The 123,574-nt window shown below is 44.6% G+C and overlaps 1 protein-coding gene and 1 long non-coding RNA gene across 2 annotated transcripts; one reads left to right on the top strand and one right to left on the bottom strand.

The window, feature by feature from the left end:
• Positions 1 to 18,772: 18,772 nt before the first annotated feature.
• LOC141009025 (uncharacterized) lies at positions 18,773 to 20,117 on the bottom strand. The gene is made up of 3 exons (XR_012180117.1): positions 20,071 to 20,117; positions 19,140 to 19,299; positions 18,773 to 18,852 (listed from the first exon to the last, which is right to left on the bottom strand). It is a non-coding gene; the product is annotated as an uncharacterized lncRNA (long non-coding RNA).
• A 3,725-nt stretch (positions 20,118 to 23,842) lies between these two features.
• On the top strand, positions 23,843 to 48,236 carry LOC141009776 (uncharacterized). The gene is made up of 4 exons (XM_073482478.1): positions 23,843 to 24,076; positions 25,482 to 26,532; positions 46,341 to 46,398; positions 48,159 to 48,236. Exons 1-4 carry the CDS (start codon positions 23,843 to 23,845, stop codon positions 48,172 to 48,174), a joined length of 1,359 nt encoding a protein of 452 aa, XP_073338579.1. The 3' UTR covers positions 48,175 to 48,236.
• Positions 48,237 to 123,574: the final 75,338 nt, after the last annotated feature.

Genomic DNA, 123,574 nt, shown 5'->3' with positions numbered 1-123,574 from the left:
CAAGCGCATGCTCTTACTTTGGTTGAATGACGTGATGATGATGACAAATGCCTATTGAGAAATATGTAATTACATTATATTAAAGATGTCATATAATGCTGATTTTCAGGTTCATACTTTTATTTGGGGTTCCTAGTAGAGTAGGTTTAAATAATTAAATTTTCAAAAAACACATTACTTTTCTCATATGGTGCAGCGCCCCTTTACACACTGTGTCTTGAAGGCTCCGTTTTAGCTACAGAGTGAGACATCTCACCTCTGTTCAGTCTTTGATGAAAGTTACACATGTGCATTACTTAACAGGCAGGATGTAGCCAATCAGAGGCAGGGTGGGTCATGTCGAGCAAGGTAGTGTGATCTAAAATAACGCTGCTACAACTGGCACCCATGGCTACGGTACAGCCGTAGATATTTCTCCGATCTCTGCTCTGTTTGCATTTTAAAAATGTCCATGCACGCAGTAATGTCACTGCAGCAAATACTGTGGCAGCAAAACTCAAAGCTGTTGTTATAAACTTGACAGGATAGAGGAAACTATCCAGAGGAAACAGAATTTAACTTTTACTTTCTTAGATAAATATTTTTAGACAGCTCTGATGGAACTCTGGATTTATCAGGAGGACAGTATAAACCTGGTCCGTGTGTGTGACTTTTAGGATGTATAGAAGAATATTAATTTACATGAGATTCTCACTGATCCTGTCGGCCTGTCTAGAGATTCAAATAATCAATAAAGTTAAGCTGCTGTGCCTCGTGCATAAATGTGCCCAGGGGATGCACTCATCATTTCTGCTGCTGCAGGATTGTTGCTAGTTTTATAGGCCTAATTTATAATCACCTCATCAAAGATGTATTTCACCAACCTGCATCCCATCCGCTACTAATCAGATTGCTCATTTTTATGACCAGATCACACAATCCTGCGGATAAAAAGTCGATCTGCCCATCACTACAAATGAATAATAGACTAACAGACATTTAGGGAAGGCATAGCCTTCTCAAGCCTACATTATCTGCCACCTCTGATGTTCCCTTATGTCTAGAGAATATGATTTGTAGGCCGCGGCATCTCTGTAGCACCACAATGCTTCAATTATAATGGTATGTTGTGAAACATTTTGCTATTATGAAACAATTGCAGCTCCTGTGATTTAGATACTGTACATTGCCATTGTGATAACATTTTGATTAATTATGCAACTGTAGCGGACTGAACACAAGGATATACAAAGAAACTCAATTCTTTCAATAACATTGTGATGCTTCAGTGGAAAGGCTCTTGTTGGAGTGCACAGAGACACATATTCAATGACCTTTGACCTCAAGGAGGGAGGATTTCAAGAAAGACAAGGAACAGACCTGTGAAATCCATGACTTTGTTTCCTCAGACAGAGACTACATCCACATGGATGGACCATTAGACCATCTCGAGGGCCATAAATTGTCAGGGTGTCTAAATGGTCAGAACTATCTACTTACATGTGTAAAAAATATATATCTTGTGTTTCAGAACATCATTTTGTTTTTATGTAACTCTGCTTCAAAATCTGCTAATTTACAAGATGCCACACTGCCTTCTAATGAGTTTTGGCAATAAACTTAACACAATGATGTAATGAAATTCCACTACCACATGAGTGTATTTGATGTTAACCAGTATGATTTACTTATAATTGAATTCTATTATCATTTATTATTTTAGATGTGCTTCACGGTTATATAATCCCAAACTACAGATAAGAAAATGTTTATTTGTTATGTTACTTGCCACTTTGTGTTATTTGGTGAATTCATCTTACGTGCTCTTAGTGCCTCCATTGGTTCTTATAATATGTCGCATTTATGACACAGAACAAGTGAGTTTTCAATCTGCAAGCGCATATAATTAAAAATGATTTAGAAATCAAATTACTCCCCTTTAAGTAAAGGCCAGTTCTCCGGGCTCTCTCGGCTCATCCTCCTGTCCCTTCTGCCTCTTGTCCTGACTCTCTGCTTTTGCTGGCTTTCGTTTTTCACTTTTTACTGAGAGCTGGAAAAAAGCTCCAGAGTGAACTCTGAATTGAGAAGGAAGACGGCAAAGATTCTTAAAAGCCACAAGTCAAGCCCAAGACATTTTGGCTGCATGCACCTGAACTCTGCAGCCTGTCACTGAACACAACGAGACCAGAACACATGGTGTGTGTCTCCTGTGTGTCCTCAGATAGGCCTTGTCTGAGCCTGGATTCATCATCCTGAAGAAGCGAGACCAGCTGCTTCACTGAACCTACTGTAAAGGGGCTATTATCTGGCTGTCTCTGTGGCTCCCTAGGATCACCGAGTCTACTCGCCATGCTTGGCGGTCATGCTTGGAAGTTTGCCTCATTATCAGCCCATCCATCACCGCAGAAAAGTAGGAACTAACCATCTTCATGCATTCTGTCTGAGAGTTGATGCAGAGCTAATTCTTGAATGATTTTTTTCTGTTTTTGACCTTAGTGAAGTATTCCCATTTGTGTTTTTAATAATCTTTTAAGAAAATCCATTCATTCATTCATTCTTTCTGATGAGTGCGTCATAATATTTGATATGTATGGTGAGAACGTGACACAACCCTTTGATATTTCAGTTTGTTGAAATGTTAATTTTGACTCACTGTTTACACAAACAAGAGGGTAGTGACCTCACTGATTGTTGCAGAAGGCCATTTTTTTTAATCCCTATTGCATCCCAGTAATATATCTACAGTTTGGTCTGTATATCTCTTAAATCTTCATTATATATATTCTTGTCTGAGGCTTTACAAATGCATTTAGTCAATTATGCACACTAATTATAAGAATTGGCTGAATAATAAAAAAAAAAATTCTGGTTATGTTCCAGAAAATTGTCTCTTGGGAAATAGTAAGGTGCAGCTATGAGTAGATCCATCCGTTTTAATGATGGCTCGGCAACAGGGCTTTTGAAGGGGACTGCCATTATGAGCAATACCATTAAAAACAATGAGATTGATCTTTCACCCTCGACACAAGCACACACACTCAAAGAAACACCAGCTGACTGGGGTCATGCTCTTTGACCTCTCTAAAGTGAAACATCAGATGGATTCTTTTATTCTGGAAGCAGAATAGAGAACGGAACTGAAAAGTGGTAGTGAAAGAGAAAAACAATTGTTGGGCACTTGAGATTGTCACTTGAAACCGAGCGGTCACAAGAGGCTTTCGGTAAGTGTGGAGAACATCATCTGACTACATACGTTCAGTGTTTGCGGAAATCATAGCAGCTCTTCCTGCATTTCTTGCCCTAGATAGAAGGCAGTGTGGCATTAGTGAATGAGCTGGCAGATTACACCCATAGCCCCTTACCCTGTGCTTAAACTCGCACATGCACACATGCACGCATACACACACACACACACACACACACACACACACACACACAGAGAGAGACAGACACACACACATACACACACACACACAGAGACAGACAGACAGACAGACACACACACATACACACACGTTTCATGACGGATTGGGCATAATCCTCATCCTGAGCAATAGCATCTGACGGCCATGATTCAAGACAATGACAGTGACATATCGAGTGTGCTGGATTAAGAGGCAGTGATTCTATTCTTTGGGTAAAATCTCTAAACAGAGCTACATGTTGTTTATAACATCTACTTTTTTTAAAAAAAAAAGTGTTTTGTCTCAGTGCAGAATGAGACCATGTATTATTTGTTACTATTAATATTTATTCCTTTGTACTATTTGTTTTTTGGTTTGCCATTTTTCATGACTAAAATATTGAATGATATCAACTTCACAAATGTATTTGCTGCTTTTCTGCAATGACTCGCGCATTGCTCGCTTTGCACAGCCCCCCAGCAAAGGGCAGTAACTGTTGGGCCAGGTAGCCTTCTTGGACTGCTGCACATTTGTGATTGCTGTTTTTAGCTTGTATTTATGTGTTTGTGGCATTTAACAGAGTTTGTTTACCTATTTATTAGACTAAAAAAAGATAAGAGCACCTGTTTAACGTAGCGAACTAGCTGCTAACACATCTCCCATCTGGCCAACTGGAACTCTATTCCTTGAAGAGTTTGATCCCAACTGCATAACTGCATTGAAAAGAGATTCAGATTTCTGTCTACTTATGTGCTCAAAATTCAAACTGGGACATCAGTGTGGAAAAACTGCCTATTGCCTACTTTTCAACATCTTTAAATAATACAGTATTGTTGGAAAGCAAACTGCGGAGCTGTAAAATTATGAAGTCTGTAAAGTTTAAATAGTATAAATACATTTTTTAAACACTAGATCTCAGCTTTGATGTTAAATCCAGCAAAATTATACATGGAAGAATCACCAGACAATCAGATCAGAAGTCTGTCATAGATTTTACACTTTCACTCTCCTTGCCTCGCTCTCAAATACACACATTGTACCTGACCTCCCTCTACACACACTCCACACACTTACATACACATGGACACACAGCGTTTGTAGTGTGATGTTACATCTACCTTTGATGTGTTGTTAGTCCAGGCATTGTCCTGTAAATCATTCCAGGATTCCATGTTTATTCCTTTCTGCATGCACCATTGAAGTTGCTTCTCGCCTCTTTTGATCATCAGGGATTTGGTTGGTACAGTTAAAAGGATTTTTTTTTTCTCATAGAAGATTGATTAGGTGTGTTTGAAATTCATTACACAGAAGACTGTCCCACCCTCACTGACTGAGACACTCCTGGTTTGGTCTGTTTTCTGTTATCCATACAACACACGAATATTCATGATGAATTGAAACTTAAAAGCAAAATATAAAAGATATCTTCTTCCTCAACTCCAATCTGTGCTATGAATAGAAAACTTGACTAAGCAACAATGCCTGAACATCTTTTAGAACGTTTGGTTATAGTGAAGGTTGAAGGCGTAGCGCATCACTGAGTCCTTCAGTCTCAAAAATCAACACATGTCCCTGGAAACAGCTGGTTCTCTACCATTGAGTCCGCCATTTTGCATAATCATGTTTCTACAGCAAACAAACCAAACACCGTCTCTCTCAATGAGGGTTTTTTGCATTGCTTGCATTTTCTCCAAACACATAATCAGTTTGTTCCAATCTGCATCCTCACTGTTCAATACCACTACATCCCACGCACTGTTCCTTTAACGACCACATGATCTCTACTCGAATGCCACAGTGGAAAAAACTCCAACTTTGTCAGGTTGCTGTTTGCTTTATTGGGTCCTTTTGTGTGGCGTTACGTGACGACATCACAACTTCCATGAGTCACTAGCAGGGATTCAGACTTTTATCTTGTCGAGAGAGATGCCATGTTTTAGCTTTGTGTTGTGTTTATATGCAGTTTACATCAGATTAAGTATGTATGAGGAGGCAGTGGTTTCATTTCAACATGTGTAACATGTGTAGTGTGAGTGTGAAGCAGTGTTTACAGCAGTTGAAGCTTGTCCAGACAGGAAAGGTTGTATTAAAGAAATGCTTTCTGCTCTCCGAATGAATAATCCTGTCCTCTGTAAGCAGATTATGGAGTGTTTTATTCAGGTTACTTGTTTATATTCACACAGATGTGCACACACATGCGAACACACACTCAAATTCACACACAAAGTTGAAGCAAATATTGTCCTGAGAGTGCTTATAGGAAGACACATAGATGCACTGAATGATGTGCTTGGGACCATACATGTCAAACTGTCAAACTCAAGAGAACAGACCAAACTATCTTTAAAGCATGACCAAACCATGGTGTGTTCTCTTTGTCCAGAAGAGATCAAACCATGTATAAAGCATGATGATAAATATTTGAACTGGATTCCAGTGCCATTGTTGTGTCGCTTCTCATGACAGCTGTGACTTGTGATTGATGACGACTTTGTTAAGGGAAACTCACGAGGGCTTTGGTACCTGCTGCTGGCCACAGGAGATGGCCTTCATCCATCCTCCACTGGATGTGTAGGTAGGTCATCTCAAACCTACTGGCATGACAGCAAAACAACTACGTACAGTTTTAACTGAGTTGTTCCTCTTGCAGGTCCTGGTGTTCTGCATCTTAAACACCAGATGATCCTCCACCGGACAGTTGTAGCTGCTGTCACCTGCAGCTGTAGGGCCCCAACACCTCTTCTGCTCTTAATCTGCAATTATACATAGACGTTTCTGCACAGAGGAAAGACTATCTGGTTTGTAACCAGAAACACAAGTCTTTTTCAAGAAGAGGTCTTGCTCTGAAATCTCGTGAGGTGAGTTGTTACAGTTGTTGCCTCATCTAGATTGTCAGAATCAGTGACATATGGACTCCTGTTGTAGGGGTGACAGGTGCTATACCTCAGAAGTCCTCAAACCCCGAACCTGGTCCTGACAGCTGATGGCGCGAACAAAAATCCTCCAGTGTTAGGAGGCTCTACAGGCAGAGGTCATGGAGATAATCTATGTTGAGTTGAAGAACTTGACATACAGTCAACACCAGTGGGGTCAGACAAATCAACAGGTTTACTCAAGGTAACGGTGCGTTGCATTTAGTCGCCCGTCACTACAACTTCTTGGAGAAAGACCTTGTTAGAGACATTTGTGCCTGAGTTACATCAGATAGATTCTCATCATCAAAGGTAGTTGTTTGATGGTGTATTCACCACCACAAAAGTGAGTTTGCCCGAGAGATCATTTGTGTCTATTCACGTTACTTCGCCCCGAACAGCCAGATTATTTTATTTACAAATTAGCCCTAAGATAGCGAGCAATGGAGTGTTTGGAGTGGTGTGTTTGTACAGCTGTATTGTACAGCTGTATTGTGTACAATACAGCATGTATGAGAAGGATGTTCCACGTGTGTTCTTCAAGTATTGCACATGAAGAAGATATTTTGCTACCTCCCCATGTGTGCATGTGTACACAAGAGGTGTAATTTGGTCCTGCTGTAAGATCAATAGTGTAGGTCGCTGCTCTGCCTTCCTCCAGGTCTGCCCAGCAGCAAGGCTTTTCCTGTGGGGATTCTCCACTGCACTAATGTCTCAGCTCTCCAGGCTGTTCCAGTAGTGATGTGTAGACACCTTTCTCTATATTTGGAAGAGATCCGTTTGCAAAGTCACTCCAGGGACAAAGAGATAGAGAAGGAAGGAGGAGGAGGGTGTGGTATAGGAGAAAGGGGAGAGGTGAAATGCAGAGGAAAGGAGAGGTGAAGGGCAAGGAATAGAATTAAAACAAAGTTTACTAGTTTATATTTAGGTCAAATTCAGTTTGCTTAGGTTTATATCAATTATAATTTGATTTCACCTTTCGCAAGTGTTACATCTTTTGGATAAATTTGTATTCTCTGATTAAAAAGAAAGTATACTCTCTGTGCTCAAGGTTTTTTCTGGTGACCCACCTTAACTCAGCTGCCTGGCATTTGGGCAGGTATTATACAGAAGGCTTTACAAAAAACATTGTAAACACTACAGTGTTCACAGTGTATATAGCTTAGCATAATGTTAGCTAACATGTTCTAATAAAAACAATGTGTCTGAACTTAACTAACTGCTCTGCCACATCTTTGTGTTTTTTGGACCAGAATTCAAGTCCAGCTGCACCCAATGATGTATTACCACTCTGCTCTTTATTCTTATCTTCAGCTGGTCTCGTCAACAAGGCCCCCCCAGTGGATGTCTGTCTCTGTACATTACATCAGCTGACATCTTTGACCATCATCCCATGACACATACTCCCTATACTGTGAACTTTTGCACATCCCATGACAAAGAGTTTTGCACAAAATTGTATAGCTCTGTGATTCTAAAACATACATACTTGCTATAGTATTTGTTATAGTGTTTCCTTAGATTTTTATTGTAATTTTGTATTCTATATTTATGGTCTTGACTGTTGCAGTAATTAGCCTTCATTTTTTTATGCAACAAACACCAAGGCAAATTCCTTCCTTTTAAAAAAAGGAGTGGCATTTTAGTGTCCTCCATTGCACTGACATTTTTGTAAATTTTGTAAACGTAATAAATGACAAAACATGAAAGACTTTTTGTGTTGACAATAACTGCAAATGAAACAACCTGCTGGAAAGGCTTTTGTGTGAGCTTTACTTAAATGTAGGTTGCAGTGGTTGAATTATTCTTTTCCTGGCCCAATTGGGAATCTTTTACCCCAAGATCATATGGGACAGCCAGCTGACATTCTGTAAGGGACACCTGGATAAAATGATGCAGGGCTGTAGGTGAAACAAAAACAGGGGGATGAGCACACCTGTTTGAATAAATTAGCTTATTTACTGTCAGGCCAATCTGTGTGGATAACCCTCATCTCCTCCCCTGTCACACTGTGACACTGGCATGATGCATAATGGATCACATCAAAAACGAGCCAAAACACAGCAGGAGGACAAACTGTGAAGAACACACATCATGTTAACACGTTTTTCTGCCTTCTCTCAAGGCAGCGTGCGAAATACAGTACGTGGACATGGTGCTGTAGGTGGTGGGAAGTGAATCAATGTGAACATGGAGCAGAAATACATACCAAAGGCAACACACCCACATGCACATTAACATTCATGTAATCAAAACATAAGCACCGTTGATGCGTAACCACTGTGCACACTTTCAGTTGTGAAGAGGAAAGTTTATTGCTATATGGAGAAATGTACTTGATGTTAATTTGAACTTTGACTCTCTGTATTACACCCACACCCACCCACACACACACACACACACACACGATGCACCACTGTCAGACTGGATCATTAACAGCCCCATTAAATTCTATTCAGAGTGGAGTTCCTGGTAAGCAAGAGGCACTTGAGCTGTCTAACGTCTTGACATTCTCACTACAATATATTTAAACAAGCTGGTAATGCAGTTGCTAATTTAGTTAAGCAACTCTTTATTTAGCTAATATGCCAATGTCAACACACAGGGATCGACATAATGACAGTAAAGCCTGAAAAAGTACATTGTAATGCCATCCAATAAATACATGTGACGTTTATGAAGTACCAGTTTTTATCTGAACTATCAGTTGTTTATTCTGGGCTTGTTTAGTGTAGACTGGGTTTCATTTTAGTAAGATCAACTCTGCTGTAGGCGTAGATGTCAGCCTGAAGTCTGCCTACACCATGCAGAAATTCACTTTATTGGTTCATCAGTTGGCATCAGTGTTATAGTTCTCTGAAATGATCCACCAAAGTTAGTTTCTAAATACATTTACAATACATTACATTTTGTTGAGTTGTGAACTTACATTATACCAAATGTTTCTAACAATGTTGATGATGATGCGTCTCATTTGGTCACTTGTTGCTATGACTTCTGGGAGTCCTCGAGTGAGGAAGGAAGTTGGCGAACGTGACTTAATGTAAAAAAAAAAAAAACATTACCTTGTCTAGGAACATTTCTGCCTGAGTCACATACAGATTTAGATTGATAGATTTTTTTTTATCAGCAATGGTGTTGATGAACAATGAAGACAACAACTCTCATGATCCCACGCTAGTCAAATGTTGTGTTTTATTTTGTTTTGATTTATAAACACAGCATTAACTGAAGTGATTTCTTCCAAATTAAACTAGAAAGTATTTAACTTAATGACTGCATCCAGATTGATTTAATTCATTTTTGCGGTAAAGCACTTCATGAATTGTGTTGTCAAAAGCGTTCTACAAGTCTGCTTGCCTTTAAAATCTAAAAAAAGAAGTGGATCACAATATTATTAAAGAAAAGGAGTCTAAAAATAGAAGGAGTCCAGCTAAAAACAGAAGAGAGTAGAAGACATTGTGGGAGGATACAAACGCCTATAAATAGAGCCGTGAGCCGATCTGCAGCCATAACTTTCATAATCCTAATCTCTTATTTTGGGAAGGTTGGGGGAATTATGACTATGGGCTCACAGAGGAGACACATTGTGTAACACCAGGATTCACAAACTGGAGGTGAAGAATGTATCAAAAAACATTCAAATACAGGGTGAAGATGATTTGAAATACATCTGCTGTTGTCAGAAAATTAGCAGATTGGACAGTATTGCTTAAATAATGCCAATAAATGAGCAATGCTGTCAAATTTAGATGACCAGAAACAAAAATAAACCATTCATTCATTCATTCATTTACTCATTAATATATGAGGCATAACAGATAAAATTCCCTTTCAAAATTTGAGAACAAATTTGAGTGAGGAATAAATCAGGAATTGATAGTTAATGAGGACTATATAGTAGATATTGATGAGTTACTGGAGAACAGACTGGGAGATACTACATTCATAAATGTCTTAGAATAGAACCGGCCACTTTCTCTAGAGTTGTTCATGATTAACTATGAACCAGTAAGTAAAGTGACACATAATACTGAGTAGTTACCTACAATGGGGTGCCTCCGAATATCAAAAGTATTTGTAGCATGATGTTGTAGCACCAAAAATTTTATGGCTCATTTATCCTCAACGTCATTTCGTCCGATTGTGCACATTTTGTGAAGGCTTACTGGTGCTGATGAAAAGAAGCTGTACCATCAGAAACTGTAGGAGGCAGTGTAGCCGATAGGTCAAGCCAGATGACCATGAACAATGGCCGGCATCTGAAAGTACTGGAACGTTTGTCATCAGTTTCTCTCATTAATAATATTAATGAAAAGAACTGTCAGTCCACAATCATCCAATCATTTAATAATATCAATAGCTCTGATTCTCACATTTTGCCTCACATAGATAACCTTTACTTAAGCATTTGAAGCACTCTTTGCACAGTCATTCCATAAGTGGACATGGTAAATGAGATGGCAGAATGAGGTTTCCGTGTTGAAGTGGCAACATCCCTCAGTACATGCTCATCATATTTTTTAATGGTTAGAGTTTGAGAGTCGGTAGATGGTGCTCTGTTCAGCCATGGTGCTCATCCCTGATGATGCTAAATGCTCAGTTATTCTGGTTACTCAAGGAAACATGGATAAATACAGTACAGCACTTCCCATGTACTACAGCTTGTTTCCAGGTCTGTTTTTGCCGAGAACTGCGCGCATGTCGCAGTAAGAATAGGCAAAACTCTGCGCTTGACAGGCGCCTGAGAAGCGCAAGCCAGTGTAGCTGCTTTAACCTGTTTAGAAGAGGCAGGACTCAGGATGCCGAAATGAAAAGCAAGACGTAACTGCACACACACGCGCTGCTCACGCATCCAGTGTGGCCAGCCTGTAACAGCGTGGTATTATGGTGTTTTCTGTGTGGATAAACATCTGTGCAGAGAGAGAGAGAGACACGCTATAACTGAGAAAATCTGCCCTCCCGCTCAAGTGAGTTGACTAATCCTGCAGCAAACCCAGTGTTGGCAAACTAATGCCTTATAATCCATGGAAGTCCATATCAACACTGTACACTTGCAATTGGGCAGCAATGACATAAAGTGCTTCAGGACAGTGCGCAGTGCTGTGTGTCCAATGGAAAGGCTTCCAACTAACACAGTAATGTGTTCAACCAAATTTCTATCCAAAAATAAAATAAAATACAAATGAGTATGTTCCTACCAACTGGTATCATGCATTAGTATTATTAGTGCTCTCTGTACCCTTTCCTATGGGTAACACCCTGTGTTCACAAACTTAATCCTCTAGTGTACTTTAGTTCAACCCTTGTTTCTACTTCTTAAAGCGTAGTTTAAATTGCAAGTTAATAACTTTTTGCTCCTTTATTTTTGCCCCGGTCTCAAACCCAGGACCTTCTTGCGAGGCAGCAGTGCTAACCACTGCACTTCAGTTTAGTTTTGTAAAATGTTACCTTATTTCTTTATTTTGGTTCAATAACTTTACAGCTCTTTATACTATAAAATATGTTCTATTCTATATGACTTCAGTATTTTGACCTTTATCAACAGCATGGCAAACATGTTCTAATGCGAACACCTACTTGGCACCTCAGAGATGATATCTTTGGAAAGAGATTGATATTGATATGTGCTTCATATCTGTCAACATGTTACTTGAAATCAACACGTGTTTGCATCTTATCTTAATAAACGTAAATACTAAAGCTAAACTTAATGAGCGGGCACCCCAGTAAAAGCTGCACAGATAGTTTGGTTGAGATTCACATAGACTACAAACATAAAAGACCTTATGCAATACACTCACAGTGTGTGTTTGTGTGTGTGTGTGCGTCACAAAATTTGTTTTGCAATGGAGTAAAAATCCTCAGATGGACCATTACGTGCTATGTGTTTTCGTACGCACGCACGCACGCACGCACGCACGCACGCACGCACGCACGCACATACACACACACACACACACACACACACACACACACAAAGCTGAATACATCAACATCACATTCTTAGAGCACTCTCCTCCACAGAGCAAACTCTATTAGCAGGCGTCCTCCCTCAGGGCTGACACTGACTTCTCCTATCAGACTCCACTGTCCTCAAGACGACACACACGCAACACACACGCACAGACACACGCACATTTACACGGACGTGACAGACGCACATGGTTTAAACAGGCCTGTGTGTATGTGCGTCAGAGAGGGAGGGAGATGAAAAAAGAGGCACATTAAGAAACTACAGAGACAAAAAGACAAAAATAGACAGGGAAGATTTTTCAGCTGCTCATACAGATAATTTCTCATCCATGTTTCATACACTGAAATCTCCTCATGTTCTTTGACTGAGATACCAGTCCCAGTGTAATGCTTTAAAATGAGCATTTTGCCTTTAAATTGGTTAGTTCCAAGTGAAACTACAGAGGATTTGTATGTTTAAGAGACATGGAGGGACTTAGAGAGAATGCGTGACTTCTCACTTAATTTGTACGTATCCCTCCACATGTCAGACTCCGGCTTTTTACATTCTCTGTTGCTGTCAGTATGTCTGATAAATGTTCCATAGTTAACATTTACATACTACATTATTTGCAATTGAATTTTTGTGAAGTCAACATCATCTTCAAAATGAATACACTCCACTAAACCCTTCCTCAGACATGTGATGTAAAATGCAGCGTGGAGGCTGCTAATCTTCTTGGCAGTTGTGTTGTTTATTGATGATAATTAAAACAACATCACAAAATGTTCGTGTCACGACGAGTTGACAGGGATATAAATTCCAAAGAAAAAAAAAAGAATATTTCACAAAAGTATCAATTGAAGTTGATTTACAGCACTACAGAGTTTCTTTTAGGAGTTTTCATGTTTTATTCCTACAACATTTAATAATAGCACAGATATTGTGGCTTTTATGACAATGAACAACAGAGACAGACCTTGTATTGTCAAAGTGAAAAAAGACCTCTGCAAATTGATCTATATTAAAGGGTGACTCCACCAGTTTTACACATTAAAGTGTGTTTACTCAGTGCAGCTAAGCCACTGGAGGCAAGTGTGACATCATGCCTCCAGTGACATCACTGGAGGCAATCTATCAGATTACATGCAGCTTCCTCTGGAGCCGCAAAAGGCCTTAAACAACTTTTTCTCATATGCAGTAGTACTCCCCAAGACCTGCAAACACACTTTAGCTTCAATATGTCTTATTTGATTACTCCTGACCAACATTTGTATCCTGTCCAGAAGCCTTTGAGGTACAGTTTGACATACAGTACATCTGTATTATAAAATACTGCACACACTTTTGCCCACATCACTCCAGGACCTTCTTTAAGCCTTCCCCTTAACAAGCCATGTACTCCGCAGTGACTGTACTTCCCAACCAATCAACACAAAAGTGCGACTCCATGGAGCTATTCCATAGGGCTCTAGATTGGCCTCTTTTGTCCGAGTGCAAGCACGTGTGAATGGCAAGTCAGCCTTAGAATAAAAGCATAGGATCCTGGGACCTCATCAACAGTGTGTATGCACAGATGTATGTGTCACTGGTGCGTACAATCATTACTACACCAAGTGTGGAATTTATCAGCTTGTACTTATTAGGAATATATGTATATATATGTTAAGGGAGCAAGAGAGGAGGGCAAGAACTGCTGCTCAGCTGCTTGGAGCTGGCTAGAGAGTCTGGATTAGAGCCAGAACACCTGGAGTCACTTCAGATTCAGCTCTGATTCAGAACAGTTTATTATTGGGAGGAGATCTCAGAGATTTATCTTCACTCCTGTTTATCAACCTGACTGCAGTGTGGAGCTGACTTCCATTTTGGGGCGTTTATGTCCTTTGATGTTGACTGCTGACTGGAGCTGGAGGGGAAATGTACATTACTTGATGAATGTAACGTTAATTTTTAATTTGTTTTTAGTTTCCTTTGCCAACTTCCCTATCCCTGAAGTAATGACAGGGGACCAAATGACCAGATCACAGTATACAACGCATGCAATACATACATATTATATTTGTAACTTGTCTAGTAAGAAACAGATATGTCCAATCTATAAAAGACATCTCTGAAAGGTATTTGAAGATGTAACATGGCTCCTTCGCCATCACTGGAAAATTTTGTAAGCTGCTGATATGTTTGGTTGAAAGCACTGAGAGGCTTCTTAGTAGCTACTGATTCCCAAAACAGATACTGGAAAATTTATGTCATGAGTTGGGATTGATGTTGGAGCACTCACCTCTCCTGTGGCCCGGTCTGGCCTCACTCCTTCCTGCTGTATGGACTCACTGCTGTTATTAGGTTAAAGGTTATTATTATATCATATTATATTGTAATACATATGATTATTATATAATTATTAATATGATTATTATTATGATTATTATTATATTTTTGGTACATCTAGCCCCCACTCATGCCGTGAGATACATAACACAGATACATATCACTGACTCTCATACAAATACACATGTACGCATGCACACACACACACACACACACACACACACACACACACACACACACACACACACCCTACACTACCTACCATAATCTAATCCTCACTCCCGAAGTCTTATCATGTTATTACATACACCATTATTACTTCTTTATGTAACTGACTGTATCTCTGTCTAGTATGTCTATTTTTGTTATCTTCCAATATCACTCTATGTTTTTTGTCACGCTATTTCACCAATAAAAAAAATGTTATGTCATGTAAGGTTACAGTCAAAATTCTTTTCTCAAAGACATAATCAATAAAACCAGATTCTTAAAGTGTTCCTTACATCTGTAGAACGTTGACAGGCATGTGAAAGGGTAGATGGGTGAGTAAGTTGTTATTAAGTATGAGTCATATGGTCATACTCCTCTACCTTGGCCAGCTTTCCATAAAAGTGTGATTACATACTTCCCGCTATGGAAACGGTTGCTGTGGTGACTGTGTGGATGGCGGTCTTGTGGTGAGGAACAGTGTGAAGATGCTCCAGTTCAAGGTTACTCTGTGTTCCCTTTGAGAACCCTGCTATGCAGCAGCAGCTGAACAAAGAACATTTACTGAGCCTTCTGGAGATGCTGTGCGTTTATATCAGTGACTCATACTGTACATGATAAGGGAAGACAACTTGATAGTTTCAGCCTGCTCTCAAACACTCAGTGCGCTAACACTAATGATAGGTGGCTACAGTCAATGTGATGCCGCCAGTAGTGTCTAGAAGCCATACTTTAAGTTTATCCTGGTGAAGATGGCAGGGAAAATCATGATGACGCCCATGGACCACAAGACATTTCTAAGCAGTCGACTATTTTGGCAGATTGACTGATTTTATTTGACTTCTCTCAAGATTCAAAGATTCGTCATAGTTATATTTGCAATACATACATACGTGTCATTTACACAGGGGATGCTGGAGACATGTTCAAACCACTTTTTGAGGTGGTCAGTCTTATCCCCCTTAACCTTTTTAAAGCATAATTATTTACAAAAGTTCAGAAAAATTGAAAACGCTTGTAACGAGAAATGATAACCAGCAATGAGAACAACCTGCAGATAAAACGAGCAGAAATTGATTCTGGTGGTTTCCACATGAACGTTCCAGCAGAACATTGCATTGTGACAAGATCATCAATATTACAGATGACAGATGTTTCTAGTAAAATAAATAAATAATTGAACTAATTTATTGTTTGCGAGATATAATGCTTTTTAAACAAGACAGTCAATAAAGGGAGCTTGGGATCTTAATACCACACATTGTAAATATATAATACAATATTGTGTCCCTCCAAGGGAAAACCTTTGGGCACCCCTGCGCTGGAGAATTTTATATAGGGCTAATGTGGCAATATTTATGATTAGAATCAGAGTTAAAAAGACAAGGTCAAAACCTAGTATATGGCTGGACCGTGTAGGATCCATGTGTGAAAATGTGGCCAGTTTGTTACAGTGGTAGGGTCCATAATGTGAATTTCTGCATATTAAATTCTGTTTTTCAGCAGTGGTCTCAATAATAGTGTTATTGTGGTATTGTTGATTTGACTTCAATAAACGATCTAAATACTTCTTCCACCACTGACTTTCACACCTAATGCAATATCACATATTGATATGGAAACAATAAAACTCTCATTTCAGGTTTCATACATCTTTCCAACATGTTAGGACATGTTAGGCATGTGAATACACATACCTGACTGACACATGATGTAATTCCGCTTTAGAGGAAAAAATGTCAGTCTAAATCAAATTCAGCCTTTTTCTGTGCTGCAGAAGTCTGAACTGTTAGCCACACCTACACCACCATCTAGTGTTAGATATCAGGCATCACATGCCAGTGAGCCTGCAGCGCTGGGATTCATCAGTTAATTTTAAAAAAAAGTCTCTATAGTTGTGCTCATTTAACAGACTTAAAAAAATGATTTATTTAAAAAAAAATAAAAAAAATGTTTGTTATCAATATTTCCAATAAATTTGCATGGCTTTTATCATATATTTTTAAACAGCATATACAAATAAGAATGTGGCTGTTGTTATTTTTTCTACTTTCTGTTATGGACAGAGATCACAGATTCCCCAAGGTCCTGTTGTGAACAGAGAGTTCCCAAGATCTAGGTCACAGGTCATCAGGAGCTATTTGGTGCACCTGTGATTTTGTCCCTCCCCCCCTCCCTCCCAGCTGACTGCAATCAGTCAGCTGGGAGGGAGGATCTATAAAGGGGTTGCAGTTCTGCTGCTCAGTTGGTTGTGTGTCTCCAGGGAGTCAACGCCATCAGTTGGCTTTCTGTGTTTTCTGTCTGAGTGAAAATCTCACTTCAGTGTGTTTGAGATTTTTCTTTTGGCCAGTTTCCTTTTTTTTTTTTGGTTTCCCCCCTGTCCATCGACTACCACTTCACCTGAGGGAGGGAGGGAGGGAGGGAGAGGGGGAAGAAAGGAGAAACAAGGGGAAGGAGGAAGGGAAGGAGAGAGAGTCTAGTCTAGTAGTCTTGGTAAAAGCTGTAGTATTAGTGGTACCTACCAGTAGGAATACCAACAAAAGATAAGTAGCACTTTAATAGAAAAAAAGCTGCAGCTATTATTTATTATATTTTATTTATTAGAGTTATATTTTTCCATCATCGGTGACAGGAGAAGTAGCTGAAGCATTCATGTAGATTTTGTTTTCGTAGAGTCAAAAAAGAGGGAATGACAGCAAGTTAGAAAACTGGTGCTGTCTGCTGTCCTTCAGAAATTTCAAAAATTTCAAAATTGGGGCTTATGAGGGAGCTGGTGGAGTGCTTGTTGCTTGAAAGGCCATTCAAGCCAAAAGTGTAGGTCCTATTGCTGAAAGAGGACAGGATTTCCTACTGTTTTATGGTTAATTGTTGTATGAGAAGTGAAAATTGTGGAAGGTAAAGAGCAAAAAGTTAAAAAAATAACTGAAAAAAGGCAGGAAGGGTGTGTGCAGCATCACAGGTGCTGTCACTGACCTGTGCAGTCAGTGACAGCACAGCACACTGCAATACACGCCCATTACAAAAGCGTAAGACGAGCTTAAAAAAACATAAAACTAAAACTGTTATATTTCTAAAACCATATAAAACAATTAAAAAGCTGAACACAAGTTTTATAGTTTGAAGTCTTGTGACCTGTTGAAGTTAGAATGAAGTTGATATGAAATGAGTAGTTAAGAGTTGGAAATGCTTGAAAAGTCTGAAAATGTGGGATTTTTGAACATTGAGAACATGAGCATTTCTGATTGTATAAATGATATCACTGAAAAAAATCATTCAATACTGGTCCCAATGGAGCTGAATATTTTGATGTTTGAATGACGATTCTACGCTGAAAAATGTGGAAGGAGTTAATATTCTAAAAGAGCGAGGCCATTCTGTCCGTAGAACATATGCCTCCAGCATTCACAACCACCTTCTTCCGAACTTGTACTTTAGGACACAAACAATGAAAAGGACACTTCATGCTTTTGTACAAACAAGTCTAACCAGTAAGGAGGAAGTGGATTTTCCCCACATTTTTTGTGTGAGGGGAGACATATCCCTGTCATCGTTCAGTTAGGTAGCTTGTATACTTCTGTAGTGAACGTTCTATTCAACAGAGAGATAAGAAGGAACATTGCATTAACCACACATGCAAACAAGGATAACACGGACAACAGTTTAATGACTTGACCAAGGAAGGATGTGTATTTCTTTTTGTTTACAGCAGATATGTTTGGAGCAGGAAGAATTATGAAACAGCAAATATGTCATTACTGATAGAAGATAGAAGAACACAACATTCCGGTTTCAAGCACGCAACAGAAGCATCTGTACAAGTCTGACTACATTGAGCCTGTTCATTAAAGCAGGACTGCATCAAGGTAGAAGTACACTTTACTAAGGTGTCTTGGACCTTTTGATGTCAGAAGCATAGATCCAGATCTCATTGTGGTGACTAAGAGAGAAAAAGGAGTCATAGCCAGCCCCAGAGTAAGTGGTATCAGCGCAGTTTTCATCCAAGGCTTTGCATAATTTGTTGGCATTTTCTTGACCTCTGTGGATGCTTGGAGCACTGCCGAAGATCCTTTATTATGATGCGGAAACAATGACAGATGAGATAGATTCAGATTACATCAAAAACTTTGTAAAAAGTCAGTTCACTGTCACATGTAAGGTCATGCTCATGGTTTCATTGCTTGTTTTCTGCATTTATATGATTTTTTCTCTCTTTTTTGTTTTACAGGCGCCAGCTCGCAAAGTTACGATGCATTCAGTGAATGCCTTCCAATCTCTGATCAAGATGTGTTTAATGACTGTAAAATAATATGCAGTGTAACAATGGATTGAACGATGGGAGTGGTTACTGCTCACCTGACGTAGACAGTGGCTTCAGGTCTGCTTTCTAATGTGACTGACGAATCGCTGTCTGGAGGTGTTGTTGTGCCAGGAGGAACAAACCAGGACATCCTGTAATCATTTTCTCCCTTGACGGTGATCAGCACTGGCCAGGTGTCATCAGGGACCTTATTACCTGGAGGAGACAAATATGGGGCAAAATTATGTGAAGTCTATATGTGAAACTGTACGGCACTGCAGGAATGCAGGCAAGTAGAAAGTTCAAACATTTCTTGGATTCAAATATTGAACCAATTTCAAAATCTCTTAGAGGTAACATCTTTTGAAGGAAAAACTTGTATTTATGCTTTTCACATATATCTAGGTGTGGTTTATGGTGATACACCATAATTAGACTTATTTCATTTTGTTAAATAACAGACCTCTTCCATTTACAGATTCTATTTAAGTTAAGTTAAGAGTCTCATTCCCAACTTGCAACTGCTGACGCTTTGGTTTTCCCTACTTATCATATACTGAGGCTTTGAGATGGCAACCGACCCGACCTTCACTCCCAAAGTATCAGTATTTGACGAGTTGGGAATGAGACTCAAAAATCAACTTTCTTACAAACTTGACCTTTGATGAGCTCTTGGCCTGATTAGCTACACTTGAGTTGTAGGAACAAGTGAAAACAAAAACGATTGTTTTGTTCTCACTGTTAATTGCATAGGGTGTGTCCTCATGCAGTATGTAGTGAATCACAAAGCAATTATTTTATACGTTTTGTTGATGAACATTATAAAACTGCTACTCTCTTGTGACTTCTTTAAATGTAATGATACCCCAGTTCTACTGTTTAATTAAAGCATATCAATTGTACTAGTATACTATTCAATTGAGCTATTAGCATCATAAAATCAAACTACTGCATGAGTGAAACTTTTGGTTTGAGACCTCGACATACCGGCATCAATCAGTCTTTTCCAGTAATCCTTCAGCCTTGAATTTGCATCCAACAGATCAGTGCTCTCAGCGCTTTTTACCTTGGTTGTGATCCATTCAGTTACATTATACAAGCGCTCCTCAAAACCCTGTAGACATCACAAACATAAAAGTAGTAAAAGAAACTAGTAAAAGAAAGCAGACCAATGTGTGTGTCTGTGTGTGCAAACTGCTATGACACCTACCTCGGTTTTCTTCACCAGCTTGTATTCGGGACATTGTTTCCCATGGCAAAACTCTGGAGCACTCCAAGCTTGTGCGGTGCAGAACGACACCAGAAAAAGAGATAAAGCCAGGACCAGTTGCTGCTCCATCCTCGCTGACTCTCCAAACTAACTTTGACACAACCTTGCTGCTTTTTAACTGAGTAACCGTGTCATGTCTTAAGTTGCCTGTTTATCAGGTCACACAGTCACACCCACATTGTTCTTTCTGGAATGCAGACGGAGGACATGGCTTTGTCACTGCCACTGTCGCACGCAGATTCATAAACAGTAAATAGATATCTAATCAACGTCTTTTCCTGAATGATTTCTGCTTTTCATGCACATACATCAGTTCTGTGAGGCCAATATGACGTGACAAGAGTAGGCACATGTGCATACTGTACACCAGATGTACTCAGGACATGATATGTCGTGTGTTATCTGTCTTTTGTGTGCTCTCTCTGCTCAACTGAATGTCATGTTATTTAGCAGCTGGAATGATTCACATTTTTCAGGGTGTATTTAAAACGATGCTGACATGCATATGCACATTGAAATGATCACTGATCACCGTAATTGTTCCTTCTGTCCGTTTTTTGTTTCAATTCAGGTTTTTTGTTTTTTGATGTGAGCATGCTAAAACACTCACAAACACTTCAGCATGCGGACATTGTCACTGTGAGCATGTTTTCATACTGATGTTAGCATTAAGTTCAAACTACTGCGAGTGATAGATTTTTATTGTAAGAAGTGTCAAATAGCTTGATAATACAACAGTAATCACTGTTATAGAGTGTTTGGTCAGTGACCCATGTCTCTCCTCTCCCTGTTCATGCAGTATTAGAGAAAAGACATTTTCTGATATCCAACATACCAACATATATCAGTGCTTCCGCTTCCCAGTCACTGTGGCCTGTAATGCTCAGTCACACGGTAATGCCCTACGCTTAATGTCTCCTCATGTATCATTATTTGTCAGCAGTAATTCTGTCACTCAACAGCAGCACTGGACTTACACTTAGTGCGTGTAGCTTGAAATTAATGTGTTTTGATCTAAAACTAATTACTGTGAAAGTGGAATTGCCGAAAATGTCAGTAATGGGTTTCCTGATTTTATCAGAACCTATAATGACATATTTTCCAAAAGTTTTAAGACATCAACACTATGTGCACTTTATGGTACGTCGACTTTTTTCTGGTTTGTACTTTGTTTAAGCTTTTGTGTTTGTTTCTTTGTATTTTGGTATTTTTGCACTACTTGGATTTTGGATTCTATGTTTTTTGGAGTTATTAAAAGCTTGCTTTTTGTTCCTGACCCTGCGTGCCTCCTGAGTGTCTTGCATTTGGGTCTTCACTATTTCACCAAATGTCACACTTTTAGCTGACCTGCACACAGTTGCCCATAGAAGCTCGGCTCTGTATGTGACACTCACAAGTTAACTTGTGTTAATTGGGTTGCACCAATCTGATGTTTTCTCCCTCCTCAATTTCTGATAGTTAAAGTAAGTTAAACTAACTAAGTTTTTGGCTAAAACAGGGCACCAAATCAAGTGCTTTTTATAAATCAATTCAAAATCTGAGTCCCCTCCTGATGTGGAAGTCATTTCACTATGTGCACAGAGAAATATAAACATAGAGATGTTCACACACCAACATGCACTGTGGTCTTCTGCAAATTTGAATTCTATTCAAAAGGTATATGAACTGAACTTTATGTTACAATGCTTCAACCTCATCATCAAAGACTGTGATGTTTGACTTGTCTAATACATGTAAAACACACAGACACTAACGCAGTATGACTGTTGTGTACAGATAAAGACCTGACCGTCAGCAGAGCAACTGGGGGAAAGTACGACAGTCTTCCTTTCATGTCTCTGTCTTTACACGGAACTGCTTCACTTGTCTGTGGATCCTTTTTTCTTTTCAAACCAAAACCAACCTGTTAAACTAGTCTGTGAGAGACTTCACAAGAACTGGAGGTCAGTGAAGATGAAAGATGAGAAACACAACTCCTTCTAAAAGTGGTTGTTGGCTCGCTGTGTCGCCTCCTTTGATGCTGCCTGCCTGTTCGCTACTGTCTTCTTTGTTCGACAGTTCTTTTCAAAGTTTGATCGTTTTAAGAATCATTTCTTGTATATGAAAACTACAAAAGCTTTGGGACTGCTGAAATTTAATGTCCGTGGGTAAACAGAGGTTGTATCGTCTGTTACATCAAACTGCCAAAAATAGCTTCAACAAAAGGCAGGAGCAAAACAAAAGAGTTGTCTCATATGAAGCTTTGCTTGTATATGATGAACAACCATCTAACTTTGTTGTGTCTTTGTGTCTTTTTCCGTCTTTAGTAACAAATGGAGCTGACTGGCCATTAAACTCAATTTGGAAATGTGTTACTTGTTGTGAAGAACTGATCTTATCTATTAGACCACCACAGGCTGGTTGTGGGTAACTGTGACGTCACTGTTTAGGTGTGGGCCAACTTGGACTACTTCAGCTCTTCCTTCAGTCCCTGAGAAGGGACCACAGAGAGAAGGAAAAAATTATGCGTCCTATGGTTGTGGGAAAAACAGTATTTTGGTTGTGTGAGATAGTTGGTAGTTAAATTGAACAATAATCAATAATCTCCTTCATGGACAGTTACGGTAACTGATGAAAACTGATACAAGAGCCAAAGCTGATATATCATCCAGGCAGAAACAGTTGATATTAGGATATGACGATCCAAGTAACAATTTTCATTTTTGGGTGAACTGTCCTTTAAAACTAGCTCCTCCTGGATGGCTGGCTGCATCAGTAATAATAAAACAATAATATAGGCCTATAATACTCCATTAGGGATCATCTCTGGATAATGAATGGCCTACATTAACTTTTGATAAGTTATGTTCATTTAGTTATTATTTTATACATTATACAAACTTTCAATGAAGGACTTTGATTTGTAGGAATTCGCATTCCCGGACAGACAACAGTGTCTGATACCTCACATGTACAGCAGATGGCATAACAAGACAAAGAGGCGTCAGTGGAGCTGCTGATCGGGACCACAGAGAGTCTCTACACCTAAGCATCCTGGCTCTCCGGCTATGCACCTGCAGCCTCTCCTTGCAGTCTCTCCCCTCCTCCTGTCCTCCTCATCGCCGGTCGGACAGCGGTAGTGCGCACTGAGCAGCGGGAGTGCGCAAAGCGGCAGGCATGCACCTGGAGAGAAACCGCCCCGCCAAGTCGTCCAAAGGCGCAGCCGAAGACGCAGCGGCACGCAAAGCGATGCTCTAACAGCAGGGATACAGCAGCAGAGCACCGGGCGGATAACGGAGCCGCAGCATGGGCGTGGGAGAGAGGCACAGCCGAAATGAAAGCGATGTAATCCCGCGGACATAAGAGGGGGTGGTGGGGGGAACCCGAGTAGCGTTTGGATCAGAGTTGTTCCGGGTGTATTCTGGGGCTCGGTTTGGTGTCTTGCTCTCAGAAAATTCAGCAAACACAGTACTTTTTTTTTTTGCCAGCCTCCGCTTGGAGATTTAAAGGATGGAGAAGGGCGCACAGCATCAGCCACAGCTGTCCAAAAGCGCAGAGAGTCCTGCGGAGGACATCTCCAAAGTGCACGACGAGGAGCTGCTGAAGTGGGGCAAAGAGGAGCTGGTGCGGCGGCTGCGGAGGGCAGAGACGGAGAAGAGGGGCGTCATCGTGGAGCACGGCAACCTAATGCGGGAAGTGAACCGGAGACTCCAGCAGCACCTGAACGAAATACGTAGTTTGAAGGTGAGAGGGGCCCCAGGGAGCCAGGTTGTAGCCGGGTGTCGGGCGTTTTATACCGGTGTGTAGGCCACACTGAACAGGCTGATCTGGACCTGTGTGAGATATGGACACAGTTACATACTGTCAGTGAAGGGCAAAATGGTCACTAAATAATAAATGTTATAAACTCATTAAACCTGTTGAATATGGGATATACAGAGTGCAGAATGATAGATGCAATGTATTCATTATATATCAAATGTAATTAAGATTAAATGGCTTAAAAATGCTGATATTTTGCCAATTTTGTCCCAAAATATGGAAATATTCGCTGGTGGAGTCATCAGGTAGACATGGATAGATGAAACGTCGATTGTGTTAATAATATTCCCAGCTTCATGACACACAGGTACATCTAAAAAATTAGAATATCATGGAAAAGTTCATTTTTCTCCATAATTTAATTAAAAAAGTGAAACTTTCATATATTCTAGATTCATTATTCATAAAGTGAAATGTACCAGCTGCTAGTGCTGGAAAAGGAAATCAGCATCTCCATGCTGTTTGGAGATGCTGATTTCCTTTCCCAGCAGCATTAGTAACTGGTTTGCTGACCATGGGATTACTGTGCTTGATTGACCAGTCAACTTGCCTGACCTGAACCCCATAGAGAGTCTGTGTGGTATGGTCGAGAGGAAGATGAGAGACACCAGACCCAACAATACAGATGAGCTGGAGGCCGCTGTCAAAGCAACCTGGGCTTCCATAACACCTCAGCAGTGCCACAGGCTGATCGCCTCCATGCCACACTGCATTGGTGCATTGAACATACTTTTCAGAGGGTCGCCATTTCTGTATTATAAATCCTGTTTTTGATTGGTCTTATGTAATATTCTAATATTTTTGAGATACTGGATTTTTGATTTTCATAAGCTGTAAGCCGTAACAATCAAAATGAAAACTAAACGGGCTTAAAAATATTTAACTTGATGTGTAATGAATCTGGAATATATGAAAAGTTTCACTTTTTTGAAAATAAAATGAACCTTTCCATGATAGTCAAAGCTGCAACTGACTTAGAGCCGAAATCATGAGTCAAATAATCAATTAGTTGATCACCAGAAATGAATCGGCAGTGGTTTGTTTTGACCATTTAACAGTCCAAAAGCCAAATATATTACATTTACTGTCCAATACTCACAATTGAGGGCCTGGAACCAGAGAACGTTTGGAATTTTTGCTTCAAAAGTAACTCAAACAGATTGTCTGTCGATCAACATTTGTTTAATTTTGGTCAGATAAACCTCTCACATAAACACAACTGCATGATGGGAACATTCCTCTCACTTCAAATCACATCAAATGATCAATCTCAGCAAGAATGTGGTTGCAACGCCTCACTGTGCTGCTCTGCTGTGTCTGTGTTCAGGATGTGAACCAGAAACTGCAGGAGGACAACCAGGAGCTGCGAGACCTGTGCTGCTTCCTAGATGACGACCGGCAGAAGGGGAAGCGGGTGTCGCGGGAGTGGCAGCGTCTGGGCCGCTACAGCGCCGGCCTGATGAGGAAGGAGGTGGCCATCTACCTGCAGAAGCTGAAGGAGCTGGAGCAGAGGCAAGTGGAGGTGATCCGGGAGAACCTGGAGCTCAAGGAGGTGTGCCTCATGCTGGAGGAGGAGAGGGTTGTGGCTGTGGCTGGAGGGGGAGGAGGTGGTGGTGTGGGTGGGCAGGGAGGCCTTGGTCGCAGGAGCTCCATTGACAGTCAGAGCAGCTTGTCTCAGGGTGGAAGTGTCCCGGCACCTGGCCTGCTGCGGGACGTCGGAGATGGCAGCAGCACCTCCAGTGCAGGGAGTACAGATAGCCCAGATAACCCCCACCTCAAACCCCCTCTCCTGGGCTCCAGTGCCAGCCCTGGATCTGGTTCAAGACCCGGAGACATTTGTGAATCCACAGGAAGGAGGCACAGTTCCACACCAGAGTACCACACCTTCCCTCAGTCCTGCCGGCCCCGTGGGGGGTCTCTCACCAACCTGGACCCCCGAGATCTTCGGGGACACAGCCTAGAGAAACACAAGTCTCCCACCAGGCTACCATGTGACTCCCACCCCAAACCCTGCAGCTCTGACCTACTAGCCCAGAAACAGCTATTGATGTCAGGACAGGCATCACCAGGCTCTGGGAAGGGCTCAGCCAAGTCCAGCCCAGAGCTGAGTCAGAGACACCGGCCGGTTCACACTGGGGGGGTATGCTGTGGGAGTCCTGAGGCCAAGCAGGCAGCGATGGGGACACCAGAGCACATGAGGAAAGCGAGGGTGATCGTGGGTAGTCCAGAGTCTATACGGCACCACCATCACTATCAGTACAGTCCCGGGATAGAGCACAGCAAGGGGAGGTATTGCAGTGGCTCCCCTGACAGGGACGGGGGTCAGAGGAGGCCAGCGGGAGAGGAAATAGCCCCCCACCACCAGAGTCTGTACAACGGTAGGCACAGGGTAACTCTTATCTTGTTTTTCAATTCATAACCCATTCATAGCCCATAATAACATCAGTGATCTGGCTTTGAGATGATGGATATGAGACTGTTTATTGCACATTATTGCTCTTCACAGAGAGAGCTGTTACATGTTCACTGTACAACCGAGTTTACCTTCAGCATTAGGACTCTCACGGCATACTTTTCTCCTAATTTGATACTTTCACCATACTGTGGTGCCGATTTGATAGCGACAGTCACAAGGCAATTGAAAGTCAGAGGTGCTTGTAGATGAACCGAGCCAGGCTAGCTGTTCCCTTTTTGTGCTAAGCTAAGCTACGAGCTGCAGCCACCAGTCTTCTTTCGGCTGGGGATTTTTTCTGTGCTTTGATGACCTTGATTTATTGCACGTGAGGAAACACAAGGTCACGTATGTCCACACAAAGTTTCAAGAGCTCAGCTAAGCTTAGACCAAGATGGGAGCCAGACATACAGTCACGGACATATATAAACACACACACAGTGTCCATCACTTATGGATGCACCGGCTGTGGCAACAGTGAGGGAGATGTGTTCTCATTTGTGTGTGCTTGTAAGGAGTGTGGGTGATGCAACCCAGTCTCCAGGGCGTGTGGCTTACATTGGTACCCTAGAGGTGTTTTCAGGGCGAAGATGCACACACATCCACTCCGGAAGTGAAAGCAGAGAGAGACAGTATTTAAAAGCACACGTGTGAGGTGGTTTTTAACATGTGTGTACTAAGAGATAGGTCAATACACAAAAGAAGAGTGTATTTTTGTGTGTGAGAGCTGCCTCAAAGCTGTCCACTCACTTTAATTAGCTCACATTTGACAGTTGCTCAACTCTTCTGAAATAGTCAAACCGATCTCTTCCCAAATGCACACCATAAAAGGCTGCTATTTGACAGCAGAGGCTGCACGTGCTTTGAAACAACACATGAAATACATTTGCTTAGCTTTTAAGCCTGACTTAATTTTTCTGCCATTAAATATTCCAAAGGACTCCCCCGTGGTGTTTTTGGTGTAGTCGTTTCTCTCTTTTTATATGTTTCTGAGTGTTTACTTTGAGTGTGACGAGTGTGACTGAATTAATGTGTTGTGTTCAGGGACTGCCTCGGTTCACTTCACCCATCTTTTCTAACCGTGGAACACAATTTACTTTAAGAGTGTTTTGGGGGCTGTTATCAAACAAGAGGCTTTAAAGATATAATAAGTGAGATTTCTGCTTTAAAATGCCTGAAAACGACAAGACCTTTTTTGAGTTGTGTACTTACATTTAGGGCTGAAACGATTACTCGAGTAAATAGAACAATTTGCGATGGGCAAAGAGAAGACAAGGGGCGGAAAAAAGTGTGGGACCATTTCAAGTTGAAACGAAAAGAAAACTCACTGTGAAGCAGATGTGGCTGTTTAGTGGTGTGTTCTTTTCCATCAAGGCGTTACTCATGCAAGTTTGACTGCATTTGTGTTTATTTGCGTCACCAGCGAGTATTTATTTGCCCCAAACAGCCAGATGCCCTTATTCTACACAGGGAACAACGGCATGAACTGAAGATGTGGGTCTGTGTGTTTGAATTCAGGTCAACCTCTCAATGAAATCATTACTCAACAGAGATTTTGGTTTTCTCTCTTCTTTCCCCCCCTCTCCTCTCAGTAATGTTATGTTCATGAAGTACATTTCCGTTCCAGCTCCAGTTGGCTGTCAACATTACAGAACATGAACAACCGACCATGACGGTCCCCTCTGCAGATCGCTGCTGCAGTCAGGTTGATAGAAATGACATATTCTGTGTTCAAAGGTGTTTAGTGTTTAAGGTGTTCGGGACAACCCTTACCTCTGTAAGAGCCGGCTCTATGTCTTTCTTTGTTCATGCAGGTTTTTTTTTTTGTGTGTGTGATCATCGCTTGTTCATGAGTAATGCTTTTTTTGCATTGGGTCTGGGAAATGCTTAAAGGAACTATTACTAAGCAGAACCCTAGAGGGAAACCAGCATGCACCAGTAGGAGTCAAACATTTATCAACCAGCTGCTGGTTGTACTGTAGCACAATACAACCACATAATAGGAAGAGCGTTTGGTGATTGTAATATTGTGTCGTATTGTATGGGTTACAAATGAAAGAAAAAAACCCTGTTTTCCACTACAAGGCTCGAGAACAGCTTCAGTGCTCCTTGTCTTAGATTCTACAAAGTATATCGAACTCTGTAAGAGAGATGAATAGCATTCTCATGGGGTCAGGTTGCTGGCCCTCTGTCTACAGGACAGGTACATGAGGGAGGAGTTGTTGAACTCTAACTGTAATTACTTGACTTTTTCTTGGCGAGGGGCGGTTTTCCAGTGGCCTTGTTCATCAAAGCATGCTCGCATTGTAATTATCTCCTGTATTTGTCTCACAGTTGAAGGCTTACCACCACCTTGACATTAAATAAAGTAAAGGTTGGTGGTTATCTTCAGCTTCCTGCAGCAAAGTAAAAGCACAGAAGAGAAAACTGTTTTGGTCTCCTGCTGTAACAATGAACTGATGATTACTATATGTAGAGGATCACCATGGTGCTGCAGCTGAATGTAGTGAGAACTATTCAAATACACAGTATACAGATACAATAACATTACTTTCCATTTTTATGCAGATGACTCCCAGATTTATTTCTCATTTGATTACAATGACACAGCACAATTGGTAAACATACAATCCTGTCTCACGGATGTAAAAAACTGGCTCTCAAAACTTTCTTTGGCTAAACACAGAGAAATCAGAAGCCGTTATCTTAGATCCCAACCCCTCCAGCACACACCTCACTTCTCACTTAGATTATCTGTATAGTTGCATAAAATCCCAGTGTAGAAATCTTTTTTTTATCTTTGATAACAAATTTTACTTTGACCAGCAGCTGAAAAAAATCATTCAGTTGTTATATTACCGAATTAATAACCCCCTATGAGCCTGAATGCAGCATGGGATCCTCTGGCAGAGGACTGTTATTAATTAATTATCAAGTAATTCCGAAGTCAAAGCTAAAAACCGAGACAGAGCTTTTGGCGTTGGTCTGTTCTCTGTTCTAAATGAATGCGCTATAGCCTGTATAGTGTCATTGACGTCCGCTGGCTGCTGACACCTTAATTTTATAAATAAATTAAATGAAAAAAATCTAGAAGTAGCCTACACTGTCCCTCTAAATACAAGTGATCATCTTACATCCCATTAGCTATTCAACTCACTGTGTTACCTGTGTAGCACCCTGCCTGCTTATGTAGTGCCTGATGGCTGTGTTGGTGAGTGAGTGTGTGTGTGTGTATGTGTGTCCGCACAGGAAATGTTGCTGCTGCAGCGAGGCTATGCCCGCCCTGTCTTTTTACAGTTTACTTTTTGATAATTATCAATAAAAATGATGACATGATTTTCCTCTACCCCCACTGAAAAAGTGAGAAAGTGGGAGGGAGAAAGAGATGGAGGGAGGTAGGGAAAGGGTTAGGGTATGTCTATATCTGTAGAATATGTCTGTGACATATTCTACAGATATAGACAATATAACTGTAGTGACTTGGACATGCTATTTGGTGCTACAACATAATCAGGTATTGTTAACTTGCAAGATGACTTTGTGTAGCATAGCAACTGGAGCGATATAATGCTCTTTACACCCTTGAAACTCTTTGTTTCTACTGTACTAAGCCTCGAGGCTCCACGTTAGAGATTACAGTTGACGTGCTTTTGTATTTCCCGCTGCATCACAGACTGTCTGTATCTGATGCTGTTTGCTGGAACATGAGCTTGTCGCTGCTGTACTATGGAAGTCCAGCAGCAGTAATGATTTATATAGTGCTGAGTGGAAGCGCTCTATATTACAGCTGAGGCCATGGGAAATGGCTTTGTACCTTGCAGGATCCCTGACTCAGCTGTTACCTGAAACAATAGTGGCTGGATGTACTGTAGCATAAGCTGAGATGATGCATGCATATACATCAAAAGGCCATTTGCAACACACTATATGCTCTCAGTAGAAGGTTTTCTGCTTCATGGTTGGGTACACTGGTAGGGCAGGTTTGGTTATTAGGAATAAATAATTACCAACAGTAATTATTAAAAACAATAGTGAAATGATTAATATTTGATTTATGATTTTTTAATCACAGGGCACCACCCTAGAAACAAAGGACCAATAACCAGATGGGAAAACAGTCTCAAAAAGGGGTGTTCACTTTAAAATGTAATTATTTATAAAGGAAGACCAGTAAAGGAAATGAATCCAAGCACTGACCATCACAGCCAGCTGTTAACACAATACACATATATAATATCACAGACAACTGCTCTGTACAATATAATAGAATTTATTCATCATCAGCAAAACAAATCAATAATACTAAATAAATATAATAATAATTCAATTAATAAATAGCATTCAGCAACACTACAGAACACTCAAGCATCAAACAAAACATGCATGTGGCGTGTGTGTGTGTGGGAGAGGGAGAGAGACAAGATGGCAGACGTGATCTCTTATCACGTCACGCAAGAGTCTGAGCAGAGGACACCACAGACATGGTAATGGAGAGTTCATGGAGCAGCTCAGTTTTGTCAGAGGAGTGCTTTATTAGGAAACAAAGGTCTCAGTCAGGTATTAATTTCCTCACTTTGAAACCAAAAAAGATTCAGCAGATCAGCAGAAACCCCCCAGGTGAGGTTGTCACCTTGTGTTTTAGGAACTTGTGATGCACAGATTGCACAGATTCTTCAAAAACAATATCAAAACATGGATTTAAAAATTAGCTCTCACCTCTTGTTGCTGCCTCCTACACAGCCAGTGTAATTCATTCATTCATTAAGCCTGCACCAAGGCCAGCACTTTTACAAATTGAGGTCATTAACTTCTCTCTGCACTGCTGCCTTGGTGTGCTAAATAATTGAAAAGGCCCCGTGTGATTTTCTCCTTTTATAGTAGTGCTGGTAGTATCAATACATGATGTTTCCAAAACTCATACAACCCTCAGGCTATCTGCCTAAGTTTGACCGGGCTTGAGTTGAAGATGTCTTTTCACGAGACACCCCTGTATTACCACATATGATTTAGGATACAGGATATACAGTATTAGTGCACGACTGAATGATGATAGTGCTTTTAATAGAGGGGTCACAGTACTGAGTTTTCAATAATGACCCATGCACTGTGCCATTGAAATTCCTGCACTGTGTAGTCTTATGTAGTCATGTTTTGAAGAAGTGCTGTGACTGCTGTGTTTTCATGCCAGTTGGGAACCATCACAGAGTTAAAAATACCATCATCAACAAGTGTTGATGTAGTTCCCACCTCCAGAGCAGCACTGGGCTGTGTCGTGAGTGAGAAGTAGCGGTGACTGAACTGGAAGATATCACCCAATAAATTTGAATAATTCAAGCATGTATTTGCATGATGTTTAAAAATGTCTACATCGCGAGAATCAAGCTATTACAATATGCACAAAAAAGGTTATTTTCAGTCAAATGTTAATTATATGTAGATGATCTGACTACATTAGCTGTCTTGAATCAAAACCGTGCAAACTGTGATGTGGCCTGTTTACCTTGATTGAAAAGGCGTTGTCCTATGCACATAGATAAGAAACAACAAATATATACAAATATTTTATGGGTGGGTTAAACAATAGAGTCACATAAGAATCTAGATTCTTATCGCCATCAATTCAGAATCGATTCACAAATGTCACAAATCAAAAAGCAGTGAGTTCTCTCATGTTGCTGTAACCCTCTGGACTAACTATGACCAGTGAGTGGGGGAAAAGCAGCAGCACGTTCAGTCAACAGCCAGATAGAAGCTTGAATGAGCTAATAACGCTTGTACCTCTGAAAAATCACTGATCCACTTTGTTTGTCCGGGAAACTCCTTCTCTTTTGTTTAACATAACCTTTTAAAGTTATTATTTGTATGTTTTCTTCAGTCAATGCCCCTCTTTATTTGTGACACCTTTGTTCTAATCAACAACCTTCAAAAAACATTTTGAAATTAGATGCACATTGGTGACACAATAGCAGTTTGAATAATAATAAGCGCTTTTGAGGCTTTTGAAGTTTAGCTAGAGTTTTGCACATTTTGAAAGATTTCGCTACTTTCCATTTCAAATAGTCGCAGCGTGGCTCCACATGGCTGGCTGTGACTATCTCGTAGCAAGTGTATAGGAGAAGTCTGTAGATTAGGTGTGAAGTTGCAATCTGACTTGCCAGAGTCACTACTTCATGACCCCTTGTGGTGTAAACTTCTGTAAACGTGAGCCATAGTTGTATCCTTTCTCTAAAGATGTTCACTTTCAGAACTGTTCTGCCTGCTGCAAGTTCAGCCTTTTGCCCGTTTATGGTAATTTTTCATTGGAATGATGTCACTCATGGACATGGACAAGTCAATGTGTGTGATAAAGAGGCATCAAGCACGTTAGGTGATTATCTTGTAATGTACTGATTTCCAGAAATTGCAGCACCATGATACTGTCGTTATCGTGGGCAATGTATCAGTTGCATCGAATCGTGGGGAACTGTGTGATTCCCACCCTTACTGTATCCACTGGAGGACCAGACTGAAAAATGACTCTTAATGAGGTATCATCTTTGGTTATGAGAGGTGAAGCCCAGCTGGTGTTGTTGCCAGCCCTGGGTGGAGCTGTGCTGCTGAATCAGATGGGAAGAATTAGTGTGCAAAACTCATTAGGCTCTGCAGCAGACTCCAGTATGCAGTGGCAAGTCTGCATACACCCACACATGCACGTGTTAACATACACAGTCGCACACACTCCAAACATTATGCAGTTACATGCTGAAGCACGTGCTCAGACATACGGCGAGTATACACACACTCTTAGTGTCCTCATCAGCAGCATGAACACACTTTTACACATTCTAACATGTATTCCTCAGAGTAGAAAGTACCGTACCAAACCTCAGGGTGCTCATTAGATGGGTGACACTCTCCTCTATCCATTCATACACAACTATTTGTGGTGCGTGTGGACATGCAGGCAGTAAAACACAATTTCAAATTGCTTAAAACTTTTAAAAAAAATCCCCAAAACAGCCTGGAAATTTAGATATATGGAAAGCCAAGCTTAGACAGGCAGTGCCTAAAACCTGAAAATAAAGGAAGTAAAGATCAGAAAATCACATGACATTGCCCATGTGTTTATCCCATCGAAGTGTATGTAGATCTGAAGTGTTTGTGTTACAGCAGCCGTCAGAACTGAGCAGTACTGTGGGACCTTTCAGCATCTTACGGGAAATTAATCCCGCATCTGAAACCACAACAGCACCACAACAGCTCTTTAAAAGAAGCCATAACACTGCCATAAAAGGTTAAGTGGGTTAGCTGTGGTGTTTAAATGGACAGAATCATTCTCCATTCATGGTTTTCTATTAGCACTGGAGATCTGACACACAACATGCCCTCAAGCCTGTTCAGGTTTTGTGGTTTCATGTTTAAAAGCTCTCTCTCTCTCTCACTGTCTCTCTCTCTCTCTCTCTCTCTCTCACCCACACACACACATACATACACACACACACACACACACACAGGGCTTAAGGGCTCCATGTAACAAGCTCCCACTGTTCAGATAAGCCCATTTAGGCAGCGCTGGTCTAATTGAATTTGTCTGCTCCAGACTGAAATGAGTGTGATTTGTGAGGTGTGTGTTTCTCTGTGTGTGTGTGTGTCGGTGCCTAACGTGAACCTCAGCTGCTTCGGTGTCAAACTGGAATGTAATTTGTGCTCTCCAGAGACTGTGGGAGGGAGGCATGGAGCTGGCAATGAGGTGCTGTGTTCGTCCATCTACATATTGACATTTCCCATCCACCTCGTCCAGCCACCATATACTGAATCTTTTAAAAGATTTCCTTTTATGAGCAGTAATCCTGATTTACATTCAACAGCCTTTCCTTTAATATGCAGAGTATGTTGTGTTGATAAGTGTACAGGATTTGATGTTTGAAGTAAATGTGGGTTTGTGGTTCATCTTTATGGTTTCACACTCAATTGTACACATGAAAAGCTGTGTTAAAGTGAACATTCAACATTTTGGGGAATACGCTTATTTGTTTTCTTGTAAAGCGTTGGAGGAGAACATTATTACTACTCTCAGGTGAGTGAGATTTGAAGATAGCTCAGAGGCTGTTAGCTCAGAGGTTATTGTTGTTTCCCATAGCGCCATGGATCTTGAAAACAGTCCCATTGTGATGGAAATTCTGTAGAGATGGTGGCCTTGTGGTTATGAAGAAGATGCCAGGAGGCCTGATGTCTTAAGATGCAGCGTTTGCTGACAGGCTTCATCAAGGAGAATAATAGCGACCGGTACAGTGTGCCAACCACTACTATTCTGAAGAGCATTCCGATCAGTAGTCTATTTAACTATTGCTGGATGTCCATGTTTACTTAAGAGTATGCTATACGCTATCTTTGGGTTGACGCACATGCATTCTGTACACAGACAGAATAATCAGTCTAGTCTGAGATGTGCTGCTTGGTGAGAGACAAATGTCTCCAAGGACTGATGGAGGGGTTTGTTTACTTCAGTCTTATCAAAGGCAGCTGCACTCAGCTAAAAGAAACAGCATAGAAGAAGGTCACGAACTGTGAAGGAAAATTCCTTCACAGTCTCCTTCTTGCATGGTCACTTAGTTTGTGAGGATGGCCTGCTCTAAGCAGATTAACACATGTGCCATATTCCTTCTATTTCTTAATGATGGATTTAACTGAACTCTGGACGATGTTCAGTGACTTGGAAATGTTTTTGTATCCATCCCCTGACTTATACTTTTCAATAACCTTTTCACAGAGTTGCTTGGGGTGTTCTTTCTCTTCATGGTGTAATTGTAGCCAGGAATACTGATTAACCAGTAATTGGACATTCAGACACAGGTGTCTTTATAATACAATCACTTGAGAGACATTCACTGCACTCAGGTGATCTTCATTTCACTAATTGTTAGACTACTAGCACCGACTGGCACCCACCCCTACTCTTCACCATTGTTACAGTCTCTTAGAAACTGTAATAAGTTAGTCCCAATTTCTGTGGACATTCGTACAAAAGGTTGCACTTATGAATCTTATATTCCAGTAATTAATTTCCTACCCTTTCTTACCCTTCCTGCCTCTGTCACTGGTTTGACTCCTGTCTGTTGCCCACAAAAGCTGTAAAGCACCATAGCTCTTATCCTGAGTCAATAGGTAATGTGAGGTCAACAAAAGGTACAGATTTATGAAGAGATACCGGTCATCACATTACATCATCTAAACTGTAGCAAATTGCTCAGAGGATTTGTGGCTCTTACATCACAGCCAGTCAGTATCAGCCAATTTAGGAAATGAGAAAGGCCTCTTTTGTCATCATTCATCTGCTGATGGACCCAGAGTTAAACAGGCTGAGTCCTCTAAAATGGCCTGTCTGGATCTGGATCTGATGTGTGTGTGTGTGTGTGTGTGTGTGTGTGTGTGTGTGTGTGTGTGTGTGTGTGTGTGTATGTGTATGTGTGTATGTGTGTATGTGTGTGTGGAGTGGTGCTTTTGTTTGCTTTAAAAGAGTCAGGTATGGTGGTGTTGACTGCAACAGATGGCCAACATGCATGTTTGTAGGATCGCTGCAGTATTTGTTGGGCTCAGCTGGTCCGGGCACACACTACTGTGCATGGGCAGAAAGTATCTTTGTGGCGAGCTGAACATGCACACAGTCAGTCATCTAGCTTCTGTCAAGGGAGTACATAACGTATTATGCTTCGGCTGCTATTAATAAACACAAGCCACATACCTCTGGATACCTGCAGCTTTTGGACTGTCACTAAAATAAACCTGAGTACAAACATTTGAAGATGCTCTTCGAACTGCTTATACAGATATAGCCCCAGTATTTAAAATGTCACATGTAGCATTTTAAAATTACTGAGTCATTTTCATATTCTGATGAAGACATTAGTGGTACACCACGAACAGTTGGACAGCCATCACTGACAGGTAGGTTGTGTAGGATGTTTTTTTCTCTACAACACACAGAGGTCACCTTTTTCCAGATGAAAACAGATTCTTTATGCTTTAAAGGGTCAGTTTACCCACATAGAGAACATATTCCCACTAAAGGGGGATTTGTAGTTGTATTTTAAGGGGTTATAGAGAAACTACACAGCATATGCAATCATCTGCTATGGCTATGCATCTTTTGCCACTTTAGCCCCATTTTTTACAATTATAAAGAGACACACATGAGGACTACAGTGGCAACAGAGAGACTGCATTAACAGTATTGCCTGGGCAGGCAGAGCAGGATGACTGCTCAGTGAACTTAATATCCCCATCAGTTTGTTTATGCACACCCATATAAACTACTTTGGAATCAAACAAACCCTTTTAAGGGTTAGGGTTAGGGTTACAGATGATTAACGAGTTCTCTGATTCCCTGATCTCTGTTTACAGCCATCTAAAGGCAGCAGGTATCTGTTTCATCTGCAGTTTGGAGTGATGGTGTCATTGTCAAGCCACAATTACATAGGGCAGATGTGCTGGTACAAATGTATGCAAATAGCACCAGACTATTGCAAAAATAACCAAAAATATCCACTGAAATCTGCTCTCTGCTGTTTATCTGAGCTGCTGTATTAATGTCTGACAATGGAACTGTTTGTGCCATGCAGGAGGTCTCCTTGTGTTAAGATAAGATAAGATAAGATGACCCTTTATTGATCCATAGAGGGGAATATAAGAGTTGCAGCAACACAAAGACAAAGTAGCAAGTAGATAGGATAGGATAGATGTTCAAATGTTTGAATTGTAGTTGGAATTTTAAAGGAGGGGCATTCCTGCAAGCTATTTTGTATTGTTGTGTTGTTAAACCGCATAGCATGCCTTTAAGAAAAGAAAACTGAATACCGAATGAGTTGGACCAGATGGTTTATGATGAGTATTCAGTCAAAGGCAGTGCATCAAAGTTTATGGTCTAATATCTTAAAATTGAATTTCCCGTTAAAATGATTTTAAAAAATGATGTCATCATCAGCTTCATTGTCTTCATTGGAAATTTGCATCAGCTACACTATTCACATAGTAAGTACTCTTGTGTGTTGTCTGGAGTAGACTGAAGATGAAAAAACAATACTAGAATACTGTACAAGGAGTACTTGTGCTTTTTTATCATACAGATATGCTAATACAGTTCATGTATAGTGTTCTGTTTACATGGTGTTCTGTGTAGATGTTACTGTTTCACTCAGTTTGAGAAAAATACCAAGCGACATATCGGAAACAAGAGGCTCCATCTTTCTTTCTCATTAGTGTCCCTCCTTACCAAAACACTGACAGTCGCCTTGCACAGCAGTTTTTGTCTCTCAAACAGGCAATTTGCTCAGGTTTTATTTCATTGTTTAACTATATGTAGCCATGTAGTGTGTACTTTAGAAGCGTAGTATTGCAAATAATAATAATTGGTATTGGAAAAACAGCAGTATGTTTTATTTATATGATTTATTTTGGTCCAGGTGAAGAATCCCTAAAATAGATAAAAATAATTCACATATATATAAGGATTCTGACCTTCCTCCCATAATGCATTCCTGGCTCAATGGGTGGGGTTTTATCTGTATGATGAGCCCCCATCAAAAAGGCTTTAGTGGGTTGAAGAGGATGATCACAATGAGCCACAAGCTAAATCCCTTCATAATCAAATGATCCTAATCATTTGAGATCTATTTAAGTGCCTCTGAGACAACATGTCCCCCTGCCATCATAAAAATTTCTCTGAATCATGTTGTAATGAAAGACGACTTTGTCGAGGATGCTCAACCTGACCTTTACATCCTCCAATACACCCACCTCTGCGATCGCTGACTGAAAACTGTAGCAACGTTCTAGAAATCCAGTTTTGTGATAGATAGGGATCAGAGGGTGAGCTGCCTCTCAGCCAGTCCTCCATTACCTTACACAATAGGAGGGTTTCGATAACAGATGGATGGATTTATACCTTTCATGACCCCCTTCTCTGGTCTCTTGTTACAACTTTTCTCTAACAAGTTATTTTCGTTATTCTAAAGCCAGTGTGGCTAGCTTTCTTTGTGTGGCTGGCTGGGTCAGTCTACACTGTCCACATTGAAACCGTGTGGACTCATAGGCGCGTGCCAAGTTCTGTAATTGGGGCTACATTGTCAACAATATATACTAATGCTGTCAATCTTTATCTACAATCCTGTTTGAATTTCATTCCTCATCCTTTTTAATATTTAAAAATTTTTAAATGCTCAAATTTAGGCTAAGTATTATGTAGCTTCTCACCAGGGGTCTCAAATTCAAATTAGCTTGTGGCCACTGCTGGTTTTGTCATCTTGTAGGAGTAGAGCCGCACAACGAGAGCCTCATTAAACTTTTAACATGGAGAGAGTTAGGAGAGCTGAATGACAAGACGATGGTGGAGGATTTGTTTTTCAAGGCGGAAAGTAAAAGCGCCTGTTTGGCAATATTTCGGATTTAAACTCCATCATAATAGAGAACCCGATAATGTTAATGAGGGAAAAGGAGTTGTTTCCTCACTGAGAAGTTGCAGGTGTGCAGCCTGTCGCCTGCTGCTTCATCAAACAGCTCCTTATTGTGAAACAGCTGCAAGCACTGGTGTATGAAAACAGCATTTCTGTTAGTTTGGTATGATACCGGGTTGAATACTCTGTTAACTGTGTCCAGTCCACCCTGCTGACTTTGGCCTCGTCTACCTATGAAAAAACATTCAATGTCCAGTTACACTTTCAAAATAAAGGCCCATAAACTACTTAGTTAAGGAAAAGATTATGGTTTGGCTTCAAATAACTGGTTCCTTAGAACAGTCACTAAACCCTAGTCACCCTGGACAAAGTCCCATGCCTTAATGTCCTGACCAACCCAACCCTCTGCCACAAACTTTCTGCCTCTTTACATGTACCTGTTGTGCCTAGGCTAGGCAAACTGTCGCACTCATACGTTGTCCTCTGGTTGGTTGGCAGGTCTATTACATGCTTTGGTGTGAAACTGGGCTGGAGTATTACATGACTCTGTTACTGTATTAATGAAAGTGGTGCTGTGGACATTATACTGAATTTAGAAGACAATAGGAAACCCTGAAGAGAGTGATGAGCCTGCATTAATAGAATATGAAAACAGTGTTAGATCAGAAAACAGGAAGCTACAAGAATGTGATGAAACGTATTTATAAAGCAGGGAAAATAGAAATAAGGCCTTCAAAATAAAAACCTTCTGTCTGCAGTTGAGGTAAGTGTAGGCTCTAGCCAATATTTGAAAAGTTCTGTTTCTTATGAATATTTTTAGCAGCACCCTGAAGTGCAGCTAAACGAGGGATGATTTGATGTTCCCAGACAACATCTATCCTCCAAAATTACTTTAGAGGAACTTTGGAAAATGAATGAAGCAATAAGGCTCACCTCGCTTCAGGAGCTTTGGTTTTGTCATTAAAGCGTGTGAAGAAAAGTATTTGAATCACACCAATTAAATAACAGTGACTGTAAAGTAACGCTTGAACTGGACACACTAGCATGAAAAATAGGTTGTGTGAATCGTCATATCCAATTATCTTCCTTTGTTTATCCATTCCTATCTAGTTTCAATTTGTTGATTCCATAATTTGACTGTTTAAAATCTGCTGCTGCAATGATGAAATTTCCCCAGGGGCATTATTAAACTTACATCTGATCTCATCTCCACCATGTGGGTGTGTGTTCCCTCATCCAGCAGCGGTTTGCTAGGATAAAGTTCTCGTATGGCAAAACAAAGGGAGAGTTCACTGGCTCTTATCTCAGTGTGAATTCCCCGTGGGGAGGTTGGAACAGACATTCATGACCCTCAGTGCCAGCTTAGTTCCCGCAATCTGTTCCCCCAGCAAGAGACAACTGGTATGTCTGCATGTGTGTTTGACAGAAAACCGGAAATCAGATTCGGTGTGTGTGCGTGTGTCAATATGTTAGTGCATGTGTGTGTGGCAGAAGTCCCAGCTTCCATTTTTTTCTCCACTGCTGAGACTTTTGAGCTGAATAGGGGACTGTGGGACGCTCAACAATGTGTGTGACGCATGTTGACAGGCTGACGCAGGCTGTGTGTGTGTGTTTGAAGAACGGTGAGTATTTACCTTGGTGATGTGTCATAACAGCAATGTGCCAAGCTGAAGGTCACTGTGTCTTTCAGGACCACTGTGACTAACTCTAAAAGTAGCATGCACATCCCTCGCTCTCTCCTTCCTCTTCCTGTAATTCTTTCTCTCTTCTGAACCCTTTTTGCCCCATCCCATAGCACTCCCTTTGTCCTTATTCCAGTACTTTTCTTTTTTTAAGCGTTTACAAGGTAAATTTATTGCCATTTTTAAAAAGAACAAAACTTTGAGTCCTTTGTGCTACATCTATTTTTTAAATGGAGTGTTTAAAAAGTGAGGAGTCTCACAACCTGAGGAAAGAAGGGGGTCAGGGTTGGTTTCTAAAATCAACAATCAGCTCCTTGGTTTTTGCTGATGTCGAGCAGTAGATTGTTCTCTGTGCACGCCTTTGTAGGATTGTTGATTTCCTCCCGATATGAACTCTTGTCGCTGTTTTATAATGCAGCCGATGTCGAAGGTGTCGTCCGCTTATTTCACTGTAGAGTTCTCTTGATGTGTGGGAGTGCAGTCATTAAAGAACCGGTCTTTTGTTTAAGGCTGTATTCACAGGCGTAGAGAAATATTGATAAATAAGACACGACTGAACAACACACAAGCACACTGACTGATGAAGTCACTTAAATTGAAGTGTTGTAAAGTGTTGGTGTAAATTACCCCATTACTGAACATTTATGTAACCATGTCTAAATGATAAAAATCCCCTCACTTTAACAGATAAAGCCAGTAATGTTGCACTATTTCATATTTGAAAGAAGCATATGTGCATGTATGGCTTCCACATGGATTTCTGTTAATTATTTGTCTTTGTTCTTCACCATAATGAAAATAAACTATAACCTGAGACTCTCACTTCCTCTTCACTACCAAATCAACAACCATGACACATATTGAGGGCACAACCCCTTTAATAATAGATAACATAACAGACCTAGGAGTCCCGAGTTCAGGTCGGTTCGCATTTTAAAGAAGCAAGCAATGATTAAGATATTTTCACAAAATAGATTGGAGGAGTAAAAACTATGCATTGCTTTTTCAGTTTAAAGAGTCTTGGTAGAAGAAATCTCACAGTTCACAGTTCTTGAATCAAATACACCCATGAATTCCTTGTTCTGTGGACTAAAATAAAAAGCCATAGAAAAAGAGATTTTTGTCTTGTCACGTCATTATAGGCGACATTATGGAAGGTATAGTTCTGTCGTGTTTCATATGACTAAGCGTACAATTAAAACTATTTATTCCTATCTCATAATATATCAGACTTTGATCTTTTGTCTGCCTGCTCATCCTTGTGTCCAAGGCCAATCATTTATTTAAAAAGATCTTGGCTATTTAAATGTTCTTTAAAGGGTATTTTGTTGAAAGTAACTAAAAAGTAGTGTAAAAAGTAATATATTGCTCTACGCAGACAGTAATATTCTAACGTAATATATTACTTTAAAATGAAGGTAACTAGTAATATGTAATATATTGCAGTTTGAAAGTAACTTGCCCAACACTGGCAGTAAATCTGAAAAATCACAAGATAGGCTTCCACCTGAGAAAGGAACTTACCAGTTAATTACCATCTCAGAACAGTGCCAGTAAGAAAGTACACATTTGTATGTAGTAATCTTGAATATTATACTACATAGTGGATTGTGTTGATGACATAGCCTGTCCTTTGTGTATAACTGTACTCGTACTCGTCTTTCCTTTGACATCAAAGGGTTAAAAACACCTGCATCTGCTCCCTGTGTTGCAGAGACAGGCGGAGACTGGGTAAATGCATCTGTGTATGATTGTGTGTGTGTGCAGTATGTGTGAGTGCAGTTTATTCTCCAGGCTTTTAACGCTGCATTGTGTCAGGATATTCTAGAGTTGTGATTGGATCCTGGCTGAAGTGGCAAAGCTGTGAAACAGGGATGTGTCGCGGAGTAATCCACACACCTTTCATTTCCTGTTCTCGCTGTCAGTCAGCTCTCTTGTTTTTAGGTGTGTCAGTGCAGCAGTGTTGGGCACAGATGGTTGAGCTGCATTCAAATGGGGCCTGTTTAACACATGTACCTAATTATGGGTTTTCTATAATGAAGGCAGATGCAACCAAGTCGTTTTTCTAAATTGAGCTTACGAAGTCAGTAGGAAAAATTAACACACAAAGGGCCCAGTAAACAAGGTGCAGCAAGTAAGCTTGAAAATGAGAGCCCAAGCCTGGAGGTGTCCTTTTCTTGTTGCTAGGTAACTGCAAAATCAGCTGTCAAACATGTTTTTTCACAAGTCTCTGTTTAGTTACGGGCTAAGATGTCAACACCTTGCTGGTGTCATAGCAGATTGTTAACCTCATTGAGGAATTACCTAACATCAGCGACTCCAACCTGGATCTAAATACAACATTTTACAATTTGAAAACTAAACTTAACCAACCTTATACTTAAAATTGCAATAATCCATATTGTTATATTAACAATTGATCAAATGGCTATGTTTAATCTTAAAGGTGTCTCCAGTAGTGATGAACCCACAGAGAATTACCATCTGAGTCTACAGTTCCTGACCTGTCCAGCAGACAAAGTTAGATAGTGTAGCACACCGGTAGTTATTGACTCATATATTGCATGTAGATTTGATTCGTCAGGTCCTGTGGGTGGAATAGCTCTCGCAGCAGTAGCCAAGCTTGACACCAGAATGAATCAGGCCATACAGAAGGAATCTACATCATCTCAATTAGCTGAACAGGACTCTTTTCTCTTTTACAGCCCCACATTCATGATGTCGGCTGATTGAACCAATGATTTTATACATAAAAGTCTTGCCTACTGCAGATTTACTGTATGACGGGTCATATGGGGCCTCTTTTTTTATGAGCAAGTGGGTCAAGAAGGTGGTGGAGCCTTGGAATATCTGGCAGGAAAGTCATTAAGTGTTGACCTGAGGGCCTGCTGGATTCTGGGATGCTACAGTACAGCAAAATCGAGAACGTACGCACACACATGGATGCAGATGAACAAATGCAAGCACACATATGTGCACGATAACACACACAATGGTGAGATGGTCGGGGCTGTCAGCAAAGGTCTCTGGCAAAGTTCGTCTGAAGCTGGCAGCTTGCTTGGCCTTGATCTTGTACAGGCTGTGTGTGTGTAAATGTGTGTGAGCGTGCATGAGATTGTGTAATGTGAGGCTTTGCGTGTGTGATCAGAGGTCCTGTGTTAAGGACAGGTCTGCTAACTAGGCCAACAGCTGCTTCCCAGGCAATTCATCTTTGAAGACCCTTTTTTCCTATTATTTCAACTCAGGGCCATTTTCCATATTCATGGAGCGCATATTCAAGTACACTGACCATCACACGCAAACGCACACCACACTAACATTTACACACTTTTTTTTAATCCCTTTGTAGACGCGCACACATGAAAAATACAAGTGTCCAGGTGTCGGCTCCAAGCCTGCTTCATGTGTTATGTATTCAAATAGATGCAGCATATTCACCTTGTGTGTTTGTGTTTGTGAGTGTGTATGTGTTTGTGTAGCAGCGTGGGTAGTCATAATTGTGCACAACAGAAATTAGACTTTGTTCGCTCAGCCCCCAACCCCCATTTGTGTGTGTGTGTGTGTGTGTGCCTACCCTTTCATATTGAACAGAAGGCCAGTTCTCTCATGCAAAGAGATCCTGTTCTTGGTTTTTCTGTCTTTTCCTAACAAAACAAAAATGAAATTACAGAACAAACGGCCAGAAAACTAACACACACGCACTCTCCTTCCCTCTCTTCCTCCCTGACACACTCCCTCTCTCTTCCTCCATCCCCTCCTTCCTCCGTCCATCACTCTCTCTGACACACACAGTGAGGTGCATTGAAGCGAAGCAGAGCACACAGCTGTGAACCAGCCCAGAGGCCTGTCCTTCTGTGTGTGTGTGTGCGTGTTTGTGAGTCTGACAGCTTGGACCACTGAGACGCAACTACAGGAGTAAGCAGGTCAACATGAGAACGAGGGCAGTACGAATGTTTGAGACAGATAAGTGGAGTAACACAGGTTGATCCAGAGAACTGTCAGTGTTCGCTCTTTAATTAGAATATTCATCATCTTCACATGCACACTCATACACATACACACACACGCACAGACTGGTTAAGCTGTGTTTGAGGGTTGATAAATGACCACAGTCAGTGGTCAGCCTCTCTTCCTCTCCACAGCTGCTCTGCCACATGCTCACTTGGAGTTGTACAACATGTACAGCACGCCTCTAGCTTCGCTGTGCTAAACTGGCGGAAACGGCTGGTTCTGCAGCAGCGTGTGTCCGCTGCAGTCCAAACACAATCTCCCCCCGGTAATCACTGACACGCTGGGTTTCGGTCATTCTGACGTGGGTGTGATGAATATGAATATTCCACATACACTGTTTAGCTTTGACTAATGCTAGAACACCTGTGACATACAAATGGCAGGCATATTTTCTGGCCAATAGATCGATGATCGATATATATATATATATTTATATTTATATATTTATATATATTTATCGTGATAAGAGCTTGAGTTTATGAAGACTTAATCATCTGTTCAGTCTCAATTATTTAGGATAGTCTCTTCATTTCTTACTGTCCAGCAGCATTTCTCTTAGCTGTTCTTTCTCTGTTTTTGAAGAGCCAACTGCCAAAATCCTGTAAGTTGAAACCACCAGTGATCTAATACTGTAACCAAGGTGAATTGAAAAAAATAAACCAAAAAACCCCCCCCCAAAAAACAAGCTGAACACAGTGCAGATGTATTCATATACAGGCCTGAGTATATCACTGAAAAAAGATAAAGACCCCTGCTGAGAGACGGCGTGAACACCAGCATTTGTCCAATCCGCATAAATCAAATCAACACTCATCCTCAGCACATGGACAGAGAGAGGCATGTTTGGCTGATGGGTAAAACACCGACCAGTCTGTTTGACAGATAATAAGAAATCGTCTCCTCTCGTCAAACCAAGCTGGAATCCTTGTTTCAAAAACGGCCTCTGTTGCTACAACAAAAAGAGCTGCTGGCATTGAAACAGCAGAATTCACGAGCAAAATAGATTACAGCTTCTTTTTTCTCTAATCGGTGTAATTATGTGTGTGTTAGACAGTTACAATATTTGCTGTGGCTGGCTCTGTTCCTACCAAACTGCCACATCATTCAGCTGCAACTGTGCTGCTGAGATACAGACAGGATCACGACTGGAGGAAGGAGGGAAAACAAGCATCTGCTTTACCTTGTCAACATGTTCTCTTCAATAATTCATTTTTATACTGTTATTGCATACAGGAAGCTGGTCCCTGACTGAAAGTGATATTCCTCTCTTACCTGAATGCGTAAGAATTTTAAGACTTTTTTGCAGCCAGAACAGATTCAAACACACTGACATATCTGTGGTAACTGTCACAGAAAGAAAAGACAAGAGAGGATGATGGGTAACAGGAAGTGCTGGCAGTGGCTGCCCATCCGTGACAGGAATCAAAAGTGGATTGACAGAAAGAGAAGAGAGAGTGTGTCAGCGAAGCAGCAGTTCAGAGTGAGGAGAGAGGAGCGTGCGTGTTTGTGTCTGCCGGTGGATGAAAGTCACACGCAAAACACTCAATCACAAGTGACAGTGACCGCTGCCATTGATTTGATTATTCATTCTTTCTTCTTCTTTCTTTTTGCAGCTCTGATCTCTGCTGGCTGCTGCACCAACTCCTGTCGGACTGTAAACCTTTGGGAAAGGTGAGTCAACATGCACACGCTCACATGCATGCAGACAAACACTTGTGTCACCACTAAGCTGCTAACAATATAAAAAAGAGGTGATAAATGAGGTCACTGTAACATTTTGGTAATAATCACTGGACACACAACTCTCTACCTGTGTCTCATGTGTTGTGCAGAGACTCTGATGTATGAAGGTGCAGCACAGAGAGCAAAAGAAGATAGAAATCTTGTCATTACAAAATCGTTAGCAGCACAATGATCCAGGAGAGACTGACTTGTGTATCATATATACACAAACATATTCACTGCTCCAATGCGATCTTCTGTGAGCCTTGCGCAAAGCCTGGCACGGGCCACTTTTGTGTAGGCGGTGACAGACAGCATGACTGCAGGAGTGCTGTGCAGTGTAACTGTTACAATGTATTTCCCACCATGAATATTTTTGTAACTGAAAATATCAGAGCAGGAGATCCTGTCCTCGGTTACACTCCCTCTGTGTACAAACGTTTGGGCACATCACGTTTTAGATTCATATAGATTAATAATTTGTGACTCAGAACTTGAACGCATCTGCTCCTTCTGCTGCTGTCCCTGTGGTGTAACTCGTAGCCTGATTACTTGTTTTGAGTGTGCAGGTCAGATGCAGCCCCTCGGACCTCGCACATGCAATGAATGAATAAGAGGACTGTAAGTGTGCAACTCGTTACATATACAGTATGTCGTGTAACGAGTCGCATGTTTAGAGCTGTTGAGCTCTGCAGGCAAGATGATGATGATTCCAACCTTGATAGAAAATACGCCATACAACAAAGTAGTTTTAGCAAGTGGCTTCTTAAATCTAACATTTTTGGAAATTGATATATTAAAAAGGTGCAATATGTAAGAATTTTTGTTAAAACACTCAAGAATCAATGACAATTATCAACAGAATGCAAATGAATAAGAGCTTTGACGTTATTTCAGAGACAATAATGTGTTGTGTTACATACATATCTACTGAAGTTAGCCTGCTAACCAGGTAGCCCCAGCGCATCCTTTTTCATACAACCGCTCCCTGCTCCCAGTCCGAACCACTACCGGCACCGCTAACTGGGCTAACGAGCTAACAGCAGCTACAGATAGCAGCAGTCAACGCTCATTCTGGTGATGCGCTGCCCCATGTATTCCGTTATTACCCAAGCCTGCACACATGATATCACCTTTTCCCAGCCGAGCCACACCAAAAATCAGAATCAAATCACAAAGAGCACAAACATATCCTAAATTTGGCAAAACGTTGTATGTTTTTGTAAAACACCATCACAGCAAGAAGCTATTTGAGGAAAATTCTTTTTAAGGGACTCCCCATAATACATGTTCAACTGCAGAATGTGAACTCGTCTTGAGGTTATTAACCCAAAATTCAGATAAACCACTGAGGACATGACCTCAGTGTCCTCTGTGGTAGCTACAGTTCTGACACATGGAGCAGTTCGAAGTGAAGGTAGCTTGCTGTATAGGGAAAAAAAAGGCAAATTGTGTGTGTGGTGTGTGCAAATGGGAGGTCACCCTGTTGTGACCCTTGCTTTAATGCACTGGCCGTAGGGTGAGTGATGGCGCTGGGTTAATATTTAATGATGAAGCAGGTCTTAATGGTGGAATAAATCAGCCTCCATCTTTTCCTGGAGAGGCAGGATCCTTACATTCTGCTGAGCACACGCTCCACACACACATTTTAAAACACACACACACACACGTATCCATGTGCGGTAATTGTTTCCTTTTTTGTCTTTCAGCTTTGATTCCTCCTGACCATGACATGCCTCTTGATCAGATGCTGCTGTGACAACACACACCCTAGAGAGAGAGAGAAAAGGAGGCTTATTAGCAGGATGAACGGACGGGAAGGAGAAAGGAGTGGATCGATGCATTTATGTATGGACAAATTATCATGAAATTTAAAATCAAGCAGTGAAGGGCGAAGGAGCAGAAACAAGGCGTCACAGAGGAGAAACACTGGAAACACTTGAACACTCTCTCTGCCCTGTCTGCTGCTGCTGCTGCTGCTCCTGCTGCTCCTGCTGCTATGCATTTCCTGTGGACCACCAGAAAAGACTTGACTGTCATTGTTCGGACGGGCAGAGGCTCATCCCTGCATTGCCAAATTAAAGAGAGGAAAAAAAAAAAAAAAAGACAGCTGAGAATCTTTGTGTTGCCAACTAAATAGTCCTACCTCTTTGGAAAGACAGAGACCTTGCGGATGATAGAAGCTGTACACGGAGGAGTAACTTCTCACGCTAACACTGGAGGTTACAGAACGTTTCGCAATCACAATGCCAGTGATCATTTTAAAACTTATTACCAACGTGTGATGATGTTAACTACTTTTACAAAGTCATCGTGGACCTGGAATTAAAGCACAAAAGGAGCTACTAACTATCTAAGAGAGCTAAAGAGTTTTCTGAGTTATTTAAAACACAGTTCTGTTTTATTACAACTTGGGTCTCATTTTTTGTAGCTTTAGTTGTTTTTCTATCATTTGTGGTAACGTACTCACCAAAGTAACTGCTGAGATCTGGGAATATGACAACAAAGTCCATAAGGGCAAGAAACACAAGAGGTCAGACAGACAGAAAAGTCTTAAACTTGTCAGATTAACAAGATTATCTAAACTACTTTGAGTGCTCCCCAAATGTTGATAGTTATCCCTTACTGCCCATGAAACTATGTTTACACACAGGGATAACCTGCATTGACCCCCAATTGGTAGCAAGGTTGACCAGAGCTAACCCATGATGTTCTCCAGCTGCTCAACTTGTGGTTGTGCCAGCAACTGAACACAAGCCAATGCTTTTTAAAGTTTCTGTTTTCAGCTCTCAGATAATTTACTTGTATTTGAATCTCTAGTTAAGGTTTAATTAAGTTTTACTCCTACTTCCCTTTTTTTTTTTAACTTCCACCGAGTGCTGCAACAATTTGTCGATCAGTTGAATGACAGAAACTTAACTGGTTTCTTAATCTTCTAGTATTACTGATTGCTGTCAGTCAGTTAACTATAATGAGAAAGCTGTCTGAAATCACAGATTCTTACATCACCTTAAAAGTTTCCCACTGGCAAGCAACTGGCTTTTATTGTGAAAACTGGCCTAAACAACTAGGAGCCCAGTCTCTTGCCAAAGCGTGTAATAGACCCGCTAATCTACTTGAGGTCAGCGTGTGAGGTCTGATTGTTTGCTTTGTCTTGGCGCAAAAAGTACAGGCATGCACTGAAGTGTAGTACCAGCAGTGGGCAGAAGAACCTCATCAAGTAGTGTCGGTGCCTTTATTTTGAAAATGTAACCTCACGTTGCATGTTTGTTATTGCTACCTTGACCACAGAAGACACAGTGTTGTTTTGATTGGTAGGAAAGGCCAAACGCAAAAAGGGAAATGGTGGACTGGTGAGTCTATTACAAAGTTTGGCATGATAAAGGGTTGCAACTAGACCTGAACACATTTTGGCACCACTTTATTAGCAGATCATAGATTAAAAAAAGAAAAAGCTGTAATGAGCTCATTGAATAACCAGGCGCAGATGAAAGGCTCTTCATGCTATTTGAACAAGGCCTTTCACCTCATCATCCTGTCCTACACAAAACCATTTGAATGGTCACAGATGCTCCTGGCTCAGCCTAACATGAGGAGCACCACCTAACCTCTAAAACCTCACTGACCACTTGTGTTTCTTATCCCATCAGACTTTTTAGGAGCAATCTACTTCACCAGAGCAACAACAATTGGTCAATTAATGGAAATGAAAACATAACTTACTTGCAGCCCTACATTTGTTATACAAGTTACATAATACAATGTTACTATTACTGATAGTAATTACACTCAAAGCTACAACACTTAAAGTCAGGCTGTAATAAAGACAAATTACATTTTGAAGACCTCTGTCGACCACACAGTTTTTTTCATTGAGCATACAGTCAGTTTGAAATTACAACCACACAGTTAATTCAATTTAATGGAAGTTTGACACAGCAGTTACCAGCACCGCTTGCAAACAAGTTCCAGTTGCCATATATGAAAGTATGCGCAGCTTCTGTGTGAAATGTTGCTCCTGTGTAGTTACGAGGCATTTACCCAGGGTGCTGTAACAGAAAGGGTTACACAGAGAACATATAGGGATGTATGGGGGGGAATCTGAATGTTCTTGTTTAGCGGGAAAAAAAGGGTTAGCTAATTCTCTGCTCCTGTTTAGCTTTGTGTCAGGGTCCGTTCCTATACCGACAGTGTTATAGCATTCTAAACCTTGTGTCAGCGTTCAGTCATATATATGGTGCTGTGTGTGTGCGCTTGTCTTAATCCGCACTCCTGGGTATCTAGACATGGACAACATGCCTTGAGCAACATTTTATCTTTGCACGGTAGGGAGGTGTGATATGATGTAATTTGAAAGCTCATTAAATCAGACAGTGTTTTCATTCACGTACCTCGAACGGAAAGAATGGTTGATTCTGATTATATACTAAATAGGGAGAGTGAACATTAAGGGCTGGCAGATATATACCTGATACCTGTGCATCATGTATAAGCTTACATACAATTGATTTTTTTCATATGTTATTTCAAAGTGCTTACATCCAATGAATCTAAAATGCCTATTTCATGTAGTCATATCTCAACAATTAGAACACTTTCACCAACATTAGGTTAGAGACCTAATTTACCTGTTGGGCCACAGACTAAAGAAAATGACAGCTTGAGTTTACCCCATACTAGCAGCTGATCAGAGATGTCGCTGCTGGGTAGATGTCAAAGACGCTAGCAAAAAAATTAACAGCTGCCTGTTTTAACTGTCACCTGCTACAGTTCATTAAGACATTGATAACATTTAACTTATAAAAGTAAATGATAGTCTTCCCTATCACAATTTTGATATGAAAAGTCATTCAGACCTACCTTCACTTGAGCTATTGGTTGCATAAATGTGCTCGTTGTTAGAAGTAGAATCATCGTTTGAGTTTACAACATACCTAAAGTTATTTATGATGGATTAAGTAAAGACATGTTGGATTTGATCAGTGCATGCCTTCACAAACACACGCCTTCCAAACTTCCGAACAGAGGAAAGTGAAATTCGCTGAAAGCATAGACGCGATTCAAGGTCAAGATTTAACACAAAATGACGTAATGACCTAGCAAAACAGAACTTGAGGTTTTTGCTGTGCTTCAGCAGGATTAGCATTAGAGGATGTCTGTCTGAACCAAAGTACGTCGGGTAATTTATGCCAGAATGTTCACTTTCTCTTTAGAAGCTTAGAGCCACTGCAGGATTCTCACCTCCAGATGAAATCATCAAGATGTGTTGTCCCTAATAAAACAGGATGCTCAGGTGTGCAGGAAATATGACATTTTACTCTGTGCACACACACAGTGGGTCACAATAATATACACACATACACATACACATTTATCCTTAATCCATAGTCTATAACCTCTTCACCCTGTGAGTTTTTTTTTAATTAGAATTGGTGACAGATGAACAAGATAAGTACAATAATATATTATCAAAGACATTTATGTTTTTAAAGGTCAAGAGTAGTTTATCTGCGTAGTTTTATAAATATATACCTACAGTTATTATTTTTGACTTCTTGGTATTATATAACTAATTATTATAACCAGAGATGTATGTATAAGCTAATAAAGTGTCTTTATGTAAAAACGACTCCTTTGCAGTGAGTATTCATTGTATCTATGTGTTTTTATTGGATACTCACACAGACATACAGTGTACACTATACAGTATGCTGTAGACTGTATAGTAGTCTGACATAGCCAGGCCTGTGTCAGCACTTGAGAAAGGTCTGGCTGCACCAATTCAACACTAGGAAGACTATCACTAGGAGACATGCTGGAACGCTTGCTATGGGAGACAAAGATGAACCGGCAGTGAAGACAGGGAGCACGCAGACTATATACACAAGGGAGGTGGGGCTAATGAGACACAGGTGTATCACAACGGCGGGAAAACACACAGGGACAGGAAGGGATCGGAAACGAGAGAAGAAGTAGACACCTCAATAAAACCGGAAACAGAGCTAAAAGACAAGAAAAACAAAAGCATGACCTGAAGGGAGATGAGACGTGACAGAAACAGAAGCCCAGCAGGCTTACACCCAGTCTACATCTGATGAGTCAGACTAACTGTACAGTGTGTATGTGTATATAGGCTACTGTATATGAGAAGGTTAATGATCAAATCTAATGTCAGTCTGCTAGAGACAGGAAACCGGTTAGCTTGGTTAACCTAGCTTAGCATAAAGACTAGAAACAGCGGGGAAACTGAGCTGTTGCTCGTCAATAAATAGTTCTAGCACACAACTCTAGACAGATTAAAAACATACTTTATGCTAAGCTAGGCTAATCACATCCTGGCGCCACAGACAGTGAACATTACGTGCAAAATATACATTACATTAATATGTTGATGTAATCTGGGTGGCATTATGTTTGTTATAAAACATAAATTACATGTACACACATGAACGTTATATAAGGGGAGCATGGTTGGTGTATGGTTGTATGATTCTAACAAAATATCTGCCACTTGTACATTCAGTCCAATGCTGCAGAGAACTCACCTCTGGAGATGAATCCAGCGCATGGCAGTTCTTTATCAACAGTCAACATGCGTGATCAATCCAGGACCCAACTGCTGCCATTTACTATACGCTAGTTTATGATGGGCGCTCTCGCTGCTCCGTGGCAGGCGGCAGAGTTTGCTTATAGTGCACACACCGCTGCCCCATCAATAACGTTACTTGCTGTGTGTGAATAGTAAGCCGATCAGGCATTATTTATTTATTTTATTCAATTACAGCAGTAGTAAATGTGTGTTTCCTTGTATATGTGTGTGTGTGTGTGTGTGCGTACAGTGAACAGATGGCTGGCTGCCTGCCAAAGGAAATGGTCCCCTATTATTTATTAGGTGGGATGGCAAAGGATCAAACAAATTTGAATATGAGCCACCCACACAGCTTTCGCTCTCTCTCTCTCTCTCTCTCTCTCTCTCTCACACACACACACACACACACACACACACACACACACACACACACACACACACACACACACACACACCATAATATACCAACCCTGCTCTCCAATGTACCCATCACTCTCTGCCTCTCTCTTGTATGCACAGCAGAGGGAGGTGGCTTGCTTATTAAGGTCTACCAGTGTAAGCACTACAGACTAAACAAATTCTCATTTTCTCCCTCTCACATACACACACAGAACTTGTAGCTTCACTCTGCAATGCAGCAGCATCGGGTGTCTTTGTCGGTAAGTCATTGTACTATATTCCAGTTAGGTTAAAAGGCCTCCTGGAGTTATTCTTAGTAACTGAGATGGTTTAGAGGAAACCTGCAGGACTACTTTATAGTCAAAATTGGAAGAGGGGGGTGGCTTTCAAAAGTTTAAACCTTTAGAAATCCTTAAAAAGTTGGAAGGTGTGATAGCCTGATGGTCAAATCACCCCAAACATTTTGATTAACGTTCGAGAAGGAATATGATCCGTATTAGCCTCGGCCTCACTGCCCCGCAGCCCACTAATGTTGTAGTTTTGCAACGGTCTTTGCGTGGGTTTCGCGAGTGACCTGCTGGGTGCTAATCAAAGTTACACGCAGCTGCCAAGCGAATTAATTCCTGCAGTTTGACAATTTATTTTTCACACTCATATATCATTATCTTCAGGGCATGCCTATAAAGTAAATTTACACACAGCAGCAACACAAACTCATACCGGTGAGAAATCCATCAAAAAGGGCTGTGTATAACAACAAAGCTAATGCTAGCTGAGAGAGTGCCGCTACAAAAAGCAACATGAAAAAACATTACTATGACTATTCTTCATTTAGTTGGCTTCAAATTAGGCTTAACATTGACACAGTTACTCTTGACCGTCCCTAAATATTACAACATTAGTCCAACAACGCCCCACACTGGGAGTAGCCACATTAGTCGAGCAACTTGCTAACGCCTATTTCGACAGGCAGACCTTTAAAAACTGTAAAACAAGGGGTGCAGGACATCTCTCAGTCTCATGACGATCTTTTTTTCACCAGCGCTTACTTTGTAAATCAGGAGGCCCCATGACACAGAGAGGGTGCTGTTCTGGTGGGTCGGGGTGGAGGAAAAGTTACAGGACTCATCAAAAATCGCTAGGTAACTGTTAATACTAAACAAATAGAACACATAGAAACAGCTGATTACGGTTTGCAGCTCTCTGTCTGTGTCTCTCGTTGACTGTCCCTTTACTTCCCTGTAGTTCCCCTTCTGTCTGTGGATTGCTACAATGGTGGAGAGAAATGGAATTAGGGCCAAACGTTCTATTAATAACCACGAAAAAGCAGCAGGCTAAGAAACCGAACCAAGTGACATGTTCTGTCTCTCTGTGTGTCTATTGATCGAAGTCCTCTGCTCCGTTTCAGTAGATCACATTAACTATTAAACAAAATCTATTTAGAGATTTCAATAGTGACAAAGGGGCACCCGGATCCAATCAAATAAGTGCTGGTCCCAATCTGGTAGGTCCCAGATTCTGTTCTGGCGGGATCCGGCACAAATTAAGCCCTGATTTTCACTATCATTGGGGTGGTGAAAAGGATTATCCTCTGAAATAATTGTGCTACAAGATACAACACTATATCATACAATTTGATACCCTAGAATATAGCAGCGGTCTCCAAACTTTATTCTGCCATGGCTGCCTATGTGTGTTACCATGGCAACAGTGGGGCATGCAGGTCCAGCATCCAGCAGCTCCTTCAAACTTCAGTAGATTTTTGTTTTTAATCTGTTATTTTTTTCGGCCTTATCGCTGAAACACATATGACAGAAACACATTCATTCAGTTTTGGATTAAGAGCAGCGAGGAGAGGAAGAGAGTCAGGATGAGAGTCGTACTAATCCAGCTTGGATGTAAGGCTGCTCCTGGCTGATGTCTGGTCACAAGAAAATGAAATGGACGGAATGGAAATGGGATCAATATCAGAGACTGGTGTGCGCACATCTTTACAGAGACCTGTCTCCACCACAACATCCTAAATCAAGCTGTTGCACTTGACTATGTCTGTGTAGCATGAAGGAACTACATTTCGTTATGCAACCCTGTGTTGTATAATGACCAATGACATGGCTACCTTGTGTTCACTTGTTGCTTTACATTTTTTCCCTTTGGTCATGCACGTGGGAAATGACACATGCAATTTCACCTCACACTCTAATCCACCCCCTGTGTTTGTACAGTTAGAGGGCACTGTACTGTAACATTGTTGTATAAATATAAATAGGACCAAAATGGCATGCTCTGTCATTTTGTGATATAATTCAATATGGCATCCCAACTGTCTGACTTAGATTTAAATCTGCTTATTTTTTACAGGCCAGATATATAAGTCATGAGTTTGCTTGGCGCTCCTGCTGCCAGCCCTGGGGCTGGAGAAGTGGGCAGTTTGATGTCATCTAAAATGCTCTTTTTCTCTCTGTGACTCTCTTTGTTCTGAATGAGCAGTCATAAGTGAGCAATGAGCGGTGAGGCAGATAGTCAAGCTAAATGTAGGCATATATCCTGTGCACATTAGTGGCTCACATCACTGGCACACACGCACACACACACGCCAACACACACTCCTTTCTGCCTCATTGACCCGGCTTGTTCTTACATAATTGTCTACTGAGATGTGAACAACTGCTGGCTAACATGACCCCGTCTCGATGGTAACAGACCTAAACTCTCCTTCGCTGCCATGATGTGATTATCACTGTTTCCACAGGTTTAGCCGCCACTAATCCTGGATTGTGAAAAGTAATTTTCCCAGCAGTCATTGCAGCCATTCGTCAACAATTAAGCTGTTTTGGCTGAGAAAAAATGGTGTGTATCCTTTATGTGAGGACGATATAGTTTCAAGGATGAACCCCGCTGAAACTGAATAAGATTTACAAAGCCATCATGTATCCCGAATATTTAGTGATGATATGCAAAGTAGTGACATCATGTTGCATTATGCAGTAAAAGAGATATTGTGCTCTGTCCCTCATCGTGTCTTCAGAGGGAGCAGCGAGTGCAGGACAGCTTCTCAGCTTAGGGGAGTTTGCATTTTGGTGTGTTGTATGTGTGTGCGTGGGGGGGGGTGGGGGGGGGGGGTGGTTGAGTGGGTGTATGAGAGAGACAGCAGCTTGTCAGTTTGTATCAGAAATGTAAACTAACAAGCGGCGGTCTGCACTTCCAAAACAGTAACGTCACTGAAGAAATTCTCATTTGATACGTTGCCAGTTTCTAAGAGGTTCAAAGGGTAATGGGTGGGTTTTTTTTCCATTTTCAACTGCTGTGAATGGTGATCTAACCAACAGCTCAGTCAACTCACACAGTCTGGCTCCAGAAACCCCAAAGTACTATTCTCCACAATAGACAAACTCCTCAACCCTCTGGACAACGGTTCCCAATCCTTCACACACTTGCCCCCCTTTAACCTACCTGCCAGCCCCTTTCTTCTTCTGAGTCTCCCCTACAATCCTCTGACCTCATGGTGGGAATAAAAACTTCCACCTGCCTCCTGGACCCCATCTCCTCCAGACTTGTCAAGGCCTGCCTATACAAGCCTGTGTACATTTTGTTTAAGTTGTTTCTTGCCGCTGGACTGTGGACATGCCAAAGTAAAGGACTTTATGCATGTTCTTGAGTGCCTCGTCTCCATTCCTCTCTCCATTCTGCTAACAGAGAGCGACAGTAGCTGGCTAGTTAGTCTAGAAATGGAGTTGATCAGCTTCTAGCACGACACAGAAGGTCCACAGAAGCCCCTTTTATAGGAAACTGAAAAGTTGATCTGGTTAGTGAGCTTGCTTAACTGTAATTGGACCACCGAGTGGGACTTGGGAAGGGTCAATTGGACAAAAGATCTCAACTGGACACAGTAGACAGAGCACAGTCAAAAAGGGAAATTCCTGTTTATTGCGTAAACATATTCAGCTTAATTCTGGCGAATCTTGAAGTTAGATACCCAAAGAAATCAGAATGTAACAGAGTATTTCAGCCTCATACTTCATTAGCTCTCCATTGAGAGATTATTCCTGCTCAGACTAATCCTCATCCTAGTAGCTCAGAGCTATAACCCCCTGACAATAGGGGAAAGCAACACCAAAGAATTATCATCAAGAAATGAGTGGAGCAATTACTGGCAACGCACACAAGGGGACATGTTTAACTGGTCGCAGAATCAAAGAGGTTCTGACTGTCTGTATTTAAATGTTTAGCTGTGACTTCCTGAGCTGTCATAAATATACATACAGAATATACATATGATGTCAGCCTGTGGTTTTAATTGTTAATTCTCACACGCCTGGTGTCTTGTCACCATCAGTTCAGAAACATATAATCTTGTTGTCCACTACATTCTACAACTGATAAAGTCTTAGTATAAATCCACTTGTGCACTGCAGTCTCCTTCATTTTCTCAAAACCAATATCAGTGTGTTGAATCAAGGCAGAGTGCGGCAGACAAACACAAACAAGATCAGCTGTCTGAGCCACAGGAGAGATTCTCTCATCATGATTGCAGGTTTTTGCACTTGCAGTGAATGGAGACTCTGCACTCTCTTTTCCCTCATTATTCATAATAAAAAGCTGGTATGGCTGACCGTATACTATACCAAAAGTCCTCCTGCTTAAGGCTGTCCTTTCTGCACCAGGATGGTGTTTTTGGTTTTAATGAAATATTTGCATTTTAGTGAAATATCTCAACAACTATTGACATGATGGTGGTGCCCAGATGAGGAATCTACTGCAGCCAATTGTTTCTCCAGCTCTTGACCGGTCGACCTGATTCTTGATTCTGTGTACTTTTTCCGAGGCTCTTCTCTTGCTTCTCTGAGATGGATGGAATCAGAGTGCCTGCCAGGGAAACGTCAAACTGGTTTGCAACCTTTCCTTTGCTCCACTTTGCTGGTTTGAAGCTCATCCATCCAGCAGCCTGGAACCAATGTTGTGGTTTGGGTGAGATCAGTGTTGGTGAGGTCCAGCCAGAGCACATCTAAGTCTCCTTTCCCTTCCTGTGCTTCCCAGATTAGTTGCGCAACTCCTCGAAGTACTGGTTCTTTAAGAGGTACTCTGTCAGATGATGATGCGGAAGAACACATTCCCCTCCACACGTTTCTGTACTTCTGTTTATTAATGATGGGTTATATATAGTGTTACCATTTTTGCTTGGATGTATAATATTCTAAACTATATACTATATAACTATATAGTACTAAATTCTATACTATATTGTACTTTATAGTGTAGTGACACCTTCATGATCAAAGTGACAAATAGCAACGTGCAGTCACAAAAGAGGATCATAGAGACACACTGCTGCCAGTAGCACTGATGTAATATTCATTTTATATTTCAATGATCATGTTCCCATTTGGTCATTGTGTGTGTATGTGTGAATGTGTGTGTGTCGCTGTGTGAGTGCAAAAGAAAGAGAATGAAAAAGGGTCTTAGTTGCTTTGTTGCCTTCTCATCCTTCAGTGTCAGCCAGGCAGCCACTGTCTTGCAATTCTCTGGTCTCGATCCCTCAGCAGCACACTTTCAAATGTGTGTGTGTAAATGTGTGTGTGTGTGTGTGTGTGTACTGACATATGAGGAGGACAGTGTTGAAGGAATAAGATCACCATTTGTAATTCCCCTCTGCAGAGTTGGTAAAATGAGGAGGGGAAAAAAGATGGAGAGGTGCAGGAGTGAAAGTTCCCTGTTCTCAAGAAAATCATTGCAAAAGAAAGCAGAGTAATGGAAGTGATTTCAGAAAACAGTCCACACTGCAAAGTCAGCCGGAGAAAAGCAAAGCAAAATGGTCGTAAACTGCGCATCACTGAGCTCCTGACGGGTCACATGTAATCTAATGTTAAAGCAACCTAAAAAACAATTAATTAGGTGTGAGATACTTTCAAATTTAAACCCTTTATAGCAACACAACTCACTATAAATGCTGTATCTCCATTTTATCAATTTGTTCACTGTCTGCTTTTCAATGGGGCACATAATGTGTTAAAGCAGAATTACTTCTATTTGTGTTGCGGGGCATGAACCAACAATGTATTTTGTAATTTAATTTGATGGACTTTTTGGGACAGTATCTCCATAACAATGGCAGAAAGGTGGGGAACTGAAATATTAGGAGAAACCTTTTCAGGTGGTCTTGCTCAGTGACAACACAACACAACAAAAACAGCAAACACACTATCAACATTGAATACCTCCTGCTCCTTTTTAATGTAGCCCCTATGGTGTTACTATGTGCACTGCACCAGATTGGTTGGGTGTATAAGCACCCTTAGTTTCTGAGTTTAGTTCCTCCGGCTTATGAGACTATTTGGTGTAAAGGGTAATAAAAGCCCTTGTAGTTACTGGTGAAAAGGTTATGCAGTACAATTAGGTGAATAAATTACAATAGAAAGACATCCATCTTCTTCTTCGCTCTCTCTCTCTTTCAACCTTTCTGACTCCCTCTGTTTCTAAATGTTAGAGATAAAGATGCAAGATGCATAATAAACACTGTAGTGTATTCAATAACTCCATCAATGGAAGTACTGTAATCACTCATAACCAAAAATTATACTGCTAACAAATACTAATAGACAGCAAACAGTGAATGTGTTCCCAGCCTGGCTATGCAAATGTGAATTGAGCGCCTCATCGGAGCAACGCTTTGTTTACTCAAAGCCAAGACGGATGAGCTAACATCCCTCCTGCTCCTCTGCCACTATTGGCGAAACAATAGCCCTCTGATTGCAAGCGCTGTTCATTTGCATTGGACACATGGTGGAAATGAGATTCCCATGGTGATGGATGGGCTCAGTCTCCCTTCTATTTCACAGTCTACTCCAAGCTCCACACATTCCCAGTTTCTCCATCCACCGTATCCTCACAATGCCATCTCAAGCTAATAGACTTGGGATGGGAATTGCTGCTCTGGTAGATTGATACTGTTTTCCTGTGTTTCAGTTTGCAGAGTAACATCAGACTGGTTGAGCGCAATAGAGATGACCCAACTTTGGAATCATGGTTGTAGAAGGAGATGGTCAATAAATATACAAGAGTGATTTGAAATGATTGGAATGATTGGGTTTCATTGATCTGCCACTTGAAATAAATATAAAGTGGGCAGTCAATGGTCCCTTCCGACTTCCTACCTCCCTTGTTCCAGCCTCCTTGCTCAGACCCCACCAATCTTCCAAGTCCACCTTTATTTTGATATCTTTAAAATAACTGTAATCCACCTCTTGCATTTGACACCATTGACCATCACACCCTATTACAAAGACTCAATCGATCTCAATTTGTATAAGTTAACAATGAATCTGTCTCAAAATGATGCAGAGAAATTAGTCCACACTTTTGTTACATCAAGGCAGGATTACTGCAATCCCTTTTATCAGGCTGCCCCAATGTGTCTCTAAAGACTCTCCAGCTGATCCGGAATGCTCCTGCCACCAGACGGTTCAAAACCAGCAATCTTTCTACTACATCAGTAAGTCACACAACCTGCCTACTTATCAATACAATCGGGTGTTTTATTCTGCCTTTTCATAGCACTGAGATCACAGTTTTTAGGTCAAGTTGGGGTTCTTTGGACAGTTGCCAGGCCACTAGCGGTAGCCAAGTTGCTAACAGGGCCAACGATATTAAAGGACCTGGAATGGGATCAGGAGCCAGAGAGTATTATTGTACATTGAACATGATTCCACTTTGCTAAACCTCTTTCAATTTGTGCACTAAAACTAAATCATTACCATGACCTTATTTTTATAGCAATCTCCATAAATGTTCACAGTCGTGGTGTAGTGTCAATGACCCTGCTCTGGAAGACTTTTTTAATGAAACAGGATTCATTGGCAGGTGTATAAGCTGGAGGAGCAAGCAGATTACCAACATGCAAACAGTAAGGGTGTGCCTACAGTGATTAATGGTCAACTATAGTTGAAACTCAGCAACGTGGTCATCCTGCAAACAGTTATCCAGCCATCTAACGCATAGTTTTATTAAAAGCTCAACAGGTGGCTCAGGAGATAGAGCAGGTCAATCATAAATCACGAACAGTGTCCTTGAACTTAATCCCAAGTTGCTCCTGATTGGAAGGCCAGTGTCTTGCATGCCAGCTCTCCCACCATCGGGTTTGTGTGTGTCTGTGTGAATGGGTGAATAAGAGGTACTTTTGTAAAGCACTTTGCCCATTAAGGTAGAAAAGGGCAATATAATTGAAGTCCATTTAAACCGACTTGAGTTCAACATTCAGACACACACTGCAGATACACTATTTATTATTCTTTACAACGACCTGCCATGTAAATCGATAGGTTACACCATTCTGAGAGACTCAGTGTATAGAGTTTGGCAGTGAGAGAAAGAGTGTCTATGTACCTCACTAATGTACTGAGTGCTGATATTGCCTTACAACCTGGCCCACTAGCACCTCCTGTAATCGGTCATAACCAAAATTATACTGCTAACGTTCCTTTTGCCTTGTTCTATTGTATCTCTGACATCAATGTGTTTTGAACGAAGTAGACAAATTAATTACAAGGTAAATCCTAGCCCAAACACTCGCTGCTGTCAAAGTTATGCCCTGGTATTGCTGTCAACAGCCCAGTAATGAGGGAATCCATTTAATTCACACTGTAATCAATAAGAGTGCTGGCTGAAGGAGACCAGAATGGCTGCAGGCCAGATGGATAAACACCTCTGCACTGAGCCAGAGATTCTGTAGAAGCTCAGAATGAGTGCAGGAGAATGAAAGTGAGTTTTGCTAGAAATGTACTAACCTACAACCTACAACACACATCTACTACATATCGACATCTGCACAGTCACAAAGCTATCAATCACCAGCACAAAATCTGTTTCCGTTCCTGTAACACCATTGTTTAAAGGGAAGAATAATGAAGCATTCACAGTACATGCACACGAACACCCACACGAGGATGCATAAACACACACGCTCATCCTGTTGGTGATGAACTGCAGGCTGAGGGGAGGGCAGTTGAGACGGTTCATTTGAGGAAGATAAACACTTTTGTGAGTAGCACTGTATCACTCAAATAGCTTTGATACACAATGTAAATCACATGCTATTTAGCACACACACACACTTATTTACATTTGAAATAGTTTTTTATCCCAAAAGAAGATTAGTATAAGGACGCCATCTGAGTCGAGGTTGGTTCCCTCTAAACTTCACTTTCATTATATTATTCTGTCTGCCATCGCCCACAAAATCTCCAAGGAAAATAAAGGCTGACTGGTGGTCCAGTCAGGCTGGCACAATTTCTATCTGCTTCCATGTCTCCATTAGAAACTAGATTAATGAATAATAACATTTTGTCCTGCGTCTTTGGTAGCTGTTACTCTGAGGAAAACAGAAACAATCCAGTTGTCTTTGCGACAGCGGCACCAACGTATCACTTAGAAAACACTAGGGAGGATATTTTTACACTGTGATATCCGGATACTTATTCCACCACTGCTGAGACAACAGTTTCAATGGAGCAGCACTTTGTCAGATAATACACAGTGTGTGTGGGCAGCTGCTGTAAACTTTGCACACCACTGGCTTAATACCTAACCAGCTCTTTGACATGAGACAATCAATAAACCCAATTTTGCACTAATAAATCAGCACATGGAAGATTTGTGATTGGAGTTCCTGTGCGTGCAAATACCCTCTGAGGTTGATGTATACATAAACAAGGCAAAATATTGCCTCGATGTGTTTGGTGATTTTCACAGATTTCTCAGGCACCTTGGCTAAATACTGTTTGAATTTTAATTTTGTTTTCCACTCATCAGTACACCCAAATGAAGTCACGATTCTCCAGCAGCACGAAACTGACAGCCAACACAGTCATTTAAATATATATTTCGGCAGCGTCATCAAATGCTGCAGCGTGGAAAGGGAAACTGAGACAGGAGCAAAACAAAGTGACACAGATGGGAAGAAGCATGACTCAGCGGTTTGGCTCCTCATTAGCAGTCTTGTGTGTGTGCAAAGCTATTAAAATGTTTGGGATGTTTCCACAAGCCGGGGCCTCCTCCTCCTCTCACCTTGGCCAAGTTCATCTACTAATAAGGGAGTCAAACAGAGAGGACATGCCCAAAGTTACTCACAGTCACATCTAAAACCTTTCTGGATGCTAATAAATTCATCTTTGGAGAATCGGTAGAAATCAGTCTGCTACGCTCTCAGAATGCTTATTACTCTGCAGCCTTCCTCACTTCCTCTCCTGTGCTTCCACATAACTCTAACTTTCATGTTAACCGGCTAATGGTTGTGTGAAGATGTGTAAGTTAAAATATGTAAATATAAAAACATGCAACACCATTTTTTTGCATCATAATGGTATTGAGTATTGAGTATTTTACACAGAAAACATGATGTCTTGTTCTTCACTGACACAGCTGCTGGCAGTCTTGCAGTCAGCTGGCATTTCTGAACAGATGGAGGATAAACATTCTGTGGTGGGGCAGGATGAGTCACCAAGTAGTCCCATAAGAGTCTAAGTTATGATAGTTTACTTGCTTTTCTTGTCTTTGACATTTCTTGGTAAAAACCTACCTGGGTACATGTGTACACCCCATTACATTTGGGGGGAAAAAAAACAGTTGTTAACCTACTCTCTCAAGTGTGGTCTTTCATTATTTGGAGGCATTTCTTCATCACAAGTAAATATCGGAAGTTGCAATCTTGCCATTTCCAATCCCAGTGAATTCTGCACAACCTTGCAATTTTGCCTAAACATTGCATTATCATGATGACAGGTCAAATTTGCAGAAACGTTTTGGTGATAGACAAAAACATCAGGGTCACGCAGAATTGACAGGGTTTGGCTATGTATTGGTTATACCAAAGACATCTATGTTATTTGTTGCAAAGTTGTCTACTAAAGTTAGCATGCTGACCAGCTAGCCCTGGCTAATCCTGTCCCTTTGCCCCTTTGTACTTAAAGAGGCAATAGTCTGATAGCCCCTGCAGCTTCAGCTGGAAAATATATGCAAGTTGTGAGTTTACTACTCAGGCAAATAGATAAACATATATATGTTTATGTTCCAAAAACTGGCAACATGCTCATCACTAGTGTTCAACACTACCTCCAACAATCAAGAATCAAGTACAAGTAGCTGTAACCTCAACCTGCCATATCATATTTGAGAGGGAGGAGAGCAAGACAAAGACGGGTTAGGGTTATGTGGTGTTTGGGCATTTTACTGAGATAGGGGGAACGGGTACATGGACCTTCCTTTTGCCAGCCTAAGCACTTTGTGAACCACAGCTCTGTGTGGTAATTGACTAGGCCTTTCTCAGACATCTCCAGGTTGCTAATTAAAGGCTCCTGTCAATGACTACCTGCATTAGATGTAATCACATGAATAAAACATTGAGTTGTGTAGAAATACCAGTCTTTCTTTCCTACCGTTTTCCTTTCTCCTGTAGATGTGATTGTCAAGGAGGATTCTGCAGCAAAGTAAGGCAACAACAAGCCAAACCCACAAACTGTCCAATGTGTGGTTAGGTAGGTAGGGAATGACTGATTTTGGTCAAATGTGAATAATGACGTGTGTGTACCATGTCACCTCCCCCTCGGGTGCCCTGGCAGTCCCGCTGTACAACCAGAGGGAGGGAGGGATTGCTCCTGGCTACTGAATTTTTTTGCAATTGTACATGAGACACATTTGTAGTCTTGAAGCCCGAGTTAACGTGACTCTACAACTGCTTACACAGGCTGTGCAGTAGTCCCGATGACTAGTAAACAAAACATACCATGAAGCTATACATGCATGTAGCCTAAAGTTGAGATTGACCTTGACTGTCTTTATCATCAAATCACTCAACTGTCAATCCACGTTTCCTAGAATATGATATAAATGGCTGCAGCCCTCAACATCTGCTGTACAAGTTTCAACTTCAATCTGCCTTTAAAAAGAAGATTCAAGTTAAGACAATATTTTACATCTCAGTGAAAAAGTCTCTGTGGTGAAATGATATTGATATATTGCCAAAGGGGCCATGGATCACCAATATTTTCTTCTCTTGAATTCCTGTTTAAGATGTATGTGATGACCTTGTATGAGTCACAGAGCCTTGTGCTGAATTCCAAACTCAATATTAGGAGACTGCAAATGAGACCACTCAAACATAACTGGATACAAAACCCCAGTGCTGAAGCTAGCATAGCTGCTGTAATGTAATTTTCCATTTGGCTTACAGTGTCTCAGTATTTGCAGTCAGCCAGCTGGGGCTCTTGTTGAGGGTATTACACGACTGAAGTGGCAAATGCATCTAGTTAAATCTTTGTGTTGGAGATGTGCTGTGCTGGTGTCACCTCGGTGAGGTGTCTAGTTCACACCTAAACAGAGAGGAGAGGGTGGGTATGTGTGTGTAGGGGGTAACACTGAGGGTGAGATATGGAGCAGTGAATAGGGAGATAAACCGACAAATGAATGCAGCTTGTGTTATGCAGACAGTGGGCCCTATTTAAATGGCCTAGGGCGCAGCAGATACGTTTTAAGTTTGGATTTAAAGGCCTCAATAAAGTCAGTATGTCTGACATCAGCAAGGAGGTTAATCATAATGGTGTTTCTGTCGAGCGGGGACAATGACCGACAAATATCCATCCAAGTTTCATGGAAATCTGTTCAGCAGTTTTTGTGTAATCCTTCTGACAAACTGCCCAACCAACAAAAGGACATGGGTGAAAACATAAGAGAGGAAGCAGAGGAAAAAGAAAAGCCCGACCTGTCTTGAGTCAGAGGAACCATCTGAGGTAACCTCTTAACAATGTCACACAACAATATCACACTACACACAAGTGCATGTAGGTGCTATAGCGCCACTAAAAATGGGTCTCCTATAAAATTAAATTGCTACTTTCAACCATCTGCTGCATCACATGGTGCATTTTATTTAATTGAATCTACATTGTAAGGCTCTACAAGGACATTTTTTATTCTAGCTATAGAAAATGTCCTTTCTATTCTACTTTATTCTGTGCTATTCTGTTCTAATGGCAACAGTTCTACATGCCCTCCTGGCATTGATTCATAGAAGAATGAAGATACACTTTTGTGTCATGCAGCACGAGATGACAAAATATCTAATTGATTTTTCATGTTTCGAAAGGACACTAGATGATTTATTGCCTTTGCTTTGGCCGGGAGAAGCCGAGCCTCGGGGGAATACACCCATACATCTTTTTCGGCCGACATCCACCTAAAGGCCTGGTCCGGTCGCTTGCCGGTCGGTTACCATGGCAACCAGATCCCCATCCCTTCCTAACACAAGCTGGAGGTGAGCAGCAGTCTGTGGATGGCCTGTGTTCTTTTAATTTTGTCGTGTGTATTTGTTGTGAGTCGCACCACTGTGTTACATGTAACACACAGTATGCGTCAGACTCCACTGAAAAGTAGAGGTCTGTTTTGTCTGCTTTTCCATCTCCCCATGTGTCTTTTCCTTTTCTCTAATCACTTATCTTCCCTTTTTTTCTTACCCTCTCTTTTCTGTCTCCAGTAGAGTCTATTTTCTGTCCCTTCTCTCTGTGTCTCCAAAGCCTCAGGCCATCATGCCGAGGTGTTGACAACAACTAGTGTCAACAGAGGCGTCTGACTCCTAGACAGCATTCCATCCAGATACTCTCTTGTCAGTGTCAGCGCACACTTTAGTAGTACAGTACACTTAAAATTACTGACAGCAAACAGACATGGACAAACACACAAAAACATACACAAACACACATACACAAAACACACACATATACAGAGCTCAAAGAATTGAAGCAATCAGTTGCCACATTTTTTTGAGTTCATAAAAACTCAAAAGTCTGAAGATATCAGAGCTTAAAGATTTGGAGTACATGTTACATGTACTTTTTGACTGCAGTTAAATGAAATTAATTAACAAAACCATTCTCTTTGGGGGGGTTGTCTTGCTTTTGCCTCTCCATTGGACCTGTTGTCATATTCCACTGGTGTAATTTGTGCCATCAATAGTCACCTCTGATGAATGGTAGACTGTGTCACTTGCAGGGTTGTCCTCTAATGTGAGCCTGAGCTACTTCTGGTAGTGCTGAATCCAAAACAGAGTCAACCCTGGATGTTATTGCTTTTGGCTTGAAAAATGATGGTGCACCAATCATGTTTCCACTGTCCACTCCTCACTCACCCACCGGCTATCTTGTCCTCAGTCAGTAATCCAATATCCAGGTAAGCTATACCAGTCCAATTGATTCAAACCAATGTAGCAATACTTAGAAAACAAACGCTCCACAACGAACATGCACGTCCTCCTCCAACCTCATCTATCTCTATCGGCTTGTTTCCAGGTCTGTTTTTATATCATGATGGCCATGACATGATAAAGGCATCATTTGACAGGAATCAATTGCTTCTGTCCGGTTCGCCCAGCTGACCAATCCTGCCTCAGACTGATGTTACAACCAACAACACCCAACATATTGACACAGAAATACATAAATAAATATATATATATATATATGAATTCATAAATAAATGTAAAAACACATTTATTTCTGCATTTATTTATTTAATAATTTATTTATCTCTGTATTTATTTGTTTATTTATTTATATTGCTGTAATTCTTTGTCCTTCATCAATTTCACCAGTCATCCCCAATGAACTGGTCCAGTGCGTGTACCTATAAGTGACATAAGTCAAACCCTTAAATACACTTTGACATACTTTTCCATCCTGGTCTGGATGGTACAGATGGTAAAGCGAAAACCAATAATACTGAATATGGTGTTTCTCCAACCTCCCTATATCATGTCCTGCTTTCCTGTGTCACCGCTTCTCCCCACAGACTGTGTTATTAGCGCCACAGACTGTTCTGAGTTATGATGTGGCATTAACCCTTTAACCCTGACATGTGAAAGGTCATGGCTAGGGGATAAATTATCCCTTGGGGCATGGACAATATTTCCACAAGGCTGACATGTGGCCCGATACGTCATTGGTCCCTCAAGGAAAGATGGCTGTATTCTTTTGTACACAGAAAAGTGAGGTGATGCTCCATGTCAGGAGGACACTGAACCAATTGACCCTTTGTTAAGCTGATGCAGGGAGGTCTTTCACTGGAGGAGGAGTAGAGAAGCAACATGAAGATCTTGGCAAAGCACAACACAAGAAAACACTCTTAAAAGAACTAGAGCTAGAGAACGCGACCATGTACAACGTCAAACTCAAGAAATCCCTCCAACTGTTGGTCTACTGGACATTGTAGATGCTGAGCATGAGTAATTTCAGCAAGTTTGGACAACAGAGACACAAGATAAGTAGAAAAACAAATGGCTGTGCATCGAGGAGGTGACAGTGCTTTATGCAGACTGGGTTGTGACCTCCCTCTTGTAGTGGAGGTGTATGGGAGATACTGTATGGCTGCTGCTGGAGATGACAGAGACAAGAGTTTTAGCATTGAGTGTCCAGTACAGCACAGTGTGTTGTTGATATGGTGCTTATTGAGCCGTGATCACCCTGACAGATTAGAGGCGTCAGAGTCTGAGGGTCAACACGGCAATGAGAGATAGTGGCATTAATCATTTCACTGTCCCAAACATAATAGAGATACACGTATATACACACACAACAAAATGGCTACCAGTCATAATGTATAAATTCCCTCACTGCTCAGGGGTTGCTGATGTAAAAAGGGCAGTTTGTTTTTCTGGAATCCACATATGCATAAGAATTATAACAGACACGAACCAACATGCTGCTTATTTCTTGGAGGTGGGAGAGGAGAAGGGAGGAGGAGGGCCATCAGCTAGGGTTTAAGAAAGCTGTTGTCCTTCCTTGGTCCAATCCAAAGGGAGCAACATCTCAAAATGACCAATCAGTCGGCCCAGTCTGTTTCTATTTCAATGCACGTGCACCACTGGTACACACACACTCACTGAGAGGGAGGAGAGAGATTTGTCATAGCAGCAAGGACAACACATTTGACCGGGGTCATAACAGTAGGAAGGTCATAATAAATAAAAATAGCAAAACAAAAGCACAATTTAACATGTTGTAGCAGTTGTTTTCCCACTGAAGGTCAGAACAATGGTCCTTGAAAAGTTGTGAGGAGGGCACACACCTTCCAGACCAGGTTTATAGACCCGATAGTGTCATGGGTAATGTCCTATCAAAATTCTTTGATTCTTCTAATGACCCATTCAACAGGAATCAGTTCCCTCTGGCCTGGCATGGTAGTGGACCACATAAACAAGGTTGGCATAGTCCCCTCCAGCACCTCCTGTTAAGGTATTGGTGATGCAGTCTTCAGTTAAACGCCAATGTCTTTTTTCTTATTTTCACAACCCACTTGCGATACTTTTGTGGATTGACTGGAAAATGGTGGAAGGTCTTATTCCAACAGGACTCCTGTCTCTTCTCTTCTCTGCGCCGCCACCCAGCCCAACGAGCCCAGATATACTGGGTTTGCAACAGCTTAAGTGGGCATTGTGTTTACTGGCGGGGCAACTACAACTACCTTCAAAACTACAGCTCGAAGACCACAGAGAAATAGACATTACCATTAAGTTGCTGTGTAAGTTAACAGTTTGAGTCAAGCATAGGTAATTGACATACAGACACAGAAATATATAAATAAATAAATATTAAAAAATATATATAATATATAGAAATGTAGAAATCCATAAAGACAGATATGAAAAAGGGCAATTCAGTTACACATAACTTAAAATAGAAAAGATTCAGTATATCAAACAATTTTTTACCATGGGATCTTCACTACATCTACTTTGTTTTTATGAATACAGTGAATTTAATTCAATCTACTGGCAATGCTATAAGAACACCTCTTTAAACATCAAAGATGATCAATATTAAATAATGGGGTGAGAAAGGTCACAAACGTCACCAGTTCAATAACAGTGCTCTCAATTACTTTCAAATACACCGTCTCTCTGCGCTTTCATTAGTCAGCTCTATTTAACAAAGCAATTGGGGCTTTAAGGAGCCATAAGTGTGCCTTTAAGGTGCTTTCTCAGACATACACTGAAGGGGATTTCCATAGCAATACTGTTTGGCCTCGTTCATTAGTGCAATTTCCTCATTCCTCATTGGGGAAATAAGACAAAACAGCAGTTGATGGGTTAGAGGCTGTAGAGAATTGATTTGATGATGTTTGCATTGTGACCTGGTTGTTTACAAACTGTTTGTTTTCACAGCAAGAAGGAGAGGAGTGATGTATGATTGTCAGATGTGTCCTAAGAAAGGCCTATGAAACTACATCAGGGAAAAAGAGAGAAGAAAAAAATGAAAAACCAAAAAAAAAAAAAAAAACAGTCGCTGAGGGAAAAGTCACTGAAACACATTTTAAATTTAAATTTATGAAAACAACAAATCCTTAAGATTATGCATACAACTGTACGCGCTGCTGAGTACTGGTTTTAACACAAAACTATTTAACTGAAATATTCTCATCAGGTGTGACTACTCAACAATCTTGATTGGTCACTCTGCTGCTTTTCCTGAGGCTTCTTCCATTTTTCCCTGTTTTTGGGAGAGTTTGTCCTTATCCCAAATAGAGGGTATTAGGACGGTGTCATATGCTCAACAGATTTGTTATTTGTGATACTGGGTTTTATAAATAGTAATGACTTGATTATTGATCTCAGGCAGGCACTGTCTATCCATCTTCATAGAGATTCAGATTAGCGAGATAAGATAATGAGGTCAAGATGGACTCCCAAGTGGTCATCTCTTAATGAAGAACGGCTCTCTAAACTCACCTGCTTAATGATACTGTGAAGTGCTCCAACTGCTCGCAGTAGCTTTCATGGAAATAAACTGAATTTATCCAAGGATATAAATTTGGTGTAAATGAATACTGATGATGATATACGATTCAGAGAAGAAAATGTAAATCAAATAGTTGTTTTAAAATGCAATTAGAGCCTTCACTCAAAAACTCAAGATGATAACACGGGATGTTTGATATATTTTCACCACAGAATCTGACAATAGGCACCAACCTTTTACTATTGGCAACTGAGAAGTATTGGATCATCATTAGTTGTCAGGTATAGCAGGTATTGCGAGGCCTACGCCATAAAAGTTTTGCAATTTCTGGGTTTACTTCCCGGTTTTTCTGAATATGCACAGTACTCTTTCTTCCGCTGGCCCCGTCCTCAAGATCCTGCGCTACCCATAGACTTTACACTGTGACGACGGCACAGATATTTGAAATCACTTTACTTAGCTCGAGAAAAGTTGTAGGAATACAAAACCTCCATGAATGAAAATTTCATAATCGAAAGAGTAATAATTGACCTTGTTTGCAGTTCGAGGTTTTCTTTACAGACAACTCCTTAATGATTACTGTCCTATTCAAAGTGAATCGTTACCTACAAGGTTGATGCAAGTGGGAGGTATTTTTCTCTATGAATGAATTGAATTTTAATTAATCATCTGAATTTACCTTCCAAAGCTCTGCACTTTGTGTATACTTTTGAATAAATGCGCCTCACAACACATGATTCTGAGGTCCTTACATTCTCAATCACAGCAGGTCAAGTTGCGTTTCTCCAGAAATAAATATTCTTTTCTACTTGACGACAGGCAGAGCTGGTAATAGAAAATCTGACATTGTTAGCAAAGCAGGTATGAGCTAAAGGTGAGAAGTAAAGTAGTTTGTGAGAACATACAGTATCACACCATACTGATGAGATGGAAGCTCGACTCGCTCGGCGGTGTGTGAAATAGGGAAGACTTGCTTGAGTATTGAGGAGAGGTGAGAAGGAGGGAGAAGAGAGACACAGAGGGAAGCTGATGTGTAAAAACTGAGGAGCAGGAGAGGATCAGGTAAAGACGCTGAATAGATGTAGATGGAGTATGCTGAGCCTGTCCTCTGTTTGTTCAACCATCAACTCCATCTTTCCCCCCACAACTTCTATCTAACATAAATACATCATATTTCCTGGATAGTGAATAAAGGGGAGACTTTCAGACTGGACCGTTGTAGAAGACAAAGATGGACAGGTAAGGGGAATAGAAAAAGCCAGACTGACAGCCAGAAGCTGAAGCAATTTTGTAATGATTAAAGGTTTGCAGTTCTCCTGTGAACAACAAGGTTATATTTATATTCAGTGTTGCTTATCTCATTCCATTGTGTGGACCCTCCAGGCCTATCAAACACATCAGTTTATTTCCTTCCTCATTAAACACTTGCAAATGATTATTTGATCATATGTAATTGCTAGCAATCTTCTTCTTTACTGCTTTTGCTGGTACCCCCAGAGGGCACTTTATCACATTTTCTCCACTGGAAGGGCACCTTAGAGGGCACCGCACATTACTATGTTTTTGGGATTGTGTACAGTATTTCATAGGGCTGCTACAGGCAAAATATTCTGGGTACCAGCTTTATTCTCTCATTGAGTGTTTTTTGAATACACTCAAAGCTATGGATACAGCAATATTATGCAAGAATTGATATTTCTGTTGCAAACTTTTGGATTACAATTCACTCATACACCACTTTAAAATTAAAATTACTTAAAATTACTGTGATTACATTACTTATGGTCTAAAACTAGCAATTTATATTGACGTAGGAAACACACGATTTGAGGGACAGAGGGGGTCATATGCTCTGACCTAACTATTGCTGTTAGTTGGGCTTTTTTTAGAATGTCTTTTTTCTTTTGGCTTTGAAGATTTCTCACCACTTTACAAAGCTGACATTGGGATGTAATTTGGGCAAATAAGGACAACTCATTGCTTGGTGGTGGAGGACTTGCAGATGTGTTTTTCAGGTTCAGGTGTTTTTACATCTTCTAATGAAGGTTTAACTCTAAGACTACATCCAAAAAAGTGTCAATACAAATAGGTACCAACCGACTCGAAATGGCCTGAAACATGATCCTAAACACTTTCTGAATAAACAATTTTGGCCCTGACACTTGGTCAAATTTAACCTCTGATCCATCCCATTCACTTTGCAAGCCTGCCTCCAACCCAGTGGTTCCCAAACGTTTTCAGCAGGTCCCCCTTTTATAGATAAAGGAGTGCCAGCCGATTCCAAAAGGCCCAAAACATGCTCCTAAACACTCCCTGGAGGAACAGTGTTGGCCCTGACATTTGGACATAGGCTTAGGGCATAGAGACAGGGCTGCAAAGTGAATGGGATCGGAGCCGTTTGGAGCGTGCTGGCACCCCTTTGTACGGACACTTTTTCGGACGTGGGGTCAGGGTTGGAGGCAGGCTTGTAAAGTGAATGGGAAGGATCAGAGGTGAAATTTGACTAAGTGTCATGGGCAAAAGTTTTCAAATGTTCCTCCAGCGGGTGTTTAGGAGCATGTTTCGGGCCGTTTGGAGCGTGCTGGCACCCCTTTGTACGGACATTTTTTCGGACGTGGGGTCAGGGTTGGATGCAGGCTAGTAAAGTGAATGGGAAGGATCAGAGGTGAAATTTGACTAAGTGTCATGGGCAAAAGTTTTCAACTGTTCCTCCAGCGGGTGTTTAGGAGCATGTTTCGGGCCGTTTGGAGCGTGCTGGCACCCCTTTGTACGGACACTTTTTCGGTTCTGGGGTCAGGGTTGGAGGCAGGCTTGTAAAGTGAATGGGAAGGATCACAGGTGAAATTTGACTGTCATGGGCAAAAGTTTTCAAATGTTCCTCCAGCGGGTGTTTAGGAGCATGTTTCGGGCCGTTTGGAGCGTGCTGGCACCCCTTTGTACGGACACTTTTTCGGACGTGGGGTCAGGGTTGGAGGCAGGCTTGTAAAGTGAATGGGAAGGATCAGAGGTGAAATTTGACTAAGTGTCATGGGCAAAAGTTTTCAAATGTTCCTCCAGCGGGTGTTTAGGAGCATGTTTCGGGCCGTTTGGAGCGTGCTGGCACCCCTTTGTACGGACATTTTTTCGGACGTGGGGTCAGGGTTGGATGCAGGCTAGTAAAGTGAAGGCCTGCAAAGTGAATGGGAAGGATCACAGGTGAAATTTGACTAAGTGTCATGGGCAAAAGTTTTCAAATGTTCCTCCAGGGGGTGTTTAGGAGCATGTTTCGGGCCGTTTGGAGCGTGCTGGCACCCCTTTGTACGGACACTTTTTCGGACGTGGGGTCAGGGTTGGAGGCAGGCCTGCAAAGTGAATGGGAAGGATCAGAGGTGAAATTTGACTAAGTGTCATGGGCAAAAGTTTTCAAATGTTCCTCCAGCGGGTGTTTAGGAGCATGTTTCGGGCCGTTTGGAGCGTGCTGGCACCCCTTTGTACGGACACTTTTTCGGACGTGGGGTCAGGGTTGGAGGCAGGCTTGTAAAGTGAATGGGAAGGATCAGAGGTGAAATCTGACTAAGTGTCATGGGCAAAAGTTTTCAAATGTTCCTCCAGCGGGTGTTTAGGAGCATGTTTCGGGCCGTTTGGAGCGTGCTGGCACCCCTTTGTACGGACATTTTTTCGGACGTGGTGTAAGGGGTGGAGGCAGGCTAGTAAAGTGAAGGCCTGCAAAGTGAATGGGAAGGATCACAGGTGAAATTTGACTAAGTGTCATGGGCAAAAGTTTTCAACTGTTCCTCCAGCGGGTGTTTAGGAGCATGTTTCGGGCCGTTTGGAGCGTGCTGGCACCCCTTTGTACGGACACTTTTTCGGTTCTGGGGTCAGGGTTGGAGGCAGGCTTGTAAAGTGAATGGGAAGGATCACAGGTGAAATTTGACTAAGTGTCATGGGCAAAAGTTTTCAAATGTTCCTCCAGGGGGTGTTTAGGAGCATGTTTCGGGCCGTTTGGAGCGTGCTGGCACCCCTTTGTACGGACACTTTTTCGGACGTGGGGTCAGGGTTGGAGGCAGGCCTGCAAAGTGAATGGGAAGGATCAGAGGTGAAATTTGACTAAGTGTCATGGGCAAAAGTTTTCAAATGTTCCTCCAGCGGGTGTTTAGGAGCATGTTTCGGGCCGTTTGGAGCGTGCTGGCACCCCTTTGTACGGACATTTTTTCGGACGTGGGGTCAGGGTTGGAGGCAGGCTAGTAAAGTGAAGGCCTGCAAAGTGAATGGGAAGGATCACAGGTGAAATTTGACTAAGTGTCATGGGCAAAAGTTTTCAAATGTTCCTCCAGCGGGTGTTTAGGAGCATGTTTCGGGCCGTTTGGAGCGTGCTGGCACCCCTTTGTACGGACACTTTTTCGGACGTGGGGTCAGGGTTGGAGGCAGGCTTGTAAAGTGAATGGGAAGGATCAGAGGTGAAATTTGACTAAGTGTCATGGGCAAAAGTTTTCAAATGTTCCTCCAGCGGGTGTTTAGGAGCATGTTTCGGGCCGTTTGGAGCGTGCTGGCACCCCTTTGTACGGACATTTTTTCGGACGTGGGGTCAGGGTTGGATGCAGGCTAGTAAAGTGAAGGCCTGCAAAGTGAATGGGAAGGATCACAGGTGAAATTTGACTAAGTGTCATGGGCAAAAGTTTTCAAATGTTCCTCCAGGGGGTGTTTAGGAGCATGTTTCGGGCCGTTTGGAGCGTGCTGGCACCCCTTTGTACGGACACTTTTTCGGACGTGGGGTCAGGGTTGGAGGCAGGCCTGCAAAGTGAATGGGAAGGATCAGAGGTGAAATCTGACTAAGTGTCATGGGCAAAAGTTTTCAAATGTTCCTCCAGCGGGTGTTTAGGAGCATGTTTCGGGCCGTTTGGAGCGTGCTGGCACCCCTTTGTACGGACATTTTTTCGGACGTGGTGTAAGGGGTGGAGGCAGGCTAGTAAAGTGAAGGCCTGCAAAGTGAATGGGAAGGATCACAGGTGAAATTTGACTAAGTGTCATGGGCAAAAGTTTTCAACTGTTCCTCCAGCGGGTGTTTAGGAGCATGTTTCGGGCCGTTTGGAGCGTGCTGGCACCCCTTTGTACGGACACTTTTTCGGTTCTGGGGTCAGGGTTGGAGGCAGGCTTGTAAAGTGAATGGGAAGGATCACAGGTGAAATTTGACTAAGTGTCATGGGCAAAAGTTTTCAAATGTTCCTCCAGCGGGTGTTTAGGAGCATGTTTCGGGCCGTTTGGAGCGTGCTGGCACCCCTTTGTACGGACATTTTTTCGGACGTGGGGTCAGGGTTGGAGGCAGGCCTGCAAAGTGAATGGGAAGGATCAGAGGTGAAATTTGACTAAGTGTCATGGGCAAAAGTTTTCAAATGTTCCTCCAGCGGGTGTTTAGGAGCATGTTTCGGGCCGTTTGGAGCGTGCTGGCACCCCTTTGTACGGACACTTTTTCGGACGTGGGGTCAGGGTTGGAGGCAGGCTTGTAAAGTGAATGGGAAGGATCAGAGGTGAAATCTGACTAAGTGTCATGGGCAAAAGTTTTCAAATGTTCCTCCAGCGGGTGTTTAGGAGCATGTTTCGGGCCGTTTGGAGCGTGCTGGCACCCCTTTGTACGGACATTTTTTCGGACGTGGTGTAAGGGGTGGAGGCAGGCTAGTAAAGTGAAGGCCTGCAAAGTGAATGGGAAGGATCACAGGTGAAATTTGACTAAGTGTCATGGGCAAAAGTTTTCAAATGTTCCTCCAGCGGGTGTTTAGGAGCATGTTTCGGGCCGTTTGGAGCGTGCTGGCACCCCTTTGTACGGACACTTTTTCGGACGTGGGGTCAGGGTTGGAGGCAGGCTTGTAAAGTGAATGGGAAGGATCAGAGGTGAAATTTGACTAAGTGTCATGGGCAAAAGTTTTCAAATGTTCCTCCAGCGGGTGTTTAGGAGCATGTTTCGGGCCGTTTGGAGCGTGCTGGCACCCCTTTGTACGGACATTTTTTCGGACGTGGTGTAAGGGGTGGAGGCAGGCTAGTAAAGTGAAGGCCTGCAAAGTGAATGGGAAGGATCACAGGTGAAATTTGACTAAGTGTCATGGGCAAAAGTTTTCAAATGTTCCTCCAGCAGGTGTTTAGGAGCATGTTTCGGGCCGTTTGGAGCGTGCTGGCACCCCTTTGTACGGACATTTTTTCGGACGTGGGGTCAGGGTTGGAGGCAGGCTTGTAAAGTGAATGGGAAGGATCACAGGTGAAATTTGACTAAGTGTCATGGGCAAAAGTTTTCAAATGTTCCTCCAGCGGGTTTTTAGGAGCATGTTTCGGGCCGTTTGGAGCGTGCTGGCACCCCTTTGTACGGACATTTTTTCGGACGTGGGGTCAGGGTTGGAGGCAGGCTAGTAAAGTGAAGGCCTGCAAAGTGAATGGGAAGGATCACAGGTGAAATTTGACTAAGTGTCATGGGCAAAAGTTTTCAAATGTTCCTCCAGCGGGTGTTTAGGAGCATGTTTCGGGCCGTTTGGAGCGTGCTGGCACCCCTTTGTACGGACATTTTTTCGGACGTGGTGTAAGGGGTGGAGGCAGGCTAGTAAAGTGAAGGCCTGCAAAGTGAATGGGAAGGATCACAGGTGAAATTTGACTAAGTGTCTTGGGCAAAAGTTTTCAAATGTTCCTCCAGCGGGTGTTTAGGAGCATGTTTCGGGCCGTTTGGAGCGTGCTGGCACCCCTTTGTACGGACATTTTTTCGGACGTGGGGTCAGGGTTGGAGGCAGGCCTGCAAAGTGAATGGGAAGGATCAGAGGTGAAATTTGACTGTCATGGGCAAAAGTTTTCAAATGTTCCTCCAGCGGGTGTTTAGGAGCATGTTTCGGGCCGTTTGGAGCGTGCTGGCACCCCTTTGTACGGACATTTTTTCGGACGTGGGGTCAGGGTTGGAGGCAGGCTAGTAAAGTGAAGGCCTGCAAAGTGAATGGGAAGGATCACAGGTGAAATTTGACTAAGTGTCATGGGCAAAAGTTTTCAAATGTTCCTCCAGCGGGTGTTTAGGAGCATGTTTCGGGCCGTTTGGAGCGTGCTGGCACCCCTTTGTACGGACACTTTTTCGGACGTGGGGTCAGGGTTGGAGGCAGGCTTGTAAAGTGAATGGGAAGGATCAGAGGTGAAATTTGACTAAGTGTCATGGGCAAAAGTTTTCAAATGTTCCTCCAGCGGGTGTTTAGGAGCATGTTTCGGGCCGTTTGGAGCGTGCTGGCACCCCTTTGTACGGACATTTTTTCGGACGTGGGGTCAGGGTTGGATGCAGGCTAGTAAAGTGAAGGCCTGCAAAGTGAATGGGAAGGATCACAGGTGAAATTTGACTAAGTGTCATGGGCAAAAGTTTTCAAATGTTCCTCCAGGGGGTGTTTAGGAGCATGTTTCGGGCCGTTTGGAGCGTGCTGGCACCCCTTTGTACGGACACTTTTTCGGACGTGGGGTCAGGGTTGGAGGCAGGCCTGCAAAGTGAATGGGAAGGATCAGAGGTGAAATCTGACTAAGTGTCATGGGCAAAAGTTTTCAAATGTTCCTCCAGCGGGTGTTTAGGAGCATGTTTCGGGCCGTTTGGAGCGTGCTGGCACCCCTTTGTACGGACATTTTTTCGGACGTGGTGTAAGGGGTGGAGGCAGGCTAGTAAAGTGAAGGCCTGCAAAGTGAATGGGAAGGATCACAGGTGAAATTTGACTAAGTGTCATGGGCAAAAGTTTTCAACTGTTCCTCCAGCGGGTGTTTAGGAGCATGTTTCGGGCCGTTTGGAGCGTGCTGGCACCCCTTTGTACGGACACTTTTTCGGTTCTGGGGTCAGGGTTGGAGGCAGGCTTGTAAAGTGAATGGGAAGGATCACAGGTGAAATTTGACTAAGTGTCATGGGCAAAAGTTTTCAAATGTTCCTCCAGCGGGTGTTTAGGAGCATGTTTCGGGCCGTTTGGAGCGTGCTGGCACCCCTTTGTACGGACATTTTTTCGGACGTGGGGTCAGGGTTGGAGGCAGGCCTGCAAAGTGAATGGGAAGGATCAGAGGTGAAATTTGACTAAGTGTCATGGGCAAAAGTTTTCAAATGTTCCTCCAGCGGGTGTTTAGGAGCATGTTTCGGGCCGTTTGGAGCGTGCTGGCACCCCTTTGTACGGACACTTTTTCGGACGTGGGGTCAGGGTTGGAGGCAGGCTTGTAAAGTGAATGGGAAGGATCAGAGGTGAAATCTGACTAAGTGTCATGGGCAAAAGTTTTCAAATGTTCCTCCAGCGGGTGTTTAGGAGCATGTTTCGGGCCGTTTGGAGCGTGCTGGCACCCCTTTGTACGGACATTTTTTCGGACGTGGTGTAAGGGGTGGAGGCAGGCTAGTAAAGTGAAGGCCTGCAAAGTGAATGGGAAGGATCACAGGTGAAATTTGACTAAGTGTCATGGGCAAAAGTTTTCAAATGTTCCTCCAGCGGGTGTTTAGGAGCATGTTTCGGGCCGTTTGGAGCGTGCTGGCACCCCTTTGTACGGACACTTTTTCGGACGTGGGGTCAGGGTTGGAGGCAGGCTTGTAAAGTGAATGGGAAGGATCAGAGGTGAAATTTGACTAAGTGTCATGGGCAAAAGTTTTCAAATGTTCCTCCAGCGGGTGTTTAGGAGCATGTTTCGGGCCGTTTGGAGCGTGCTGGCACCCCTTTGTACGGACATTTTTTCGGACGTGGTGTAAGGGGTGGAGGCAGGCTAGTAAAGTGAAGGCCTGCAAAGTGAATGGGAAGGATCACAGGTGAAATTTGACTAAGTGTCATGGGCAAAAGTTTTCAAATGTTCCTCCAGCAGGTGTTTAGGAGCATGTTTCGGGCCGTTTGGAGCGTGCTGGCACCCCTTTGTACGGACATTTTTTCGGACGTGGGGTCAGGGTTGGAGGCAGGCTTGTAAAGTGAATGGGAAGGATCACAGGTGAAATTTGACTAAGTGTCATGGGCAAAAGTTTTCAAATGTTCCTCCAGCGGGTTTTTAGGAGCATGTTTCGGGCCGTTTGGAGCGTGCTGGCACCCCTTTGTACGGACATTTTTTCGGACGTGGGGTCAGGGTTGGAGGCAGGCTAGTAAAGTGAAGGCCTGCAAAGTGAATGGGAAGGATCACAGGTGAAATTTGACTAAGTGTCATGGGCAAAAGTTTTCAAATGTTCCTCCAGCGGGTGTTTAGGAGCATGTTTCGGGCCGTTTGGAGCGTGCTGGCACCCCTTTGTACGGACATTTTTTCGGACGTGGTGTAAGGGGTGGAGGCAGGCTAGTAAAGTGAAGGCCTGCAAAGTGAATGGGAAGGATCACAGGTGAAATTTGACTAAGTGTCTTGGGCAAAAGTTTTCAAATGTTCCTCCAGCGGGTGTTTAGGAGCATGTTTCGGGCCGTTTGGAGCGTGCTGGCACCCCTTTGTACGGACATTTTTTCGGACGTGGGGTCAGGGTTGGAGGCAGGCCTGCAAAGTGAATGGGAAGGATCAGAGGTGAAATTTGACTGTCATGGGCAAAAGTTTTCAAATGTTCCTCCAGCGGGTGTTTAGGAGCATGTTTCGGGCCGTTTGGAGCGTGCTGGCACCCCTTTGTACGGACATTTTTTCGGACGTGGGGTCAGGGTTGGAGGCAGGCTTGTAAAGTGAATGGGAAGGATCACAGGTGAAATTTGACTAAGTGTCATGGGCAAAAGTTTTCAACTGTTCCTCCAGCGGGTGTTTAGGAGCATGTTTCGGGCCGTTTGGAGCGTGCTGGCACCCCTTTGTACGGACACTTTTTCGGTTCTGGGGTCAGGGTTGGAGGCAGGCTTGTAAAGTGAATGGGAAGGATCACAGGTGAAATTTGACTAAGTGTCATGGGCAAAAGTTTTCAAATGTTCCTCCAGCGGGTGTTTAGGAGCATGTTTCGGGCCGTTTGGAGCGTGCTGGCACCCCTTTGTACGGACACTTTTTCGGTTCTGGGGTCAGGGTTGGAGGCAGGCTTGTAAAGTGAATGGGAAGGATCACAGGTGAAATTTGACTAAGTGTCATGGGCAAAAGTTTTCAAATGTTCCTCCAGCGGGTGTTTAGGAGCATGTTTCGGGCCGTTTGGAGCGTGCTGGCACCCCTTTGTACGGACATTTTTTCGGACGTGGGGTCAGGGTTGGAGGCAGGCTTGTAAAGTGAATGGGAAGGATCACAGGTGAAATTTGACTAAGTGTCATGGGCAAAAGTTTTCAAATGTTCCTCCAGGGGGTGTTTAGGAGCATGTTTCGGGCCGTTTGGAGCGTGCTGGCACCCCTTTGTACGGACACTTTTTCGGACGTGGGGTCAGGGTTGGAGGCAGGCCTGCAAAGTGAATGGGAAGGATCAGAGGTGAAATTTGACTAAGTGTCATGGGCAAAAGTTTTCAAATGTTCCTCCAGCGGGTGTTTAGGAGCATGTTTCGGGCCGTTTGGAGCGTGCTGGCACCCCTTTGTACGGACATTTTTTCGGACGTGGGGTCAGGGTTGGAGGCAGGCTAGTAAAGTGAAGGCCTGCAAAGTGAATGGGAAGGATCACAGGTGAAATTTGACTAAGTGTCATGGGCAAAAGTTTTCAAATGTTCCTCCAGCGGGTGTTTAGGAGCATGTTTCGGGCCGTTTGGAGCGTGCTGGCACCCCTTTGTACGGACATTTTTTCGGACGTGGGGTCAGGGTTGGATGCAGGCTAGTAAAGTGAATGGGAAGGATCAGAGGTGAAATTTGACTAAGTGTCATGGGCAAAAGTTTTCAACTGTTCCTCCAGCGGGTGTTTAGGAGCATGTTTCGGGCCGTTTGGAGCGTGCTGGCACCCCTTTGTACGGACACTTTTTCGGTTCTGGGGTCAGGGTTGGAGGCAGGCTTGTAAAGTGAATGGGAAGGATCACAGGTGAAATTTGACTGTCATGGGCAAAAGTTTTCAAATGTTCCTCCAGCGGGTGTTTAGGAGCATGTTTCGGGCCGTTTGGAGCGTGCTGGCACCCCTTTGTACGGACACTTTTTCGGACGTGGGGTCAGGGTTGGAGGCAGGCTTGTAAAGTGAATGGGAAGGATCAGAGGTGAAATTTGACTAAGTGTCATGGGCAAAAGTTTTCAAATGTTCCTCCAGCGGGTGTTTAGGAGCATGTTTCGGGCCGTTTGGAGCGTGCTGGCACCCCTTTGTACGGACATTTTTTCGGACGTGGGGTCAGGGTTGGATGCAGGCTAGTAAAGTGAAGGCCTGCAAAGTGAATGGGAAGGATCAGAGGTGAAATTTGACTAAGTGTCATGGGCAAAAGTTTTCAAATGTTCCTCCAGCGGGTGTTTAGGAGCATGTTTCGGGCCGTTTGGAGCGTGCTGGCACCCCTTTTTACGGACATTTTTTCGGACGTGGGGTCAGGGTTGGATGCAGGCTAGTAAAGTGAAGGCCTGCAAAGTGAATGGGAAGGATCACAGGTGAAATTTGACTAAGTGTCATGGGCAAAAGTTTTCAAATGTTCCTCCAGCGGGTGTTTAGGAGCATGTTTCGGGCCGTTTGGAGCGTGCTGGCACCCCTTTGTACGGACATTTTTTCGGACGTGGGGTCAGGGTTGGATGCAGGCTAGTAAAGTGAAGGCCTGCAAAGTGAATGGGAAGGATCACAGGTGAAATTTGACTAAGTGTCATGGGCAAAATTTTCAAATGTTCCTCCAGCGGGTGTTTAGGAGCATGTTTCGGGCCGTTTGGAGCGTGCTGGCACCCCTTTGTACGGACATTTTTTCGGACGTGGGGTCAGGGTTGGATGCAGGCCAGTAAAGTGAAGGCCTGCAAAGTGAATGGGAAGGATCAGAGGTGAAATTTGACTAAGTGTCATGGGCAAAAGTTTTCAAATGTTCCTCCAGCGGGTGTTTAGGAGCATGTTTCGGGCCGTTTGGAGCGTGCTGGCACCCCTTTGTACGGACATTTTTTCGGACGTGGGGTAAGGGTTGGATGCAGGCTAGTAAAGTGAAGGCCTGCAAAGTGAATGGGAAGGATCACAGGTGAAATTTGACTAAGTGTCATGGGCAAAAGTTTTCAAATGTTCCTCCAGCGGGTGTTTAGGAGCATGTTTTGGGCCGTTTGGAGCGTGCTGGCACCCCTTTGTACGGACATTTTTTCGGACGTGGGGTCAGGGTTGGATGCAGGCTAGTAAAGTGAAGGCCTGCAAAGTGAATGGGAAGGATCAGAGGTGAAATTTGACTAAGTGTCATGGGCAAAAGTTTTCAAATGTTCCTCCAGCGGGTGTTTAGGAGCATGTTTCGGGCCGTTTGGAGCGTGCTGGCACCCCTTTTTACGGACATTTTTTCGGACGTGGGGTCAGGGTTGGATGCAGGCTAGTAAAGTGAAGGCCTGCAAAGTGAATGGGAAGGATCACAGGTGAAATTTGACTAAGTGTCATGGGCAAAAGTTTTCAAATGTTCCTCCAGCGGGTGTTTAGGAGCATGTTTCGGGCCGTTTGGAGCGTGCTGGCACCCCTTTGTACGGACATTTTTTCGGACGTGGGGTAAGGGTTGGATGCAGGCTAGTAAAGTGAAGGCCTGCAAAGTGAATTGGAAGGATCACAGGTGAAATTTGACTAAGTGTCATGGGCAAAAGTTTTCAAATGTTCCTCCAGCGGGTGTTTAGGAGCATGTTTCGGGCCGTTTGGAGCGTGCTGGCACCCCTTTGTACGGACATTTTTTCGGACGTGGGGTCAGGGTTGGATGCAGGCTAGTAAAGTGAAGGCCTGCAAAGTGAATGGGAAGGATCACAGGTGAAATTTGACTAAGTGTCATGGGCAAAATTTTCAAATGTTCCTCCAGCGGGTGTTTAGGAGCATGTTTCGGGCCGTTTGGAGCGTGCTGGCACCCCTTTGTACGGACATTTTTTCGGACGTGGGGTCAGGGTTGGATGCAGGCCAGTAAAGTGAAGGCCTGCAAAGTGAATGGGAAGGATCAGAGGTGAAATTTGACTAAGTGTCATGGGCAAAAGTTTTCAAATGTTCCTCCAGCGGGTGTTTAGGAGCATGTTTCGGGCCGTTTGGAGCGTGCTGGCACCCCTTTGTACGGACATTTTTTCGGACGTGGGGTAAGGGTTGGATGCAGGCTAGTAAAGTGAAGGCCTGCAAAGTGAATGGGAAGGATCACAGGTGAAATTTGACTAAGTGTCATGGGCAAAAGTTTTCAAATGTTCCTCCAGCGGGTGTTTAGGAGCATGTTTTGGGCCGTTTGGAGCGTGCTGGCACCCCTTTGTACGGACATTTTTTCGGACGTGGGGTCAGGGTTGGATGCAGGCTAGTAAAGTGAAGGCCTGCAAAGTGAATTGGAAGGATCACAGGTGAAATTTGACTAAGTGTCATGGGCAAAAGTTTTCAAATGTTCCTCCAGCGGGTGTTTAGGAGCATGTTTCGGGCCGTTTGGAGCGTGCTGGCACCCCTTTGTACGGACATTTTTTCGGACGTGGGGTCAGGGTTGGAGGCAGGCTTGTAAAGTGAATGGGAAGGATCACAGGTGAAATTTGACTAAGTGTCATGGGCAAAAGTTTTCAAATGTTCCTCCAGGGGGTGTTTAGGAGCATGTTTCGGGCCGTTTGGAGCGTGCTGGCACCCCTTTGTACGGACACTTTTTCGGACGTGGGGTCAGGGTTGGAGGCAGGCTTGTAAAGTGAATGGGAAGGATCAGAGGTGAAATTTGACTAAGTGTCATGGGCAAAAGTTTTCAAATGTTCCTCCAGCGGGTGTTTAGGAGCATGTTTCGGGCCGTTTGGAGCGTGCTGGCACCCCTTTTTACGGACATTTTTTCGGACGTGGGGTCAGGGTTGGATGCAGGCTAGTAAAGTGAAGGCCTGCAAAGTGAATGGGAAGGATCACAGGTGAAATTTGACTAAGTGTCATGGGCAAAATTTTCAAATGTTCCTCCAGCGGGTGTTTAGGAGCATGTTTCGGGCCGTTTGGAGCGTGCTGGCACCCCTTTGTACGGACATTTTTTCGGACGTGGGGTCAGGGTTGGATGCAGGCCAGTAAAGTGAAGGCCTGCAAAGTGAATGGGAAGGATCAGAGGTGAAATTTGACTAAGTGTCATGGGCAAAAGTTTTCAAATGTTCCTCCAGCGGGTGTTTAGGAGCATGTTTCGGGCCGTTTGGAGCGTGCTGGCACCCCTTTGTACGGACATTTTTTCGGACGTGGGGTAAGGGTTGGATGCAGGCTAGTAAAGTGAAGGCCTGCAAAGTGAATGGGAAGGATCAGAGGTGAAATTTGACTAAGTGTCATGGGCAAAAGTTTTCAAATGTTCCTCCAGCGGGTGTTTAGGAGCATGTTTCGGGCCGTTTGGAGCGTGCTGGCACCCCTTTGTACGGACATTTTTTCGGACGTGGGGTAAGGGTTGGATGCAGGCTAGTAAAGTGAAGGCCTGCAAAGTGAATTGGAAGGATCACAGGTGAAATTTGACTAAGTGTCATGGGCAAAAGTTTTCAAATGTTCCTCCAGCGGGTGTTTAGGAGCATGTTTCGGGCCGTTTGGAGCGTGCTGGCACCCCTTTGTACGGACATTTTTTCGGACGTGGGGTCAGGGTTGGAGGCAGGCTTGTAAAGTGAATGGGAAGGATCAGAGGTGAAATTTGACTAAGTGTCATGGGCAAAAGTTTTCAAATGTTCCTCCAGCGGGTGTTTAGGAGCATGTTTCGGGCTGTTTGGAGCGTGCTGGCACCCCTTTGTACGGACATTTTTTCGGACGTGGGGTCAGGGTTGGAGGCAGGCTAGTAAAGTGAAGGCCTGCAAAGTGAATGGGAAGGATCACAGGTGAAATTTGACTAAGTGTCATGGGCAAAAGTTTTCAAATGTTCCTCCAGCGGGTGTTTAGGAGCATGTTTCGGGCCGTTTGGAGCGTGCTGGCACCCCTTTGTACGGACATTTTTTCGGACGTGGGGTCAGGGTTGGATGCAGGCTAGTAAAGTGAATGGGAAGGATCAGAGGTGAAATTTGACGAAGTGTCATGGGCAAAAGTTTTCAACTGTTCCTCCAGCGGGTGTTTAGGAGCATGTTTCGGGCCGTTTGGAGCGTGCTGGCACCCCTTTGTACGGACACTTTTTCGGTTCTGGGGTCAGGGTTGGAGGCAGGCTTGTAAAGTGAATGGGAAGGATCACAGGTGAAATTTGACTAAGTGTCATGGGCAAAAGTTTTCAAATGTTCCTCCAGCGGGTGTTTAGGAGCATGTTTCGGGCCGTTTGGAGCGTGCTGGCACCCCTTTGTACGGACACTTTTTCGGACGTGGGGTCAGGGTTGGAGGCAGGCTTGTAAAGTGAATGGGAAGGATCAGAGGTGAAATTTGACTAAGTGTCATGGGCAAAAGTTTTCAAATGTTCCTCCAGCGGGTGTTTAGGAGCATGTTTCGGGCCGTTTGGAGCGTGCTGGCACCCCTTTGTACGGACACTTTTTCGGACGTGGGGTCAGGGTTGGATGCAGGCTAGTAAAGTGAAGGCCTGCAAAGTGAATGGGAAGGATCACAGGTGAAATTTGACTAAGTGTCCTGGGCAAAAGTTTTCAAATGTTCCTCCAGCGGGTGTTTAGGAGCATGTTTCGGGCCGTTTGGAGCGTGCTGGCACCCCTTTGTACGGACATTTTTTCGGACGTGGGGTCAGGGTTGGATGCAGGCCAGTAAAGTGAAGGCCTGCAAAGTGAATGGGAAGGATCAGAGGTGAAATTTGACTAAGTGTCATGGGCAAAAGTTTTCAAATGTTCCTCCAGCGGGTGTTTAGGAGCATGTTTCGGGCCGTTTGGAGCGTGCTGGCACCCCTTTGTACGGACACTTTTTCGGACGTGGGGTCAGGGTTGGAGGCAGGCTTGTAAAGTGAATGGGAAGGATCAGAGGTGAAATTTGACTAAGTGTCATGGGCAAAAGTTTTCAAATGTTCCTCCAGCGGGTGTTTAGGAGCATGTTTCGGGCCGTTTGGAGCGTGCTGGCACCCCTTTTTACGGACATTTTTTCGGACGTGGGGTCAGGGTTGGATGCAGGCTAGTAAAGTGAAGGCCTGCAAAGTGAATGGGAAGGATCACAGGTGAAATTTGACTAAGTGTCATGGGCAAAATTTTCAAATGTTCCTCCAGCGGGTGTTTAGGAGCATGTTTCGGGCCGTTTGGAGCGTGCTGGCACCCCTTTGTACGGACATTTTTTCGGACGTGGGGTCAGGGTTGGATGCAGGCCAGTAAAGTGAAGGCCTGCAAAGTGAATGGGAAGGATCAGAGGTGAAATTTGACTAAGTGTCATGGGCAAAAGTTTTCAAATGTTCCTCCAGCGGGTGTTTAGGAGCATGTTTCGGGCCGTTTGGAGCGTGCTGGCACCCCTTTGTACGGACATTTTTTCGGACGTGGGGTAAGGGTTGGATGCAGGCTAGTAAAGTGAAGGCCTGCAAAGTGAATGGGAAGGATCACAGGTGAAATTTGACTAAGTGTCATGGGCAAAAGTTTTCAAATGTTCCTCCAGCGGGTGTTTAGGAGCATGTTTCGGGCCGTTTGGAGCGTGCTGGCACCCCTTTGTACGGACATTTTTTCGGACGTGGGGTAAGGGTTGGATGCAGGCTAGTAAAGTGAAGGCCTGCAAAGTGAATTGGAAGGATCACAGGTGAAATTTGACTAAGTGTCATGGGCAAAAGTTTTCAAATGTTCCTCCAGCGGGTGTTTAGGAGCATGTTTCGGGCCGTTTGGAGCGTGCTGGCACCCCTTTGTACGGACATTTTTTCGGACGTGGGGTCAGGGTTGGAGGCAGGCTTGTAAAGTGAATGGGAAGGATCAGAGGTGAAATTTGACTAAGTGTCATGGGCAAAAGTTTTCAAATGTTCCTCCAGCGGGTGTTTAGGAGCATGTTTCGGGCTGTTTGGAGCGTGCTGGCACCCCTTTGTACGGACATTTTTTCGGACGTGGGGTCAGGGTTGGAGGCAGGCTAGTAAAGTGAAGGCCTGCAAAGTGAATGGGAAGGATCACAGGTGAAATTTGACTAAGTGTCATGGGCAAAAGTTTTCAAATGTTCCTCCAGCGGGTGTTTAGGAGCATGTTTCGGGCCGTTTGGAGCGTGCTGGCACCCCTTTGTACGGACATTTTTTCGGACGTGGGGTCAGGGTTGGATGCAGGCTAGTAAAGTGAATGGGAAGGATCAGAGGTGAAATTTGACGAAGTGTCATGGGCAAAAGTTTTCAACTGTTCCTCCAGCGGGTGTTTAGGAGCATGTTTCGGGCCGTTTGGAGCGTGCTGGCACCCCTTTGTACGGACACTTTTTCGGTTCTGGGGTCAGGGTTGGAGGCAGGCTTGTAAAGTGAATGGGAAGGATCACAGGTGAAATTTGACTAAGTGTCATGGGCAAAAGTTTTCAAATGTTCCTCCAGCGGGTGTTTAGGAGCATGTTTCGGGCCGTTTGGAGCGTGCTGGCACCCCTTTGTACGGACACTTTTTCGGACGTGGGGTCAGGGTTGGAGGCAGGCTTGTAAAGTGAATGGGAAGGATCAGAGGTGAAATTTGACTAAGTGTCATGGGCAAAAGTTTTCAAATGTTCCTCCAGCGGGTGTTTAGGAGCATGTTTCGGGCCGTTTGGAGCGTGCTGGCACCCCTTTGTACGGACATTTTTTCGGACGTGGGGTCAGGGTTGGATGCAGGCCAGTAAAGTGAAGGCCTGCAAAGTGAATGGGAAGGATCAGAGGTGAAATTTGACTAAGTGTCATGGGCAAAAGTTTTCAAATGTTCCTCCAGCGGGTGTTTAGGAGCATGTTTCGGGCCGTTTGGAGCGTGCTGGCACCCCTTTGTACGGACATTTTTTCGGACGTGGGGTAAGGGTTGGATGCAGGCTAGTAAAGTGAAGGCCTGCAAAGTGAATGGGAAGGATCACAGGTGAAATTTGACTAAGTGTCATGGGCAAAAGTTTTCAAATGTTCCTCCAGCGGGTGTTTAGGAGCATGTTTCGGGCCGTTTGGAGCGTGCTGGCACCCCTTTGTACGGACATTTTTTCGGACGTGGGGTCAGGGTTGGAGGCAGGCTTGTAAAGTGAATGGGAAGGATCACAGGTGAAATTTGACTAAGTGTCATGGGCAAAAGTTTTCAAATGTTCCTCCAGCGGGTGTTTAGGAGCATGTTTCGGGCCGTTTGGAGCGTGCTGGCACCCCTTTGTACGGACATTTTTTCGGACGTGGGGTCAGGGTTGGAGGCAGGCTTGTAAAGTGAATGGGAAGGATCACAGGTGAAATTTGACTAAGTGTCATGGGCAAAAGTTTTCAAATGTTCCTCCAGCGGGTGTTTAGGAGCATGTTTCGGGCTGTTTGGAGCGTGCTGGCACCCCTTTGTACGGACATTTTTTCGGACGTGGGGTCAGGGTTGGAGGCAGGCTAGTAAAGTGAAGGCCTGCAAAGTGAATGGGAAGGATCACAGGTGAAATTTGACTAAGTGTCATGGGCAAAAGTTTTCAAATGTTCCTCCAGCGGGTGTTTAGGAGCATGTTTCGGGCCGTTTGGAGCGTGCTGGCACCCCTTTGTACGGACATTTTTTCGGACGTGGGGTCAGGGTTGGATGCAGGCTAGTAAAGTGAATGGGAAGGATCAGAGGTGAAATTTGACTAAGTGTCATGGGCAAAAGTTTTCAACTGTTCCTCCAGCGGGTGTTTAGGAGCATGTTTCGGGCCGTTTGGAGCGTGCTGGCACCCCTTTGTACGGACACTTTTTCGGTTCTGGGGTCAGGGTTGGAGGCAGGCTTGTAAAGTGAATGGGAAGGATCACAGGTGAAATTTGACTAAGTGTCATGGGCAAAAGTTTTCAAATGTTCCTCCAGCGGGTGTTTAGGAGCATGTTTCGGGCCGTTTGGAGCGTGCTGGCACCCCTTTGTACGGACACTTTTTCGGACGTGGGGTCAGGGTTGGATGCAGGCTAGTAAAGTGAAGGCCTGCAAAGTGAATGGGAAGGATCACAGGTGAAATTTGACTAAGTGTCATGGGCAAAAGTTTTCAAATGTTCCTCCAGCGGGTGTTTAGGAGCATGTTTCGGGCCGTTTGGAGCGTGCTGGCACCCCTTTGTACGGACATTTTTTCGGACGTGGGGTCAGGGTTGGAGGCAGGCTTGTAAAGTGAATGGGAAGGATCACAGGTGAAATTTGACTAAGTGTCATGGGCAAAAGTTTTCAAATGTTCCTCCAGCGGGTGTTTAGGAGCATGTTTCGGGCCGTTTGGAGCGTGCTGGCACCCCTTTGTACGGACATTTTTTCGGACGTGGGGTCAGGGTTGGAGGCAGGCTTGTAAAGTGAATGGGAAGGATCACAGGTGAAATTTGACTAAGTGTCATGGGCAAAAGTTTTCAAATGTTCCTCCAGCGGGTGTTTAGGAGCATGTTTCGGGCCGTTTGGAGCGTGCTGGCACCCCTTTGTATGGACATTTTTTCGGACGTGGGGTCAGGGTTGGAGGCAGGCTAGTAAAGTGAAGGCCTGCAAAGTGAATGGGAAGGATCACAGGTGAAATTTGACTAAGTGTCATGGGCAAAAGTTTTCAAATGTTCCTCCAGCGGGTGTTTAGGAGCATGTTTCGGGCCGTTTGGAGCGTGCTGGCACCCCTTTGTACGGACACTTTTTCGGACGTGGGGTCAGGGTTGGAGGCAGGCCTGCAAAGTGAATGGGAAGGATCACAGGTGAAATTTGACTAAGTGTCATGGGCAAAAGTTTTCAAATGTTCCTCCAGCGGGTGTTTAGGAGCATGTTTCGGGCCGTTTGGAGCGTGCTGGCACCCCTTTGTACGGACATTTTTTCGGACGTGGGGTCAGGGTTGGAGGCAGGCTTGTAAAGTGAATGGGAAGGATCACAGGTGAAATTTGACTAAGTGTCATGGGCAAAAGTTTTCAAATGTTCCTCCAGGGGGTGTTTAGGAGCATGTTTCGGGCCGTTTGGAGCGTGCTGGCACCCCTTTGTACGGACACTTTTTCGGACGTGGGGTCAGGGTTGGAGGCAGGCCTGCAAAGTGAATGGGAAGGATCAGAGGTGAAATTTGACTAAGTGTCATGGGCAAAAGTTTTCAAATGTTCCTCCAGCGGGTGTTTAGGAGCATGTTTCGGGCCGTTTGGAGCGTGCTGGCACCCCTTTGTACGGACACTTTTTCGGACGTGGGGTCAGGGTTGGAGGCAGGCTTGTAAAGTGAATGGGAAGGATCAGAGGTGAAATTTGACTAAGTGTCATGGGCAAAAGTTTTCAAATGTTCCTCCAGCGGGTGTTTAGGAGCATGTTTCGGGCCGTTTGGAGCGTGCTGGCACCCCTTTTTACGGACATTTTTTCGGACGTGGGGTCAGGGTTGGATGCAGGCTAGTAAAGTGAAGGCCTGCAAAGTGAATGGGAAGGATCACAGGTGAAATTTGACTAAGTGTCATGGGCAAAATTTTCAAATGTTCCTCCAGCGGGTGTTTAGGAGCATGTTTCGGGCCGTTTGGAGCGTGCTGGCACCCCTTTGTACGGACATTTTTTCGGACGTGGGGTCAGGGTTGGATGCAGGCCAGTAAAGTGAAGGCCTGCAAAGTGAATGGGAAGGATCAGAGGTGAAATTTGACTAAGTGTCATGGGCAAAAGTTTTCAAATGTTCCTCCAGCGGGTGTTTAGGAGCATGTTTCGGGCCGTTTGGAGCGTGCTGGCACCCCTTTGTACGGACATTTTTTCGGACGTGGGGTAAGGGTTGGATGCAGGCTAGTAAAGTGAAGGCCTGCAAAGTGAATGGGAAGGATCACAGGTGAAATTTGACTAAGTGTCATGGGCAAAAGTTTTCAAATGTTCCTCCAGCGGGTGTTTAGGAGCATGTTTCGGGCCGTTTGGAGCGTGCTGGCACCCCTTTGTACGGACATTTTTTCGGACGTGGGGTAAGGGTTGGATGCAGGCTAGTAAAGTGAAGGCCTGCAAAGTGAATTGGAAGGATCACAGGTGAAATTTGACTAAGTGTCATGGGCAAAAGTTTTCAAATGTTCCTCCAGCGGGTGTTTAGGAGCATGTTTCGGGCCGTTTGGAGCGTGCTGGCACCCCTTTGTACGGACATTTTTTCGGACGTGGGGTCAGGGTTGGAGGCAGGCTTGTAAAGTGAATGGGAAGGATCAGAGGTGAAATTTGACTAAGTGTCATGGGCAAAAGTTTTCAAATGTTCCTCCAGCGGGTGTTTAGGAGCATGTTTCGGGCTGTTTGGAGCGTGCTGGCACCCCTTTGTACGGACATTTTTTCGGACGTGGGGTCAGGGTTGGATGCAGGCTAGTAAAGTGAATGGGAAGGATCAGAGGTGAAATTTGACTAAGTGTCATGGGCAAAAGTTTTCAACTGTTCCTCCAGCGGGTGTTTAGGAGCATGTTTCGGGCCGTTTGGAGCGTGCTGGCACCCCTTTGTACGGACACTTTTTCGGTTCTGGGGTCAGGGTTGGAGGCAGGCTTGTAAAGTGAATGGGAAGGATCACAGGTGAAATTTGACTGTCATGGGCAAAAGTTTTCAAATGTTCCTCCAGCGGGTGTTTAGGAGCATGTTTCGGGCCGTTTGGAGCGTGCTGGCACCCCTTTGTACGGACACTTTTTCGGACGTGGGGTCAGGGTTGGAGGCAGGCTTGTAAAGTGAATGGGAAGGATCAGAGGTGAAATTTGACTAAGTGTCATGGGCAAAAGTTTTCAAATGTTCCTCCAGCGGGTGTTTAGGAGCATGTTTCGGGCCGTTTGGAGCGTGCTGGCACCCCTTTGTACGGACATTTTTTCGGACGTGGGGTCAGGGTTGGATGCAGGCTAGTAAAGTGAAGGCCTGCAAAGTGAATGGGAAGGATCAGAGGTGAAATTTGACTAAGTGTCATGGGCAAAAGTTTTCAAATGTTCCTCCAGCGGGTGTTTAGGAGCATGTTTCGGGCCGTTTGGAGCGTGCTGGCACCCCTTTTTACGGACATTTTTTCGGACGTGGGGTCAGGGTTGGATGCAGGCTAGTAAAGTGAAGGCCTGCAAAGTGAATGGGAAGGATCACAGGTGAAATTTGACTAAGTGTCATGGGCAAAAGTTTTCAAATGTTCCTCCAGCGGGTGTTTAGGAGCATGTTTCGGGCCGTTTGGAGCGTGCTGGCACCCCTTTGTACGGACATTTTTTCGGACGTGGGGTCAGGGTTGGATGCAGGCTAGTAAAGTGAAGGCCTGCAAAGTGAATGGGAAGGATCACAGGTGAAATTTGACTAAGTGTCATGGGCAAAATTTTCAAATGTTCCTCCAGCGGGTGTTTAGGAGCATGTTTCGGGCCGTTTGGAGCGTGCTGGCACCCCTTTGTACGGACATTTTTTCGGACGTGGGGTCAGGGTTGGATGCAGGCCAGTAAAGTGAAGGCCTGCAAAGTGAATGGGAAGGATCAGAGGTGAAATTTGACTAAGTGTCATGGGCAAAAGTTTTCAAATGTTCCTCCAGCGGGTGTTTAGGAGCATGTTTCGGGCCGTTTGGAGCGTGCTGGCACCCCTTTGTACGGACATTTTTTCGGACGTGGGGTAAGGGTTGGATGCAGGCTAGTAAAGTGAAGGCCTGCAAAGTGAATGGGAAGGATCACAGGTGAAATTTGACTAAGTGTCATGGGCAAAAGTTTTCAAATGTTCCTCCAGCGGGTGTTTAGGAGCATGTTTTGGGCCGTTTGGAGCGTGCTGGCACCCCTTTGTACGGACATTTTTTCGGACGTGGGGTCAGGGTTGGATGCAGGCTAGTAAAGTGAAGGCCTGCAAAGTGAATGGGAAGGATCAGAGGTGAAATTTGACTAAGTGTCATGGGCAAAAGTTTTCAAATGTTCCTCCAGCGGGTGTTTAGGAGCATGTTTCGGGCCGTTTGGAGCGTGCTGGCACCCCTTTTTACGGACATTTTTTCGGACGTGGGGTCAGGGTTGGATGCAGGCTAGTAAAGTGAAGGCCTGCAAAGTGAATGGGAAGGATCACAGGTGAAATTTGACTAAGTGTCATGGGCAAAAGTTTTCAAATGTTCCTCCAGCGGGTGTTTAGGAGCATGTTTCGGGCCGTTTGGAGCGTGCTGGCACCCCTTTGTACGGACATTTTTTCGGACGTGGGGTAAGGGTTGGATGCAGGCTAGTAAAGTGAAGGCCTGCAAAGTGAATTGGAAGGATCACAGGTGAAATTTGACTAAGTGTCATGGGCAAAAGTTTTCAAATGTTCCTCCAGCGGGTGTTTAGGAGCATGTTTCGGGCCGTTTGGAGCGTGCTGGCACCCCTTTGTACGGACATTTTTTCGGACGTGGGGTCAGGGTTGGATGCAGGCTAGTAAAGTGAAGGCCTGCAAAGTGAATGGGAAGGATCACAGGTGAAATTTGACTAAGTGTCATGGGCAAAATTTTCAAATGTTCCTCCAGCGGGTGTTTAGGAGCATGTTTCGGGCCGTTTGGAGCGTGCTGGCACCCCTTTGTACGGACATTTTTTCGGACGTGGGGTCAGGGTTGGATGCAGGCCAGTAAAGTGAAGGCCTGCAAAGTGAATGGGAAGGATCAGAGGTGAAATTTGACTAAGTGTCATGGGCAAAAGTTTTCAAATGTTCCTCCAGCGGGTGTTTAGGAGCATGTTTCGGGCCGTTTGGAGCGTGCTGGCACCCCTTTGTACGGACATTTTTTCGGACGTGGGGTAAGGGTTGGATGCAGGCTAGTAAAGTGAAGGCCTGCAAAGTGAATGGGAAGGATCACAGGTGAAATTTGACTAAGTGTCATGGGCAAAAGTTTTCAAATGTTCCTCCAGCGGGTGTTTAGGAGCATGTTTTGGGCCGTTTGGAGCGTGCTGGCACCCCTTTGTACGGACATTTTTTCGGACGTGGGGTCAGGGTTGGATGCAGGCTAGTAAAGTGAAGGCCTGCAAAGTGAATTGGAAGGATCACAGGTGAAATTTGACTAAGTGTCATGGGCAAAAGTTTTCAAATGTTCCTCCAGCGGGTGTTTAGGAGCATGTTTCGGGCCGTTTGGAGCGTGCTGGCACCCCTTTGTACGGACATTTTTTCGGACGTGGGGTCAGGGTTGGAGGCAGGCTTGTAAAGTGAATGGGAAGGATCACAGGTGAAATTTGACTAAGTGTCATGGGCAAAAGTTTTCAAATGTTCCTCCAGGGGGTGTTTAGGAGCATGTTTCGGGCCGTTTGGAGCGTGCTGGCACCCCTTTGTACGGACACTTTTTCGGACGTGGGGTCAGGGTTGGAGGCAGGCTTGTAAAGTGAATGGGAAGGATCAGAGGTGAAATTTGACTAAGTGTCATGGGCAAAAGTTTTCAAATGTTCCTCCAGCGGGTGTTTAGGAGCATGTTTCGGGCCGTTTGGAGCGTGCTGGCACCCCTTTTTACGGACATTTTTTCGGACGTGGGGTCAGGGTTGGATGCAGGCTAGTAAAGTGAAGGCCTGCAAAGTGAATGGGAAGGATCACAGGTGAAATTTGACTAAGTGTCATGGGCAAAATTTTCAAATGTTCCTCCAGCGGGTGTTTAGGAGCATGTTTCGGGCCGTTTGGAGCGTGCTGGCACCCCTTTGTACGGACATTTTTTCGGACGTGGGGTCAGGGTTGGATGCAGGCCAGTAAAGTGAAGGCCTGCAAAGTGAATGGGAAGGATCAGAGGTGAAATTTGACTAAGTGTCATGGGCAAAAGTTTTCAAATGTTCCTCCAGCGGGTGTTTAGGAGCATGTTTCGGGCCGTTTGGAGCGTGCTGGCACCCCTTTGTACGGACATTTTTTCGGACGTGGGGTAAGGGTTGGATGCAGGCTAGTAAAGTGAAGGCCTGCAAAGTGAATGGGAAGGATCAGAGGTGAAATTTGACTAAGTGTCATGGGCAAAAGTTTTCAAATGTTCCTCCAGCGGGTGTTTAGGAGCATGTTTCGGGCCGTTTGGAGCGTGCTGGCACCCCTTTGTACGGACATTTTTTCGGACGTGGGGTAAGGGTTGGATGCAGGCTAGTAAAGTGAAGGCCTGCAAAGTGAATTGGAAGGATCACAGGTGAAATTTGACTAAGTGTCATGGGCAAAAGTTTTCAAATGTTCCTCCAGCGGGTGTTTAGGAGCATGTTTCGGGCCGTTTGGAGCGTGCTGGCACCCCTTTGTACGGACATTTTTTCGGACGTGGGGTCAGGGTTGGAGGCAGGCTTGTAAAGTGAATGGGAAGGATCAGAGGTGAAATTTGACTAAGTGTCATGGGCAAAAGTTTTCAAATGTTCCTCCAGCGGGTGTTTAGGAGCATGTTTCGGGCTGTTTGGAGCGTGCTGGCACCCCTTTGTACGGACATTTTTTCGGACGTGGGGTCAGGGTTGGAGGCAGGCTAGTAAAGTGAAGGCCTGCAAAGTGAATGGGAAGGATCACAGGTGAAATTTGACTAAGTGTCATGGGCAAAAGTTTTCAAATGTTCCTCCAGCGGGTGTTTAGGAGCATGTTTCGGGCCGTTTGGAGCGTGCTGGCACCCCTTTGTACGGACATTTTTTCGGACGTGGGGTCAGGGTTGGATGCAGGCTAGTAAAGTGAATGGGAAGGATCAGAGGTGAAATTTGACGAAGTGTCATGGGCAAAAGTTTTCAACTGTTCCTCCAGCGGGTGTTTAGGAGCATGTTTCGGGCCGTTTGGAGCGTGCTGGCACCCCTTTGTACGGACACTTTTTCGGTTCTGGGGTCAGGGTTGGAGGCAGGCTTGTAAAGTGAATGGGAAGGATCACAGGTGAAATTTGACTAAGTGTCATGGGCAAAAGTTTTCAAATGTTCCTCCAGCGGGTGTTTAGGAGCATGTTTCGGGCCGTTTGGAGCGTGCTGGCACCCCTTTGTACGGACACTTTTTCGGACGTGGGGTCAGGGTTGGAGGCAGGCTTGTAAAGTGAATGGGAAGGATCAGAGGTGAAATTTGACTAAGTGTCATGGGCAAAAGTTTTCAAATGTTCCTCCAGCGGGTGTTTAGGAGCATGTTTCGGGCCGTTTGGAGCGTGCTGGCACCCCTTTGTACGGACACTTTTTCGGACGTGGGGTCAGGGTTGGATGCAGGCTAGTAAAGTGAAGGCCTGCAAAGTGAATGGGAAGGATCACAGGTGAAATTTGACTAAGTGTCATGGGCAAAAGTTTTCAAATGTTCCTCCAGCGGGTGTTTAGGAGCATGTTTCGGGCCGTTTGGAGCGTGCTGGCACCCCTTTGTACGGACATTTTTTCGGACGTGGGGTCAGGGTTGGATGCAGGCCAGTAAAGTGAAGGCCTGCAAAGTGAATGGGAAGGATCAGAGGTGAAATTTGACTAAGTGTCATGGGCAAAAGTTTTCAAATGTTCCTCCAGCGGGTGTTTAGGAGCATGTTTCGGGCCGTTTGGAGCGTGCTGGCACCCCTTTGTACGGACATTTTTTCGGACGTGGGGTAAGGGTTGGATGCAGGCTAGTAAAGTGAAGGCCTGCAAAGTGAATGGGAAGGATCACAGGTGAAATTTGACTAAGTGTCATGGGCAAAAGTTTTCAAATGTTCCTCCAGCGGGTGTTTAGGAGCATGTTTCGGGCCGTTTGGAGCGTGCTGGCACCCCTTTGTACGGACATTTTTTCGGACGTGGGGTCAGGGTTGGAGGCAGGCTTGTAAAGTGAATGGGAAGGATCACAGGTGAAATTTGACTAAGTGTCATGGGCAAAAGTTTTCAAATGTTCCTCCAGCGGGTGTTTAGGAGCATGTTTCGGGCCGTTTGGAGCGTGCTGGCACCCCTTTGTACGGACATTTTTTCGGACGTGGGGTCAGGGTTGGATGCAGGCTAGTAAAGTGAATGGGAAGGATCAGAGGTGAAATTTGACTAAGTGTCATGGGCAAAAGTTTTCAACTGTTCCTCCAGCGGGTGTTTAGGAGCATGTTTCGGGCCGTTTGGAGCGTGCTGGCACCCCTTTGTACGGACACTTTTTCGGTTCTGGGGTCAGGGTTGGAGGCAGGCTTGTAAAGTGAATGGGAAGGATCACAGGTGAAATTTGACTAAGTGTCATGGGCAAAAGTTTTCAAATGTTCCTCCAGCGGGTGTTTAGGAGCATGTTTCGGGCCGTTTGGAGCGTGCTGGCACCCCTTTGTACGGACACTTTTTCGGACGTGGGGTCAGGGTTGGATGCAGGCTAGTAAAGTGAAGGCCTGCAAAGTGAATGGGAAGGATCACAGGTGAAATTTGACTAAGTGTCATGGGCAAAAGTTTTCAAATGTTCCTCCAGCGGGTGTTTAGGAGCATGTTTCGGGCCGTTTGGAGCGTGCTGGCACCCCTTTGTACGGACATTTTTTCGGACGTGGGGTCAGGGTTGGAGGCAGGCTTGTAAAGTGAATGGGAAGGATCACAGGTGAAATTTGACTAAGTGTCATGGGCAAAAGTTTTCAAATGTTCCTCCAGCGGGTGTTTAGGAGCATGTTTCGGGCCGTTTGGAGCGTGCTGGCACCCCTTTGTACGGACATTTTTTCGGACGTGGGGTCAGGGTTGGAGGCAGGCTTGTAAAGTGAATGGGAAGGATCACAGGTGAAATTTGACTAAGTGTCATGGGCAAAAGTTTTCAAATGTTCCTCCAGCGGGTGTTTAGGAGCATGTTTCGGGCCGTTTGGAGCGTGCTGGCACCCCTTTGTATGGACATTTTTTCGGACGTGGGGTCAGGGTTGGAGGCAGGCTAGTAAAGTGAAGGCCTGCAAAGTGAATGGGAAGGATCACAGGTGAAATTTGACTAAGTGTCATGGGCAAAAGTTTTCAAATGTTCCTCCAGCGGGTGTTTAGGAGCATGTTTCGGGCCGTTTGGAGCGTGCTGGCACCCCTTTGTACGGACACTTTTTCGGACGTGGGGTCAGGGTTGGAGGCAGGCCTGCAAAGTGAATGGGAAGGATCACAGGTGAAATTTGACTAAGTGTCATGGGCAAAAGTTTTCAAATGTTCCTCCAGCGGGTGTTTAGGAGCATGTTTCGGGCCGTTTGGAGCGTGCTGGCACCCCTTTGTACGGACATTTTTTCGGACGTGGGGTCAGGGTTGGAGGCAGGCTTGTAAAGTGAATGGGAAGGATCACAGGTGAAATTTGACTAAGTGTCATGGGCAAAAGTTTTCAAATGTTCCTCCAGGGGGTGTTTAGGAGCATGTTTCGGGCCGTTTGGAGCGTGCTGGCACCCCTTTGTACGGACACTTTTTCGGACGTGGGGTCAGGGTTGGAGGCAGGCCTGCAAAGTGAATGGGAAGGATCAGAGGTGAAATTTGACTAAGTGTCATGGGCAAAAGTTTTCAAATGTTCCTCCAGCGGGTGTTTAGGAGCATGTTTCGGGCCGTTTGGAGCGTGCTGGCACCCCTTTGTACGGACACTTTTTCGGACGTGGGGTCAGGGTTGGAGGCAGGCTTGTAAAGTGAATGGGAAGGATCAGAGGTGAAATTTGACTAAGTGTCATGGGCAAAAGTTTTCAAATGTTCCTCCAGCGGGTGTTTAGGAGCATGTTTCGGGCCGTTTGGAGCGTGCTGGCACCCCTTTTTACGGACATTTTTTCGGACGTGGGGTCAGGGTTGGATGCAGGCTAGTAAAGTGAAGGCCTGCAAAGTGAATGGGAAGGATCACAGGTGAAATTTGACTAAGTGTCATGGGCAAAATTTTCAAATGTTCCTCCAGCGGGTGTTTAGGAGCATGTTTCGGGCCGTTTGGAGCGTGCTGGCACCCCTTTGTACGGACATTTTTTCGGACGTGGGGTCAGGGTTGGATGCAGGCCAGTAAAGTGAAGGCCTGCAAAGTGAATGGGAAGGATCAGAGGTGAAATTTGACTAAGTGTCATGGGCAAAAGTTTTCAAATGTTCCTCCAGCGGGTGTTTAGGAGCATGTTTCGGGCCGTTTGGAGCGTGCTGGCACCCCTTTGTACGGACATTTTTTCGGACGTGGGGTAAGGGTTGGATGCAGGCTAGTAAAGTGAAGGCCTGCAAAGTGAATGGGAAGGATCACAGGTGAAATTTGACTAAGTGTCATGGGCAAAAGTTTTCAAATGTTCCTCCAGCGGGTGTTTAGGAGCATGTTTCGGGCCGTTTGGAGCGTGCTGGCACCCCTTTGTACGGACATTTTTTCGGACGTGGGGTAAGGGTTGGATGCAGGCTAGTAAAGTGAAGGCCTGCAAAGTGAATTGGAAGGATCACAGGTGAAATTTGACTAAGTGTCATGGGCAAAAGTTTTCAAATGTTCCTCCAGCGGGTGTTTAGGAGCATGTTTCGGGCCGTTTGGAGCGTGCTGGCACCCCTTTGTACGGACATTTTTTCGGACGTGGGGTCAGGGTTGGAGGCAGGCTTGTAAAGTGAATGGGAAGGATCAGAGGTGAAATTTGACTAAGTGTCATGGGCAAAAGTTTTCAAATGTTCCTCCAGCGGGTGTTTAGGAGCATGTTTCGGGCTGTTTGGAGCGTGCTGGCACCCCTTTGTACGGACATTTTTTCGGACGTGGGGTCAGGGTTGGAGGCAGGCTAGTAAAGTGAAGGCCTGCAAAGTGAATGGGAAGGATCACAGGTGAAATTTGACTAAGTGTCATGGGCAAAAGTTTTCAAATGTTCCTCCAGCGGGTGTTTAGGAGCATGTTTCGGGCCGTTTGGAGCGTGCTGGCACCCCTTTGTACGGACATTTTTTCGGACGTGGGGTCAGGGTTGGATGCAGGCTAGTAAAGTGAATGGGAAGGATCAGAGGTGAAATTTGACGAAGTGTCATGGGCAAAAGTTTTCAACTGTTCCTCCAGCGGGTGTTTAGGAGCATGTTTCGGGCCGTTTGGAGCGTGCTGGCACCCCTTTGTACGGACACTTTTTCGGTTCTGGGGTCAGGGTTGGAGGCAGGCTTGTAAAGTGAATGGGAAGGATCACAGGTGAAATTTGACTAAGTGTCATGGGCAAAAGTTTTCAAATGTTCCTCCAGCGGGTGTTTAGGAGCATGTTTCGGGCCGTTTGGAGCGTGCTGGCACCCCTTTGTACGGACACTTTTTCGGACGTGGGGTCAGGGTTGGAGGCAGGCTTGTAAAGTGAATGGGAAGGATCAGAGGTGAAATTTGACTAAGTGTCATGGGCAAAAGTTTTCAAATGTTCCTCCAGCGGGTGTTTAGGAGCATGTTTCGGGCCGTTTGGAGCGTGCTGGCACCCCTTTGTACGGACACTTTTTCGGACGTGGGGTCAGGGTTGGATGCAGGCTAGTAAAGTGAAGGCCTGCAAAGTGAATGGGAAGGATCACAGGTGAAATTTGACTAAGTGTCATGGGCAAAAGTTTTCAAATGTTCCTCCAGCGGGTGTTTAGGAGCATGTTTCGGGCCGTTTGGAGCGTGCTGGCACCCCTTTGTACGGACATTTTTTCGGACGTGGGGTCAGGGTTGGATGCAGGCCAGTAAAGTGAAGGCCTGCAAAGTGAATGGGAAGGATCAGAGGTGAAATTTGACTAAGTGTCATGGGCAAAAGTTTTCAAATGTTCCTCCAGCGGGTGTTTAGGAGCATGTTTCGGGCCGTTTGGAGCGTGCTGGCACCCCTTTGTACGGACATTTTTTCGGACGTGGGGTAAGGGTTGGATGCAGGCTAGTAAAGTGAAGGCCTGCAAAGTGAATGGGAAGGATCACAGGTGAAATTTGACTAAGTGTCATGGGCAAAAGTTTTCAAATGTTCCTCCAGCGGGTGTTTAGGAGCATGTTTCGGGCCGTTTGGAGCGTGCTGGCACCCCTTTGTACGGACATTTTTTCGGACGTGGGGTCAGGGTTGGAGGCAGGCTTGTAAAGTGAATGGGAAGGATCACAGGTGAAATTTGACTAAGTGTCATGGGCAAAAGTTTTCAAATGTTCCTCCAGCGGGTGTTTAGGAGCATGTTTCGGGCCGTTTGGAGCGTGCTGGCACCCCTTTGTACGGACATTTTTTCGGACGTGGGGTCAGGGTTGGAGGCAGGCTTGTAAAGTGAATGGGAAGGATCACAGGTGAAATTTGACTAAGTGTCATGGGCAAAAGTTTTCAAATGTTCCTCCAGCGGGTGTTTAGGAGCATGTTTCGGGCTGTTTGGAGCGTGCTGGCACCCCTTTGTACGGACATTTTTTCGGACGTGGGGTCAGGGTTGGAGGCAGGCTAGTAAAGTGAAGGCCTGCAAAGTGAATGGGAAGGATCACAGGTGAAATTTGACTAAGTGTCATGGGCAAAAGTTTTCAAATGTTCCTCCAGCGGGTGTTTAGGAGCATGTTTCGGGCCGTTTGGAGCGTGCTGGCACCCCTTTGTACGGACATTTTTTCGGACGTGGGGTCAGGGTTGGATGCAGGCTAGTAAAGTGAATGGGAAGGATCAGAGGTGAAATTTGACTAAGTGTCATGGGCAAAAGTTTTCAACTGTTCCTCCAGCGGGTGTTTAGGAGCATGTTTCGGGCCGTTTGGAGCGTGCTGGCACCCCTTTGTACGGACACTTTTTCGGTTCTGGGGTCAGGGTTGGAGGCAGGCTTGTAAAGTGAATGGGAAGGATCACAGGTGAAATTTGACTAAGTGTCATGGGCAAAAGTTTTCAAATGTTCCTCCAGCGGGTGTTTAGGAGCATGTTTCGGGCCGTTTGGAGCGTGCTGGCACCCCTTTGTACGGACACTTTTTCGGACGTGGGGTCAGGGTTGGATGCAGGCTAGTAAAGTGAAGGCCTGCAAAGTGAATGGGAAGGATCACAGGTGAAATTTGACTAAGTGTCATGGGCAAAAGTTTTCAAATGTTCCTCCAGCGGGTGTTTAGGAGCATGTTTCGGGCCGTTTGGAGCGTGCTGGCACCCCTTTGTACGGACATTTTTTCGGACGTGGGGTCAGGGTTGGAGGCAGGCTTGTAAAGTGAATGGGAAGGATCACAGGTGAAATTTGACTAAGTGTCATGGGCAAAAGTTTTCAAATGTTCCTCCAGCGGGTGTTTAGGAGCATGTTTCGGGCCGTTTGGAGCGTGCTGGCACCCCTTTGTACGGACATTTTTTCGGACGTGGGGTCAGGGTTGGAGGCAGGCTTGTAAAGTGAATGGGAAGGATCACAGGTGAAATTTGACTAAGTGTCATGGGCAAAAGTTTTCAAATGTTCCTCCAGCGGGTGTTTAGGAGCATGTTTCGGGCCGTTTGGAGCGTGCTGGCACCCCTTTGTATGGACATTTTTTCGGACGTGGGGTCAGGGTTGGAGGCAGGCTAGTAAAGTGAAGGCCTGCAAAGTGAATGGGAAGGATCACAGGTGAAATTTGACTAAGTGTCATGGGCAAAAGTTTTCAAATGTTCCTCCAGCGGGTGTTTAGGAGCATGTTTCGGGCCGTTTGGAGCGTGCTGGCACCCCTTTGTACGGACACTTTTTCGGACGTGGGGTCAGGGTTGGAGGCAGGCCTGCAAAGTGAATGGGAAGGATCACAGGTGAAATTTGACTAAGTGTCATGGGCAAAAGTTTTCAAATGTTCCTCCAGCGGGTGTTTAGGAGCATGTTTCGGGCCGTTTGGAGCGTGCTGGCACCCCTTTGTACGGACATTTTTTCGGACGTGGGGTCAGGGTTGGAGGCAGGCTTGTAAAGTGAATGGGAAGGATCACAGGTGAAATTTGACTAAGTGTCATGGGCAAAAGTTTTCAAATGTTCCTCCAGGGGGTGTTTAGGAGCATGTTTCGGGCCGTTTGGAGCGTGCTGGCACCCCTTTGTACGGACACTTTTTCGGACGTGGGGTCAGGGTTGGAGGCAGGCCTGCAAAGTGAATGGGAAGGATCAGAGGTGAAATTTGACTAAGTGTCATGGGCAAAAGTTTTCAAATGTTCCTCCAGCGGGTGTTTAGGAGCATGTTTCGGGCCGTTTGGAGCGTGCTGGCACCCCTTTGTACGGACATTTTTTCGGACGTGGGGTCAGGGTTGGAGGCAGGCTAGTAAAGTGAAGGCCTGCAAAGTGAATGGGAAGGATCACAGGTGAAATTTGACTAAGTGTCATGGGCAAAAGTTTTCAAATGTTCCTCCAGCGGGTGTTTAGGAGCATGTTTCGGGCCGTTTGGAGCGTGCTGGCACCCCTTTGTACGGACATTTTTTCGGACGTGGGGGCAGGGTTGGATGCAGGCCAGTAAAGTGAATGGGAAGGATCAGAGGTGAAATTTGACTAAGTGTCATGGGCAAAAGTTTTCAACTGTTCCTCCAGCGGGTGTTTAGGAGCATGTTTCGGGCCGTTTGGAGCGTGCTGGCACCCCTTTGTACGGACACTTTTTCGGTTCTGGGGTCAGGGTTGGAGGCAGGCTTGTAAAGTGAATGGGAAGGATCACAGGTGAAATTTGACTAAGTGTCATGGGCAAAAGTTTTCAAATGTTCCTCCAGCGGGTGTTTAGGAGCATGTTTCGGGCCGTTTGGAGCGTGCTGGCACCCCTTTGTACGGACACTTTTTCGGACGTGGGGTCAGGGTTGGAGGCAGGCTTGTAAAGTGAATGGGAAGGATCAGAGGTGAAATTTGACTAAGTGTCATGGGCAAAAGTTTTCAAATGTTCCTCCAGCGGGTGTTTAGGAGCATGTTTCGGGCCGTTTGGAGCGTGCTGGCACCCCTTTTTACGGTCATTTTTTCGGACGTGGGGTCAGGGTTGGATGCAGGCTAGTAAAGTGAAGGCCTGCAAAGTGAATGGGAAGGATCACAGGTGAAATTTGACTAAGTGTCATGGGCAAAAGTTTTCAAATGTTCCTCCAGCGGGTGTTTAGGAGCATGTTTCGGGCCGTTTGGAGCGTGCTGGCACCCCTTTGTACGGACATTTTTTCGGACGTGGGGTCAGGATTGGATGCAGGCCAGTAAAGTGAAGGCCTGCAAAGTGAATGGGAAGGATCACAGGTGAAATTTGACTAAGTCTCATGGGCAAAAGTTTTCAAATGTTCCTCCAGCGGGTGTTTAGGAGCATGTTTCGGGCCGTTTGGAGCGTGCTGGCACCCCTTTGTACGGACATTTTTTCGGACGTGGGGTAAGGGTTGGATGCAGGCTAGTAAAGTGAAGGCCTGCAAAGTGAATGGGAAGGATCACAGGTGAAATTTGACTAAGTGTCATGGGCAAAAGTTTTCAAATGTTCCTCCAGCGGGTGTTTAGGAGCATGTTTCGGGCCGTTTGGAGCGTGCTGGCACCCCTTTGTACGGACATTTTTTCGGACGTGGGGTCAGGGTTGGAGGCAGGCTTGTAAAGTGAATGGGAAGGATCACAGGTGAAATTTGACTAAGTGTCATGGGCAAAAGTTTTCAAATGTTCCTCCAGCGGGTGTTTAGGAGCATGTTTCGGGCCGTTTGGAGCGTGCTGGCACCCCTTTGTACGGACATTTTTTCGGACGTGGGGTCAGGGTTGGAGGCAGGCTAGTAAAGTGAAGGCCTGCAAAGTGAATGGGAAGGATCACAGGTGAAATTTGACTAAGTGTCACGGGCAAAAGTTTTCAAATGTTCCTCCAGCGGGTGTTTAGGAGCATGTTTCGGGCCGTTTGGAGCGTGCTGGCACCCCTTTGTACGGACACTTTTTCGGACGTGGGGTCAGGGTTGGAGGCAGGCCTGCAAAGTGAATGGGAAGGATAAGAGGTGAAATTTGACTGTCATGGGCAAAAGTTTTCAAATGTTCCTCCAGCGGGTGTTTAGGAGCATGTTTCGGGCCGTTTGGAGCGTGCTGGCACCCCTTTGTACGGACATTTTTTCGGACGTGGGGTCAGGGTTGGATGCAGGCTAGTAAAGTGAAGGCCTGCAAAGTGAATGGGAAGGATCACAGGTGAAATTTGACTAAGTGTCATGGGCAAAAGTTTTCAAATGTTCCTCCAGCGGGTGTTTAGGAGCATGTTTCGGGCCGTTTGGAGCGTGCTGGCACCCCTTTGTACGGACATTTTTTCGGACGTGGGGTCAGGGTTGGAGGCAGGCTTGTAAAGTGAATGGGAAGGATCACAGGTGAAATTTGACTAAGTGTCATGGGCAAAAGTTTTCAAATGTTCCTCCAGCGGGTGTTTAGGAGCATGTTTCGGGCCGTTTGGAGCGTGCTGGCACCCCTTTGTACGGACATTTTTTCGGACGTGGGGTCAGGGTTGGAGGCAGGCTAGTAAAGTGAAGGCCTGCAAAGTGAATGGGAAGGATCACAGGTGAAATTTGACTAAGTGTCATGGGCAAAAGTTTTCAAATGTTCCTCCAGCGGGTGTTTAGGAGCATGTTTCGGGCTGTTTGGAGCGTGCTGGCACCCCTTTGTATGGACATTTTTTCGGACGTGGGGTCAGGGTTGGAGGCAGGCTAGTAAAGTGAAGGCCTGCAAAGTGAATGGGAAGGATCACAGGTGAAATTTGACTAAGTGTCACGGGCAAAAGTTTTCAAATGTTCCTCCAGCGGGTGTTTAGGAGCATGTTTCGGGCCGTTTGGAGCGTGCTGGCACCCCTTTGTACGGACACTTTTTCGGACGTGGGGTCAGGGTTGGAGGCAGGCCTGCAAAGTGAATGGGAAGGATAAGAGGTGAAATTTGACTGTCATGGGCAAAAGTTTTCAAATGTTCCTCCAGCGGGTGTTTAGGAGCATGTTTCGGGCCGTTTGGAGCGTGCTGGCACCCCTTTGTACGGACATTTTTTCGGACGTGGGGTCAGGGTTGGATGCAGGCTAGTAAAGTGAAGGCCTGCAAAGTGAATGGGAAGGATCACAGGTGAAATTTGACTAAGTGTCATGGGCAAAAGTTTTCAAATGTTCCTCCAGCGGGTGTTTAGGAGCATGTTTCGGGCCGTTTGGAGCGTGCTGGCACCCCTTTGTACAGACACTTTTTCGGTTCTGGCGTCAGGGTTGGAGGCAGGCTTGTAAAGTGAATGGGAAGGATCACAGGTGAAATTTGACTAAGTGTCATGGGCAAAAGTTTTCAACTGTTCCTCCAGCGGGTGTTTAGGAGCATGTTTCGGGCCGTTTGGAGCGTGCTGGCACCCCTTTGTACGGACACTTTTTCGGACGTGGGGTCAGGGTTGGAGGCAGGCTTGTAAAGTGAATGGGAAGGATCAGAGGTGAAATTTGACTAAGTGTCATGGGCAAAAGTTTTCAAATGTTCCTCCAGCGGGTGTTTAGGAGCATGTTTCGGGCCGTTTGGAGCGTGCTGGCACCCCTTTGTATGGACATTTTTTCGGACGTGGGGTCAGGGTTGGAGGCAGGCTAGTAAAGTGAAGGCCTGCAAAGTGAATGGGAAGGATCACAGGTGAAATTTGACTAAGTGTCATGGGTAAAAGTTTTCAAATGTTCCTCCAGCGGGTGTTTAGGAGCATGTTTCGGGCTGTTTGGAGCGTGCTGGCACCCCTTTGTATGGACATTTTTTCGGACGTGGGGTCAGGGTTGGAGGCAGGCTAGTAAAGTGAAGGCCTGCAAAGTGAATGGGAAGGATCACAGGTGAAATTTGACTAAGTGTCATGGGCAAAAGTTTTCAAATGTTCCTCCAGCGGGTGTTTAGGAGCATGTTTCGGGCCGTTTGGAGCGTGCTGGCACCCCTTTGTACGGACATTTTTTCGGACGTGGGGTCAGGGTTGGAGGCAGGCTTGTAAAGTGAATGGGAAGGATCACAGGTGAAATTTGACTAAGTGTCATGGGCAAAAGTTTTCAAATGTTCCTCCAGGGGGTGTTTAGGAGCATGTTTCGGGCCGTTTGGAGCGTGCTGGCACCCCTTTGTACGGACACTTTTTCGGACGTGGGGTCAGGGTTGGAGGCAGGCCTGCAAAGTGAATGGGAAGGATCACAGGTGAAATTTGACTAAGTGTCATGGGCAAAAGTTTTCAAATGTTCCTCCAGCGGGTGTTTAGGAGCATGTTTCGGGCCGTTTGGAGCGTGCTGGCACCCCTTTGTACGGACATTTTTTCGGACGTGGGGTAAGGGTTGGATGCAGGCTAGTAAAGTGAAGGCCTGCAAAGTGAATGGGAAGGATCACAGGTGAAATTTGACTAAGTGTCATGGGCAAAAGTTTTCAAATGTTCCTCCAGCGGGTGTTTAGGAGCATGTTTCGGGCCGTTTGGAGCGTGCTGGCACCCCTTTGTACGGACATTTTTTCGGACGTGGGGTCAGGGTTGGAGGCAGGCTTGTAAAGTGAATGGGAAGGATCACAGGTGAAATTTGACTAAGTGTCATGGGCAAAAGTTTTCAAATGTTCCTCCAGGGGGTGTTTAGGAGCATGTTTCGGGCCGTTTGGAGCGTGCTGGCACCCCTTTGTACGGACACTTTTTCGGACGTGGGGTCAGGGTTGGAGGCAGGCCTGCAAAGTGAATGGGAAGGATCAGAGGTGAAATTTGACTAAGTGTCATGGGCAAAAGTTTTCAAATGTTCCTCCAGCGGGTGTTTAGGAGCATGTTTCGGGCCGTTTGGAGCGTGCTGGCACCCCTTTGTACGGACATTTTTTCGGACGTGGGGTCAGGGTTGGAGGCAGGCTAGTAAAGTGAAGGCCTGCAAAGTGAATGGGAAGGATCACAGGTGAAATTTGACTAAGTGTCATGGGCAAAAGTTTTCAAATGTTCCTCCAGCGGGTGTTTAGGAGCATGTTTCGGGCCGTTTGGAGCGTGCTGGCACCCCTTTGTACGGACACTTTTTCGGACGTGGGGTCAGGGTTGGAGGCAGGCCTGCAAAGTGAATGGGAAGGATCACAGGTGAAATTTGACTAAGTGTCATGGGCAAAAGTTTTCAAATGTTCCTCCAGCGGGTGTTTAGGAGCATGTTTCGGGCCGTTTGGAGCGTGCTGGCACCCCTTTGTACGGACATTTTTTCGGACGTGGGGTCAGGGTTGGAGGCAGGCTTGTAAAGTGAATGGGAAGGATCACAGGTGAAATTTGACTAAGTGTCATGGGCAAAAGTTTTCAAATGTTCCTCCAGGGGGTGTTTAGGAGCATGTTTCGGGCCGTTTGGAGCGTGCTGGCACCCCTTTGTACGGACACTTTTTCGGACGTGGGGTCAGGGTTGGAGGCAGGCCTGCAAAGTGAATGGGAAGGATCAGAGGTGAAATTTGACTAAGTGTCATGGGCAAAAGTTTTCAAATGTTCCTCCAGCGGGTGTTTAGGAGCATGTTTCGGGCCGTTTGGAGCGTGCTGGCACCCCTTTGTACGGACATTTTTTCGGACGTGGGGTCAGGGTTGGAGGCAGGCTAGTAAAGTGAAGGCCTGCAAAGTGAATGGGAAGGATCACAGGTGAAATTTGACTAAGTGTCATGGGCAAAAGTTTTCAAATGTTCCTCCAGCGGGTGTTTAGGAGCATGTTTCGGGCCGTTTGGAGCGTGCTGGCACCCCTTTGTACGGACATTTTTTCGGACGTGGGGGCAGGGTTGGATGCAGGCCAGTAAAGTGAATGGGAAGGATCAGAGGTGAAATTTGACTAAGTGTCATGGGCAAAAGTTTTCAACTGTTCCTCCAGCGGGTGTTTAGGAGCATGTTTCGGGCCGTTTGGAGCGTGCTGGCACCCCTTTGTACGGACACTTTTTCGGTTCTGGGGTCAGGGTTGGAGGCAGGCTTGTAAAGTGAATGGGAAGGATCACAGGTGAAATTTGACTAAGTGTCATGGGCAAAAGTTTTCAAATGTTCCTCCAGCGGGTGTTTAGGAGCATGTTTCGGGCCGTTTGGAGCGTGCTGGCACCCCTTTGTACGGACACTTTTTCGGACGTGGGGTCAGGGTTGGAGGCAGGCTTGTAAAGTGAATGGGAAGGATCAGAGGTGAAATTTGACTAAGTGTCATGGGCAAAAGTTTTCAAATGTTCCTCCAGCGGGTGTTTAGGAGCATGTTTCGGGCCGTTTGGAGCGTGCTGGCACCCCTTTTTACGGTCATTTTTTCGGACGTGGGGTCAGGGTTGGATGCAGGCTAGTAAAGTGAAGGCCTGCAAAGTGAATGGGAAGGATCACAGGTGAAATTTGACTAAGTGTCATGGGCAAAAGTTTTCAAATGTTCCTCCAGCGGGTGTTTAGGAGCATGTTTCGGGCCGTTTGGAGCGTGCTGGCACCCCTTTGTACGGACATTTTTTCGGACGTGGGGTCAGGGTTGGATGCAGGCCAGTAAAGTGAAGGCCTGCAAAGTGAATGGGAAGGATCACAGGTGAAATTTGACTAAGTGTCATGGGCAAAAGTTTTCAAATGTTCCTCCAGCGGGTGTTTAGGAGCATGTTTCGGGCCGTTTGGAGCGTGCTGGCACCCCTTTGTACGGACATTTTTTCGGACGTGGGGTAAGGGTTGGATGCAGGCTAGTAAAGTGAAGGCCTGCAAAGTGAATGGGAAGGATCACAGGTGAAATTTGACTAAGTGTCATGGGCAAAAGTTTTCAAATGTTCCTCCAGCGGGTGTTTAGGAGCATGTTTCGGGCCGTTTGGAGCGTGCTGGCACCCCTTTGTACGGACATTTTTTCGGACGTGGGGTCAGGGTTGGAGGCAGGCTTGTAAAGTGAATGGGAAGGATCACAGGTGAAATTTGACTAAGTGTCATGGGCAAAAGTTTTCAAATGTTCCTCCAGCGGGTGTTTAGGAGCATGTTTCGGGCCGTTTGGAGCGTGCTGGCACCCCTTTGTACGGACATTTTTTCGGACGTGGGGTCAGGGTTGGAGGCAGGCTAGTAAAGTGAAGGCCTGCAAAGTGAATGGGAAGGATCACAGGTGAAATTTGACTAAGTGTCACGGGCAAAAGTTTTCAAATGTTCCTCCAGCGGGTGTTTAGGAGCATGTTTCGGGCCGTTTGGAGCGTGCTGGCACCCCTTTGTACGGACACTTTTTCGGACGTGGGGTCAGGGTTGGAGGCAGGCCTGCAAAGTGAATGGGAAGGATAAGAGGTGAAATTTGACTGTCATGGGCAAAAGTTTTCAAATGTTCCTCCAGCGGGTGTTTAGGAGCATGTTTCGGGCCGTTTGGAGCGTGCTGGCACCCCTTTGTACGGACATTTTTTCGGACGTGGGGTCAGGGTTGGATGCAGGCTAGTAAAGTGAAGGCCTGCAAAGTGAATGGGAAGGATCACAGGTGAAATTTGACTAAGTGTCATGGGCAAAAGTTTTCAAATGTTCCTCCAGCGGGTGTTTAGGAGCATGTTTCGGGCCGTTTGGAGCGTGCTGGCACCCCTTTGTACGGACATTTTTTCGGACGTGGGGTCAGGGTTGGAGGCAGGCTTGTAAAGTGAATGGGAAGGATCACAGGTGAAATTTGACTAAGTGTCATGGGCAAAAGTTTTCAAATGTTCCTCCAGCGGGTGTTTAGGAGCATGTTTCGGGCCGTTTGGAGCGTGCTGGCACCCCTTTGTACGGACATTTTTTCGGACGTGGGGTCAGGGTTGGAGGCAGGCTAGTAAAGTGAAGGCCTGCAAAGTGAATGGGAAGGATCACAGGTGAAATTTGACTAAGTGTCATGGGCAAAAGTTTTCAAATGTTCCTCCAGCGGGTGTTTAGGAGCATGTTTCGGGCTGTTTGGAGCGTGCTGGCACCCCTTTGTATGGACATTTTTTCGGACGTGGGGTCAGGGTTGGAGGCAGGCTAGTAAAGTGAAGGCCTGCAAAGTGAATGGGAAGGATCACAGGTGAAATTTGACTAAGTGTCACGGGCAAAAGTTTTCAAATGTTCCTCCAGCGGGTGTTTAGGAGCATGTTTCGGGCCGTTTGGAGCGTGCTGGCACCCCTTTGTACGGACACTTTTTCGGACGTGGGGTCAGGGTTGGAGGCAGGCCTGCAAAGTGAATGGGAAGGATAAGAGGTGAAATTTGACTGTCATGGGCAAAAGTTTTCAAATGTTCCTCCAGCGGGTGTTTAGGAGCATGTTTCGGGCCGTTTGGAGCGTGCTGGCACCCCTTTGTACGGACATTTTTTCGGACGTGGGGTCAGGGTTGGATGCAGGCTAGTAAAGTGAAGGCCTGCAAAGTGAATGGGAAGGATCACAGGTGAAATTTGACTAAGTGTCATGGGCAAAAGTTTTCAAATGTTCCTCCAGCGGGTGTTTAGGAGCATGTTTCGGGCCGTTTGGAGCGTGCTGGCACCCCTTTGTACAGACACTTTTTCGGTTCTGGCGTCAGGGTTGGAGGCAGGCTTGTAAAGTGAATGGGAAGGATCACAGGTGAAATTTGACTAAGTGTCATGGGCAAAAGTTTTCAACTGTTCCTCCAGCGGGTGTTTAGGAGCATGTTTCGGGCCGTTTGGAGCGTGCTGGCACCCCTTTGTACGGACACTTTTTCGGACGTGGGGTCAGGGTTGGAGGCAGGCTTGTAAAGTGAATGGGAAGGATCAGAGGTGAAATTTGACTAAGTGTCATGGGCAAAAGTTTTCAAATGTTCCTCCAGCGGGTGTTTAGGAGCATGTTTCGGGCCGTTTGGAGCGTGCTGGCACCCCTTTGTATGGACATTTTTTCGGACGTGGGGTCAGGGTTGGAGGCAGGCTAGTAAAGTGAAGGCCTGCAAAGTGAATGGGAAGGATCACAGGTGAAATTTGACTAAGTGTCATGGGTAAAAGTTTTCAAATGTTCCTCCAGCGGGTGTTTAGGAGCATGTTTCGGGCTGTTTGGAGCGTGCTGGCACCCCTTTGTATGGACATTTTTTCGGACGTGGGGTCAGGGTTGGAGGCAGGCTAGTAAAGTGAAGGCCTGCAAAGTGAATGGGAAGGATCACAGGTGAAATTTGACTAAGTGTCATGGGCAAAAGTTTTCAAATGTTCCTCCAGCGGGTGTTTAGGAGCATGTTTCGGGCCGTTTGGAGCGTGCTGGCACCCCTTTGTACGGACATTTTTTCGGACGTGGGGTCAGGGTTGGAGGCAGGCTTGTAAAGTGAATGGGAAGGATCACAGGTGAAATTTGACTAAGTGTCATGGGCAAAAGTTTTCAAATGTTCCTCCAGGGGGTGTTTAGGAGCATGTTTCGGGCCGTTTGGAGCGTGCTGGCACCCCTTTGTACGGACACTTTTTCGGACGTGGGGTCAGGGTTGGAGGCAGGCCTGCAAAGTGAATGGGAAGGATCACAGGTGAAATTTGACTAAGTGTCATGGGCAAAAGTTTTCAAATGTTCCTCCAGCGGGTGTTTAGGAGCATGTTTCGGGCCGTTTGGAGCGTGCTGGCACCCCTTTGTACGGACATTTTTTCGGACGTGGGGTCAGGGTTGGAGGCAGGCTAGTAAAGTGAAGGCCTGCAAAGTGAATGGGAAGGATCACAGGTGAAATTTGACTAAGTGTCATGGGCAAAAGTTTTCAAATGTTCCTCCAGCGGGTGTTTAGGAGCATGTTTCGGGCCGTTTGGAGCGTGCTGGCACCCCTTTGTACGGACATTTTTTCGGACGTGGGGTCAGGGTTGGATGCAGGCTAGTAAAGTGAATGGGAAGGATCAGAGGTGAAATTTGACTAAGTGTCATGGGCAAAAGTTTTCAACTGTTCCTCCAGCGGGTGTTTAGGAGCATGTTTCGGGCCGTTTGGAGCGTGCTGGCACCCCTTTGTACGGACACTTTTTCGGTTCTGGGGTCAGGGTTGGAGGCAGGCTTGTAAAGTGAATGGGAAGGATCACAGGTGAAATTTGACTGTCATGGGCAAAAGTTTTCAAATGTTCCTCCAGCGGGTGTTTAGGAGCATGTTTCGGGCCGTTTGGAGCGTGCTGGCACCCCTTTGTACGGACACTTTTTCGGACGTGGGGTCAGGGTTGGAGGCAGGCTTGTAAAGTGAATGGGAAGGATCAGAGGTGAAATTTGACTAAGTGTCATGGGCAAAAGTTTTCAAATGTTCCTCCAGCGGGTGTTTAGGAGCATGTTTCGGGCCGTTTGGAGCGTGCTGGCACCCCTTTGTACGGACATTTTTTCGGACGTGGGGTCAGGGTTGGATGCAGGCTAGTAAAGTGAAGGCCTGCAAAGTGAATGGGAAGGATCAGAGGTGAAATTTGACTAAGTGTCATGGGCAAAAGTTTTCAAATGTTCCTCCAGCGGGTGTTTAGGAGCATGTTTCGGGCCGTTTGGAGCGTGCTGGCACCCCTTTTTACGGACATTTTTTCGGACGTGGGGTCAGGGTTGGATGCAGGCTAGTAAAGTGAAGGCCTGCAAAGTGAATGGGAAGGATCACAGGTGAAATTTGACTAAGTGTCATGGGCAAAAGTTTTCAAATGTTCCTCCAGCGGGTGTTTAGGAGCATGTTTCGGGCCGTTTGGAGCGTGCTGGCACCCCTTTGTACGGACATTTTTTCGGACGTGGGGTCAGGGTTGGATGCAGGCTAGTAAAGTGAAGGCCTGCAAAGTGAATGGGAAGGATCACAGGTGAAATTTGACTAAGTGTCATGGGCAAAATTTTCAAATGTTCCTCCAGCGGGTGTTTAGGAGCATGTTTCGGGCCGTTTGGAGCGTGCTGGCACCCCTTTGTACGGACATTTTTTCGGACGTGGGGTCAGGGTTGGATGCAGGCCAGTAAAGTGAAGGCCTGCAAAGTGAATGGGAAGGATCAGAGGTGAAATTTGACTAAGTGTCATGGGCAAAAGTTTTCAAATGTTCCTCCAGCGGGTGTTTAGGAGCATGTTTCGGGCCGTTTGGAGCGTGCTGGCACCCCTTTGTACGGACATTTTTTCGGACGTGGGGTAAGGGTTGGATGCAGGCTAGTAAAGTGAAGGCCTGCAAAGTGAATGGGAAGGATCACAGGTGAAATTTGACTAAGTGTCATGGGCAAAAGTTTTCAAATGTTCCTCCAGCGGGTGTTTAGGAGCATGTTTTGGGCCGTTTGGAGCGTGCTGGCACCCCTTTGTACGGACATTTTTTCGGACGTGGGGTCAGGGTTGGATGCAGGCTAGTAAAGTGAAGGCCTGCAAAGTGAATGGGAAGGATCAGAGGTGAAATTTGACTAAGTGTCATGGGCAAAAGTTTTCAAATGTTCCTCCAGCGGGTGTTTAGGAGCATGTTTCGGGCCGTTTGGAGCGTGCTGGCACCCCTTTTTACGGACATTTTTTCGGACGTGGGGTCAGGGTTGGATGCAGGCTAGTAAAGTGAAGGCCTGCAAAGTGAATGGGAAGGATCACAGGTGAAATTTGACTAAGTGTCATGGGCAAAAGTTTTCAAATGTTCCTCCAGCGGGTGTTTAGGAGCATGTTTCGGGCCGTTTGGAGCGTGCTGGCACCCCTTTGTACGGACATTTTTTCGGACGTGGGGTAAGGGTTGGATGCAGGCTAGTAAAGTGAAGGCCTGCAAAGTGAATTGGAAGGATCACAGGTGAAATTTGACTAAGTGTCATGGGCAAAAGTTTTCAAATGTTCCTCCAGCGGGTGTTTAGGAGCATGTTTCGGGCCGTTTGGAGCGTGCTGGCACCCCTTTGTACGGACATTTTTTCGGACGTGGGGTCAGGGTTGGAGGCAGGCTTGTAAAGTGAATGGGAAGGATCACAGGTGAAATTTGACTAAGTGTCATGGGCAAAAGTTTTCAAATGTTCCTCCAGGGGGTGTTTAGGAGCATGTTTCGGGCCGTTTGGAGCGTGCTGGCACCCCTTTGTACGGACACTTTTTCGGACGTGGGGTCAGGGTTGGAGGCAGGCTTGTAAAGTGAATGGGAAGGATCAGAGGTGAAATTTGACTAAGTGTCATGGGCAAAAGTTTTCAAATGTTCCTCCAGCGGGTGTTTAGGAGCATGTTTCGGGCCGTTTGGAGCGTGCTGGCACCCCTTTTTACGGACATTTTTTCGGACGTGGGGTCAGGGTTGGATGCAGGCTAGTAAAGTGAAGGCCTGCAAAGTGAATGGGAAGGATCACAGGTGAAATTTGACTAAGTGTCATGGGCAAAATTTTCAAATGTTCCTCCAGCGGGTGTTTAGGAGCATGTTTCGGGCCGTTTGGAGCGTGCTGGCACCCCTTTGTACGGACATTTTTTCGGACGTGGGGTCAGGGTTGGATGCAGGCCAGTAAAGTGAAGGCCTGCAAAGTGAATGGGAAGGATCAGAGGTGAAATTTGACTAAGTGTCATGGGCAAAAGTTTTCAAATGTTCCTCCAGCGGGTGTTTAGGAGCATGTTTCGGGCCGTTTGGAGCGTGCTGGCACCCCTTTGTACGGACATTTTTTCGGACGTGGGGTAAGGGTTGGATGCAGGCTAGTAAAGTGAAGGCCTGCAAAGTGAATGGGAAGGATCACAGGTGAAATTTGACTAAGTGTCATGGGCAAAAGTTTTCAAATGTTCCTCCAGCGGGTGTTTAGGAGCATGTTTCGGGCCGTTTGGAGCGTGCTGGCACCCCTTTGTACGGACATTTTTTCGGACGTGGGGTAAGGGTTGGATGCAGGCTAGTAAAGTGAAGGCCTGCAAAGTGAATTGGAAGGATCACAGGTGAAATTTGACTAAGTGTCATGGGCAAAAGTTTTCAAATGTTCCTCCAGCGGGTGTTTAGGAGCATGTTTCGGGCCGTTTGGAGCGTGCTGGCACCCCTTTGTACGGACATTTTTTCGGACGTGGGGTCAGGGTTGGAGGCAGGCTTGTAAAGTGAATGGGAAGGATCAGAGGTGAAATTTGACTAAGTGTCATGGGCAAAAGTTTTCAAATGTTCCTCCAGCGGGTGTTTAGGAGCATGTTTCGGGCTGTTTGGAGCGTGCTGGCACCCCTTTGTACGGACATTTTTTCGGACGTGGGGTCAGGGTTGGAGGCAGGCTAGTAAAGTGAAGGCCTGCAAAGTGAATGGGAAGGATCACAGGTGAAATTTGACTAAGTGTCATGGGCAAAAGTTTTCAAATGTTCCTCCAGCGGGTGTTTAGGAGCATGTTTCGGGCCGTTTGGAGCGTGCTGGCACCCCTTTGTACGGACATTTTTTCGGACGTGGGGTCAGGGTTGGATGCAGGCTAGTAAAGTGAATGGGAAGGATCAGAGGTGAAATTTGACGAAGTGTCATGGGCAAAAGTTTTCAACTGTTCCTCCAGCGGGTGTTTAGGAGCATGTTTCGGGCCGTTTGGAGCGTGCTGGCACCCCTTTGTACGGACACTTTTTCGGTTCTGGGGTCAGGGTTGGAGGCAGGCTTGTAAAGTGAATGGGAAGGATCACAGGTGAAATTTGACTAAGTGTCATGGGCAAAAGTTTTCAAATGTTCCTCCAGCGGGTGTTTAGGAGCATGTTTCGGGCCGTTTGGAGCGTGCTGGCACCCCTTTGTACGGACACTTTTTCGGACGTGGGGTCAGGGTTGGAGGCAGGCTTGTAAAGTGAATGGGAAGGATCAGAGGTGAAATTTGACTAAGTGTCATGGGCAAAAGTTTTCAAATGTTCCTCCAGCGGGTGTTTAGGAGCATGTTTCGGGCCGTTTGGAGCGTGCTGGCACCCCTTTGTACGGACATTTTTTCGGACGTGGGGTCAGGGTTGGATGCAGGCCAGTAAAGTGAAGGCCTGCAAAGTGAATGGGAAGGATCAGAGGTGAAATTTGACTAAGTGTCATGGGCAAAAGTTTTCAAATGTTCCTCCAGCGGGTGTTTAGGAGCATGTTTCGGGCCGTTTGGAGCGTGCTGGCACCCCTTTGTACGGACATTTTTTCGGACGTGGGGTAAGGGTTGGATGCAGGCTAGTAAAGTGAAGGCCTGCAAAGTGAATGGGAAGGATCACAGGTGAAATTTGACTAAGTGTCATGGGCAAAAGTTTTCAAATGTTCCTCCAGCGGGTGTTTAGGAGCATGTTTCGGGCCGTTTGGAGCGTGCTGGCACCCCTTTGTACGGACATTTTTTCGGACGTGGGGTCAGGGTTGGAGGCAGGCTTGTAAAGTGAATGGGAAGGATCACAGGTGAAATTTGACTAAGTGTCATGGGCAAAAGTTTTCAAATGTTCCTCCAGCGGGTGTTTAGGAGCATGTTTCGGGCCGTTTGGAGCGTGCTGGCACCCCTTTGTACGGACATTTTTTCGGACGTGGGGTCAGGGTTGGAGGCAGGCTTGTAAAGTGAATGGGAAGGATCACAGGTGAAATTTGACTAAGTGTCATGGGCAAAAGTTTTCAAATGTTCCTCCAGCGGGTGTTTAGGAGCATGTTTCGGGCTGTTTGGAGCGTGCTGGCACCCCTTTGTACGGACATTTTTTCGGACGTGGGGTCAGGGTTGGAGGCAGGCTAGTAAAGTGAAGGCCTGCAAAGTGAATGGGAAGGATCACAGGTGAAATTTGACTAAGTGTCATGGGCAAAAGTTTTCAAATGTTCCTCCAGCGGGTGTTTAGGAGCATGTTTCGGGCCGTTTGGAGCGTGCTGGCACCCCTTTGTACGGACATTTTTTCGGACGTGGGGTCAGGGTTGGATGCAGGCTAGTAAAGTGAATGGGAAGGATCAGAGGTGAAATTTGACTAAGTGTCATGGGCAAAAGTTTTCAACTGTTCCTCCAGCGGGTGTTTAGGAGCATGTTTCGGGCCGTTTGGAGCGTGCTGGCACCCCTTTGTACGGACACTTTTTCGGTTCTGGGGTCAGGGTTGGAGGCAGGCTTGTAAAGTGAATGGGAAGGATCACAGGTGAAATTTGACTAAGTGTCATGGGCAAAAGTTTTCAAATGTTCCTCCAGCGGGTGTTTAGGAGCATGTTTCGGGCCGTTTGGAGCGTGCTGGCACCCCTTTGTACGGACACTTTTTCGGACGTGGGGTCAGGGTTGGATGCAGGCTAGTAAAGTGAAGGCCTGCAAAGTGAATGGGAAGGATCACAGGTGAAATTTGACTAAGTGTCATGGGCAAAAGTTTTCAAATGTTCCTCCAGCGGGTGTTTAGGAGCATGTTTCGGGCCGTTTGGAGCGTGCTGGCACCCCTTTGTACGGACACTTTTTCGGACGTGGGGTCAGGGTTGGAGGCAGGCTTGTAAAGTGAATGGGAAGGATCAGAGGTGAAATTTGACTAAGTGTCATGGGCAAAAGTTTTCAAATGTTCCTCCAGCGGGTGTTTAGGAGCATGTTTCGGGCCGTTTGGAGCGTGCTGGCACCCCTTTGTACGGACATTTTTTCGGACGTGGGGTCAGGGTTGGAGGCAGGCTTGTAAAGTGAATGGGAAGGATCACAGGTGAAATTTGACTAAGTGTCATGGGCAAAAGTTTTCAAATGTTCCTCCAGCGGGTGTTTAGGAGCATGTTTCGGGCCGTTTGGAGCGTGCTGGCACCCCTTTGTATGGACATTTTTTCGGACGTGGGGTCAGGGTTGGAGGCAGGCTAGTAAAGTGAAGGCCTGCAAAGTGAATGGGAAGGATCACAGGTGAAATTTGACTAAGTGTCATGGGCAAAAGTTTTCAAATGTTCCTCCAGCGGGTGTTTAGGAGCATGTTTCGGGCCGTTTGGAGCGTGCTGGCACCCCTTTGTACGGACACTTTTTCGGACGTGGGGTCAGGGTTGGAGGCAGGCCTGCAAAGTGAATGGGAAGGATCACAGGTGAAATTTGACTAAGTGTCATGGGCAAAAGTTTTCAAATGTTCCTCCAGGGGGTGTTTAGGAGCATGTTTCGGGCCGTTTGGAGCGTGCTGGCACCCCTTTGTACGGACACTTTTTCGGACGTGGGGTCAGGGTTGGAGGCAGGCCTGCAAAGTGAATGGGAAGGATCAGAGGTGAAATTTGACTAAGTGTCATGGGCAAAAGTTTTCAAATGTTCCTCCAGCAGGTGTTTAGGAGCATGTTTCGGGCCGTTTGGAGCGTGCTGGCACCCCTTTGTACGGACATTTTTTCGGACGTGGGGTCAGGGTTGGAGGCAGGCTAGTAAAGTGAAGGCCTGCAAAGTGAATGGGAAGGATCACAGGTGAAATTTGACTAAGTGTCATGGGCAAAAGTTTTCAAATGTTCCTCCAGCGGGTGTTTAGGAGCATGTTTCGGGCCGTTTGGAGCGTGCTGGCACCCCTTTGTACGGACATTTTTTCGGACGTGGGGGCAGGGTTGGATGCAGGCCAGTAAAGTGAATGGGAAGGATCAGAGGTGAAATTTGACTAAGTGTCATGGGCAAAAGTTTTCAACTGTTCCTCCAGCGGGTGTTTAGGAGCATGTTTCGGGCCGTTTGGAGCGTGCTGGCACCCCTTTGTACGGACACTTTTTCGGTTCTGGGGTCAGGGTTGGAGGCAGGCTTGTAAAGTGAATGGGAAGGATCACAGGTGAAATTTGACTAAGTGTCATGGGCAAAAGTTTTCAAATGTTCCTCCAGCGGGTGTTTAGGAGCATGTTTCGGGCCGTTTGGAGCGTGCTGGCACCCCTTTGTACGGACATTTTTTCGGACGTGGGGTCAGGGTTGGAGGCAGGCTAGTAAAGTGAAGGCCTGCAAAGTGAATGGGAAGGATCACAGGTGAAATTTGACTAAGTGTCATGGGCAAAAGTTTTCAAATGTTCCTCCAGCGGGTGTTTAGGAGCATGTTTCGGGCTGTTTGGAGCGTGCTGGCACCCCTTTGTATGGACATTTTTTCGGACGTGGGGTCAGGGTTGGAGGCAGGCTAGTAAAGTGAAGGCCTGCAAAGTGAATGGGAAGGATCACAGGTGAAATTTGACTAAGTGTCACGGGCAAAAGTTTTCAAATGTTCCTCCAGCGGGTGTTTAGGAGCATGTTTCGGGCCGTTTGGAGCGTGCTGGCACCCCTTTGTACGGACACTTTTTCGGACGTGGGGTCAGGGTTGGAGGCAGGCCTGCAAAGTGAATGGGAAGGATAAGAGGTGAAATTTGACTGTCATGGGCAAAAGTTTTCAAATGTTCCTCCAGCGGGTGTTTAGGAGCATGTTTCGGGCCGTTTGGAGCGTGCTGGCACCCCTTTGTACGGACATTTTTTCGGACGTGGGGTCAGGGTTGGATGCAGGCTAGTAAAGTGAAGGCCTGCAAAGTGAATGGGAAGGATCACAGGTGAAATTTGACTAAGTGTCATGGGCAAAAGTTTTCAAATGTTCCTCCAGCGGGTGTTTAGGAGCATGTTTCGGGCCGTTTGGAGCGTGCTGGCACCCCTTTGTACAGACACTTTTTCGGTTCTGGCGTCAGGGTTGGAGGCAGGCTTGTAAAGTGAATGGGAAGGATCACAGGTGAAATTTGACTAAGTGTCATGGGCAAAAGTTTTCAACTGTTCCTCCAGCGGGTGTTTAGGAGCATGTTTCGGGCCGTTTGGAGCGTGCTGGCACCCCTTTGTACGGACACTTTTTCGGACGTGGGGTCAGGGTTGGAGGCAGGCTTGTAAAGTGAATGGGAAGGATCAGAGGTGAAATTTGACTAAGTGTCATGGGCAAAAGTTTTCAAATGTTCCTCCAGCGGGTGTTTAGGAGCATGTTTCGGGCCGTTTGGAGCGTGCTGGCACCCCTTTGTATGGACATTTTTTCGGACGTGGGGTCAGGGTTGGAGGCAGGCTAGTAAAGTGAAGGCCTGCAAAGTGAATGGGAAGGATCACAGGTGAAATTTGACTAAGTGTCATGGGTAAAAGTTTTCAAATGTTCCTCCAGCGGGTGTTTAGGAGCATGTTTCGGGCTGTTTGGAGCGTGCTGGCACCCCTTTGTATGGACATTTTTTCGGACGTGGGGTCAGGGTTGGAGGCAGGCTAGTAAAGTGAAGGCCTGCAAAGTGAATGGGAAGGATCACAGGTGAAATTTGACTAAGTGTCATGGGCAAAAGTTTTCAAATGTTCCTCCAGCGGGTGTTTAGGAGCATGTTTCGGGCCGTTTGGAGCGTGCTGGCACCCCTTTGTACGGACACTTTTTCGGACGTGGGGTCAGGGTTGGATGCAGGCTAGTAAAGTGAAGGCCTGCAAAGTGAATGGGAAGGATCAGAGGTGAAATTTGACTAAGTGTCATGGGCAAAAGTTTTCAACTGTTCCTCCAGCGGGTGTTTAGGAGCATGTTTCGGGCCGCTTGGAGCGTGCTGGCACCCCTTTGTACGAACACTTTTTCGGACGTGGGGTCAGGGTTGGAGGCAGGCTTGCTAAGGTTTGAGGGAGGTTGTTTTAACGAAACTTATACTTGGTCAAATTTCACCTCTGATTCATCCCATTCACTTTGCAGGCCTGCCTCTATCCCCTAAGCCTGTGTCCAAGTATGAGTTTCAAAAAAACAACCGTACAAAGGGATGCCAGCTGACTCCAAACGGCCCGAAACACGCTCCTAAACACTCCCTGAAGGAACAATGTTGGCCCTGACACTTGGTCAAATTTCAACTCTGATCCATCCCATTCAGTTTGCAGGCCTGCCTCTAACTTAAAAACCTATTCCTCCATATTACCATGTATCATGTCTTACATCGCCATCGCTATGTGCTTTCTCCATTGTAAAAATAGTGTATTATCCATTTGGTGTCATTTATCCTGTAAACACCCAATCCTCTCAGCTAAAACAGAACTGCCCGCAGCTGTTGTAAATCTGCAGCTACATGACAGAAACATGTACCACAGGACATCTCACTGTGCAGTATATCTTCATAATGAAAAAGTGAAATGGCCCGTGGCTTGCTGCATGCATGTGTTACAACCCACTAACTTGACTGATTTAACTATGCAGTTATCAACACATAGAGGTTATGATGGGTGCAAATTCTTATAGATTGTTTTAAATTTAAGTGAATGCAGGATAGATATAGAGTGAGATGCAATGCAGTGCCAGTCACCTCCCTGACTTAATACATTATTGAGCACAGGATTGTTCCCAAGCTCCAACAAGTGAATGACAAGTAAGTCCTGCACAAATTAACCTTTAAAGGGGCTGATTCTGAAAAAAATGTCCGAAATGTTTACTTCATATTCTGCTCCTATAGCATAAAATTATTGAGTTACATCTTTTTATATTGTAAAGTCAGGTAAATGATAAAATGAAAACATGAATGATGTCTAGACTTACATTGTGTAATAGCCCTTTTATACCAAGTGCAACCCATTGCTTAGTGACCCAAAGATGACTCATCTTGAAGTCAGACCAAGCTTGGATTGATTGTTACTTTTATTCTCATGTCATGCACACAAAATGCCCAGTCCCCATGGGTTTAAGGACAACAAAAGTTCAGTTGAAGCGGTCAAACATTTCATTTTATTACAAAATTACAGGTTATTTTGCAGCACGGTCTTAAACAAGATATTCTGCCTTCTCTCCCAAGCTTGGCAAACAAAATCTGCTGCAAAAGCAAGGTTCCCTTGCAGAGACACCACTCAAGTTTCTCATAATCACCCAGCCAAAAGAAATCAGCACATATGGAAGATATTTCAATATAAAGCACATTCCTCACATCCTCGTAGACAGGACAGCAAAAACAAAAGATGAATCCCAGTGAGGTAACCAAGGTAAACTGCTTAGACAGCAAGTCTGAAGGTTACTCTTGATGTATGTTCATGTGTGTGGGCAGCATGTGCGTGTTTCTACTCAGGGGATCACTGTTTGATAGACTTGTTAGTAATCTGATGCCATTCAGCCAATTTACACTAACAGAAAATGACATTGGTGACAGGGCCCAATTCACTGAGCTGGCCAGCTGACTGGTGAAGAGGCCCCGCTATTGATCTACGGTCATACATGCTGCCTGTTGTCAAAGCTTCAATTCACTGGAAATTAGCTAGATGACACAGTGAAGAGGTTTCAAGCTCTTGGAATTGCTTGGAGAGTGAGAGCTTGTGAGTGAAAGCTGAATACTAAACACAATCAGTCTCCACAGCTCTCCTCTGCCCTTATACAAAGTTAACACAAATACATACCCATACTTTCA

This window comes from Pagrus major, chromosome 15, assembly GCF_040436345.1.
Source record: "Pagrus major chromosome 15, Pma_NU_1.0".
In the NCBI taxonomy this organism is placed as follows: Eukaryota; Metazoa; Chordata; class Actinopteri; order Spariformes; family Sparidae; genus Pagrus; species Pagrus major.
The sequence above is the reverse complement of the archived record's forward strand: the minus strand, read 5'-3'. Positions and strand labels throughout refer to the sequence as shown.

Coding starts and splice junctions, on each gene's coding strand:
- LOC141009776 (XM_073482478.1), top strand. CDS start 23,843: ATGGAGAAGGGCGCACAGCATCAGCCACAGCTGTCCAAAAGCGCAGAG. Junction 24,077..25,481: donor ACGAAATACGTAGTTTGAAG/GTGAGAGGGGCC, acceptor GTCTGTGTTCAG/GATGTGAACCAGAAACTGCA. Junction 26,533..46,340: donor CCACCAGAGTCTGTACAACG/GTAGGCACAGGG, acceptor TTCTTTTTGCAG/CTCTGATCTCTGCTGGCTGC.